Raw genomic sequence first — 144,179 nt, forward strand, 5'->3', positions numbered from 1 at the left:
GAGCTCTTTTGAAAATTCTGGCCATGGAGTTTATAAATTTAATATTTATTTTGATTAATCTCATTCAGATTCTACCAAAAACTCCAACTGCAAGGTCCACAAATACAAGATTATGCAACCACTGGAGAACGTTCTCTTGATTTTTTTACCATCCTGTTGATGTCCCACTCTCTACAACTGAAGGACTTGTGCATGTTCAGTTTTCTTACGTGATTGCACTTCTCTTTGTGCATGCAAATCACATAATTATGCTTGCAGTACACAACCTATATGTCCAGATGTTGCATGGCAAATGTGTGGTTAATGCACACTCATTTTGGGTGGCCCACCCACTGCACAAAGCTATCATAGTTTGCTTTTAAGACATAATAAGGAAGATATGTGAATTAATCACAAAGAATGCAAGCTTCAGAGCAATCAGTTTGTTCGTCTCTCCTTTATAATATGCATTTTACAAAAAATCACAAAATTTCTGTCCCCAATATCCGCCTTTATCTTGGGTGTCAAGATATACTTTGTGTAAAGGATTTTATAATAGAGACTTCTGAATGAGCATTTCCCCTTCTGCTATTACCATCACCTTCTTCACCATTGAACACTTTTCAGTACCTCCTACTATGGCTGTTTGAAGATTAACACACAGCCCTGTCCATCCAACTTAGTCAAACACTACCTGCATTCTTCATGTGTGGGTTCTCAATAGACTGTTCGGTTTTTTTTCCATGACATTCATTAACAACAGGTAAGAAAAGTCGTGGGGCCATAGCAAAGTTCAGTGACTTAAAGTGTGGCTTTATGCTGAAAAGTGACTATCTAAAAATGACACTTCCTTACTCATCACATCTACTCCCTCTCGGTTCTGTCTCTTATCTGCTGACCTTAGTGATAAAAATAAGCATTTAATGTTTTTACTCTTGTTAGCTCTGCGGAGCCAATAAAACAGACTGCAAGTGAGCGGGCATAAGTAACAGGAGCTCCTGGAATTTAGCAAACTGTTACATTGGTATAAGCCCCTTGAAGACAATGTGCTTGCACAGGTGTCATTGTGGGCATAATCTGAAGAACATGGAGCTGCACCGCTGTAAAGTGAGGGCCAAATTGACTTTCTGTTGCTGGTGATGATATGCAAGATGGAAATAAGAGCCAATTTGGCTCTCAGAGGCTGGGCTGAGTTCACAAAACTGATAAGAAAAACAAATTTTTACTTGCAAACTAAGCATACTGGAGAATAAAATAAACATGGAGCCTCACAATGCCATTTTCGCAACGTCACTTTTCAGATGAGATCTACACTTTCATACCTGAACAAATATTTCGATTGAGTGAAAAAATACTATTTATTAAAATATTAGTAGTGTGCTGAGTACTGAAGAGTGGTATTTAAACCACAGGCCTGAAAACACTTTATAAAGATGCATTGGTACCATTATCTTTGTTTTTAATTGGAGAAACAGGAACAGAGAGGTTAAGTGATTTGCCCAAAGCCTGTGGCAAAGACAGGAAAAGAACTCATGTTTCCTGACTTCTCGTGACGTGTCCTATTCAGCTCATCTTGACTATCTGTTATAGGTGGAGCTTGCAGTGACACCTATAGTTAAGGCCGCCTAACACTTTCCATAATAAATCCCTGTTTGTAATTTTGCTGGGTTGGAATTTTTCATGCCAGGTCTCTGCCTCAGGGTGATTTTTTTTTTTTTTTTAACTTCCAACAAAAAATGCTTCATCCATCTCAGGGACCAAGGTAGGGGAAAATACATACCTTTTTCAATGTTAAAATAATCTTACATCCATTTAATTGAGCTCTAAGCCCTCCTTGCTTTGAAGGAGAGCTTGACATTGGGCATGAGAGTCACCCTGGAGTCAGAGGCATGCCTTCTTGTTGTCCTTGTGACAATTTCCTCAAATTTGTCTGCTTTATAAGCCTCTGAAAATCACCATTTGCACATACTCTGAGGTTTGCTAGACACTGGCAGTAAAAGTCTGCAAAAATTCCATCTGCCCTGAATGCGCTTCCGCTCAGACCTGATAAGAACCTTCCCTGAGATTGCTCCTTCTGGTTTGCTAGCGGCCAATGTGGAACTGGAAGGGAAAGCAAAAAGGCTGTTTCTCCTGTGCAATCAGTGTTTCCCTGGTTTCAGAGTAGCAGCTGTGTTAGTCTGTATTCGCAAAAAGAAAAGGAGTACTTGTGGCACCTTGGAGACTAACCAATTTATTTGAGCATGAGCTTTCGTGAGCTACAGCTCACTTCATTGGATGCATAAAGTGGAATGCATCCGATGAAGTGAGCTGTAGCTCACGAAAGCTTATGCTCAAATAAAGTCTCTAAGGTGCCCCAAGTATTCCTTTTCTTTTTGTTTCTTTGGAAGGCACTCAGGTAGTGTGGAGGATGAGGAAGCCACTTGACTTGAATGCAATAACAAGGTAGAGTCAAACAAGGTCAGGAGCAGAGGAGGCTCGTGCTAGGGGAAAAGGGAACGTGCTAGGGGATGGGCAGCAAGGTCTGTAACCAATAAACCACACTCCCCATCAAAACTTGGAATTGAATATTGCTGAATATTGCTCTGTGGTCTAGCAAATGGCTGTGAAACCCACTGGCAAAGTGTATGTCTTATCCCTCTCTAGTAGCTTGTCTACTAGCAGATCACCTTCTACTGCTTCTTAATTAATTAATAAGACTGGGACTTTTACTCTATTAGTTACTCTATCAGCCTAAGAGGCTTTTTAAAATATGTAAGAAATGATATCCTAACAAATGTGTTAGGCCTCTGAGAGAATTAAATAGCCAGTTACCAGGAGAATTAGAGTGTGGATCAGGACATGCTGATGGAACAAGATAGACAGGGGAATGCCTTAACCAGGGGCGGGGCTACTCAGGAAGACCAGGGCTTTAAAAAGCCTGCTCCTAAGCAACCAGAGGAGCTAGTGAACAGGAGTGGCTAATGGGAGTTTTTTGCAGGGGCGGGGCTACATACACTTAACATTCCTTAAACTTAAACCAAAAAACACCCCCTGATAAAAACAAAACAACAGCAAAGGAACCAGCTGCAGGAGTAAAAAAGAGAATACAGGCAGAAGTCCAGCAACAGAGTAGGGACTACCCAGCTTATTGCACCCAATGCAGCATGTATGATTATCTGCCCTATGGATAGGTGGCGTATGTGTGCATTCGGTGCAAGGAGTTCCTGGCCCTCAGAGACCATGTACAGGCTTTGGAGACCAGGGTGGCTGAGCTGGAGGAGCTAAGGGAGACAGAGAGGTATATAGATAAGACTTTCTGGGACACAGTAGAACGGTCCCACCCCCCCGTCTGACTGCCTCTGTGCTGTTGAGGAGGATGAAAGTCTCAGGGAAGGAGACCATCCAACTGGAGCAGAGGGAAACGATCCCATAGTTGGGACCCTCCTTTCAGATGATGATGTGGTATCCTCTCACCCTGAGGAGACCTCTCCGGGGGAGGGAACTCCAGTTATTAGGAAGAGACAGGTACTAGTAATGGGTGATTCGATCATTAGAAACATAGACAGCTGTGTTTGCGATGGCTGGGAGAACCGCATGGTGACTTGCCTGCCTGGTGAGAAGGTTGTAGTTCTCTCAAGACACCTAGGTAGGCTCACGTGTAGTGCTGGGGCGGAGCCGGTGGTCGTGGTATATGTAGGTGCCAATGACATAGGGAAGGATAGGAGAGAGGTCCTGGAGGCCAAATTTAGGCTGCGAGGTAAGAGATTGAAGTCCAGGACCTCCATGGTGGCATTCTCTGAAATGCTTCCAGTTCCACACGCAGGGCCAGTTAGAGAGGCAGAACTGCAGGGTCTCAACGCGTGGATGAGATGATGGTGTAGGGAGGAGGGATTTAGATTTATTAGGAACTGGGGAAACTTTTGGGAAAGGGGGAACCTATACAGGAAGGATGGGCTCCACCTAAACCAAAATAGAACCAGATAGCTGGCACTTAACATTAAAAAGGTCATAGAGCAGTTTTTAAACTAAGGGGGCTGGGGGAAAGCCAAGAGGTGCAGAGGACCACGTGGTTCGGACAGAGATATCCCTTAGGGAAGGCTCTACTAATGGAGATTCTCTATGTTCTAGTAAGGAGGAGAGGATGGAAGATGATAAAATACAGGTAGGATCTGATGAGAAACAGTCAAATGAAAAAAGAAAAGGAGTACTTGTGGCACCTTAGAGACTAACAAATTTATTTGAGCATAAGCTTTCGTGGCCACTGAATGCATCCGATGAAGTGAGCTGTAGCTCACGAAAGCTTATGCTCAAATAAATTTGTTAGTCTCTAAGGTGCCACAAGTACTCCTTTTCTTTTTGCGAATACAGACTAACACGGCTCCTACTCTGAAACCAGTCAAATGAAAAAAAGTCTCATTCAATTACGTCATGTAATGGGAGACAGCTAAAAAGTGACAAGTTTTTAAAGTGCTTATATACCAGTGCTACAAGTCTAAATAATAAGATGGACGAACTAGAGTGCCTCATAGTAAATGAGGATATTGATATAATAGGCATCACAGAAGCTTGGTGGAATGACAATAATAAATGGGACACAGTAATACCAGCGTACAAAATATATCAGAAGGAGAGAACAGGTCATGCTGGTGGGGAAGTGGCACTATGTGTGAAAGAAAGCATAGAATCAAATGAAGGAAAAATCTTAAATGAACCAAACTGTACCATAGAACCAGTATGGATAGTAATTCCATGCTTGAATAATAAGAATATAGCAGTAGGGATATAATACTGAGCATCTGACCAGGATGGTGATAGTGACTGTGAAATGCTCAGGGAGATTAGAGAGGCTACTAAAATAAAAAACTCAATCATAATGGGGGAGTTCAACTATCCCCATATTGACTGGGTACATGTCACCTCAGGACAGGATGCAGAGATAAAGTTTCTTGAACCCTTAAATGACTGCTTCTTGGAGCAGCTAGTCCTGGAACCCACAAGAGGAGAGGCAATTCTTGATTTAGCCCTAAGTATAGCACAGGATCAGGTCCAAGAGGTGAATATAGCTGGACTGCTTAATAATAGTGACCATAATATAATTAAATTTAACATCCCTGTGATGGGGAAAACACCACAGCAGCCCACTACTAGCATTTAATTTCAGAAAGGGGAACCAAATGTGAAATTGCAGGACTACTAACTGTAGTCTATAGACAATCATTTAAATCAGCTTCTGTACCAAATGACTGGAGGATAGCTAATGTGACGCCAATTCTTTAAAAGGGCTCCAGAGGTCACCCCTACAATTACAGGCCGGTAAGCCTGACTTCAGTACCAGGCAAACTGATTGAAACTACAGTAAAGAACAAAACTGTCAGACACATAGATGAACATAATTTGTTGGAGAAGAATCAACATGGTTTTTGTATTCATGCCTCACCAATCTACTAGAATTCTTTGAGGGTGTCAGCAAGCATGTGGACAAGGGGGATCCAGTGGATATAGTGTATTTAGATTTCCAGAAAGTTTTTGACAAGGTCCCTCACCAAAGGCTCTTAAGCAAAGTAAGCTGTCATGGGATAAGAGGGAAGGTCCTCTGATGGATCAGTAACTCATTAAAAGATAGAAAACAAAGGGTAGGAATAAATGGTCAGTTTTCAGAATGGAGAGAGGTAAATAATGGTGTCCCCCAAGGGTCTGTACTGGGTCCAGTCCTATTCAACATATGCATAAATGATCTGGAAAAAGGGGTAAACAGTGAGGTGGCAAAATTTTCAGATGATACAAAACTACTCAAGATAGTTAAGTCCCAGGCAGACTGTGAAGAGCTACAAAAGGATCTCTCAAAACTAGGTGACTGGGCAACAAAATGGCAGATGAAATTAAAATTGATAAATGCAAAGTAATGCACATTGGAAAACATAATCCTAACTATACATATAAAATAATGGGGTCTAAATTAGGTCAAGAAAGAGATCTTGGAGTCATTGTGGATAGTTCTCTGAAAACATCCACTCAATGTGCAGCAGCAGTCAAAAAAGAGAACAGAATGTTGGGAATCATTAGGAAAGGGATAGATAATAAGACAGAAAATATCATATTGCCTCTATATAAATCCCTGGTACACCCACATCTTGAATACTACATGCTGATCTGGTTGCCCCCATCTGAAAAAAGATATATTGGAATTTGAAAAGGTTCAGAAAATGGCAACAAAAATGATTAGGGGTCTAGAATGGCTGCCATATGAGGAGAGATTAATAAGACTGGAACTTTTCAGCCCGGCAAAGAGACGACTAAGGGGGGATATGAAGGAGGTCTATAAAATCATGACTAATGTAGAGAAAGTAAATAAGGAAGTGTTATTTACCCATTCACACAACATATGAACCAAGGGTCACACACTGAAATTAATAGGTAGCATGTTTAAAACAAACAAAAGGAAGTATTTTTTCACACAACGCACAGTCAACCTGTGAAACTCCTTGCCAGAGGATGTTGTGAAGACCAAGACTATAACAGGGTTCAAAAAAGAACTAGATAAATTCTCGAAGGTAGGGTTCATCAATGGCTATTAGCCAGGGTGGGCTGCAATGATGTCCCTAGCCTGTTTGCCAGAAGCTGGGAATGGGTGACAGGGGATGAATCATTTGATGATTACCTGTTCTGTTCATTCCCTCTGGGGCACCTGTCATCTGCCACTGTCAGAAGACAGGATACTGGGCTAGATGGACCTTTGGTCTGACTCAGTTCTTATGTTCTTATGGCTTGAGGTTTATGCTGGGACTCAAGTGAGAGATAGGTGCCCAGGCGCCAGCCTGAGCGAGCAGTACTCATCGCAGAGGCAGACACATAGGCTCTGTGGCCTAGGGAACTAGTACAGTGAAAATGTAGGTGCTGAAGGATTTTAGGTGCCTCCAGAGTTGGGCAGCAGGGGGGCAAGGGTTCTGAGGATCATAGTGCTGCCTAAATATTGGACTTAGGTGCCTAACATGGGCAATCCTTTTGTGGATCTGGGCCTTGAGGACCATTACCAGCTGCTGTAAGTTGGTGCTTGCCAAGTTAGGCTGCTTAAACTTGTTCCAGGTCAGAAAATCAGGGGGTCATTACTGTGTTAGTTCTCAGCTTTCTTCTCTTTTCCCCACTCTTCTGGGCTGCACTTGGGGAGCTGCCTAGGGCAAGGCAGCCATCACTTGCTAGGCACTTCCCTCGACTCAGGCAGAACCATTTGAGCTCCCACCCTACTATCCTTCATCCAACAGGAACGGAATTGCTCTCTTTTTCCTCCCCTGAGGTGCAGCAGGAATCAGTAGGGAAACTGCTGAGCAGCTGTAGCAGGGAAAGGTCAGCAGCTGTTTAGAATGCTCTTGGATCACATCAGAGCTGCTCCTGGAGTTGCCTGCAAAGCAGTAGAAGGCAGATGGTGAGGTCAGACCCCCATCCACCATCTCAAGGTGATAAGGCTAATTCAGACATTTCCATTTAAAAATCAGCGTGCCACTCAGCGAACACATTTTCAGTCAATAGTCCTACACTAATTATCTTGACAGTCACTTTCAAGTGCCTACAGACTGGACACCTGTAGTATAAGGAAACTCACACATAACTGGAAAATTGTACCTTTGTTTCATTCACCACCCTATACACCAAAAGCTGGGAAAGATGTTATGCATTGTTCATGTTGAACAGAAGGCATGGACTTGCCTAACATTAGCAAATTAGTTTCATTGACAAATTTATTTTTTGCAAAAACTAACTCTATTTTGTGAAAATTAGCAGATCTGCCTATAATTCCATTTAAGTACTTCAGAAGAAACCCACCTACAGGGATATGCGAACTATTGTTGTGTTTCATATAATAGTATAGTGGTAGCTCACTATTGATGAGCCAAGTGAAAACTTGAGTATCTTCTGGCCAAGCAGAGCTAGATTTACTTTTACTTCTCATGTCACCCCGTTATATACATAATCTCTTCCATATTTCTGACTGCTCTCCTATGCATCACTGCAATTATTTATCTCTGTAACTGTATGACTTACCTCTATAGCCTGTAGGTACAGTAATCAAATTGGCACTGAAATTTTGCCTTTCCATTTTATTTTTATATGGGGCAAAGGAATCAAATTCAGTAGATAGTTTGAAGAAAAGTTTTGGGTGCTCATGACCTGCATTTGCTATTTGGAAACAAATGTTGCCCAATCATTTGTGACTATTTTAGGTGATGTACTATTGAATCTGAACTCCTCATTCCCTAGTTCATTCTTGAATGCTTCCAATTTGGCTGCTACACCTTTATTTTCCCTAAGGATATTTTACAGCTGTAGATAGCAGTGTCCTTGGTTTCTTTCTACCTCTGTCAGTTATTTCTATCTGTAAACAGAGTGAAAAAATGGGGGGGGGGAACCCTTCTATAGATCAGTGTTTTTAGGGATATCTAGGGCAGCATTCTGATCTCATTTCACCAATGTAAATTTTTACTGTGCCATGAATAGTAGCACTGAAAAGTGAAACTGACTCTGTGAAAAGTGCACAAGACTTATTCCTACCAGTTATGTTTTGATATCCCAGCTGGGGAAAACCCAGTTGGAGAAGCGTTATTTACCCCTCAAAAGAAGAATCAGATAAATTCATGGATGATAGGCTATTAGCCAAGATGATCAGAGATGTAACCCCATGTTCTTGGTGTCCCGGAACTGCTGACTGCCAAAAGCTGGGAATGGACAATAGTGGATGGATCACTTGATAAATGCCCTGTCCATTCTCTCTGAAGCATCTGGCAACGGTCACTGTTGGAAGACAGGATACTGGGCCAGGCGGACCATTGATCTGACCTAGTATGGCTGTTCTTATGTTCTTAAAACCAAGTGAAAATCTCAAAAATAAATAAAAAAAATACACAACGTGACAAGGAGCACACAAATACAGTCCCAGGAGAATGGAAGGTCCTGCAGATTGACATATAGAAATAGAGAGTTTGGGGACATTAATTTGGCTCCCTGTCCTACTAAAAATTCACTGGTCTCTTTTAGAAGTCAAAGGAACACTTAGAAACAGGGACACGAATCCTGGGAGTAGAAAGTATAATCTTGTTAGGAAATCAGGGCAACCTCAGAAAAGATAAAATAAGATATTGTTCCAAAAGCCAAAGATAGAAACAGCTTTTAATAATGTAATTTACAGGACACACATAACTGTGGGATTGCAAAAGAATATTAAGTGCTGCTTTCTTAAACCTCAGAATAAGGGGCAGAAGGGCATTCACAAATCACCAATCTAGGGGGTAAAAATGGGAGGCTGGCGCCAACTGACAAAATTAAACTCTAGTTTCTCCCCAGTTTTTTGAGGAGCTCATATTTTGGCTCAGCCCACTAGGTATAGGGATACTGTCCCATTGGATCCGTTTTGAGTTTGAACTCTTCACAGCAAAGAGGTGTCTTTTGGACCCTGGTCGTTGGTTCGCCCCACCACTGTAGAAATAAAGGGCGACCTGTGAAGACGATCTGGATCCGGAACCCCTGGCTGCTGGAGACCCTCAGGCCCCTGCAGGAACCACCTGCACAACTTGGAGCCAGCTCTGAAGTTTCAGGAGGCCTAAAGTTTGGAGCCCGCAGCTCTGGGCTGAGTCTCTTTGCCCCCCCCTTACTCGGCTTGCACAGAAAGCAACAGGTGGTCGAGCGCTGCATGCTGCTGGGGAACCTAGCGCGCGGCCCCTCGCCCGCCTTCAGCCTCCCGCGCTGCTCCCTCAGCCCCGCGCCGAATCAGTCATGAGCGGGGTGTGGGGTCGCGGGGAGCTGCTGATTGGTGCGTGCGGCAGAGGGCGGCGCCTGCCTGGGGGGGCCTGGCGGGGAGGCGGCCGGGGAGACTCGGCGCGTTGAGCTGGGAGCCGCTGGACCAGCCGGAGCCTGCGGGAGCGGGAGCGGGAGCGGGCTGTCCGCGGGGTGAGTGCCCGGCTGGCTCTCCCCGCGCGCGCCGGCCACTTGCAGCCCGCCGCCGCGCCGCTCCGTGGTGCGGGAGCCCGGGGGAGGGGGTTGCACCCGGGCTGCGGGGCAGAGTGCACGGATCCTGCCCTGCGAGTTGCTGCTCTTGCCCGGGTGGCGGGTCCGCAGGAAGCGCCGGGCGGGGGTCGGGGTCTCGGAAAGCCTGGCCCGTGGGCTGGGGTGTGAGAGGGTATAGAAACCATCGGTGTGTGCGGGAGAGACGTAACCACTGGAGAGAGTGGAGCGGTACCTCCATAGAAAGCTTTGAGGCAGAGCTAGCCCATGGGGGGGCCCCAAGCAGGGATATTTGGGGTGGGGCCTGATCCGTCACCCACCGCTAAAATACTGATTATTTGTACAAACCAAAAAAAAAAAAAGAGGCAAACTTAATGCATATTAATCGTTAAAAAGCCCACGTTCAATAACTTGACCAGTATTTTGGGGGTAATACTAAATCAGGACCCCTTTGAGCTTCTTGGGCCGCTAATCCATTGCTCAGTCTGCTTGTGCCTACACTGCTTGTGTAGTCTGGGGGTGTGAGGGAGAGGGATCCAGGGCCGCTGGGGGGGGGCAAGTGGGACAATTTGCCCTGGGCCCCACAGGGGCCCCCACGAGAGTTTTCAGGGGCGGGTCCTTCAGTGCTGCCGAACACACCCGGAGTGAAGGCCCTGGAGGGATCCCTTGTAATAGCCATGGGAGAAGGAAGGGAGACCCTGCTTGCCCTCACCCCACATCCAAACAGTGGATGTGGGGTGAGGGCAAGCAGAAGGAACCCCCATAGGAAGCATTGAGGGAAGAGAGGGGTCCCTCTATAGAAAACACTATGAAGGGGGGAGGCGTGTGTGACGGAAGGGTGGGACATCCTTCCCGTTATCGAAAGCATTGTGGTGGGACTGTATGTTCTCTGCTGTGAATGAAGATGATTTCTTGACCCCCTAATGCTGTGTCTGTATGAATTTTGCTGAGAAGGGTGTGTAGTTTATGTTGGGGTCATTGACTTTTCGAAAGGAAGTGGACTCGAGACCAGGTTTGGATGTGAGACAAGCACAAGGCAGTACTGTGGGAGAAAAATGAGGACCTCCAGAGAGATTAACTAGTATACCACACTAACTAGTAGCCCAAATATGTGTATGGGGCGGTGTCAAAGTCTCTGCTGAGAGTACCCCGGTATTGTGTGCTGAGAGTACCTCGGTAGTGACTAACCACACTACGGAGATGAGTAGGGTGCTGTTTTAGAAACCACTTTATCGACCAGGTTCAAGAGGTACTGTTGTAATAAGCAATACTATGCTGTCGTATCTGCAGTCCAATCTTGTGTCCAGACTTGCAGCAGAGACCCAGCCATGCTCATCTCATGGCTTTGTATATGTTATAACATTTTATTGTGCTCACACATGAGTGTGAAGAGTTGAGTTAGATTATGAGATACTGACCATTAGTCAGTGTAGTTCAGGACAAATCATATTGAAAGGTCATGAATGATTACATTCTGGTCCCAGCAGGGTGAACTCAATCATGAAGTGTGTTTGTTTTGTGGGGTGGGGAAGGGAAGGTGGAGGGAGAGAGAGAGGAGTTGACTCTATCTCCTTCCATGCATCATACCCAGGGAAGAAATTAAGAAAGAAGCTGTAAAATCAGTTCTGTAACTCCAACCAGGGCAGAGTTTAAACACAAATCATACTATGTAATTTTTAGAATTAAACTGGTGGAGGGGGGAGGAAAATCCCAACTATTTAAATATAATTCGGAAGAAGGGGGGAGGTCTTGTCCCATTTATGAGATATTATGTACGCAATTATATGCTGTAATCCATTTTCTTCTGCATTAGAACCTTACCAGCACACCCCACCAGTTCTGAACTGTCAGCACGGCAGATTTCCTTTTTATGGAATGGCTTCATAATGTTTGTTGTTTTTATAATCTTTTATTATTGCTCTACAGTGCCCTCATAGGGTATGCTTTATAAATATTATCAGAGCAAACAAACTGATTTTTTTTTTCTGTTCCACTTAATGAATCTATAATCTAAACATCTGGTCAACTGGCTAAAATTAGACCACCTGCCCAACTCTTTCTTTCTTGGGGATGGAGACTGCCTCCCCGGAATTAATTTTAAGGCAATTGTTAAAATTATCACCTTATTACGAGGGATTTTGCTGTGTTTCAATAAAACACAACGCATTTTTAAATTTTCCTTTTTAAATCTTTGATTTTTTGAGACACATCCAGAAAATACATTCCTGTGTTCTGCATATCTGGCTGCTGTGACTCAAGCCCTTCTCCGGTTTTATCCCACTTGGAACTCACAATATGCATGTTAGATACAAGTTGAGACTATCCAGTATTTAGTTTTGTTTATTGTTTTGCTACTGTGTTCTGCAGTCCCTGATGTTTAGAAGGTTCACATACTCCCTACTCCTCCTATGGCAACAAGTTGCAGTCATTAAATCACAGGCCTAGAAGAGGTTTTGTAACCGAACACCACACCTTTTGTGACTTGCCAGTGGCTAGTGTGGCTTATCATTTTATGTATTCTGAATGTGAAGATTTATATTTTTTTTTGTGTGTGGAATCAAAAGTTATAATACAGTACAGGTAACTGTCAGTCATGTGGCTGTGACCTCATAATTTGCATTGCTCTTGTGGTGGTTGGTGTCAATGGAATCTTGAGATGGAATTATAGACCAACTTTTCAAATGGTTAATTTAAAAAAAAATGTTGATCTGTCCTTGATCTGAGCCCAGCATGGGCAAATGCCCCTTCTTCTGCCCTCCATTCTTTGTTCATTGCCAGAGGGCTCCCACATCCTGCTCTAACAGTCTGGCTCCTGGTTGATTGAATCTCAGTTCAGAGTGAATTGCAGTCACATCACTGGATTGCAATATTATGTTTGCATAGATTGCAGCGTTAAAGGGAAGAAGTGCAGTGTAGTTGTTAAAATAGAAAATGAGAAGTTGGAGAACCTGTGTGCTGTTTCTGGCTCTGCAGCTGAGACTCAGTCTGATCTTAGAACAGTTCCTTAACCACTCTGTGTCTCAATCTCTCCATTTTTAACAAGGGGATGCCTGCCTACCTACCTATCTGTCTCTGTGTCAGGCATGTCTAAGCTTAACTAATGTAGTAAGGTGACTTGAGAATCTTGGATGAAATGTGCTATTTGTATGGAGTTAGTATTATAGCATACTTTATATAAAGTTTGTGGCATGCTCTACAGAGTGATAGACCGCAGATGTCCTAGAGTTGGGTGTAGTGCAGGGGTGGGCAAACTTTTTGGCCCGAGGGCCACATCTGGGTATGGAAATTCTATGGCGGGCCGTGAATGCTCACAAAGTCGGTGGTTGGGGTGCGGCAGGGGGTGAGGGCTCTGGCTGGTGGAGCGGATTCTGGGATGGAGCCAGAAATGAGGAGTTCAGGTTGTGGGAGGGGGCTCTAAGCTGGGGTAAGGGGTTGGGGTGCGAGGGGGGGGGAAGAGGGCTCTCGTTGGAGGTGCAGGCTCTGGGATGGTGCAGGAGGGTGGTCCGGGTTGGGACCGAGGAGTTCGGAGGGCGGGAGGGGATCAGAGCTGGGGCAGGGGGTTGGGGCATGGGAGTGGATCAGGGGTACAAGCTCCGGGCAGCGCTTACCTCAAGCAGTTCCCGGAAGCAGTGGCATGTCCCGCCTCCGGCTCCTACGCGAGGCGTAGCCAGGAGGCTCTGTGCGCTGCTTTGTCCGCAGGTGCCGCCCCTGCAGTTCCTATTGGCCATGGTTCCTAGCCAATGGGAGCTGCGGGGGCAGCACTTGGGGCACGCGCAGAGCGGGGCAAGTCCCCAACCCCACTCCCTGGCTGGAGTGCCAGAGTGGGACAAGCCCCAGACCCTGCTTCCCAGTGGAAGCTCGAGGGCCGGATTAAAATGTCTGAAGGCCCGGATGTGGCCCGCCGGCTGTAGTTTGCCCATCTCTGGTATAGTGACTTCTGTATATAGAAAGGTATGAGGAGAGGTTTTGGGGGAAGGGGGGAGCCAAAAACTTGTATTTTTAAAGATGAAAGTTAATACCCTTTCCAATTACAACGAGAAATAAACTAAATTATTCCATTCAGTTACATTCTTTTTTATGTAGCTGAACTTAAGGTTTTCATGAAAAACAAGGACATTAAAATAAATGTCCTGTAGCTTGTGAATTAATTAATAAAAATCTTTTAAAATATTATACTGCTCTGTTTCCTCCCCCCTCCCCCCCCACTGAATATGAAAAATCTGTGTATGGCCATGAATGTAGCTCACAAGGTGCAAGAGTATAGAGTAATGTGCGTTTTGTTTCTAATGATACAAAGGGCTCATGCTATGGTGAAGAGTGTCCTAGAAATAAACTCTTATATATGTTTGTAGCATTTTTTGTCGCTCTTGCAGCTTTGCCTTGGGGATTGGTAGTCTTTTTACTGATTACGTATTCTGTGGATAGGTTTCTTTTTCCAACGCTGTCGATCTACTGTAGCATCATTAGCGAGCAACAAACTTCCAAAAAGTTTTCTTTTGCAGAGCAAGGTAAGGAAAACAGAAGGATCCCATTCATAGCCCAGATCCCTTGTGATTTGAGTAGGGGAGCTGTCATTCAGTGAGTGGAATTCCTATTCAGATGCACATTGGCTTTTTGTGCCATAGGATTGGTAACATTTCTGCAAGCTCCTGATTGCTATTATTGATACAGCACCCATAATGTGCTGTTGCTTTACAGAGCACTGGTCTTGAGGAGAATTTACACTCTGTTTTTTGAAATAGCATGGCAAGAAATACCACCTGTCAGAGGTAGGATAGAGACCCCAGTAAGGATTCTAGAGGCATTCCTTTTTGATTCCCAAGAGGCCAGGGGAACGAAAGCTATTTTATTTCTAATGTGTGGTTGCTAAATTTATTTATATTTATAATGATAGCATCTGCGAATTTCATTGGCCTCTGTAGAAATGAAGAACATATATGTTCTTGTCCTCATAGCAGGGTGCCCATTAGTGTCCTGAAATATGGGATTGGACTCATTGGACCTTGCATTCTCAACAGAATTCTTCTGTTAAGCCTACAAATCTTTTAACGTTGTTACTGTATGACTTAATATTTTCAACAGAGTCACACTGGTAATAGTTCTTTTTCTCCATCAAGGAGGCACCTTCATAATGCTTTACTCCTGTCTGCATAATTCTGTGAAACCAAACCTATTCAGGTTTGGCAATTAAGGGCTCAATTTATCACCCATTGAAGTCAATTGGAACCTTTCCACTGACTTCATTAACCATTGAATCAGACCCTAATTGATTAGAACTCAAAGCTAAATAATAGATTTACTTGAAAATTACCAGAAAATTCAAATTTCTCTCAGAAGTTGTGTTCAAAATTTGGGGCAGAAATACAATTTTTTTCATACAAAACAAAGAGGCTGAACTCCTGTTAACTTTAAATGTGAAATAGAACCCAACTTTAACTATGATGTTCCTACCATTCCATAATTAGAGGCATTCTAAGCAATTTACAATGTATGTTGCTTGTTACATTTAATCATAGCACAATATACAAAGGGATAAGATAGCAATCCATGATGAAGAAAATCTTGAAGACTAAAGAATGAAGTAAACAAATGGGAGGGGGAATATAAGAGATCCTTTGGGCTTATATATCTGTTTGGTTCATAGCATAGATGCTTTGCAACAATCAGTTATTGCTTTGAAAACATTCAAATATTTGAATTTATATGTGTGGCTTTTAGACTACTGCATTGAGCATCATGCTTCAGGGTAGTTGAAAAGACCACCTTTTTTGAATAAGCATAGGTTATTCAAATATTTAGAGTATTATTAGAGTTGCTCTTTCCTGGCTTTCTCTAGCAAAGATAGGACAGTTACTGAGAGGATACAGAAGCTGAACGTCACGAAGGAGAGGAATAATCTTTGTTCCTGGCTCTGATTTTGAATTCTTCTGTCTGAGAGCTCCTCTAGCTATTGACTGATATTTTGAACAAAGCATGTTTATCGCTCTTTGCAGCAATAAGTAATGGATCTGTGGTGTAGCTTGGTGTAGTCCAGTTGATAAACTGGATTTCTCCTCAGAACACTTGCTGTGTGTAATTCAGCAGGGGCTATGAAAGAAGGGAAAAGGTTCTCAGATTTCCCCATAGCTCTGGCGTACTCCTGCATCACCACCAACATTGTCGTTTTCTGCCTTCATGTTTTTCATGTTTCATCAAACTTTGGTGCACCATGGAGATCTGGGGACAGGGGTTGTTTGATAGTAAAACATGTGTATTGTTTGTGTTATTTCACCGTTGGTCCTGTAGTTGGATGGCTCTTTTCTTCCAGGGCATTCTAGAAGCTCACCAGATTCATGACCTTTCAAGGATAAGCCAGTCTGGGTGGTTCACCTCTTGCTTGGGAAATAGGGTGACCAGACAGCAATTGTGAAAAATCACGATGGGGCTGGGGGGGTTGTAGGCACCTATATTAAACAAAGCCCCAAATATTGGGACTGTTCCATAAAATCGGGACCTCTGGTCACGCTATTGGGAAAGTAATGAACTCTGCTGGGAGAAAGTACAGTTGGACCAGGAAAACAGTAAGGTGATTATATTTCTCATTTCCACTCATAGGCCAAAGCTGAGTCCAGCATATGGGTCCAGACACAATTCAGAAGAAATTAGTGGTTGCCGTACATGACAATAGATCACTAAGGTGTTACAGGTGTCCTTTATATGTGTACTGATGTCCTGAAGGGCAAGGAATCTAGGAGACTCCACTAGAGTGCTAGACGGTAGCTTGGTTGGCCTCTCTAAGGGGTTTGCAGTCAGTTGAGGCCTGTATGCCAGCAGGAGTCCTGGATCTGTCCTGTGGCTGGATTTGCATACCAGATGGATGCTCTTGAAGGATTTAGCCTTTAAGAAAGAGCATTTTGGCATCTGAAGTCGGAGGAGAACAGAAATGCCGCTCCTCATCTTTTTTGTTCTTGTTTTTCTGCTTATGTTGCTCTAAATAGGCAGTACAGCCAACTGGCCCAGGACTGAGTTGGCGGAGTTGTCTAACTAGGCCTCAGTGACACATAGGCAAATTCATATGTTTCATTTGAAATGAACAGTATTGGCTTTTTACTTATAGACTTCCTCAGCAGTGAAACTGACGTGATTCTTGTATTTTCACTACTACTCTCAGGTTTCTTAATAAAAGATAGAAAAGTGACCAGAGTCTTGTTAATTTCACTCTGTTTTGGGAAGCTACAACTGGCATCAGAGCCCCAGTCCTAGACCAGAGCTCCTTTGTGTTAGGCGCTGTACAAACACAAAACAAAAAGACTGTTCCTACCCCAAAAAGTTTACATGTAGGTATAAGACAAGAGACAATAGGTGAAGCAGACAGACTGGGATTAAAAGGAAACTGAGACCGTATTGGCCAGCAAGATAGGCAGTGGTCTCAGCAACCTAACTATCCTCCTGTTTTTTGTAGGCCTCACAGCAAAGGAGAGTTCTGAAGGAGGATATTGAGTTATTTTTGTAAATGTTTGTGGAGAGTTACTCTCAAGCATGAGGGGCAACGTGGAAGAAAGCACAAAGGTGCTTGTTTGAAAATTTTAACAAGTGGATGATGGAGGCTGACAAGGCCTGAATGGATGTGGGAGTTGACTTTTCAATGCTGAATGAGAGATGATAGGTAGGGTGGCCATAGGTTACAATAATAAGACAACTGATGTTTGAAATGATAGAAAGAGGGAGCCAGTGCTGGAATGCAAAAAGAGAGGTGACGTGAGCAAAGCAATGGGCTAGGAAAACGAGCTTTGGAGCAGCACTTTGAATGGATATCAATGAGTGATGGTTCCATTTGTCAAGGTCAGAAAGAAGGAGGTTGGATTAACTGCGATGTGAAATGATGAAAACCCAGAAAGAGGTCCGAGTTGAAGATGACACCCAGTTTACAGGCCTGAGTGACAGGTAGGATTGGTAGTGTTTTCCACAGTGATTTGAGAAAGGGGGCAGCAGGGAGGATTGGTGGGGTGGGGGATTAAGAGCTTTGTTTTAGCCATGTTGAGCTCGATCCGACAGATAGACATCCATGAAGAGCAATCAGAGACAGCCTAAGTTTTTGTTTGGACAGAAGACAGGTAGATTTGTGAGTGTCAGCATACAGGTGGCAAGTATCAGAAGGGTAGCCGTGTTAGTCTGGATCTGTAAAAGCGGCAAAGAGTCCTGTGGCACCTTATAGACTAACAGACTAACCCTAAGCATACAGATGGTAGTTAAATTTGTGTTTGTGGTTGAGATTACTTTTTGAGGGAGAAGAGTAGGAGGCCAAGGACAGAGCCCTGTGGAAAGCCTTAAAGTTAACAGGAATTTGTGGATGAGACCCATTCGTGCCTTACAGGAAAAGCTTTCTATCTATCTGTGGCAAGCAGATTTTTCCGTAATTGACAGAGAAGGTGTTTCTTGAATCTAGCTTCATTTTAGTTACAAATTGAAAGTGAAGAATAACTTACATTACATTATTTTCTATGTTGAAAGGGAAATATGTAATACTAAATACGTGGGGGGAAGGTTTGGGGGGTATTTCATGTTTGAGGGAATTAAATATATTTTATTATTAGAAAATGCCCGAGGTTGATATTTTAATCCATATTTTATATTTAAAGTCCACATACCCTGTCTGATGTTCCTACAATGTTGTGTGCCAGAAAAAAAATGTTTTCCCATGACCATATGTTACTGACACTATAAAATGAATTGAAAGTTTAAATCCTTCTTTGATAGGTGGTAATCGATGGCTCCTCTGTTAATAAAATAATGCCACAAGAGTAAAGATAAATTTGCCGCTACTAACCTATGTGGGGGAAAAAAGTTTTGCAACATTGGGAAGTTATGAATTCTCAGGGCAGAGAAGTTATGTCCTTTTGTATTAATCATCTGCTTATGTATATCAGTCCTTGTGTGGCTGTCTACATGCATTTAGAGTTGCATGTTAAAGCATTCATAAAATGCACTGTGATTATTTTGTGATTAAATACAATTAATCTGACTTTATTACAATTATAAGTAAAGTAAAAATTTGTTCCTTTAATTTCATTTGCTCTTTATTGCTGCAGTCCTAATACTGTGATTTTTTTTTTAAATTTGTTTTATTTTAAAGGCTCAGTCAAAACTGTGAATAATCAGTGGTTTCCTCAAGTACTGTGTGTATAATGGATCCGTTTTTTCACACATGGGAATAAATTGGTCTATTCTGCCCTATTTAGCTTGCCAGTATAATAATTTTTGTGTTATATTTCCACATGAGATTGGAGGCATCTCACATTTTCATACCCTCGTGCAGTGAGGGCGCTCATTTAAACAGTTGTTTTCTGTCTTTGCCAGAGATGGTGCACTGCCTCAGTTCTGTGAAGAGCTTCTACACCATTCCGAAGTCAGTGTACATTATCAAAGACTAAGCAAAGGACTAAAGACATCAGCTTTTTCCTGCTGACACATCTCACTCCCAGTGAATACATTTCTAATGTGCTGAAGATTTCTAGACTTTGGGAGAGCAAAATCTCTACCTCCTATTTTATGAATACTTTTAGCCATGGCTGTGGAACTTCTGCTGCTGTTGTTGCTTTGTGGAAGTACTCTTTCAGAGGTGCAGCCTTTACACAAACCACCTCCTGGAACTTTGGATTTTGGATTTGTGCCTGTGAAGACATATGATACAAATACATATCATGAACCTGGACCAATAGGAATTTTGTTTAGACTAGTCCATGCTTTCCTTTATTTAGTGCAACCAAATTCTTTTCCACAAGGTAAGTGTGTAAAATTATAGCTTATTTTAATGATCTACTTTTAAGGCATTCATTTTCATAGTAAACAGTGATATCACCACTTAAAAATAGATGATGTGTATGGGTTCATTACCAGCAAGCAGTGGGGTTTTGACTCCGTAAAAATCACTGGTGTTTGTCTATGATTGAAATCTGCCAATGAATTTTTTTTGTATCTTATAAATCTATTCTTTAGGTATTTGAGTTTATTTTATTAGATTTTTTTTTTTTTTTTTTTTTTACTGAAATTTGTTCCCAGCTCCACTCTTTCAGAAGCAGTGGATTCAGAGTAAAGTATAAAATGCCTTGCCTCAGGTTTTAATCTGGGATAAAATTTTATTCTCCTTTGCAGTGTTTATTGTGAGACTGTGACTTTTTACTATGTAATTACAAGGTTTATTCTAGAGATTATTCTGCAAAGGGAATGTCAGTAGCAAAGTAAATTTCATGCATTTCTGTATCTGTACTGAAGTCATAAAGACAATTACTTTGTATAGCTACATCTAACTTGTGGCTTATTTGTTTAGCTTTGTAATCTTAAAAAATTAAGGTTCTACTCTTCTATTGGACTATTTCTCTGTCCTTTCTTCCCCAACCCCACCACAGCACTCTGTTTCCCAAAGCTGGAAAAGAAATCTTAAAAGAGAAGTATACATGTTCAAGATTTCTAGATTGTCCATGAAAGGCTCTTTAGTAAGCTCCTGGAGCTGTGGATCTGGTTTTATTATTGGTTTGTTTTTTTCACCATATTTACACTGTCTAATTCAGGTGTTAAAACAGAATGTCAATACTGTTTGTATAAATTTGGCATTAAAATTCACAGCAGGTTGAAATTTTAGTATATGAAATCTGAGCAATATTTTTATTTTGTTTGCTCACAGATTTTCACCAAATTGCTTTGTCTGTTTTTAGCTATAGGTATGCACAAAAAATATTTACTAGTTTTAAATATACCTCCATTGTATCTTAGAAACCTTTTCAGGTGAAATAATTGGGATTTAGAAAGACAGTAGTTTGTACATCAGTCCAACTACTACACTTCTCAGTATAATTACAAGGAGATATAACTTTCATAATTGGTTACTACTGTGTATAATGTCTTCCATCATTTCTGTTTTTTTCAGTATAAAAATATAAAGTCCACAACCATGTCAATGCCTATGGAAGAAAGAGGTCAAAACAAACTTGAATGGGTCTCTAATGTAATATTCAAACCAAAACTTAAAGAACAGGCTAATTCTTCACTCTGACTACCCCTCTGAGTTATTACAAGTTCACATAAATACTGTACTGGGTCCTGTAAGCCTTATAAGTATCCATTTATTATATTAATTATCCAATTGGTTTTAATGAAATTACTCTTGTGAATAAGGGCTCCAGGAATGGGTCCTATAAAAATAGATGCAAATTTTAATTGTATGGGGACTAAACTTGTAAATACTAGCAGGCATAGGGTTTATTTCAATTTTTATTAGTCCCATAGGATTACAGTAGTAAATTCTATACCCAGTGGTAGGTGTACAAAGTTAGGCCCATGGAGAGCAAGTAGATGCCTAAACATAAGTTCTTTGTTCTTATTTAACATGTGCTTTTCTTGCTCTCCCCCACCCCCAGATATTTTTTTTAAAACACAGTTTCTAATGTTTGTATTATGTGAAGTCTTTTTTGTTCACCTCCACACACCCTATCCCAAAATTTAGATCTGAAGGATGATGTGGATTTCTGCGTTATCGTGTAATTAGTTTAATCCCATAATCTGTTTTACCATATGCTGTTCTATTTCATATCTAAAGTATTAATTATGAAGGTTACTTTTTAACCCTTTATAAAAAAAAAAAGACACTAGAATAGAGCTTACTCCAATCAAGAGTTGAAACACACAGATAATTTTTAGGTGCACATATACCTTGACTCAATCTCTTTCAGAGTGTTTAACTGTAAACTTTGTTGCTATTAATTAGGCAGAGGCTTCAGAAGAGTTTAAATCTTTAATGTAAGCTGTGGGTATTAGCCTAGTTTTCCCCTAAACCATTATGTAATCAATGTGGTGTTGCTTTATAGTCATGAATCAGAGGAGAAATGTAATTAATAAATGGTCCTGATCATTGAGAGGTCCGAAAAACATGGCCATTCATTCAAATAGCAGTTGAGAAATGCAGAGATTGCTAAGAGTCCCACTTCCACCTTTTTTGACCTTTCTCTTTGTTCACCTGTAGTACATGGCCTGCTAATTTTCTTGTTAGTGCTAGAGGGGGATTTCTTTAAAGGTACTGTGTTAAGTCGTAGTGACTCTTACTATTTAAATTGCGTATATGTATTCTTACTGTGCTTAAACCATTTATCTGCTTGTAGTAATGTTCAAGGACAGTTGAATGTTTCAAGGCCGGCCAATGCAGATGTGACATGCTTTCAAGCAACAGTAAGCGATTAATAAGGAAGTTATTGCGAACTTTTTGCCTCAGGGCAAATGGCAGTGGCACAATATTCAGTGGTGTAGCTGTGTTAATCCCAGGTTTTTAGAATGACAAGGTAGTGAGGTAATAATCTTTTATTGGACCAACATCTGTTGGTGGGAGAGACAAGCTTTTGAGTTTACACGTTGCTCTTCTTCCAGTCTATGAAATAAATTGGCTTCCTATGGATGCTATGTTGGAGAAAGTGTCTTTTAAAAGAAGCACTCTAAGTCTTAGAAGTTACAGATCTTTCATTCCAGATAATAGCAAGTTAGATGTAGGGCGGAAAAGTGGATAACTGTCATTGGTTTGCAGAAAAAAATCAAGTATACATCTTTTAAAAAAATAAAATAAAAATCCTGACATGTTTAATGAATGTTATGGTGATTAGGATCAGAATAAAAACAGGAACTAGATAATTCATAGCTTGGCTATTTTGAGAAAGATAATTGAAATCAGAAAATGGGTTACTGTAAAAACATGGATAATATTTATGTGGCAAAGTGCTGTTGTACTAGATTGCCTTGTGTGGGTGCATAATAATACTCCAATAATTTTAGGTATTTAAGAAGTTCTGTGTAATTATGATCTGCATTGTAAGTGAAGAAAACAGGAGAAAGTTGTTTGTGTCTGAGTAAAGATAACAATGATGTGTGTGTGTGTAAGTAATAAAAATAGTGGTCCAAATGGTAGCCTAAAAATGTGGACGCAATCATATTTCAGTTGCAGTTGATAGTTCTAAATGTTTTACTCAGCTTCTATTGAAAATGTAAATGTTACCTTGGTTTCTTTGAAATTAATGCATAATTGAAAATAAATGGTCACTAGAAGAGTTTCATGGCCCTAAATCTAACTTTTAAAAATCGTAAGTTTATGTAATACGAAAATTAGTTGTGTGATCACATGCATGTCTTAAGTCTTATATACACTAATAGAATTAGGACGGGGAATTGCCGCATCTCTTCAGTACACTAATTGTTTAAATTGCTGAGTTAAAAGGGCAATAAGTTCCCACTGTGAGGAAAGAAATTAGTCCTCTAGTTTTTTAAAAATTGTGCATTTTGGGGTTTGATTGGAAGGACTGTAGTGAGTATAAGTATTGAGAGCTAAAGTCTGTTTTCCGTTCCACTCACTAAATCCTGTTGACTTCACTGGAAATTGCACAAGTTTAAATGAGAGCAGAATTTGTCCTTGAGCATATGATACATACCTATTCTGTGGGGAGATGTTTGGTCTAATGGATAGAGCACGGGACTGGGATTTAGGAGACCTAGGTTCCATTCCTGACTGGCCTACTGGGTTACTTTGGTCAAGTCCCTTCAACTCCCTGAGTCTCAGTTCCCATGTAAAATTGGGATAATGATGCTACCCTCCTTTGTAAAGTGCTGAAAATCTCTATCTAAATGGTGGTTGTTGTTATCTCATCTTTTGTTAGTAATATAACTAACATTATAATAAATAGAAAAGGAGTACTTGTGGCACCTTAGAGACTAACAAATTTATGTGAGCATAAGCTTTCGTAGCTGTAGCTCATGAAAGCTTATGCTCAAATAAATTTGTTAGTCTCTAAGGTGCCACAAGTACTCCTTTTCTTTTTGCGAATACAGACTAACACGGCTGTTACTCTGAAACTTGTCATTATAATAAAAGTTGGCAATTCCAGGAGAATTACAATTTGTTGTCACTCAACTAAGACAAGATATAAGAAAACAGCCTTTGGGTTTTTTCTTCTCACCAGAGGATGTTGTGAAGACCAAGATAATAACAGGGTTCAAAAAAGAACTAAATAAGTTCATGGAAAATAGGTCCATCAATGGCTATTAGCCAGGATGACCAGGGATGGTGTCCCTAGCCTCCATTTGCCAGAAACTGGAAATGGATGACAGGGGATAGATCACTTGATGATTACGTGTTCTTTTCATTCCTTCTGAAGCACCTGGCATTGGCCACTGTTGGAAGACAGGATACTGGCTAGATGGACCTTTGGTCTGACCCAATATCGCCATTCTTATGTTTTAACTTGTGAAAGGTAAAACAATCATTTATTAGTGAAACTAAATTAATCTATGATGGTAGCATGGTACTAGTGAAACAGCTTGTTTATACCACTTAGTGTGCTATGAGCCTTCAGGTGTGAATTTGTTGTATACAGGGCATGGTCAATATCAGGCCTCTCAAACTCCGTTTACCTTAGGGCCAGCGCCAGTCCTCAAATCCTCTCAGCAGGCCAATAATGCCACTGAAGATGGTGTTCAGAAATTAAAACATTTATATTTTTTATTTCAAATTTCTTAGAAGTAATAAAACTGTCATACAACTTTATACAATTCTTCGCCTCCCAGAGAGGTTTTAGTGTTGGCCAGCCACCTGTCAACACTTCAGTTCTGTCAGTTTGTTCATGTTTGGCCTCAGTGACTGACCAGTTGAAACCTTCAGGATTGCAGCAAGGTGTGCATCAGATAGTTGTTTGGTATTTTGACGGAGAGACTGCCGAGACTCATCAAGCCCTCGGATCGCTACCCCTTCCTGCTTCTCCACATGGGCACCAATAATACTGCCAAGAATGACCTTGAGCAGATCACTGCAGAGTAGGTGGCTCTGGGAAGAAGGATAAAGGAGTTTGAGGCACAAGTGGTCTTCTCGTCCATCCTCCCCGTGGAAGGAAAAGGCCTGGGTAGAGACCGTCGAATCGTGGAAGTCAACGAATGGCTATGCAGGTGGTGTCGGAGAGAAGGCTTTGGATTCTTTGACCATGGGATGGCGTTCCAAGAAGGAGGCATGCTAGGCAGAGACGGGCTCCACCTAATGAAGAGAGGGAAGAGTATCTTTGCAAGCAGGCTGGCTAACCTAATGAGGAGGGCTTTAAACTAGGTTCACTGGGGGAAGGAGACCAAAGCCCTCAGGTAAGTGGGGAAGTGGGATACCGGGAGGAAGCAGAAGCACACGAGAGGGCAGGGCTCCTGCCTCATACTGAGAAAGCGGGATGATCAGTGAGTTATCTCAAGTGCCTGTACACAAATGCAAGAAGCCTGGGAAACAAGCAGGGAGAACTGGAAGTCCTGGCACCGTCAAGGAATTATGATGTGTTTGGAATAACAGAGACTTGGTGGGTTAACTCACATGACTGGAGTACTGTCATGGATGGATATAAGCTGTTCAGGAAGGACAGGCAGGGCAGAAAAGGTGGGGGAGTTGCACTGTATGTAAGGGAGCAGTATGACTGCTCAGAGCTCCAGTATGAAACTGCAGAAAAACCTGAGTGTCTCTGGATTAAGTTTAGAAGTGTGAGCAACAAGGGTGACAAGGGTCGTGGTGGGAGTCTGCTATAGACCACCGGACCAGGGGGATGAGGTGGACGAGGCTTTCTTATGGCAACTCACGGAAGTTACTAGATCGCAGGCCCTGGTTCTCATGGGAGACTTCAATCACCCTGATATCTGCTGGGAGAGCAATACAGCGGTGCACAGACAATCCAGGAAGGTTTTGGAAAGTGTAGGGGACAATTTCCTGGTACAAGTGCTGGAGGAACCCACTAGGGGCAGAGCTCTTCTTGACCTGCTGCTCACAAACCAGGAAGAATTAGTAGGGGAAGCTAAAGTGAATGGGAACCTGGGAGGCAGTGACCATGAGATGGTCGAGTTCAGGATCCTGACACAGGGAAGAAAGGAGAGCAGCAGAATATGGACCCTGGACTTCAGAAAAGCAGACTTTGACTCCCTCAGGGAGCTGATGGGCAGGATCCCCTGGGAGAATAACATGAGGGGGAAAGGAGTCCAGGAGAGCTGGCTGTATTTTGAAGAATCTTTGTTGAGGTTACAGGGACAAACCATCCCGATGTGTAGAAAGAATAGTAAATATGGCAGGCGACCAGCTTGGCTTCACAGTGAAATCCTTGCTGATCTTGAACACAAAAAAGAAGCTTACAAGAAGTGGAAGATTATAAAAATATTGCTTGGGGATGCAGGAGTGAAATCAGGAAGGCCAAATAACACCTGGAGTTGCAGCTAGCAAGAGATGTTAAGAGTAACAAGAAGGGTTTCTTCAGGTATGTTAGCAAGAAGAAGAAAGTCAAGGAAAGTGTGGGCTCCTTACTGAATGAGGGAGGCAACCTAGTGACAGAGGATGTGGAAAAAGCTAATGTACTCAATGCTTTTTTTGACTCTGTCTTCACGAACAAGGTCAGCTCCCAGACTACTGCACTGGGCAGCACAGTATGGGGAGGAGGTGACCAGCCCTCTGTGGAGAAAGAAGTGGTTCAGGACTATTTAGAAAAGCTGGACGAGCACAAGTCCATGGGGCCAGATGCGCTGCATCCAAGAGTGCTAAAGGAGTTGGCGGATGTGATTGCAGAGCCATTGGCCATTATCTTTGAAAACTCATGGCGATCCGCGGAAGTCCTGGACGACTGGAAAAAGGCCAATGTAGTGCCCATCTTTAAAAAAGGGAAGAAGGAAGATCCTGGGAACTACAGGCCAGTCAGCCTCACCTCAGTCCCTGGAAAAATCATGGAGCAGGTCCTCAAGGAATCAATTCTGAAGCACTTAGAGGAGAGGAAAGTGCTCAGGAACAGTTAGCATGGATTCAGCAAGGCCAAGTCATGCCTGAGTAATCTAATTGCCTTCTATGACGAGATAACTGGCTCTGTGGATGAGGGGAAAGCGGTGGATGTGGTGTTCCTTGACTTTAGCAAAACTTTTGACATGGTCTCCCACAGTATTCTTGCCAGGAAGTTAAGGAAGTATGGGCTGGATGAATGGACTATAAAGTGGATAGAAAATTGGCTAGATTGTCGGGCTCAACGGGTAGTGATCAATGACTCCATGTCTAGTTGGCAGCTGGTATCAAGTAGAGTGCCCCAAGGTCGGTTCTCAGGCCGGTTTTGTTCAATATCTTCATAAATAATCTGGAGGATGGTGTGGATTGCACCCTCAGCAAGTTTGCAGATGACACTAAACTGGGAGGAGAGGTAGATACGCTGGAGGGTAGGGATAGGATACAGAAGGCCCTAGACAAATTAGAGGATTGGGCCAAAAGAAATCTGATGAGGTTCAGCAAGGACAAATGCAGAGTCCTGCACTTAGGACGGAAGAACCCCATGCACCGCTACAGACTAGGGACCGAATGGCTAGGCGGCAGTTCTGCAGAAAAGGACCTAGGTGTTACACAGTGGGCGAGAAGCTGGATATGAGTCAACAGTGTGCCCTTGTTGTCAAGAAGGCCAATGGCATTTTGGGATGCATCAGTAGGGGCATTGACAACAGATCGAGGGACGTGATCGTTCCCCTCTGTTCGACACTGGTGAGGCCTCATCTGGAGTACTGTTTCCAGTTTTGGGCCCCACACTACAAGAAGGATGTGGAAAAATTGGAAGGAGTCCAGCGGAGGGCAACAAAAATGATTAGGGGACTGGAACACATGATTTATGAGGAGAGGCTGAGGGAACTGGGATTGTTTAGTCTGTGGAAGAGAAGAATGAGGGGGGATTTGATAGCTGCTTTCAACTACCTGAAAGGGGGTTCCAAAGAGGATGGATCTAGACTGTTCTCAGTGGTAGCAGATGACAGAACAAGGAGTAATGGTCTCAAGTTGCAGTGGGGGAGATTTAGGTTGGATGTTAGGAAAAACTTTTTCACTAGGAGGATGGTGAAACACTGGAATGCGTTACCTACGGAGGTGATGAAATCTCCTTCCTTAAGTATTTTTAAGGTCAGGCTTGACAAAGTCCCGGCTGGGATGATTTAGTTGGGGATTGGTCCTGCTTTGAGCAGGGGGTTGGACTAGATGACCTTCTGAGGTCCCTTCCAACCCTGATATTCTATGATTCTATGACTTGTGGGAAAAAGTGATGCTGCCTCTATGGCTGACTCTGCCTGTCAACTAGTGATGGTATCTCTGTCCCTCTCCCACAGCCAATGGGAGCTGTGGGGGGCAACGCCTGTAGTTGAGATTGCCGGCAGTGTGTCTGCCTGCGTCTGTCCTCCACAGGCCGCAGTGAGGATGTTCTTGAGCCGCAGATGTCCCGCAGGCCGGGACTTTGAGACCCCTGGTCAATATGATCCTTTGGTTGCTATGAATATATTAAAGTGGCTTCCATCTTTGTTCCTATGGAAACCAGTTGTTAGTTCCAATAAAATAATCTGGGATTCATTTGACGACAGGGTGTGCACAGCAAATATTCATTTTAGAAGTTTTCCTCTTCTAGCTAAAGAGTGAGAAGTCATTAAGAGAAGTAGGCTAAAGAGAAACACCCATTTGTTTTCCAGTAAAATAAGACAAAATTATAGGCATGGCCCACTGTATTTAATCAGTGTGGTACAGGCAGTGTATTATGGGGTGACTGCACCGTCTGGTGCTAAGGCCCTAAGGTAAACGGAGTAATAAATGATTGTTTCATCTTTCACAAGTTAGAACATAAGAATGGGGAGGGAGGATAAAATGTTGTTTCCCAAGTACAGTATTGACTGAATCTCAGAACTCAAGAGTACAATCGGTCTGAGAGCTGTTGTCTAGTAGTTTGAGCACAAGACTGGGGTTTAGGAACTTGAGTCCAATGCTAGCTCTGTCATTCAGTCCCCATGTGATGTTGGGCAAGATAGTTATGCCCCAATTTTCAAGTCATTGGGAGTTGCAAGTGGCAGTGCTCAGCATTGTAACCTCTCTGCTTCATTTTCCCGATCTATAAAACTTCCATATCTCTCACAAATGTTACAATGATTAGATAATGTTTGTAAAAAAATTTTCAGGAAAGGAACTACATTAGTAGAATTTACTATTGCTGCATAGCACTTACACTATCAATTGTAAGTAAACTAACAAAGCACAGGTAAAACCTACTCAGATGATGAGTGAAAAGGGAAAGATGTTATGAATTGTTTGATTCTGAAAACTGCATTTGGTGTGTTATGTGTAAGGCATTGAAGCAGAATCTCTTTGCAAGTCTTAACACAAAACTATTATAACTCTATAATAGATTAAAATTGTGACTTTTGTAGAGCTAATTTCTTTGCTTCCCTTGTTAAGTTAACCAGTTGCTAACAAGGAGCAAAATTAAGTTAACGAGAAATGGACAACCAGATCTAATCAGTAGCAGAAGGTAATTTTGTGTAATAACATAAGAATGGACTTACTGAGTCATCCCAATGGTTCATCTAACCCAGTATCCTGTCTTTCGATAGTGGCCAATGCCAGTTGCTTCAGAGGGAATTGAACAGGACAATCGTTGAGAGATCCATCCCCTGTTGTCCAGTCCTACCATCTGGCAGTCAGAGGCTTAGGAACACCCAGAGCATGAGGTTGCATCCCTAGCCATCTTGGCTAATAGCCATTGATGGACCTATCCTTCATGAAATTATCTAATTCTTTTCTTTGTTGGGGCAACAAAATGGCAGACGAAATTCAGTGTGGATAAGTGCAAAGTAATGCACATTGGAAAAACCAAATTGCCTGGTACTGAAGTTAGGCTTACTGGCCTGTAATTGCCAGGATCACCTCTGGAGCCTTTTTAAAAATTGACGTTACATTAGCTATCCTCCAGTCATCTGGTACAGAGGCTGATCTAAGCGATAGGTTACAAGGCGTGGGAAAGTAGTAGGCATCCTTATCATGTATAGTAATTGATTAGTTTGTGCATACCCAATAAATATTTCTTCTAAGTATAGTTTCAGCCAAAGAGTAGGCAAAAATTTGGATCTTTACTTTAAGCTGTCCTTATTTGTGCAGACATTCCAGTGATATCCAAGGAGATGTGTGCATGTCGGGAAAGTATAATATTGAAGTTGAAACCAGCTGTATAGATCTGAAAGCTAAGTTTTGCTCTTAGATTTTAAATGTCTTTGGATCCTTTGCACAGAAAACTTAGTTCCCCTGAGTATTGTTATAGAATAACCAATTGTTATAGATTTGGTGAGATGACTGCTCCATTTATATAGTCTCAGTCCGAAGTGTCACAAAAGTGTGCATACACTCCACAGTCCCGTTAAGTGTGCCATATGATCCCGTGCCTTCATTCTCTCCTCCAGTGCGGTGGTTGGAATTATGATGTAGCTTTAAAAAGGAGTAGTAAAGTCCTGCGACTAGCTAATCACTACAAAGCATGTATAGCTGGGCAGTTTATACAACTGTGTATAAATTATACCCAATTTAAGTCTCCATATCCAGTTCTAATTGTAAATAACATTGAATGTTGTTGGCATAGGACAAACAGTAGAGAGAGATGTATGAAATGTCCAAAAGGTTATGGGTTCAGGTATTCCGTTTTCTTTACATAAGAGTAAGTCATTTTTGATGTTTCCCAAAGTGGCATCTGGGACTTTCTTTCTGACTGCTAACAATCCTAAAGTCTGCGTCTAGCAGGCATTCTCTTATCCTGTTAGCCCAGTCATGTGCTCTGGAAGTGTAAGCATCCTGCATGTAAGTCTCTGGATCAATTTCAGTAGTGATGCAAGTTACACCTCACAGGTTGTGGTAGTGTAACTTGGTCAGAACACAGATCTATCTGGTAAAGTATTGTAATGTGCACCAATTTTGTATTCAGTGGATATCTCAGATGAAAATAACTTGCATGTCAAGGGCTGGCAATGATGTGGTAACTCCCTAAATCCTGAGAGCACCATCCTTCGCCCCCTAAACTCTGAGATTCTCAAACTAGGTGATCCTCCATTTGTCTTGTCTGCAAGAGCTGATCCAATTGGTTTGGTCAGGACATACCTAACCTGCACAAAAGACAGCTGGGGGTTGTAGATTGTGAAGTTTCTTTGGTTTTTTTTTTATCATTTTTGGGGGGTGGGCAGGGGTGCACAGAGCCTTTTTCTGTGACGAGGAAGGGCTCTGGTAGTGGGGAGGCAGCAGGAGTAAAAATAGCAGTGTAGATGTGGCAGGGATGGCTTCAGTGTGTAGAACGCTGCGTAAGGTGTATACCCTGCAGGTTCAGCATGTAGGGCACTCTCCTCTAATTGCCTAAGTGATGCCTCACCATCTACACAGCTATTTATACCCATGGTAGCTGGGCATGCCTAACCTGCATGCAGTGATATATTGTGCCATTCTACCAACAGCCTGGTATCTGCATGGAGTATACATTCAGTATGTAAGTTGGCTTGTGCTTCTGTCTCAGACAATGTTGTTGTTTGTTCTGAATCTGTAATAGCTTTTGTATCCCTTTGTGAACTTATTTTGTTAAAATACTGATTTTTGTTCCCCAAAATATAGAGCTCTTCAGAGGATATTTAGGTTTTTAGCAAGAAATATATATGTTGGTAACTGAAATATCTATGAGGTATAACTTTATAAGATGAACCTTGCCAGGATAATGGCAGGTAGTGATTGATCGATCGGGGATCGATTTATCATGTCTCATCTAGACGCAATAAATTGATCCTCAAATCAACACCTGTACTCCACCTCGGCAGACGGAGTAAGTGGAGTCGATGGGGGAGCCACCACGGTCGACTCGCTGCCGTGAGGACGGCTTGGTAAGTTGAACTAAGATACTTTGACTTCAGCTATGCGAATAGCGTAGCTGAAGTTGCGTATCTTAGTTTGAAACCCTCCCCCCACCAACCCCCCCCAGGTGTAGCCCAGGCCCAAGTTATTGATCCATGAGAGGACCTTCCCTCTTCTCCCATGACTGCTTATTTTGCTTACTAGCCTTTGGTGTGGGACCTCGTTCAAAAGGTTTCTGCAAACCCAAGTACACTGTATCCACTGAATCACCCTGGTTAATGTTTGTTGACCTTTTAAAGAATTCTAGTAGATTGGTAAGGCATGATTTCCCTTTACAAAAGCCACCTTGACTCTTTACTCCTACAAATCATGTTTATATGTCTGATTCTGTTCTTTACTATTGTTTCAACCAGTTGGCTTCGTACTGAAGCTAGGCTTACCAGGGTCACCTCTGGAGCCTTAAACAAAGAAATAATAAAATTTTGTGTATTAGCTATCCTCCAGTCATTTGGGACAGAGGCTGATTTTAAGCAACTGGTTACATACCACAGTGAGTAGTTCTGCAATTTCATATTTGGGTTCCTTCAGAACTCTTAGGCGCCATCTGGTCCTGGTGATTTATTACTGTTAAATGTATCAGTTTGTTCCAAAACTTCCTCTATTGATATCTCAATCTGGGATAGTTCCTCAGATTTGTCAGCTAAAAATAATGGCTCCAGTGTGGGAATCTCCCTCACAACCTCTGCAGTGAAGACCAATGCAAGAAATTAATGGGTGGGTGAGATTCTGTGGCCTGCCTTGTGCAGGAGGTCGATGATCCTAATGGTCCCTTCTGACCTTAATATCTATGAATCTATGCATTTAGCTTCTCCAGAATGGCCTTTTCTTCCACGAGTGCTCTTTTAGCACCTCGATCATCCAAGGGGCCTTCATACACCCACCCCCTGATTGTTTAGCTGGCTTTCTGCTTCTAATGAACTTAAACAAAATTTTGCTCTTTGTTTTTGTGTCTTTTGTTAGAGTTGCTCTTCAGAATCTTTTTTGGCCTGCCTAATTATACTTGACTTGTCAGTTTATGCTCCTTTCTATTTTTCTCAGTAGAATTTGCTTTCCAATTTTTAAAGACTGTCGTGTGTGTCATAGTCCTTTTGGCTATTCAGATCCAAGTCAGAAAATGTTGCAATATTCATAACACATTTAATGAAATAAGGATTTTGATAAGTGTGGAAATAACTTTCTAAAATTTGTGCTCTCTCTTTGATAGGCAAGAATAATCACTATGCTCGCCTCTGCCTTTTAGCATAAAACTATAGATTTGGAAAGTAACAGTTAACTATTCTTAATAGAGAAAAATAGCAGAAATATTCTGCATTTCATCTGCTCTTGAGAACTCAAATATTTAAAAGATCCCAGATTTTGAAAGAATATAAGTGCCAAAAATTATTTTCAAGTATATTTTTAAGATGTAGCCTTTTGTAAATTGCTTCCAGTTCTTATCGGCTAAAATACATTGTTGTTGTTCTTGTGTGTTTGGAATAGACACTAGTCAGACTACTATGTATTAGCATTGATTTCTCTTCACCATTCAAGAAGTCTGCTGAACAGAAGTAGGCAGTTATGTTTTTTCAACAACAAAGATGGGTTGGCAAAAATCAACTCTTCAGGTAAATAGAGTTTTGGATTCCACAGCGTCTTTCTCCATTTTAGAATGAGCGTAGTGGCAGGCTTTAAAGGGGTAAAACCCAGAGGGTCAAAAATTACTATTAGCTTTCCTTTACAGAACAAACGACTTAAAGGAGCAACATGTGCGTGGCCTCATCAAAGCTGGTGGGCTAGCAAGAAAGCCAACATTCTCCAACGTAGAACTCCAGGAGACTTAATCGAACTCTGATTAATTGGATTCTACATGTATTAATCTTTCCTTGCCAATCCCATAACAGAAATCCTGGAAACTTTCTTTATACCGGAGTTGGGTTTTTTTTTCTGTCAAAAGTATCTGCCGAGCCTCTTGTAAACCACCTGATTTTGAGAGTTTGCTGCAGACTTTGTTATGTATCTGGTTAAACAACTTGTACTAAAACAACTTCTGACTTTTCAGTTGAACCATGTACAGTACTCTGTTTTCATAAGGAAAAGGAAACAAGGAAACTTTGCCCCTATTGTTGTGTTTTGAGCAGGATGGAGGTGAGGGGGAAGAAGGCACAGAATAATTCAGATTTTATTTGACTGAGCTCAAATGTTTATCATTTTTAATCTGTGACCTATGGTACTTCTGCAACCATCGCATATTTAGTGGTTCAGGTGCATATGGAGTATAGTGTCCCTTGCAGAGAAATGACAAATACAGAGGAGGAATTCTGAGACCATAATGTGGTTGCCAAAAAGTCAGTTGTTGAAGTAATTAAAAACCAATACTAGTAGGGCTCTCCTGTGTTACTTCCAGTTGTCTGCATTCATGTTGCCATAGGCATGCGTTAGAGTATGAAAGCAGAATTCTCTCCTATTCTCAGTTTACTTACAATATACTGGAACATTTTTTGAGAGGAGAGGGAGGGAGCTGGAAATCTGACACTTAAGGTAAAACCACCTTTGTTATACATATGTGTTAAAATAATCTCTTTAAATGTTTTAAAGTGTCACTCCAGTACACCTTGGACATGCGAACCACAAAGTACCGGCAAGTTGTTCAGCGTCTGCAGGGGGTTAAAACAGGCAATCCTGTACAGCACCCTGAGCTGAACCCTTGCCCCTAATCTGTTGTAAATCTTTACCAGATGGTGGCCTAGAAGAGGCCATATATAGCCACTACAGACAAAAAATATATGGTGTTGGATAATTATAGTGCTGTAAACAATATGGTTTAGTTTAAGTTTAAAAATATTTTACTAAAAATGATTGAATGTAATTTCTGTATAGAATACTCTTTCAACTGCATCCCTCTTGACATTGTTTGTATTATGTATGCAGATTTTTGAACAAAGATTTTTCTGACGGCAATTTTTTTTGGTTTTTGTTGCAAATTTGCAACATGTAAGGATTTTCTGGGTAGTGAAGAACAATCAGAACGGCCCTGAAAAGGTTCTTTTCAAAGGAAAAACTTTTATTCTGTGTGTCCCATTTTCTTGACAATCAACATAATGGCTTTTGTTTTTTGAATGATTTGCTTTCTGACTATGCTTTTTAAAAATTTTTGTCTGTGTGGATTACTGTGTAGATAGATAATGTGAATGTGCCCAGTGCTTGGCAGCTGTAAAGACTGAGGAACTTTTGTGGGAGAATGGAGGTTTAAATTGCTTAGTTCCACTTCCTGGTTAATAATAAGACTTTGAGGCCATTCTGTTTATAAAATTACCATGCTTCCATCTATGTTTTTGGAAAATAAGGAGCTCTTGTGCATGTACAAGTTAAATGTTCCTTGAACAGGAGTGTCTCTGTTGGCTAATAAATTATATTTTGTCTCTTCAGGAGTTCAATGGGATTTGCTAGTGAGAAGAGGGATTTATTAAATTTCTGTCTCCCCATTACTGCTGCCCATTCACCCAGCTACTCTTGTTGCATCACAGCTCAACATTTCTATGAAATACTTTGCATTTTGTAACCAGAAGCCTATCTCTAAGGTGCCACAAGTACTCCTTTTCTTTTTACGAATACAGACTAACACGGCTGCTACTCTGAAACCTCTCTCTGATAAAGTTCTCTCTCCTAATAGCAGTCACACAGTTCCCTGTCACACTCACGCTTGCTGTTCTCCCCATCTCCTATTCCACACTGCATCTCAACCCCATTTTCCCACCATCCCAGCTGTGCTCCTGATATTCTTATACAACTCTTTTGAAATTCGACAGTTCAGTGCCTTAACTGTTCAGCTACAAAGATAGCAATATACACTCTGAAAGCTTGCTATTTTTTGTAAGCACTTACCTGACACTTACACTGTGGTTCATTTTCCGTGTTGCATCTACTGTAAAAGACAGATCAGCATTTTGGGATTTGGGAAGATCTCTGATGTAGTGGTAGCAAAAGTAGGGCGTGAGACTGGACGCTGGATGTGGTGAGGAGGGGCAGAAGCAGATTGAGAGTCCGGAAATAGCTGTTCAGTGAGTGAGTAGAGAGGGAGAAATGCTTGAACTTTTAGCTGCTTCATTCTGTGGTGAGCTAATGATGTTTGAGTGGGTTTAAAATCTGGCAATGTGAGTTCCCATCCTTAATACAAATATTAAGTCCACTGAGCATTGAATCGGTTTGGTGATGTTTGTGAGGGTTTCCAGGATCCCCTGGGGCAGCACAACGTTGTTTTTGTGGGGTTTCTATGAAACATACTAATGTGGCATAAGAAGCATGTTTTCCTACAACTTGCATGAGTTTATTATTTAACAGCATTTAAAATATGTGAATATGGGAAGTTATTTACAATTATCTGAATTATTTTAAAGACTATTGTCAACTGGCTAACTGCTAATTTTTTTTTAATGCCCATTATAGCCACCCTTCCGGCAGTCCTGGCTCATTTTGCTCCACTCAAAGCTTCCTTATGCTCAGTCTCTAATTCAAAACGGAGAACTCTGAAATACATTACTAGATAAACCAACTGTATACAAAGTACTCAAGTGGGACTTCCATGCTGGTGGGCTCCTCCAGAGAATGGCAGTTTACTAGGCAGGACGAATATCTTTGTTTCCTTCAAGAAGCCCAACAAACTAGACACAGCACAGGTTGTAGCAGACCCTCTGATAACCCTGGACATTCTTCCTGAGAGAGAACTAGGAGGTGTAGTCTTGGACTTCAGAACATGCACCCAAAAGTTATGTCTGCAAACATCAGTTCTGTAATGTCCTATGACCGTGAGGAATGATTACCAGATTTCTACCTTTTCTGTCCAAGATGTGGCCAGCTCACAAAGGGTATGTGCTTTGAAATACAAGGCATATATCTCTACTATTAAGTAATTCTTTCATGCAAGTCCTTTCCCTCTTTTTTTGTACCTTTGAACAGTACCGATAGTAAGCCTGATTTACAAAACTTCCAGGTTTTATGCAGGAAGAATGTAATGCGCGGATTGCACTTAAGTAAGGAGTTTCTTTGACAGAGGGGGGCAAAAGAATGGTAGCTGAATGACCTGATTGCTAAGGAAACCAGTTAACCTTGAAGATGATGCTAGCAACTGCATGGAGAGAGACCGTGCCAAAATATAAAGGGACAGGGCTACTATGAGGAAAGACCCCTAATTCCATCATACTTCAGGAAAATGGGTGTAAACTGCCTGAAGGAGACTGTGTGAGAAGAGGAGTAAGCTCTCTTACCTGCTCCAGAGTCCCTATCCACTAGAGCTTGGAGTGTGGGGAGGAATAGGCTTGGCCACTCACTCCCTACTGCAGTGTAGACACTTCATGCACAGGCCTGAAGGCTACAAGGAACATAAGCAGGGAGGAAAGAGGGAACACTTGGTCCCCATCTGGATCCCTGCCTTAGCTCAAGTGCTTCCCATATCAAGTGGACTGCCTGCCTGGTGTCTGCCCTGGGAGAGGGCTGAATCTTGTGGACTTTCTCCTTGCTTGAGGAGGGTAAAGATTCCTTAGCGTAAGCAGGGCAGAAATGACCTACACAGGGGGACCTGTCCCACTCTGCAACAGCCTGTGTGCGGGGTCCTTCTGCCATTGCCCCTGCCACTAGGGATTCTTGTCTGACTGAGGTAGTAGGAAACTAGAGCTGATTGGGGGGCTGCTGGAATAAGGAGCTATGCTGGGTGCTGAAAGCCAAGTAGTTGGCTAGGGAGCAAAGCTACCTGGCAGTGATGTGGCAACAAGGAGCAGTAGCCTAGATTCCAGACTGAGTGGACCTCTTCACTCAGGATCAGATCCAACTCCTATTGAAGTCAACAAAAGGATTCCGACTGACTTCAGTTGGCTTTGGATCAGTCCCATGAAGTCAAAACAAAGACTTTAATTGATGACAAACTGAACTTCCACTTATCTTTTCTGGGAGATCACTAGCTATTTTTTTGATATTTCCAGTGATCAGCATGAAACTTGTGTGCATTAATTAATCTTGAAAGTTTGCATTAAAACCTGGGGCAGACCTTTACAAGTCATGTTTTAAAAGAAACAATGAGTTTGAAGTAGAAGTAATACATTCATTTCATGCTAATAGGTAAATTTTCTAAACATTGTGAAATTGCTTATTTTGACACTAGATGTACTCACATGGACAGCAATCCAGAAAAGCACTTAAGCACATGCTTAACTTTAAGCATATGAGTAATCCTGTTGACTTGAGTTATGCTATGAAATACCAGGCGTTAAGAGTGAGAGCATTTTAACAGTATTAAAGTGGTGAGCAACTTTATCATGATGTAGTTTTCCATCATTGTCTTAGAGTCCCAGAGTCAGCAAGGTACTTGCGCATTGAAATAGCCCCATTGAAGTAATAGGTGCTACTCACTTAAAATTAGGCAAATGCTTAATTACTTTGCAGAATCAGGGACTAATATTCTGTATTAAGCATAATGGGGCAAATGTATTTCTGGTGTAACTTCATTGACTTTACTGGAGTGACACTGGGACTGAATTTGGCCCAAAGTAATTAATTTTTTTTTAAATGCTCTTTTTGTAGGCGCTCAGAACAAGAATAATATCCCCAGTGGTTAGGGATCTACCAAATTTGCTGCTGTGAAAATTGCATCATGGATTGTGAAATATGGTCCCCCCACACCCCGTGAAATCTGGTTTCTGGCCGCCCAGCCCTTGAAGGCAGAGTGGAGAGTGGCAGCTGCTGGCCACACCCTTACTTCTGTTCTGGTGGCAGCACTGCCTTTTGATCTGGGCGGCAGCCGCTGCTCTCCTGCCACCCAGGGTCAGGCAGTGCGACCAGCAGCAGCAGAGAAATAAGCATGGCAATATCATGACCCCCTAAGAGGCTTGCGACCCCCTTTTTGGGCCATGTGCCCCAAGTTTGAGAAACACTGTGGAGAAATCACACATTTTTCCTGGGTTGATCACAGCATAAATAGCAAATTTCATATCAATGAAATTATTTCTGCCTTGACCAAGCTGCAAAAAAAGTGATTTCTCTGCCACTTAAATAGACCCCCTACCAATTGTATTGTCCCAACTTTTGTTTGTTTGCTTCCTTTTTTCTGTCACCTAGTCCTGTAAAACTTTCCTGGCAGTGGGAATTGTGTTCCAGTTTGTTGTGTTAGTTGTTAATATCCAGACGGCTTATTGTTAAGTCTCTATTCTCTTTTGCCATCCCTGTCTGTTGAATAGTGCCAAGAAGCAACCTTTATGGTCTGAGTATTACAACATTGAACAGGTGTACCTGGAAACATCTGCACAACACTCACACCACAAGGAAAGGAGTCTTTCTATGAAGCTCTGCAAGAAGGTGCTAATATCAGTAAGATGGTGGTGTAATAAGTCAATAGTTCAGTCTGTTAGGGCAGATGGCATCTTGCTTGTGTGTGGAAAGCCGGAAAGAGACTGAGTAAAGTATTAACGTAATTAGTATTGTAAGTGAGCCTTATAAAGTAAAGCTCTTTAACCTCAGTGATAAAATGTGTTCTATGTTAAAGCCTTGGATTACTGGTCATATGAAACAATGCATACATCTGTTCAGTCATGGACTTAAAAATGAATCCAGTTAATTTGTAAATAGAGGTCACCGTGCTTTTTCACAATGCCTTCCTGTTAGTTTTATTTTGGAAATAAGAATTGGACTCGATAAATATGTTCAAGTTGCGGAATCCTTCCATTTTATAGACTTCTACAGAGTGGTGTAAAATGTAGAAAGATTTGTCACCTGGTAGGAGTAAGACTTGTGTTGTCAAAAACTTACAACAGTGATGCTATTGCTCCTGAATGCACATTTAATATAATGTTTAATGACTTCCACATTTAATATCAAATGAGTTCATTATGACAGGTGTTACTACAGTTGATACCAAAGAACTTCTAAAATATTAAATCATAGAGAAGATAGCTGTTCACATAAATGACTGACACCTGGTCAGAGAGGATTAGTAGTCTGTGGCATATCTGGAAACCTTACCAAGAGTGAATGCAGAGGCGATGGGCTTTCTAAAAATAGAGAAAAGTAGTATTGTTCGAGTAGTGTTCACGTTATTTGGTGAATAGCTCAACACATGGAGTGAAATCTGAACTTCATACAGTATTTAATGCACAGTTTGCCTAATTACTTGAAGGGACTAATTGCTAAACAATACATATCAATCTTGATGATCAGGAAGTTAAAGATAGTTTGTTTCTGTTGGGCTTGCTTTGGAGTGTATGCAGTAATTCACACAGTTTGAAAAACTATTTTCTCCATCAATTTTTCATAGTATTTTCTAATTAGTTCCATCAGTCTTGAATGACAGCTCTAATAGTGAGGTAATCGTGTCTAGCTAAGTAAAACTTCTGTGATTCAGAACCACAATTCAGAGCCTTTTCAAATTCATTAAAATAAGAAATAAGTTAGTTGACTCTTCTTTGTTTTCTTATTTGTTTCTTTAAACATATGGCATTTGGCTGACTTCTGTTTAATTCTTTATTCCAAAAGGCAAAGGTGCCTACAAAGTTACACTGGTTGTGAAACTTTATTTCCATTCCACAGAAAATTCCGGTGTTTTGAAATCTCCTATCATCCCCAATTGGAACAAAAATTTAAAATTTCCCACAGAACTAAAATTCTGAAACGTTTTGTTTCAGAAATATCAAAATGACCTTATCAAAGTGCTTCTGTTTTGATTGTTTTCACTTTTATATTAGGTACTGTTGTGTAATATAAATATCAAAAAAGGGTTTCAATTATTTTTTTTATCAAAATTTTTGGAGTTGATTCAGCATTTTTCAATGGAAGACTGTTCCACTAGTAAATTTTTGACCAGCTCTACTATGAAATTCCCTTAAGTTAGGGTCCACTAGTATTTTATTAGCTGCTGACGTAACAGCATTAGCCTTAAGGGGGGGAGGGTTCTTTTCACTGTTCAGTAGGATGCAATACCAGTGCCCTTGTAATTTCAACATTTTTTTTTTTTAATTTCTTATCTGCAGGTAGCACAGCCATGGCTTGCTTGAAACTTTTTTTGTTGCAAGTATGGGAAACTTGTTGTTTTATGCCTATTCTTGCAGAATCCAATATCCTTTCTAGGCCCATACTTCCCCATGTTCAGAATATAAAAGCAGTTAGTCCTTGTGAAAAGCTGATTTCCCATTATTGGCCATTCTCAAGAAGCTTTTGTATTGTATTCAGAGAGCTTTTCTAATCTTGTATGAGATCTTGATTGTACCTTGTATAAGTGGCTGGTTCGAGGCTGGGCTCTGTAAATAAATGACAAATAAAGGACCAACTACTCAGTGTAAATCGGCACAGCTTCATTTAGTTCAGTAGAGCTATATCAATTTACACCAGCTGAGGATCTGGCCCATTTTTTTAATAAAACAATGGGGCATGTGCAAGTCTGATTATAAATAAATCCACTCTTTCCCATAAAACTTTGGCTTAAAGTACCTCCTCCATTCCAGAAGTGTTACTGGCTCTCATTTATCTGTTATTAATTACTACATTAAAAGGATAAAGGAAAATTTTAAACCATTGTTGATTGTTATAAAATACGTCTGTCAGAGAAATAAGGAATTTATATTAAACTTCTGTGCACCAGGTGTGTCCCTAGTTTATTTTAGATATTGAAGTTTTTTTGATGAAATTCAGTGTTTCTGTTGATGTGGGAAAGGTGTGTAGTGTATTTGTAGAAAATCTGCAATGTGTTTGGCTAAGTCAGTTCATTGAATTTGTCTGGTGTGGAGTTGTTGCATCAATGGGTTGGTTACATTCTGCTTTTGTGTTTCTGTATTGCAGCTGAAAAATCATGGGAAATATAAATTCTCTTCCCAGAGTCCTTGGCCTCTGTTACTGATTTTGCTGTAGTAGGGACTCCTTGTTGATCGCAATATGTTTGTAATCTCACAACTGTAGCTTTTGGTGTGTTGCTTATCGCTCCTGCAATTCTGTGTGTCCTTTCCATCAGAGGTCTGCTAACATTTAAAGTGTTTAATAGCCATGTTTCAAAATATTTTCCTTGAATAGGATTCTCTGCCTTCCAGGCAGCTTTTATATGTACCTTTGTTCCTGAGGCATTCGGCTCCATTTTTCCAGCATTTTTCAGTCTTCCCCAGATGATGATGCTTTGCAGTACAAACTATTTCATCATCTTCTATTTTTTGTTTTTGAAAAATGCTGGATTAAGAGTTCTGGGGACTTCAGTCCTCAGAACTCTTAATCCTCCTTGAGCTTCAGAATAGATGCAACACAGATAATAAGATGAAAGCTTTCTTTTATCTGTCTGCCAGTGATAGGCAGTGAAGGCCCTCAGATCTCCCTCCAGCAAGTTTGCAGGTACAGAGTAGCAGCCGTGTTAGTCTGTATTCGCTAAAAGAAAAGGAGGACTTGTGGCACCTTAGAGACTAACCAATTTATTTGAGCATAAGCTTTCGTGAGCTACAGCTCACTTCATCGGATGCATTCAGTGGAAAATGCCTTGGGGAGATTTATATACATGGAAAATGTGAAAAAATGGGTGTTACCATACACACTGTAACGAGAGTGATCAGGTAAGGTGAGCTATTACCAGCAGGAGAGCGGGCTGGGGGGGGGGACCTTTTGTAGTGATAATCAAGGTGGGCCATTTCACATTTGGGGACAATGTATACCTTCAAATCAGCAGCACTGCTATGAGTACCCCACGGCCCCACAGTATGCCAACATTTTTATGGCTGACTTAGAACAACGCTCCCTCAGCTCTCGTCCCCTAATGCTCCTACTCTACTTGCACTACATTGATGACGTCTTCATCATCTGGACCCATGGAAAAGAAGCCTTGAGGAATTCCACCATGATTTCAACAATTTCAATCCCACCATCAACCTCAGCATGGACCAGTCCACACAAGAGATCCACTTCCTGGACACTATGGCGCTAATAAGCGATGGTCACATAACCACCACCCTATACCAGAAACCTACTGACTGCTATTCCTACCTACATGCCTCCAGCTTTCATCCAGACCACACCGCACAATCCATTGTCTACAGCCAAGCTCTATGATACAACCGCATTTGCTCCAACCCCTCAGACAGAGACAAACACCTACAAGATCTCTATCAAGCATTCTTACAACTACAATACCCACCTGCTGAAGTGAAGAAACAGATTGACACAGCCAGAAGAGTACCCAGCAGTCACCTACTACAGGACAGACCCAACAAAAAAAATAACAGAACGCCACTAACCATCACCTTCAGCCCCCAACTAAACCTCTCCAGCGCATGATCAAGGATCTACAACCTATCCTGAAGGATGACCCATCACTTTCACAGATCTTGGGAGACAGGCCAGTCCTTGCTTACAGACAGCCCCCCAACCTGAAGCAAATACTCACCAGCAACCACCCACCACACAACAGAACCACTAATCCAGGAACCTATCCTTGCAACAAAGCCTGTTGCCAACTGTGTCCACATATCTATTCAGGGGACACCATCATAGGGCCTAATCACATCAGCCACACTATCAGAGGCTCATTCACCTGCACATCTACCAATGTGATATATGCCGTCATATGTGCCAGCAATGCCTCTCTGCCATGTACATTGGTCAAACTGGACAGTCTCTACGTAAAAGAATCAATGGACACAAATAGATGTCAAGAATTATAACATTCAAAAACCAGTTGGAGAACACTTCAATCTCTCTGGTCACTCGATTACAGACCTAAAAGTTGCAATTCTTCAACAAAAAACCTTCAAAAACAGACTTCAACGAGAGACTGCTGAATTGGAATTAATTTGCAAACTGGATACAATTAACTTAGGCTTGAATAGAGACTGGGAGTGGATGGGTCATTGCACAAAGTAAAACTATTTCCCCTTGTTTATTTCCACCCCCCACCCAACTGTTCCTCAGACATTCTTGTCAACTGCTGGAAATGGCCCACCTTGATTATCACTACAAAAGTCCCGTTTTCCTTCCTTCCCCCCCCACCCCCTGCTCTCCTGCTGGTAATAGCTCACCTTAAGTGATCACTCTTCTTACAGTAAAAAGAAAAGGAGTACTAGTGGTACCTTAGAGACTAACAAATGTGTAGTCTCTAAGGTGCCACTAGTACTCCTTTTCTTTTTGCGAATACAGACTAATTCGGCTGCTACTCTGAAACCTCTCATTACAGTGTGTATGGTAACACCCATTGTTTCATGTTTTCTATGTATATAAATCTCCCCACTGTATTTTCCACTGAATGCATCCGATGAAGTGAGCTGTAGCTCACAAAAGCTTATACTCAAATAAATTTGTTAGTCTCTAAGGTGCCACTCCTTTTTCTTTTTGCAGGTACAGTGATTCCCTGCCCAAGCCACACCCTTACCTCCACCCCCCAAAAAAGCTGTATTGAATATCCACACCAGAATATTTGAGCACCAGTTATACAGTTCCGTGGGGGGTGTGTGTGTGTGTGTATAATTTAATTTAGAAGATTGTTATGATAAAAAAACTTAATTGCTTAGTAGGTGGTTTCCAATGAAGATATGCTTGACCTGGCACAAACAAGGTGCATTAAAATTGCCCAAATCAATATGCCTAAGTAGTAGGTAACCTAGTATCTGATTTGATTTCACTGGTCTCTATGGCACATAAGATCACCTCAACAAAAATAACCTTACTGCTTCTCGGTATGACCTTCTTAACCTCGTTATCTTTCAACATTCTCATAAAATTTACAGGTGTGTTTAAAAATGTAGTATTCTACTGTAGTTATAGAAACTTGGGTATATTTGTCTGTCATCTTTGATTTCTGTTCTCAGTTTCATCCCACCTAACCAGCAATATAATTTACTAATATTTTCTAACTTACGTTATCTAAAACTCTGGAATGTTCTTGCTTATTTTCAGATCTCATCAAAAAGCTAGCACAGCAGACGTTTGGAAATGTGCAGGATGATTATCAAAAGGTAATTTGTCTACACATAGTAATGGAAGTGTGTGTATTCATAATTTAGTTGAAACATTGAGACTCTCTTCCTTAAATAGAGAAGAATAATTGAAACTAACAATTGGATATATGATTGATTGACATCTGACTAACTATTTTCATGGTTTCAAATAAAATACCATGTAAAATTCTTTTTTGAAAAATACTAAGAAAATTTTTGCAAGTAAGTGTTCATGAAATGTGTGGAATCTTTTGTGCAAAACTAATATTTGAAGCCAAAATGTTTAGTAAAAATCTGCCCTTTTTTGTTTTCTAGTTATGAACCAGGAATTCCTGCTGGCCTTCAGATACCAGAATCATTTTAACCCTATAATAATGCTTATTTTTAGCATACACAATGATTGCATGTAAATATTTATTGTAAAATATATATTATTTGTCTTTTTTTCCTATATATGTTGGTTTTTTGATGTCATGGGAGGTCCAAAAACTGACTGAAAATATACTTTAAAATAGAATTACTCAGGCAACCTTAGCAGCAGTTTTCACTAGTATTCCAGGTATAAAAATGTGATTGTATCTGTCACACAGAAACTAAGCTCTGGCTTTGTGTTAAGCAAAAGTATTTGCTTTTGTCCAAAAATGTTTAAACATAGAAAACTGTAGTTGCTCAGTTCGTAGGCTGGTTCCAGTTACTACCTTCAGACAGCTGAGTTTCCACATTCCATTGATAAAATATTTTTTTTTAGATTAAAGTGATTACAAAAACATGTTTTCCCTACCTTCTCCCTATGGCATGGTTACCCTAGAATAGTGTACATTCTCGAGATATCCAGCAACAGCAGGGAATACAACCCAATTTGGATGTGGTACTAATTCATTTCCTTGAGCCATACTCAAGCACAATGGGCCATGTCTCAAGCACTGTGGTGGGTTGAATTCCTGCAGTAGGGACCTTAACTGGGCCCAGATTGGTGACATGATACTTTGTACCATCTGCTAGGTTATAGGGTACTGGAGCATGCTGTGAATGGTGTTGTGTGCTCTCAGGAAAACAAATCTGGTCCCTAGACTCATGCCCACTGGCCTGAGGCCTTTCTGGGAAGCCTTTCTGATACTGAGCCTCTTACTCCAATAGCCTGATATCCTTTGCCTAGTATCCAGATGTTTGGAACTTGTCCTAAGGCTGTACCAAGTTCCTCCCGATCTCACAAGTTCTTTTGGGGGGGTTGTTTGGTGATGATGCATTAGAGGCTGCAGGGCCAAACAAAACACCTTGCATACATAGAAGTAAGCCTAGAGGTTGAATTTCATGGACTGACTGACCCTTTGAACAAGGCGTTTAGATCGTCGGTGACATCCGTCAGTCATTCCCTGCTACTTCATAGAATTCACAGGAAACTTGAAACCACTGTCAGTTGTAATCCTGTGTAGTAAATCCTCCTAATAAATTCATTTTTAAACTATACTATTGTCTTCGTAGTTGTCTCAGCACCCTCTGTGGCTATCTCAGGTATGTTAGAATATAAATAACCGCTGTTCCAGTCAATTTTTGGTTTATCCTGGCAGAAGGTGATGTCCCCACAGATACCCAATTGATCATGCTGCCATGATTTTAGGGGTTGTTTGTTTTATTTTTTTGTGAGAAAGATTAACTTACTTTTTTATTTTCTAAATCAAATTTTGGTACCCATTTACAATGAAGAATAAAATTTGTTTTTATGAAAAATATATCCAGTGCCATTACCACCTTAGATACATTGTAGCTAAATGTGATGACATTTCCAATAAGAGTTGCATGGAGTTTCAGGAGGCACATATAATAAATATCCATATCTCATAGTTTGGGTAGATGGGCATCTTAATTGGAGCTGGAACAGAAACAGGTTTCCCATCCCACAAAACTTTTTCAGATTTTTGAAATTTTTCCTGTTCCACAGTGGGATGAAATGGAGACTGTTGCAGTTTTTTCATGAAAACCAGAGAGAGACCCTCCTCCGAATGGCCAATGTATCTTGGTGTTCAGGGCATTTGGGGATGTGGGAGAATGACAGGGCAGGGACTAGGACTATCAAAGCAATTAAAAATTAATCGTGTGATTAATTGCTCTATTAAACAATAGTAGAATACCATTTAAATATTGATGTTTTCTACATTTTCAAATATATTGATTTCAATTACAACAAAAGAGTACAAAGTGTACAGTGCTCACTTATTTTTTTATTACAAATATTTTTACTGTAAAAAAACAAAAAAAAATAGTATTTTTCAGTTCACCTAGTACAAGTACTGTAGTGCAATCTCTTTATGATGAAAGTTGAACTCAAAAATGTAGAATTGTGTACAAAAAAATAACTGCACTCAAAAACAAAACAATGCAAAACTTTTTAGAACCTACAAGTCCACTCGGTCCTACTTCGTGTTCAGCCAATCACTAAGGCAAATAAGTTTGTTTACATTTGCAGGAGATAGTGCTGCCTGCTTCTTGTTTACAATGTCACCTGAAAGTGAGAACAAGCATTCGCATGGTACTGTTGTAGCCGGCTTCGCAAGATATTTACATGCCAGATGTGCTAAAGATTCATATGTCCCTTCATGCTTCAACCACCATTCCAGAGGACATGAGTCCATACTGACAGGTTCTGCTTGATAACAGTCGAAAGCAGTACAGACCGCATGTTCATTTTCATCATCTGAATCAGATGCCACCAGCAGAAGGTTGATTTTGGTGCTTTGGGTTCTGTCGTTTCTGCATCAGAGTGTTGCTCTTTAAGACTTCTGAAAGCATGCTCCACACCTCATCCCTCTCCGGTTTTGGAAGGCACTTTAGATTCTTTAACCTTGGATCGAGTGCTGTAACTACCTTTAGAAATCTCTCATTGGTATCTTCTTTGTGTTTTGTCAAATCTGCAATGAAAGTGTTCTTAAAACGAACATGTGCTGGGTAAATTCTGCCCCCAGGAGTTCAGTCGCAAATTTAATTAATGTATTTTTTTTTAACAAGCATCATCAGCATGGAATCATGTCCTCTGGAATGGTGGCCGAAGCATGAAGGGGCATATGAATGTTTAGCATATCTGGCAGGTATACCTTGCAATGCCAGCTACAAAAGTGCTTGTCTTTAATGATTGGCTGAACAAGAAATAGGACTGAGTGGACTTGTAGGCTCTAAAGTTTTGCAATTTATTTTTGAGTGCAGTTACGTAACAAAATAAATCTACATTTGTAAGCTGCATTTTTGTGAGAGATTGCACAACAGTACTTGTATGAGGTGAACTGAAAAATACTATTTCTTGTTATCACTTTTACAGTGCAAATATTGTAATCAAAATAATATAAAGTGAGCACTGTACACTTTCTATTCTGCATTGTAATTGAAATATATTTGAAAATGCAGAAAAACATCCAAAAATATTTAATAAATTTCAGTTGGTATTCTATTGTTTAACAGTGCGATTAAAATGGCTATTACAATTAATCGACAGCCCTAGCAGGGACTTGAACTTGGGTCTCCCACATCTCCGGTGTGCGTCCTAAACACTCATCTGTTGCTTATTCTGGGGTATTTAAGGTTGCTTATTCTCAACCTGAGAAGCCTCCCATCAAATCTGGACAGCTCTATAAAGTTTCTGTTTTGATGAATTGGCATTTCTGATGCAAAAACGTTTAAGTATAGTGTCAGGAATTTTTCATGTCTTTGGGTGGTTTGGAAATGTTTTCTTCTCAGTGAGTTCTGCACTTTCAGTATAGCAACAAACAACTGCTGGGTTGCTCTTATTTTCTAACTTACCAGGAAAAGAGGAAACCCCTATTGGGTATGAATTGCCACACGAAGATGCAAAAAAACAACTAACTTTAAGAAATTCTTTGTTTTAATCTGTGCATAAGTTCTGAGAACAAGAGGGAAGAGAGTAGCTTCTTAAACTCCCGTGACTGAATTTCCCCCCCTGTTTTCTCAAAAGGCAAATGGGGTAGCAGAAACGCTTATGACCCTGTTGAATTAGATTTCTCCCTTCTGTCCCGTCCCCCCTTGTAGGTTTTAAGTTTCCGACAGACTTTTAAAGTGCAGATGAACTTTCTGTATAATGTGCCAAGGCACGAAAACTGCTATTGGAATTGCTTCTCCTAATGCCAAAACAATTTGTAACTTCAAAAAGCAAAAGTATAGTGGAACAGCTCTGACAGCTGGAATTCTTTGGGAAACCGCGCACTAATACAATATCTGACCCTCCTCTTCTCTGAAATGTCTTGGGGAAATATAACTGATGGTCCATACAAAAATAACTGGTCTGTTTTCATTTTAAGGTTGAGTGCTATTTATGGTGGATAAAGAAATCTTGAATCCTTTTAACTTACCAAGGCAATCAGAAATCCTCTACTACATAATATATTTGGCTTAATTATTTACTGCTTCTCTGCAATTTTTTTAGTTCAGTGGCTTTTATATTTTTATTTTGGGTATTTTTAATTGTTTCAGTTATGGTTAATTATTAATTACTCACATGATTTGGTTTTGTGCATGCTGCCTGTGCATTATACACATTCTCCATCTGCTTTGACTTCCACAGCCAGAAAATGTTGTCCTGACTCTTCAGGTAATAATGCCTTCCATTGTATCTGGTAGATGTGCTCTGTGTCTTGCGCTTTTTTTTTTTTTTCTTTTCTCAAAACTAGCAGGGACTATATTCACTACTCCTGTCAAAACATGCATTACTATTTTTCATGTCATTCTAAATGGAGATGTTTTTTCATTTAAGCCACTTTTGATTTGGTTACGTTCCAGATTGTTCAGGTAACTTACTAAAACATATTTCTATTCATTTTTAGTTACTTCGTAATCTTTTCTGATTTTCTTTTTAACAAACTTTGGCGAAGTATTTGACTTGTTAAATCCAACCAAAATTATCTTGTTCTTATTCATAGAGCAGTTCTAAACCATCACTAGTCTCCTAGAGTTTATTCTAGGATTGGCAATAAGGTCAGCGATTACAACTGTGTTAATGATGGTGGATTACTATTGACACTGCATGTGAAGCAATTTTTATTCCCCAAGGACTGGTGGGATTGGAAGCAGATTTAGTATGATTAGGAGTGAAGTATGATGATTGATGGCTAGTGAGAAATTATGACTTGTAACTTGTATTCAGTGACAATACAACATCTATTCCATCTTGTTCCTGCCAAGATACTACTGCTTTACAGACTATATACAAGAGATACAGGATGAGTCAAAGTAGTAAGTGTAATAATTATAGTACTCTTAAAGTTAATACAGACTTTTCCAAGTGACTTTAATAGCCTTTGAGGACAGAGCTTCTCAGCCCATGGGTCAGGACCCAATTTTGGGTTGCCAGAATGTTTCAAAGGTCGTGTGGCAGTTCCTGTGACTCCTGTCTCACAGGTCTGGCAGGGCTCGCCTCCCTGCTCCAGGCACTGCGAACTCTGGGGTCCCAGCACCACTCAAGTTTGGCCCAACCGTCATGATAACGGCAGTCCGGGTAGCCCAAATTTGAGTGAGTGGCACTGCAACTCCATGAGCCATGTCACAACTCCACTCTCACAAACTTGGTCCAGTCAGGGGGGCGGGGCCAAACCTGAGTGGAGCTGCAACCCTGGAGGTTGCAATGCCCAAAACGGAGAGCCAAGCCCAGCTAGCCCCACAGCACAGGAGCTGCTACTGTGAGGTGAGTGCTAGGCGGGACCCAAGACCCCAGGAGGCAGCACCCAACCAAACCACCCCAGGGCCTTCACCCCCAAACTATTTACTGGGTCGTCACAGGCCATAAACATTTACAACTGGATCCTGAGCCCAAAAAGGTTGAGAACCACTGTTTAGAGTATGTCTACACAACATAGAAAACCCTGTGGCTAGCCTCCCTGGGAGGATCCCAGAGCTGGGCTCCAGCCTGAGTCTGGTAATCTCCTCAACAATGGAACAGCCGCACAGCCTGAGTTGGCTGGCATGGGCCAGTTGCAGATTTTTCTTTGCTTTGTAGACATACCCTTATCAGGAGGTTTGCAAAGGCACCAAGGACAGTTAAGCGTCCACCTCACTGATTAAAAGGGAGTTGGGTTCCCAGCTGCCTTTTGTGCCTTCGAAAAATCTTTCCTTTAGTTGCTGTTAGTTTGTTGCCAACTGAGCATAGCAATGTAGATGATCAAGAGCCTCTGTCCTACAGAGTTTAAAATCCATCCCTTGATGTTTTTTTTTTCTTTCAGCTATTTTTACATTTTGTTTTGAAGTGGGTACAGTCCTTCATTTAATATTTCTCTTCAGTTTTCATAATCAGGCCTTCTACTCATAACTGAAATCTGTTTTTTTAAGAACAAAAACAAATCATTTCCCACCATAGTACAGTATGTTGGTATATTTAGGGTTGCTGGTAGTCTCAAATAGTTTTTTTGGAACAGCTATGAGAGACTGATCAAATTGTGGGCCTGCTAATCAAATGTGCCCATTTTTAATCCATTAAAATGCAAGTTGCATCAATATCACGAGCTTGTTTACTTGTTAAATATGCTGCTTAAACCGCTTCTTGATAGGTTAGTTGTCAACATTTACAATGTTTTTATCTGTTTGGGATAGAAATGTTGTTAGATTTGTATTGGTGACTTAGAAAACATTGAGTCCAATGACTACAGTAACTAGTAAAAAGAAAAGGAGTACTTGTGGCACCTTAGAGACTAACCAATTTATTTGCACATAAGCTTTCGTGAGCCACAGCTCACTTCATCGGATGCTGTAGCTCACGAAAGCTTATGCTCCAATAAATTGGTTAGTCTCTAAGGTGCCACAAGTACTCCTTTTCTTTTTGTGAATACAGACTAACACGGCTGCTACTCTGAAACCTACAGTAACTAGTGGATCTTGTAGCTTTAATTTCGTTTTTAAGCAGGGGCTGTATCTGAATTTCAACAACTATATAAGATCTGCTGTTACAGTTATTTTTGTCTGAATTGCAGGCAATCTACTATGAAATCGGCTTTATAGTGTCTGCTGCTTTGGGATTGCTATTTGTTCTGTTACTGCCTCTTGTGGGACTGTGCTTCTGTATGTGTCGTTGCTGTGACAACTGTGGTGGGGAAATGCACCAAAGACACAAGAAAAATGCTGACTGTCGGAGAGGCTGCTTTGCAACGTTTCTTTTTGTTGCTTCTTTAATTATCAGGCAAGTATAATAAAGAGCACAATGCTCATTTTGCACAGTACTGATCATGCAGTACTGTACAACAAGGAATATTTAGTCTAGTTTATCATCTGTAGAAGCTGAAATGATTTTTATTAGGCTGAAAATAATATGTTCACTTTTGCTCCGAAAAGATATTTTACAACGGCGTTACAGTAGCTCTAATATGGTTAATATCACATTAATGAGTGAACCTACCTTTTGAGGGGTTTAAGGTGTGAAACATCATTGTGTTGAATTTGGCATGTGAGACTTTTTCCAGGGAGATGACTCTTTGTTTTTGTTTTTCAAATAAACTATCCAAATGGCCACTTAAAGTTGGTGATTCATGAACAAAAGATTACCTGTCTTGTGCTCAGAGGCCATCCCATTGAGAGGAGTTGTTAGGATGCAACACGTTTTAACACATTTTGATAATAGTCCAGTGGTGGTCAGAAGTGATTGTGTGTGTTGTCCCTCAAATTTTCTTAAGTCAAAACCAGAATTTTCTCTACGTCAGCATGCTGGCATATGACTATTCCGGATTCATTCATACATCACTGCTGATAACGATTCTAAAATCAGAAATTGACTGGCCGTGTTCCCCATAAGTGAAAATATCTCTACCCTTCCACTGATACGCAACAATGGTAAGAGTATTAAAACCTTGTTTTAGTAAACTAATCAGAGTTGAGTGGCAAGATTCATGGAAAGTAAAAAAGTGCAAAGTTAAACAAAAAAATAAGTTATACAGATCATTTTTCTGACAGTATACCACACTTTCATCAACGAGATGCAAGTGGCTCTGGAGTCTTTTTGTGTCCATAAATATGCCTTTATTCAGCTTAATAAGTTTCAGACTAGTCTCTTCTTGTAGACCTGTATTTTCTCAGACAAATGAAATATTTTGTATTTGATTGAAAATGGGGGAGAAAATGTTCTAAAGCCAGGAGTACGTCTGGCTACATTTCTGTTGGAGTGGAGTGTTCAAACAAAACACCTTTCAAGATCCATGGATCCTATACATGCCAATCACAACATGTAGTATATTTCATCCAGTGCACTAAGTGCCCCACTAACAACTATGTGGGTGAACCCAGACCATCACTGTGGTCTCGAATGAACTGTCACAGGAAAATGATGAGACAGAAACACCCTGTCACCTTTGGGTGACCACTTTTCACAAAGCAATAACTCTGTCTGACCTATTAGTTCTCATTCTCAAAGGAAACATGCACAACACTTTCAAAAGACGAGCCTGGGAGGTTAAATTCATTACTCCGCAAGAAACTAAAACTCATTGACTGAAAGAGATACTGTATGGGATGGGATTTTATGGCTTATTACAACAACCTGTAACCCAGTAACCTCCTCTCTTTGTCCTATGACTGCAGAGGTGTAAACAGGCCACTCTACCATGATGGTCCCTTGCAGTTTGTGCTAACTAATTTATGCTAAGCAATCTGTTCCACCTTGGATTTTGTTGTCATGCTGGAAGTACCTTTTCCAGACCTGAAGAAGAGCTCTGTGTGGCTCTAAAGCTTCTCTCCCCAACAGAAGTTGGTCCAATAAAATATTTTACTTCACCCTCCTTGTGTGTCTGGCTCCATTTCTGGCAGCTGGGAGTTTGGATGCATGAATATTGTGGTTATAGAGCAGGAGCTATTGTTAATGAGCACAGGTATACCATTTGAATTTGAGCATATTTTATATTGGTTGAACTGAGATGGATACAACCTATGTATCACTCCAGAAGGGGTGTGCTCCTACTCAAGTGTTTAATGTTCTCTTTGGGACAAAGATTTTATTTATCCCAAAGTCATCAGCAAGCTGGGACAATCTCTCACATGCATGCACTGCAGAATAAATGTCACTTCCTTAATTGCTTTGCAATGTATCAGAAAGGTTAGCTGGGTGCGTGTGTGTGGGGTTTTTTGTTTTTTTGTTTTTTAAATGCTTATTGTAATAAAATTAATCCTGTTTACAGAAAATGTCTTTCCTTTTTTGGTGGGAAAACCACATGATGAGTTTTTGATCCTTCCATGTTGCGAGTCCTGTAAATAAATTTTGGATATTCAGAAATGTAGATCCTAAAGTATGTAGGTTATATCTGTTATGTGGACAAGTGCCTTATTCAAGTATCAAGGAAGGACTTCTGCCTTCATGTAATTGGTAATACAGATAGTTCAGCACGTGGGAGTCCCATGAATCCGAAGAATTGACAAATGGGTTCAAAAAGAAAACTCTGACCCAACATTTTATTTCTGTATGAATGGTGAGAACTTTTCCTTTAAATCTGTTTAATATTAATTTTCTGTGACTTGAACCTTTTGCAAGTAACATGCTAGGGAAAGTTTTTTTTGCTTTTTTCACCAACTGGATTGATGGTGTTTACATCCATTTATGAAATCTCACAAACTGAAACTGAAATATCTGACTTTCAGGGAGACTAGTTAAACAGATATACACCACTGCTGTCTGTTATGGGAAAGGCAAGTCTTGTGTCATCTCTTTTCCTTTTCTCTCTTCTTTTATTTGGTGATTTTTTCAAGGCTCATTAGGTAATAAGTAGAGTTTTTCCCTTTTGTGTTGTGTATCTGTTTAGAACAGGTGAATGTTTGAGTGCACAGTTTGTTTCAAGATTTGCGTCTCTCCCGCACCCTCTTCTCAGAAAGCTAAAGAGTAAAAGATCACATTCGAATTTACAGAGTACCTTTTTTTGTTGGGTTGCAATTGCTGACCTCTTTGCTTTGTAAAAAGAATCCTCTAAGGATATAAAAACAATCCCTTCCAAAGAACAAAGATGTCATTGTAAACTCAGTTATGTGAGTTACACGCTAATATTGTACTTTACATTTGAATGTCAGTCATGAGACATTTTTCTTTTTCAGTTGGTCAAAAGAAAGTAGCTAATCAGTTTTCTTTCACTGGGAAAATAATATTCAGAATCATTGTTTCTTTCACATCTACAAGGAGAACAATGTATATGTTTGCCAGAAATGCAGCTGGCTTATTTTGAATGGTCACCTTTTAAAGATGCTTAATATATATATATATATATATATATCAGATCAGTTCGTTTTGTCTTTTAAATTGTTTGGTGGAGACGCACGTCTCTGCTCGAGTGTTGATTGATGTGACTAGCAAGGATTTTCAGGGAGTGGTGGGCTCCAAATGGAATTGACCCATGACCTTTGCTAACCCATGCGGCCATATCTTCATTACGATTGTCGCCAGCGTTAGCTAGGTCAAAGCAAGTATGGTTATGCCTGCTCACGCTACAATTACACCTTCATTTTCAATGTAAACAGCCCTCAGTTACCATCAACGGCTCTTTGAGAAGGCTGGACACTAGCGTCTTTTAAGGAAGCAATTGTTAAACCTTTGATTAAGAAATTATCTCTTGATGTTGAACTCTCTAGTTGTCGTCCTGTCCCAAATCCTCCTTTCTCCAAGGTGAAGGTTAGTGCTGCAATTCTAATAGACCAGCTCTAGCAGCATCTAGAGTATTTATTTACCTCTCGTGGTACAGTAATAAACAACATCTCCAAAATGACCTCTTCTCTCTGCCCATGCGGCTAAGATTCTTGTCCGTTACTGCTTTCAAAGCCCTTCCCACTATATCCCTGCTCTGTTACCTTGATTGCAAGGTTCGCTCCTCTCTTCACTCTGCCAACAACGCCTGCCCTGATTATCTGATTCTTCATGTCTCTGACAAGCAACTTTCATACTTTGTCCCTTGCCACCCCTTATATATGGGAAAAACCTCTTAGTTAAAATATAAAAAACTGCTGTCCAATACTGTGTCTCCTCAAAACTGAACTCAAATGTAACAAATACACAAAATTGCAACATGATAATGGCTAATTGGGTGGCAAGTTGTGCTCCTGATTTGCTAAGAATTGTGCATGTCTTATTGTTTGTTACCCTTCCACCCCACCAGATATGCTGGTCTCCTCCACTTGTTAAATCATGTCTTCCCTAGATTGTGAATTCTGGAATCAGAACAGTTATTTACCATGCAGCTAACACAATAGGGTACTCAACATGGCTGGCTTGTAGGCACTACGGTAAAATAAACCATTAATAGTATGAAGTGCTCAGGTCTCTTTGACCCCAGTTGTAGATTTTGATGTAGTACAGAGCCATTTGTGTTAGTGATCTCCTAGCATGATGATCCCATTAGATGGTGCTCTTTGCATCTGTCAGCTCCCTTTGATATTGCTAGCCTCAAACTGGTTTACTGCAATGCAAACTGCATGAAGTTACACCTTAACACCATCCAGAAATTGCAGGTAGTGAAGGCAACTACCTGCCTTCCTAAGCAACATTCCCAAAAGAGGGGCATGTTACACCCATGGTCTGATCTACCACCAGGTGATGTCCGTCTGAAATTTAAGGTTTTAATTTTTAACCTGCAAAGTGGATTTCTTCTCTGCCTACCATAGAGACCGTCCGTCTCTCTCGATTCCACTGTTGCATTCCCACCTGAGCTTCAGAGTGCAGCTCTTAGCCTACGAGAGCAGAGATCTATATGTAAAAGGAGCGGAACAGGGTTTCAGTAACTACAGGGATTTTTTAAGAAGTGTCTCACTTTGGCAACTGATAAACATAGTTCCATGTGGAAAGAAAGTGAACAAAGAATGAAATATTTTATAGTCTAAGATAACTCTCTCAAGCTTGTCATGGGCTTTTAGTTACCATATTTTGCTGTATATACAGATAGAATTTTGTAACCATAATGGCCAAACTGGGAAAATAATCACCAAATGCACTGGTTGAAACTCCCATCTGCCTACCATCTTTCAAGTTGTTAATTTGTTTTATATATTTCTCCCTATGGCCCAAGTTCTGCGAACTCTGTGGGCATCCTTTTAATTTTAAGCATATGAGTAACTCCATTGAAGTTAATTAAACTATGTGCTTTTAAGTACATGTAAAGTATTTGGAAGATTGGGACCATAGTGAAAAAATTAGCAGTGGAAGTAATTCTAATTTAAAATGTGTTTCATGTATGATTCCTTTTAATAATAAGTTATTTTACCAACTGTTTTCTTCTAGGTGTGTCAAACTAATGATTACTAGTGAAAAGGAATGTTAGCCTTCATAAATCATAGTTTTAAAAAATAACCAAGTATGCATAGTATTCGTATCTTGTATAAATTTTGTAAATTTTTGACAACTGCAGTGCTGCAAATATGTCTTGCTATTGTGTGTTCCTTTTGAAGGCTTTTGAGTTAACGTGATTTCTTTGATGAAGTGAGCTGTAGCTCACGAAAGCTCATGCTCAAATAAATTGGTTAGTCTCTAAGGTGCCACAAGTACTCCTTTTCTTTTTGCGTGATTTATTTATTAAACATGTAGAAAATTAGTGATGTGATATGTCAAATCTTATAGCTAATTCCCTAGTGCCACCTAGTGGTTCAAATAAAATTTATATTAAAAGGAGATACTAATTTGTCTGCAGGGACTCCATTATCCAGATAAATGTTGATTGCTTTGCTATGTTTTTTGTTCTTAATTGGCAGAATGGGTATTTGCAGTAGTAAAGTAATAGCTCTTATCTTTCTATTTATAGTATCGGTGTCCTTTGTGCTTATGCTGCCAACCAACACTTAACAAGTCAAGTCCGGGGAGCAAAGAACCTGGTGCACAGTAATTTTAAAGACCTGAGAATTTTCCTCAATGACACTCCAGGGGTAAAGAGATGTTTTCTTTATATATGTGATTGTATATGTAAGATGCATATTCTAGAAAATAGTGTTTCTTTCTATTTGGTATTAGTGATGCATGCAACAAACTATTTCCTTTATGGGTGCCCATCCATTGCTCTGGTTGCCAATCATATAATATATAATGCACAATACAATAAAAGATAAAGGACCTCTCATATGTTAATAAATATCCACCAGTTATTCTTGTGGACCAGCATTCTTCGAACAAATAAGAGGCTCTGCAGTAATGTGATATTCCTTTGCCTCATTTCTGTTGCTGCACTGTGCGTTGCCAAAGAGGTAATTTTTTAAGGGAAATAACCTCCTGTTTTTGGCAATTCTTATAAAAGTATGCATGGGCAACAGTGCCTTACATTCCTTTTCTTTATGCCAATATCCTCTGGAGTGAATGATAGCCTTTTCTGTTTTTTTGTTGAACACCTTTTACGCTTTCTTTAAATGCATATATTGAGGCATCCCAAATATGAAATACAGTGTCCTTAAGACTTCACACTTTCTTTTATGTTGCAAAGAGTCCTCCAAATACCTCTCTATATGACGTTCTCCAATGAAAGATGAATTCCTATTAGAGAAGTTTATATGATAGCTTTTCCCTTCTGTGTTAGATGTTTAATTTGTTAAAAATTGAAAAAACATACTGTTTAAAAATCATGTGGAAAGCAAACAAATATCCCACTTCTTATTGGTAGCTAAAGTTTTGACAGAGCCAGTTCAGACAATACTGTCTCACCTGTGGGCACAGTGACCACCCTCCGCATTGGTCATAATAATCCTACTCTCTCATAGAGTATGAACTGCTTTTCTTTTGACTGAGGGCTTTGCAGTGATAACGTGAGAGTCTGGGAATTCAAGATGTCTCCTCCAACATTGCAGCCTGGGCTGGAGTACACTGTTGTTTGAAGGGAAATCTCTATCCACCAATTCCTTAATTCTCTCCACATCCGGGCATATTATTCTCTTTTGCCTCCAGCACATATGTATGTAAATGCAATGTCGTGGCAGAGCCCTTTGCGGTAGATGTGGTGAAAGAAAGATGAGGTCACATAGTAAACCTTTGGTTTGCAGTATGGAGTGCTTTTCATAAGTCTACAATCATTTTTGACATTGGTGGTTGTGACCCAGTTATACCAAGAATTCTTCCAACCCCCTCACTCCTTTGCATCAGCCACAGTTGAGTGCTTACTGTAGGAAATGTCAGAATATAAAATCTATTGTGTTTCCTTCAGCTATCGTGATGTATATATGAAATATCTAAAAAGCTAATGACTCCTAAAAGTCTGTTGTACTAAGTTAAAATAAGTATTAGAATGCTCATGGAAACTGCAGAAACTTATCAAAGCCTCAGTTTTATGTATTGTTTTCCAGTTTTTACCTAGGATTATTAGTTCTTTCTCTGTAGAATTAACTCTAGTGACTATAGATAACATTTATTCTATTATATGTGACTTTTCTTAATATGTTGCTTTGTTGTGCAAGGCATCTTTACATCATGTGCTCATGTGCCTCTAATTAAATCTTAGAAATTCTTGAGACTAATAGGAAGGCTCTTTCGTTTTGTTGACTGTGGTATAGAATCCATTTGATTGTAGACTGCAGACAGTACTTCAGAAGTCTAACTTAACACAGCCAATCTGCATTAAGTGCATAATGTATAGAGGATTTGATAAAGATGCCAGGTGCTCAGAGCTGTTGTCATAGAAGATTTGCAGACTATATAAATTTTGCACTGTCAACACCACACTTCAGTGCAGTTGACAGTCTGTCTGTTAAGGACATCAACTTATATCCCCTTTCCCTAGGGTATCTATACTTGTTTTCCTAGTCATTCTAAATCCCACTTTGTTTTGTGATGTTGTTTGGGAATTCATAGCAGTTCTGCTAAGAACTGTTTAATTTAGTTTCTTCTACAGACTCTAGAGCCTAGAAAACTATGGTATATTGATAAGAGAGGCAAAAACATAATCTCAGGCAGGCACAAAATGTTTCATATGCTGCATTTGTTGATTTTGGACATTTAATCACTGCTGCTTTTGTGACATGGGATTTACTACACTGAATACTTGAAGATGCAAGCCAAATAGAAATACAAACCAAACAAAAACTGATTAACAAAAGACCTCATCATCATAATAATGCTGCTGTCTGGGACAGTGCAGAGCCCAAACTATCACTGGACAGAACCATAGTATTGGTAAAGGGCAGTCTGCAATTGGAAAAGGACAGCCACCTCCCTTCCCACGGCCAGCAATGGAAGCGCCTGCAAGCTGCTTAGCATGTTAAGGGCAAAGGAATAAAAAATGGTGAAGCAGTTCAGACACTTTCTGTATATATCTCAGTGAAGGAGGGACTAAACATTGTTAGATGACCAGAGGGATAGAACTAGCATGAAACAGAGACACAAGACCCTAGTCATACTAAATCACTTGAAGGAATCCTCATGAAGCAGCAATTGCTGCTATTAATTATCACTGGGGTTTAAATCTGCTCCCTAGGAGACTTCTCAATTAAGCATCTCATGGTTAAAGAGAATTGCATTGTACGTTGTTGAAAGTATTAATGATAGAGTTCAAGAGTTTTGGGGGTTTGCAGCTAAATATGCATGTGTTGGGTAGTTACTGTTTCTTTACTAAAAATATTTTTTTTAAACTTTTAGCAAATTGACTACTTGGTGAGCCAATACAACACTACCAAGAACAAAGCACTCTCCGACCTTAATAGTAAGCAATAAAACTTTTTTTATTAGCTATGTCTATGTTATGTTATATGTGTATTCACGGTAAGTTCACTGAAGCGCTTGTGAATGACTTATAACGCAATACGAAAGTCCAGTTGTTATAATCAGAATCCCAAGCAGATCAATAAAACAAAAATATAATTCTTCATGAAAAATGTCACATGGCACGATATAAATTTTTCTAAAAAATAAACTCCATTCTTCTTTAAATGACTTTCACTTTAAGTCAAAGACTAATAATTTTTGCCTTTTTGAGTCCAGTAATCACTAGTACTTGGTGGTTTGAGGAAGCATTTCTTAATTTTTAAAGCACAGGACTGGGTGACAAGTGACATGGCTCCTGGCTGCAGTTCAGGTTGTGTTTGTGCTTAGTCGAATCAGGTACTGTGTTTCAGTGTTCTTGGCATTCTAATAATACCCACCACATAGACATGTTGAGATGTACATTTATTGATGATGGTAAAACTTTTTCAGATATTTGGCTGGAGCAAGAGAGAATTATTGAGAGCAATCATTTTATAACTAGCACTTGAAAAGCACAGATCATGAAACTTAAAGCAGTTGCTGCGTTTTCCTCTGCAGCACAGTTATAGCACTTGGGGACATTTCTGAAGCTTTTAATGAATGAATAAATAAATGCATTTTAAGAAAAAGCCATAATATGGAATTTTTTTCCCCCAAGGCTTTTACTTCAGTGTCTAAAGTTAAAAGGAGCCCAGCTACATATGGATCTTTTCTAGACTAGACTATAAGGTGTGGTGTTAGCACCCTTTAGCAAGCAAGTTTTAAAAATCTGTTTACATAAGACCGTATATACTTTACTTTAACATGCTATAGCACATGTTAAAAACAGCATGTCTTGTCTATGCTAGGCTTTTAAAACATGTTATCACATTATTTAATATCATACCTTTAAAATCCTAGTTTAGACAGAGCCACAGAATTCACAACTGATCTCAGAGAAAGGGTGGCCATGCACAAGACGAATGGGCATTTGGAGGATAATTTAAAATAGTCATCTGCATGTTCAGCATTCATTTATGACTTTCCATGCTCTTGAAGTTAGAGACTAAACTGAGTATGTATCTACCTCCATAGAATCATGTCAGGGTTGGAAGGGACCTCAGGAGGTCATCTAGTCCAACCCCCTGCTCAAAGCAGGACCAGGACCAGCCCCCAACTAAATCATCCCAGCCAGGGCTTTGTCAAGCCTGACCTTAAAAACTTCCACCACCTCCGTAGGTAACGCATTCCAGTGTTTCACCACCCTCCTAGCGAAAAAGTTTTTTCCTAATATCCAACCTAAACCTCCCCCACTGCAACTTGAGACCATTACTCCTTGTTCTGTCATCTGCTACCACTGAGAACAGTCTAGATCCATCCTCTTTGGAACCCCCTTTCAGGTAGTTGAAAGCAGCTATCAAATCCCCCCTCATTCTTCTCTTCCGCAGACTAAACAATCCCAGTTCCCTCAACCTCTCCTCATAAGTCATGTGTTCCTGTCCCCTAATCATTTTTGTTGCCCTCTGCTGGACTCTTTCCAATTTTTCCACATCCTTCTTGCAGTGTGGGGCCCAAAACTGGACACAGTACTCCAGATGAGGCCTCACCAATGTTGAATAGAAGGGAATGATCACGTCCCTCGATCTGCTGGCAATGCCCCTACTTATACATCCCAAAAGGCCATTGGCCTTCTTGGCAACAAGGGCACACTGTTGACTCATATCCAGCTTCTCGTCCACTGTAACCCCTAGGTCCTTTTCTGCAGAACTGCTGCCTAGCCGTTTGGTCCCTAGTCTGTAGCGGTGCATGGGATTCTTCCATCCTAAGTGCCGGACTCTGCACTTGTCTTTGTTGAACCTCGTCAGATTTCTTTTGGCCCAATCCTCTAATTTGTCTAGGTCCCTCTGTATCCTATCCCTACCCTCCAGCGTATCTACCTCTCCTCCCAGTTTAGTGTCATCTGCAAACTTGCTGAGGGTGCAATCAACACCATCCTCCCGATCATTTATGAAGATATTGAACAAAACCGGCCTGAGAACCGACCTTGGGGCACTCCACTTGATACTGGCTGCCAACTAGACATGGAGCCATTGATCACGACCCGATGAGCCCAACAATCTAGCCAGCTTTCTATCCACCCTATCGTCCATTCATCCAGCCCATACTTCTTTAACTTACTTTCAAGAATACTGTGGGAGACCGTGTCAAAAGCTTTGCTAAAGTCAAGGAACACCACATCCACCGCTTTCCCCTCATCCACAGAGCCAGTTATCTCGTCATAGAAGGCAATTAGATTAGTCAGGCATGACTTGCCCTTGGTGAATCCATGCTGACTGTTCCTGATCACTTTCCTCTCCTCTAAGTGCTTCACAATTGATTCCTTGAGGACCTGCTCCATGATTTTTCCAGGGACTGAGGTGAGGCTGACTGGCCTGTAGTTCCCAAGATCCTCCTCCTTCTCTTTTTTAAAGATGGGCACTACATTAGCCTTTTTCTAGTCGTCTGGGACCTCCCCCGATCGCCATGAGTTTTCAAAGATAATGGCCAATGGCTCTGCAATCACATCTGCCAACTCCTTTAGCACTCTCGGATGCAGCGCATCCAGCCCCGTGGACTTGTGGTCATCCAGCTTTTCTAAGTAATTGCGAACCACTTCTTTCTCCACAGAGGGCTGGTCACCTCCTCCCCATGTTGTGCTGCCCAGTGCAGCAGCCTGGGAGCTGACCTTGTTTGTGAAGACAGAAGCAAAAAAAGCATTGAGTACATTAGCTTTTTCCACATCTTCTGTCACTAGGTTGCCTCCCTCATTCAGTAAGGGGCCCACGCTTTCCTTGACTTCTTCTTTCTCCTGCCAGGACCCCATTAAAAATCTTGCCTGCCCCGGCCTGCTCTTCTCCGCCTCCCCGCCCCATGGGGGCAGGGTGAAGAAGCTTGGTCCTGCTGGCTGCTGCTGCAGGGCAGGCGAGCTCCTCTCCTCCGCCTCTTCCCCCAGCATGCTGGTTTCCTGCTCCTCCTCCTCCTCTCCCTCTCTGCCACTGATCAGCTTATGGCCCTTGTGAGGGAGGGGAAGAAGTGGAGCCGCAGCGCGCTTGCTGCTCCAGGGAGGAGGTGGAGGAGAGGTGGGGATGGGGCCTTGGGCAAGGGGGTGGAAACAGGGCATATCCCCTCCAGCCCCCTGCCTTGAGCTGCTCTGGGCAGGGGGCTGGGAGCACCCCTACGACCCTAGCCCACACCCCCAGCCCTCTGTCCTCACCCCTACACACCCCCACACACGCGCCCCTTGCTCTGACTCCAGCCTCCCCCCACATACGCAGCCCCCCCCACACCCCCTGCCCAGACTCCTGCACCCTCCTCACATGCCCATAGCCCCCCACCCTGACTCTTGCACCCCCCACATTCCCACCCCAACCTTGAGCACCAAACAGGAGCTCCTGCACCCCCTCCCCCACATTCCCACCTGCACCCGTCGCACCAAATGGGAGCTGCCCAGGTAAGCACTCCACACCCAAAGCTCCTGCCCCAACCCTAAGCCCCCTCCCTTATTCTAGCTCCTGGCCAGACCCTGCACCCTAACCCCCAACCTGTTCCTTCACCCCCAGCCCTGTGCACAGTGCACTCCCACCCTCAGCTCAGTGCAGAGAGAGAGGAAGAGAATGGGCTAGAACCACGGAGAAGGTAGGTTCCCCCTCTATGTGGGCAGGACCGGGATCCAAGACCAGCAGCGTGCTGAGAGGAGCCGGCAGCTGGGACTCTGGCTGGCAGGAGCCAGCGGATAGAATCCCAGACCGGCAGCGGGCTGAGCCACTCAGCCTTCTGCCAGTCTGGAGTCCCGGCCGCAGGCCCCGCTTAGCCTGCTGCCGGCCTAGGTGAATGGAACCCCAGGCTGGCAGCAGGCCGAGCGGGCCGGCAGCGTAAGATCAGCATTTTAATTTAATTTTTAAATGAAGCTTCTTAAACATTTTGAAAACCTTGTTTACTTTACATACAACAATAGTTTAGTTATATAATATATAGACTTAAAGAGAGAAACCTTCTAAAAAACATTAAAATGTATTACTGGCACACGAAACCTTAAATTAAAGTGAATAAATGAAGATCAGCACACCACTTCTGAAAGGTTGCCGACCCCTGCTCTAGAGCAATAGTGAAAAGCCAGAACAAAGTGTATGGGAGCTGCTGACAAAGCATTTTAAATTAAGTTAAGCTGTGGAATGAAGTTATGGAGGAATTTAGACAAATCCAGAGTTTGACCGCTTTTAGGAAACACTGAAAAACCTTCCTGTTTAATAAAGCCTTTCCACCATAACCAGAATTAACAATGTTGACCACCTTAGATGCTCCCATGCCATAGCCCCCTGACACCACCTCCCAAACCTGCTCCCCAAAAACCTACCCTAATAGCTTTCTGTGACTTGAAAATGGAGAGAAGCTAGAGACTCCGTGAAGTTCACTAGGGACTTCACTGTTGCCAAGTGTTCTATGTGGAAGATAGTCAGATACTACAGTGATGGGCAGAAGTCCAAAAATCTAAGATTGATGGAAGATTTGAAGAATCTTTGGGACTGTTTTTTAAGAACACAGCTGGGGCTTTTGGGGAAAAGGAAGGAGAAAGGGATCCAAAGAATCAATTTCCCTATTTCTTGTGCACTATGAAAAATAATTCATAGTAAAGGATTGTTGCCCAAAATTCACTGCAAAATGATGGACTTTTAAAAAGTGTGTTCTGAAAAATAAAAAACTAAAGCTAAGGAGCAGTGCTTCGATAACAAAAAGCAATACCGGAGTACGCATTTCTGGTGTCTTGTTGCATTGCTATTGTCTTCACTTTCCCAAGTCAGGCACGAATAAAGAGACCTCACTCCCTTTTGATTTATTGTTTAATCCCATAAGTCTTAGAGGTAAGTGCTGCCAAAGAAGGTGTGAGCAGTGAAGTTGTCTTCTTACACTGAACTTTGATTTTAGTCCTGAGTGCAACTTTTTTAGAAGTTAATAAAAATTGGTGCAAGATACTTGTTCTGATAAGTAGTGATACAGGATTGTATTGAACTGGCTTGCAGTGTGTTTTTATTTTCTCTTTCTACAGATGTTGGGCCATTGCTTGGCAGCAGAGTTCAAGAGCGGTTTGCGAAAGAAGTGCGCCCTGCACTTGATGCAGCTCTAATGATGGCAGGAGGTAAATGCACATCTCTGCTTTTATTTATTAACGTTCCATTGCCTTGTTAAGAGAGACACCCTCTCCCTATTCCACAAGTTTACGTAATTTTGTAATCAGTCTATAGGTGGAGTATTTTTCTGGGCAGTGACACTTATCAAATGAATTGAGAGTTTTGTGCATGCCTTGGAACAAGAGGGAAAAGCATGGTCCCATTACTGAGGAAAGAGCATTATTCCAGTGGCAGGAGCTTATTTTTCTTTTCCTCAGAATATGCATCCTTGTATCTTTCTGCTTAAAAAGGTATTTGACCTCTGTGAACTTTCAGACGGACGGATACTGGACCTTCTGGGTATTTATAAGCGTCTTTGAATGCTAGGTTTTGGCTAGGTAAACGTCCCATCTTTACCTCTTCCAGTAGTCCCAATGGTTTATGGAAGTTGCAGTGGTAGAAAGTTTAGACAGCAGAGTTAGCCAGTGGATTGATTGCATTGTAGGAAAGGTTTTGAGCTTATTCGGCTGGGTCTTTGTAGTGAATTTCCCATAATTTGAAATTGTATATCTATTGCCAGACTTTTTCTTCTTATATGAAAAGGCTGATTAGGAAACATTCAAACTTTTTGTGAACTGTAATTAATGAGTAGTAGTTTGTCTGCTTCTCAGGCAGGTCATACTGTTTTATACCTTCAGTCCTCATAGGTGTGTTGCTGGTTTTTATGCCTGGGCTAGCACCATCAAGTTAAAATATTTGTCTAGTTTATTGTGAAGATACCAGCAACTAAAATTTCTTGACCATACATGCTTTGGGGCTTAGTAACACTTGATTCTGTGATTTCTCCATTATAAAGATGATTTCAACAGTTCTTGTTTTATACAAGATTGCTAATTCAGGAATTTGTAAGTGGTGCAGTTGTACATCCAAAAGTGCAAATTATCACTGAAGTTAGTCACTGTTTTTTTTATTTTTCTCTACCCATGCACATGAAACTGTTTGCACACATCACCAGACCCCTTTCTCATCACCCATTATCATTCTCGTTTCTTTGCTTTATTTTTCTATTTGGCTTGAAGTCAAAGTGGAAAGGGCTATCAAAGGTAAAAGACTTGACAAAATCTTGTGTGTTGTGTGAAGTGTGGTTCATTTTTTGTGCACTTTCTTGTGCATTTTTAGCTGTATCTGTTTGTCTATTACTCTTCTGTTCAGCACTTCATTGTTTTTGTATGACTGGGGTGAGATCTAAAGGCAGAAAATGTTGAACCAGCATTAGTGTTGGCTGGTGCAACATGTTCTGTTTCACTTGAAAGTCAGAGTTCAGTGATGTGCCCCAAGTGTATGGTAGTGATAGAAATACAGAAAATATCGTACTGAGCTTGCAAAACAAGGCCCTGGATTTGTTGCTAATGACTTGACCCACTTGCGCTGGTATATGATAATGAAACAGTGGTCTCATTGTATTTCTGTGTTGCAATCCACCAAAACTAGTGAACCGAACAAAGAGTAAAAAGGGGTACATTTTGGGGGTGGGTGGAATGCTGGTAAAAATAGATTGACTGACTGATTATGTTTGGCCTGTGCTAGCAAAATATGCCATGCTTCTATTTGCAGTATATTTTCTGCTGCAATAGTTGTTTTTTGTCATTAAATGTATGCATCTTGCTGAGTAACTGGACTGACTTCTAAATGAAACTTGTTTTAAAATCTTTGTATCATCATAGCAATCAGAGAAACAAAGGAGGCACTGGAAAATGTGAGCGTCTCTGTGGAGGTTTTGCAGGAAGGTACTGAAAGGCTGCATGCTAACCTGACCAATGTTAAAATACACCTGAGCAATACACTCAGTGACTCTGCGTGCTCTGCTGCTCAAGCTGCTTCAACTTGCAACATTATCAGAAATTCATTAAATCAACTGAATATCAATGCTAACTTCAGTGGGGTAAGAAAATATTTTTTCAACATTTCACAGTGTAGTTTCATTGTATTACCTCAGGAATATTCCTCTGATTTAGGCTCAATTTGTGTAGTAAAATGATCTGTTCTGTATCTCTTCATCTGTGCAATTTCAATCACTGCTTTCATCTTGAGTGCACTAGAAAGTAAGATAGAGAGATATATGTGTCAAACAGCTATGTTAAAGTGCTGTTCTGGCCAACACTATGATCTGCTATCTATAATGGATTATAAATTTTGCTTTCATCCAATGAAGGCTTAAGGAGAGCACTAGCAATATTGTGCTGTACATATTCTTCCAATTTGTTTTTACATCTCCTTTGAAATATATGGTCAAGTAGTGTATATGGTATTTTGGTTTATCTCAAGAATGCTTTTTTCCATCCTAGTTGCCAGGTGTGAGCACACAGCTTGCCAAAGTCAATGATGTCCTTAAAATAGACCTTTCCAGTTTGGTTCAAAAGGTATGTTTCTTTACGTTAAATAATAGGATGGGATGATTACATATGACATTTGTTCTTGGCTTTCCCAAGTAGAAGTCTTTCTTTCCCTTTCCTCTTCTTAGTGGGTTTCTCTGCTAACTGTCCCAGCGTTGGTTCACATCTTAAGATTTAATATGTAATAATACTTACTTAAGGCTTTACATCTTCAGAGCAGTGTGCATCCATAATTAACATTAATTGTCTACTACAGGATATTCTTCAAAAGCAAAAAGACAGAATCTGGGTCTATTGCACTGGTGGGCAACCTGCGTCCCATCAGGGTAATCCACTGGCGGGCCACAAGACAGTTTGTTTACATTGACCGTCCGCAGGCATGGCTGCCTACAGCTCCCAGGGGCTGCGGTTCGCCATTCCCAGCCAACGGGAGCTACGGGAAGGGAGCAGGCTGCAGGGACGTGCTGGCCGCCACTTCCTTTGGCTCCCATTGGCCAGGAATGGCGAACCATGGCCACTGGGAGCTGCAGATGGCCGTGCCTGCAGACAGTCAATGTAAACAAACTGTCTCGTGGCCTGCCAGCGGATTACCCTGACGGACGCAGGTTGCCCACCACTGGTCTACTACCTTTTCTTATTTTAAAGCTGAGGTACTTTTAGTAGAAGCCCTGTTACAAGATAGAAAAGCAGTCCACAAGCCCCAGGGCATGAGGGGTTCATCCAGACCCCTGCCTGTCACATGGGTGATAAGAGTGAGGGGGAGATACAAAGGTAGTGAGTGATGGCTAGGTAGAGTGAAGTGTGTCCTTTCCTTTCCCATCTGGTTAAGATGATGGAAAGTTCTCCTGCAATTGGCATCCACTGTTTTGAGCATCTTGAGGTTTTTTTGTTCATAATCCTTTGTTTCCATAAAACAAAGGCCTGAGGAAAAGGATTGAAATTCTGGCCCTGGTGACCGTGTTGGTCATCTTTCCTGACTGGTGTTTCTGCTCACCACTCTCAATGTGACTTTTTTGTTTTGGGATGGGCTGGGAGCACTCTTAGAGGAGAAGACTGTGCAGGTGTTCAGCATTTCAGCATTGTTTACAGAGAATACATGCCTGTGTCCTTAGCTCTGTAAGCTTTAGGTCTGCGTTGGACAAAAAGCACCTTTGGGTCATAATCATGAGAATGTGACTGATGTATGTTTAAAAAGTGTGTGTGTTTGCTTCTTCAGGGACTAATTGGGAGAGTAAACTACCTGGATTAGACTCTCTCATTAAGCTTTCTGTAGTATTTTTGTACTTTAAGGGGTGACATAAGATTTGTTTGACATACCAGATAAGATGTGATGTGTATAATGTTAGCCCTTTTATAATAGAAAAACAGATGTGAGCAATTCGGCATTGAGATGTTCTTTTAACTCTCACCGTTTATTTTAGGGCTATGCAGCCTTTAATGATACTCCAGATTTAGTGCTGAACCAAACCAGGAACATCTTATCAGGTGAAACTGATGATAGAATTTGCTTTTTATTTTGATTGATAAATTGTTTTCTAGAGCATAACGTTAAAGTTTAGTATCACTCCTTTACCATGGTTATATTTTTGTATCCTCCTTATTGGTGATGTCTCAGAAAATGCTATCAAAGATGAAATATAAAACTTGTTCACATTTTTGTAGAATGAGAAGACCACCTTTGGCAGTATTATTGTCTCATAATTAAATCTAAGAAAGACAACATATGGTGTTTGTGTGCATTGTTTCTTAGACTACTGCTACCTTGCAAGTATCAGAGGCGTAGCTGTAATAGAATCATAGAATATCAGGGTTGGAAGGGACCTCAGGAGGTCATCTAGTCCAACCCCCTGCTCAAAGCAGGACCAATCCCCAATTTTTGCCCCAAATGGCCCCCTCAAGGATTGAGCTCACAACCCTGGGTTTAGCAGGCCAATGCTCAAACCACTGAGCTATCCCTCCCGCCTAAATTAGTCTGTATCCACAAAAACAACGAGGAGTCCGGTGGCACCTGAAAGACCAACAGATGTATGTGGGCATAAGCTTTACCCACGAAAGCTTATGCCCAAATAAATCTGTTAGTCTTTCAGCTGCCACCGGACTTCTCGTTGTTTTTGCCTTGCAAGTGAAATCTTGATGTCTAAATGGCATTTGGGTTACTATATCTTTATTGTGCTATAATGTTGACCGTGCTTTGGTTGGAAAAAGCACTCATACAATATTTATTATTTATTTATGCTAAGCTCCTAATAAAAAAAGAAACTGATCTACGTTGTGGTATAAAATCTAGTGGGTAAAACACATGCCTTACATAGTATTTTAACTTGTTCTTTATCTAACCTTTAAAGTACCCAAAAATCAAACCATTAAAATCGTTAAATTGGCTAATAGTTTAGTTATCATTAAAGGGTAGCATGTAGTACATTTAATATATGAATGTGTATACTAATGTGTTTTAATTTCTGTTCTTGCATTGTGGACCTGTTCTGCCAATATAAACAGCTGTTCCTTGTAAGTTTGGGAAAATAATACACAGTATGTATGTAAACATAGCATACTGTGTGACCTTGTCTAAAATGAGTCAAAGTTTTCTAAGCTGATGATGTTACATTTTCTTTATTAAGGAGATCTAAATGCAAAAATACTCCTTTCCAGTAGCTGGCAATTTGCATAAAACAAGGCAGGCTTTCATTATTTTAGCAGCTTGATGTTTCTTACTAATAACTGAGTGCAGGGTAGACATCAAGTTAAAAACAGAGGGGGAAAAAATTGTAATAGAGTAATTTCATGAACAGAGAGGAGGAGGGTTTGGGTCTAGGAAACCTGGTACCTGAATCTATTTGTTTCGAAGCGTAAAAAAGGCCTGATTCTCCTGGAGGGAGGGGACAGTGCTGAGCATTACCAAATTCATATGACAAGTTGACATCTACAGAATGTATCCTGGTGGAATAGGGTGCATCAGAATTTTGAAGGAATAAAAGAATGAAGAAAAAATGCATTTCTTTATATATTTATAGTACAATAGGAGTATGAAATATTTTAGGATCTCTGTGCAGCTAAATATAATTGTTAAATTATGCCAACAGATTGGCATGTTCCCTCATAAATTGAGATGACCAAAATATTACTTCATTAGCACAGCTTTTTGAAGAATGCTGCTAACTAATTGGAAAGGCTTTTTATTTAAAGTATGCATTTTGTAAAGACCGAGATTATAACTTCTTACTCTTCCTGTGTTAAGAAGTTAATATAGGATCTTCAATTCTTTAACAGGGTGTGTTGTATACTGTAGGAATAGTGTTTAAACTAGGGCTGTCAAGGGATTTAAAAAAATTAATCGCAGTTTTAATCGCATTGGTAAACAATAGAATACAAATTGAAATTTATTAAATATTTTTGGATGTTTTTCTGCATTTTCAAATATATTGATTTCAATGACAACACAGAATACAAAGTGTACACTGCTCACTTTATATTTTTATTACAAATATTTGCAAGGTAAAAAACAAAAGAAATAGTATTTTTCAATTCACTTAATACAAATACTGTAGTGCAATCTCTATATCAGGAAAGTTGAACTTACAAATGTAGAATTATATATTTAAAAAAAACTGCTTTCAAAAATAAAACAATGTAAAACTTTAGAGCCTGCAAGTCCACTCAGTCCTGTTTCTTGTTCAGCCAATTGCTCAGACAAACAAGTTCGTTTACATTTGCAGGAGATAATGCTGCCTGCTTCTTGTTCACAATGTCACCTAAAATTGAGAACAGGCTTTCGCATGGCACTGTTGTAGCTAGTGTTGCAAGGTATTTACATACCAGATGCACTAGAGTGTCATATGTCCCTTCATGCTTCAACCACCATTCCAGAGGACATGCGTCCACGGGATGGATCACTTGATAACTACCTGTTCTGTTCATTCCCTCTGGGGCACCTGGCATTGGCCAGTGTCAGAAGACAGGATACTGGGATAGATGGACCATTGGTCTGACCCAGTATGGCCATTCTTATGTTATGTTCATGCTGATGGCGGGTTCTGCTCGATAACAGTCCAAAGCAATGCGGGCCGACACATGTTAATTTTCATCATCTGAGTCAGATGCCACCAGCAGGAGGTTGATTTTATTTTTTGGTGGTTCGGGTTCTGTAGTTTCTGCATCAGAGTGTTGCACTCTTCAGACTTTTGAAAGTGTGCTCCCTACCTCGTCCCTCTCAGATTTTGGAAGGCACTTCAGATTCTTAAACCTTGGGTCGAGTACTGTAGCTGTCTTTAGAAATTTCACATTGGTACCTTCTTTGCGTTTTGTCAAATCTGCAACGAAAGTGTTCTTAAAATGAACATGTGCTGGGTCATCATCCGAGACTACCATAGCATGAAATATGGCAGAATGCAGGTAAAATAGAGCCGGAGACCTACAGTTCTCCCTCAAGGAGTTCAGTCGCAAACTTAATTAACGCTTTCTTTTTTTAATGTGTCATCAGCATGGAAGCATGTCCCCTGGAATGGTGGCCGAAGCATGAAGGAGCATACAAATGTTTAGCATATCTGGCATGTAAATACCTTGCAATGCCGGCTACAGAAGTCCCACACAAACGCTTGTTCTCACTTTCTGGTGACATTGTAAATAAGAAGTGGGCAGCATTATCTCCCATAAATGTAAACAAACTTGTTTGTCATAGTGATTGGCTGAATGAGAAGTAGGACTGAGTGGACTTGTAGGCTCTAAAGTTTTGCTTTGTTTTGTTTTGTTTTTTTTTGAATGGTGTTTTGTAACAAAAAAATCTACATTTGTAAGTTGCACTTTTGTGATAGAGATTGTACAACAGTACTTGTATGAGGTGAATTGAAAAATACTGTTTTATCACTTTTACAGTCCAAATATTTGTAATAATAATATAAAGTGAGTGTACACTTTGTATTCTGTATCATTGAGATCAATATATTTGAAAATGCAGAAAAAAATCCAAAGATATTTAATAAATTTAAATTGGTATTTATTGTTTAACAATGCAATTAGAACTGCAATTGATTGATTAATTTTTTTAATCCCGATTAATTTTGAGTTAATCATGTGAGTTAACTGCAATTAATCAACAGCCCTAGTTTAAACAATCTTAAAACTTCTCCTAATAATCATTCATAAACTTAGTACCTAATTGCCTGGCTCAGTATTGTTATTTCATATATTACCCCAAAAAAATGGAAGATTTAAGCTAGCTGGATTTAAAAAACACATTCTTTTTAAAATGAATCAACAGAAAGAAAACTCTGACATGACGTCAACATCTTTCATTGTTAAATTGAATGTTAAAACTACAGTATGTGTGTCTTAAAATGCCATTATCTTACGTTGAAAGCTAATATTCCTTGTGGCTTGCCTGTTCTGTTTCATGCTTGTCTTCATGGCTTGCCTTTCTCCATATACAATATGGCTGAAATGAATGAGCATTTTAACTTGGTGTATATAGAATATAATTTGTCTTTTATGGTCTTGTAATGATGTACTCCCACAATGCTTGGTTTTTCAGATATCAAAAATTTGTTGGACTTGATTGGTTCAAATATCACTAGCTTCACTAAACTGCTTCCTGTTCAGAAGGTTCTAGCTGATTTAACAATATATCTTACTCAGAGTGAGGCATATGTTCAAGATTATTTCCCAGTAGTGGAACAGTATGATTTCTACAGGTAGGTACACATTACTTAAGCAATAAGGTAGGAGGTGAACGCTGTCTGGGAATATTTTGACATAATTATTTGTTTTTGTCAGGACAATAAAATTGTGATCGCTGAGCGACAGTGCAGCCTCGATGCTATTGTGAAGTTGTTGTAATTTATTGTTTGTCTGGTGGTAGAGGCCTTGTCAGGATTTTGCTGGGCACTCTACAAGCATAAAGTTGGCCTTGGTCTACACTACGGGCTTAGGTCAAATTTAGCCACGTTAGGTCGATTTTAAAATGAATGCATCTACACAACCAACCCCGTTCCATTGACCTAAAGGTTTCTTAAAATTGATTTCTATACTCCTCCCTGGCGAGGGGAGTAGCGGTAAAATTGACCTTGCTGGGTCGAATTTGGGGTAGTGCAGATGCAATTCAACGGTATTGGTCTCCGGGAGCTATCCCAGAGTGCTTCAGTGTGACCGTTCTGGACAGCACTTTGAACTCCGATGCACTAGCAAGGTACACAGTAAAAGCTCCGGGAAATTTTGAGTTTAATTTCTTGTTTGGTCAGCGTGACGAGCTCAGCAGCACAGGTGACCATGCAGTCCCCCCAGAATCGCAAACGAGTTCCAGCATGGACCGAAAGGGAGACCCTAGATCTGATGCTGTATGGGGAGAAGAATCTGTGCAGGCCGAACTCCGATCAAAAAGAAGAAATGCTAATATATATATGCCAAAATCGCACAGGGCATGGTGGAGAGAGGCTACTACAGGGACATGCAGCAGTGCCTAGTGAAAGTTAAGGAGCTCAGGCAAGCCTACCAAAAGACAAAGGAGGCAAATGGTCGCTCCGGGTCAGAGCCCCATATATGCCGCTTCTATGATCAGCTGCATGGCATCCTAGGGGGAGACTCTGCCATTACCCCACCACTGTCCGTGGACACCTGCAAGGGGGGAGTCTCACGCAACAAGGAGGAGGATTTTGTGGATGAGGAAGAGGAGGAGAATGCGCAGCAGGCAAGCAGTGAATCCTTTCTCCCCGGCAGCCAGGACCTTTTCATCACCCTGGAGCCAATACCCTCCCAAGGCGGGATCCCCAACCCTGAAGCTGGAGAAGGCAGCTCTGGTGAGTGCACATTTGTAACTACAGTACAGGGTTTAAAAGCAACAGTGTTTAATGTTTGATTTGCCCTGAAGAATTGGGATGCATTCGCAGCCGGTACAGCTACTGGAAAAGTCTGTTAATGTGTCTGGGGATGGAGCGGGAATCCTCCAGGGACATCTCCATGAAGCTCTCCTGGCGGTACTCTGCAAGCCTTTTCAGAAGGTTTCTGGGGAGGACTGCCTTATTTCGTCCTCCACGGTAGGACACTTTACCATGCCTAGCAAGTAGTCTGGAATCATTGCAGCACAAAGCATGGCAGCGAATGGTCCTGGGTTTTGGTTGCATTCAAGCAACATTTGGTCTTTATCTTTCTGTGTTAGCCTCAGGAGAGTGATATCATTCATAGTCACCTGGTTGAAGTAGTGGAATTTTTGTAAGGGAACAGTAAAAGGATCCCGTTCATGCTGGGTTGTTTGCACATGGCTAAAAGGGATCATCCTGGAGAATAGCCACGCGGTGGTGGGAGGGGTGAAGGGATCATCCCAGAGAATAGCCCTGCGGTGAGGTGGGGGGAGGTGTGTGCTGCACATCCACCCGAAAACCGCAGCCCCTCCTTTTAAATGTGAAACCCAGCTGGCATTGCTTGCTATGGGAAAGTATGGCACTGCAGTTTGAAACCATTCCCACATGTTATGAAGGCGGAAGAAGCCAACCCTGCATACCAAAAGGCTTACCATGACTGCCTGGAAACTGAATTCTGTTGCCCCAGCCGTGTGTGATGTGTCACCGTACCGGCAGGCGCTCAATATAAAAGGCAAAATGCGACCTTGTACCTAAAGCACACGTGCTGTCTGCTGTGAATTGCTTGATTCACTGTGAAAGAGTCTCCCTTTTGTTCTCAGAACTGTATCATCTTAAATTTTACTCTCCCTTTTTTTCTCCCCCCAGGTTCAAGTGTTTCTGTGCTCCCCCATCACCTCTGTTCCTGAAGTTATTGCAGATTAGAAGGCGAAAAAAAAGCACTTGTGATGACATGTTTTCTGAGCTCATGCAGTCCTCCTGCACTGAAAGGGCACAGCTTAATGCATGGAGGCATTCAGTGGCAGAGGTCAGGAAAGCATTAAGTGAGCGTGAAGAGCAGAGGCAGGAGGTGATGCTGAGGCTAATGGGGGAGCAAACGGACATGATGAAGCATCTGTTGGAGCTGTAGGAAAGCCAACAAGAGCACAGACCCCCGCTGCATCCACTGTATAACCGCCTGCCCTCCTCCCCAGGTTCCATATCCTCCTCTCCCAGACATCCAAGAATGCGAGGTGGGAGGCTCCAGGCACCCAGCCACTCCACTCCAGAGGATGGTCCAAGCAACAGAAAGCGGTCATTCAAACAGTTTTGATTTGTAGTGTGGCTACAATAAGCAATGTAGCCTTGTCCTTTCCTCCTCCCGCACCCCACCCCACCCGGGCTACCTTGTCAGTTATCTCACTTTTTTTTATTAATAAAGAAAGAGTGCATGGTTTCAAAACAATAGATACTTTATTTCCTTTGCCAGCTGTGATTGAAGGGGGGAGAGTGGCTGGCTTACAGGGAATTAAAATCAACAAAGGGTGCGGGTTTGCAGCAAGGAGAAACACACACAGCTGTCACACCGTAGCCTGGCCAGTCATGAAACTGGTTTTCAAAGTCTCTCTGATGTGCAGCACACCTAGCTGTGCTCTTCCAATCGCCCTGGTGTCTGGCTGCTCAAAATCGGCTGCCAGGCGATTTGCCTCAACCTCCCACCCCGCCATAAACGTCTCCCCCTTACTCTCACAGATATTATGGAGCAAGCAGCAATAACAATGGGAATGTTGGTTGCGCTGAGATCTAACCTAGTCAGCAAACAGCACCAGCGCACTTTTAAACATCCAAAGGCACATTCTACCACCTTTCTGCACTTGCTCAGCCTATAGTTGAACTGCTCCTTACTACTGTCCAGGCTGCCTGTGTCTGGTTTCATGAGCCATGGGAGTAAGGGGTGGGCTGGGTCCCCAAGGATAACTATTGGCATTTCAACATCCCCAACGGTAATTTTCTGGTCTGGGAAGTAAGTCCCTTCTTGCAACTGCTTGAACAGCCCTGAGTTCCTAAAGATGCGAGTGTCATGCACCTTTCCCTGCCATCCCACGTTGATGTCGGTGAAACGTCCCTTGTGATCTACCAGTGCTTGCATCACCATTGAGAAGTACCCCTTGCGGTTTATATACTGATTGGCAAGGTGGTCCGGTGCCAAAATAGGGGTATGTGTTCCGTCTATCGCCCCACCACAGTTAGGGAACCCCATTGCAGCAAAGCCATCCAGTATGACCTGCACGTTTCCCAGAGTCACTACCCTTGATAGCAGAACGTTAGTGATTGCATTGGCTACTTGGATCACGGCAGTCCCCACGGTAGACTTGCCCACTCCAAATTGATTCCTGACTGACCGGTAGCAGTCAGGCATTGCAAGCTTCCACAGGGCTATCGCCACTCACTTTTCGACTGTCAGGGAAGCTCTCATCTTGGTATTCCTGCACTTCAGGGCGGGGGAAAGCAACTCACAAAGTTCAAGAAAGTGGCCTTATGCATGCGAAAGTTTGGCAGCCACTGTGAATCATCCCATACCCGCAACATTATGTGGTCCCACCAGTCAGTGCTTGTTTGCCGGGCCCAGAATCTGTGTACCACTGTATCAACCAGCCCCACTGCCGCGATGATGTCCCAATTGCCACAGCCCCACTGCCCCCATGGTGTCCCAGTTGCCATAGTGGTTTCAGGAACATCTGTGTCCATGTCCTCATCACAATCGTCCTCGTGCTGGCATCTCTTAGCTGAGTTCTGTGCGTACTCCAGGATAATGCGTGAGGTGTTTACAATGCTCACAACGGCAGCAGTGAGCTGAGCAGGCTCCATGGTTGCCGTGGTATGGCGTCTGCATGGGTAACCCAGGCAAAAAGGGGCAAAATGATTGTCTGCCATTGCTTTCATGGAGAGAGGGAGGGGCAACTGATGACATGTACCCAAAACCACCCTCGACACTGTTTTTGCCCATCAGGCATTGGGAACTTAACCCAGAATTCAAATGGGCAGCGGAGACTGCAGGAACTGTGGGAAGCTACCCACAGTGCACCGCTCTGTAAGTCGATGCTAGCCACAGTATTGAGGACACATTCTGCCGACTTAATGCACTTAGTGGGGACATACACAATCGACTGTATAAAATTGATTTCTAAAATCGACTTCTATAAAATTGACCTAATTTCGTAGTGTAGACATACCCTAAGACAGTTTCTGCACTAAAGAACTTAGTCTGTTAAGACAATCAAAGGGTGGGGATAAGGGATGTAACATACAAGCAGCATGATGGTTTGCAAATATCGTGTTAGTTCCACAGTTTTCTTTTTGGTTAGCTGTGAATTTTTTTTTTTTGTATTTATTTGGGGGTGGCATATTTTGTTTTGTGCATCAAATGTCTTGTAGGGCAAGAGTGAGAAAGAAGGGGAGATGGGAGGGACAGAAATCAGAATAAATGAAAGGAAGGATGGAGAGAGGCATGGAAGGTGTTGGAGTTGAGTAGTGTTGGATAAATTCTATATATGTAGGTAGATTGAGCAGAGTTACTTTGTTGTCATGAGTAAGAAGGAAAGAATACTTTGGTAGGAATTAAGGTTAATCTTGCATTTCCCTGATTATATGCCATTTAACTGTGTGCTTTTGTAATTGCAGCAATACATCGCAAAGTGCCAAATTGTGCACCTTTACCATAGGTTTTAACCCCAACAATCTAAACAGAATTGTTCTGCAACATTCAGATATGAAGTAATATTTGTGTATTTTCAGACAAGTAAACTTTATAAGAGCAATTGGAAATTCTATAACACATCCACACTCACAGATTTTTATTTGATTTTTGCACTGCTCCGTTTATAACCCATTTGAGATGGGTCTCTTCTGAATTATTAGTCACCCTGCACAATATTTTTACCCTATAATCTCTTTGATATTTCTTCTTTAATATGCATGATTGATTTTTTGGTCTCTGGTGTGTCATACATATTAATCCTGTAACTGTCTATATTGATTCATTAGATGGTTGGGTTGTCTAACTCTCTGCTGCATGGTGATTCTGATCCTGGTCTTTTACTGTCTTGGACTATTATGTGGAACTTGCGGTTATGATAAACATGCTTCTCCAACAACCAGAGGCTGTATCTCAAACACTGGTGGCAATTTCCTTATGGCGTGAGTTTATATTTTTAAAAATATAAGTTAAATATTACACAAACATCTCTTGCAGTTATGTACTGTATTGTGGAAAGTATATTTTGAAGTGCAGTGGCTTTATTACCTGGGTAAATATATACGCTGGCCAACTGAGGGCGGGGGTGATAGATTTTTAAGAGGAAAATACAGATTAAATGTTTGGAAATTAAGTGCCTCAGTGGAAGCAAGTTCTAGCCTTGGGATGCTTCAAAAGATGTTAGGCTGGCATTGATATACAGTAATTTCGTTACTAGAGGATCATGTGAGAAGATAAACCATATGAATCTATTATAGTGAGAGCATTTTGGCTAACAAACATCCATTTAAACCAACTTGGGAATTGCAAAATTGGGACATATGTCTAATTATTTAGACTATAAAGGGAATCTGTAGTTTTCCTCTAAAAATAATATGTATGGAACATTTTTTTAAACATGGTTTGGGCTCCAAAAGAAAGAGATTCTATCGGCTGCATCAGAAGAATAGGGGAATATGGCCTATTTCTGTCTGATTGCTGAGGGCTTTTTTCTGTGGGCGATAATGATCCTTAGGGATCCTAGCATTGGGTTTAATCCATCCTTCTTGCTGAGGAGGGCTGGAACTTGCACAACCACTTTTGAAGACTAAAGGCTTCATTTAAAAAAAAAAAAAATTTAAAAAAGGCAATGCTCTCACTCTTGACAGAGGAAATATGCTCCACTTCCAACCTAAGAAAGGAGCGAGCCTGCTTGTGTCTCAGACTCTGAACCCTAGTGTGCTTTATTCTACTCCCATTTCAAAGTGGGGTAAATTAAGTCCACTCTGCACGCAGCAGAGTCCACGCAGCCATGTAGTGCATGGCAGGCGAGTGTGATGTAGATTTATACCCCAGCTTGCCACAAACTAAATGTCCATATAAACAATTCAGTGGTCCCCAAACTTGAGGGTTGCACACTCCTCCCCCCGAGCCTCCTGGGTGGGGGACGTTGACAGCGATAACGGGGGTGGAGGTGGGTCTGGGAGCAGAGTCAGGGTGGGCGGAGCAGAGCAGTGGTGGGGGTGGAGACTTTCCCACCCCCGGGAGGGCTAGCCCAAGCTGCTGCACTGTACACCCTTCTCCACCCCCCCGGCCGAACATTCCTCCACATGTGTCACATAATTCAGGGACCTCTGCCTTAGTTTGATGCAGGGCTACTGGGAACAGTCTTTGCCTCTTCTTGGTAATTGCTACAGTTACTGAATTTTGGCTTAGCTACTGCATGCACTTCAATGTTCTTAAATTCTCACTAGATTTTTTTTTTCCTTTTTTCAGTGGAGTAGGATTCAGTTTCCTTTTCTCCTGGGTGCTGATGATCATAGTGGTCATCACCTTTGTTACAGGTGGAAATGTAGAAAAGCTGGTCTGTGAACCCTATGAAGACAGGACTTTGTTCAAGGTGAAGTTGTTCATATTTAAAATACTAAACAAAACAACCAACCAAACAAAAAAAACATTCCAAACCGACAAGTCTTTAAGATGTTTGTAAATTTTTGTGCCGATTTAGCATTTTCGATGACATACATCAGTCATGATAATATGGGACTATTAGTGCCCACTCTGGTGGAGAGGCTCATCCTCTTCTTGGTTGAATCTGCAACTGAGAATGGCAATGCAAATACTGTCTGCCTACCTCTGGAGGTAAATTTCCCGGAAGCTCAGCAGCCCATGATAACATGTGGAGCTACAATTTGCACTTTCTGCTCTTGACAGATCATTGGGTCTGGTGTGTCTGCTTCTTTTTCCATCAGCAGATGATAATCTCTGAGGGTGAGACACACGTGTGTGTTGAAGGCTCTCATACACAAATGCAGGCAGGAATTTAGAAATGTAGAATTATGATAAATAATTTCAGTGCACTTTGTTCTAGGTTTTGGATACTCCATACTTACTGAATCAGCATTGGCGAAGCTACCTTTCTGCCATCGTGCTTAAAAATCCAGATATTAATTTGACCTTTGAAAAAGTTTACAGGTACAAAAAATATAAAATCTTGTCCAGGATTTACTGCTGTTACCATGCATTGCTTTTTGTGATTCCTTGTGTCTTCATTGCCAGCAATTTCCGTATTCTAGATTTCCAGCACCAAAAATTGCCTATCTACTGTATAAGGTGACCCCCTAATTTCCTAGTGAATCACTAGCAAAAATGAGTGACCCACATATAAACCAGTTATTATAGGTAGCCTTAGTATAATACAATTGAACAAAAGCAGCTGTCCTTGTGAAAAGCTGTTTTGTGTATTTTACAGCATCATAGAATCTTTAAGCAAATTGTTAAATACTGTCCTTCCCATAGCCTGACATCCAAAAGATATGGCTAGAACTCTATAAAAATTGACTAACCTACAATGTGCTGGCATTGTTAATCATTTTAAAAAAATAGCACCAAAGTTGTTTTTCAAATTGATATATACATCATTTATTTTCATAGTGACTGTAAAGAAAACAAAGGAATTTATACTACACTTCACCTAGAAAATCTCTTCAATATCAATGAGTTTCTGAACATTAGCATGGTAAGTAAAGGAAGTTTGTGATTGTGATCCTAATTTTGGAGCGTGTGGAGGGAGATTGCAGTTGTTAGCTAACCTTTTCAGGTGTTCTTGAACACAGTAGAAACAGGTGGTTTTTGGGGGGGAGGGGAAGGGTTGTCCATTCCTATATTCTCTAACAGTCAAACCTGGGAGAAAGTGTCTTATTTTTAGTAAATAACTTTGTAGAATTCTTCCATTTAGGGCCTTCATGGGCATGGAGAGCTCTATGCATGGGATTACTTACTTACTTATTTATAAGTAAGGCTAAGATTTTTGTCACAGATATTTATAGTAAAAGTCACGGACCGGTCACAGTCAATAAAGAAAAATTCACGGAAGCCAGCGACTGGTCCCTGACTTTGACTAAAACTATCCATGATAAAATGGGAAGTGGCTGGACAGATGCTGGTTGGCTGGGAGTTCCATGGGCCTCTCCCCCTCCACCCACAGCGGTGGAGTCCCCATGCCAGCCATAGCACAGGGAGCCACGGAAATCCCCCTGCGACCAGTGGTGGTGGCCGCAGGGAGCTGCAGGGGGTCCCCCCGCCACCGGCAGCCGCAGGAAGCTTATAGCCAGGGCTGAAGTCACAGAGGTCTTTGGAAGTCACGGATTCCGTGAACTCAGCGACTAAATCATAGCCTTATTTATAAGTAATAACATTGTTGGAGGTGGAATATAGCACGGGAGGTGTTCATGGCTTGTGATATACCAGAGGTCAGATTAGATAGATCTGGTAGTCCCTTCTGTTCTTAATCTCTGACACTATTTTTTATTTTACATACATGAAGACCTCAAAGTCTAGCATTCTCCAGGAGATGCTGAGACTTCTTACTAGTTGCAGACAACATACAGTCTCACTCTTCATATTTCAAGCCCCTATACTGACATGTTCAGTTTGGCAGGAAACAGAATTAAAGTTGGCCAAAGAAATGAATTGCTGTCCTATATGCTCCCCACAACCCATGTAAAAACTTGTATTATTTGAGAGAGGAAAAAATTATTTCTCCCAGCTTGGTTTCTAGAATTGGCCAAGGTTAATTGGATATAATAATCAGCTGTACTAATTTGTACTGCAGTAGCTTCTAGAGGCCTCAACTAAGATTAGTGCCCCATTATAATAGGCATTGAGCCTACGCATAGCAAGAGACTGTCCCTGCCCCAAAGAGTATACAAAGAATAGACAAAACAGAGGACGGAGGAGAAATGAAGGCACAAAGACATTAAATGACTTGCCCAAGGTCTCTCAGGAGTCCAGTGGCAAACTTGGAATAGAACTCTGATCTCCTGCATCCCAGTCCAACGCCCTGTTTGCTGGACGGCACAAATCGGTGCAATACTTGTCTTCCATTACATAGTAGGCTGGGGTCTTTCTGTTATCTTGATAAATTGTTAGAGGATCTTTTCTGATCAATCGGTGACCACTTTACCCAATTATGGGATAGAATTTCTGTCAGGGCTGATGATAAAATGCTAGAGTCCTATATTCTCTAGATCTACCATACAGCCTGTGGCATAGCCTGGCCATTTTAAGACTGCTTTGTCTGAAGAAACACATTTCCTGCATTTTATCCCAGTATCTGTTCTGCATGGAAATTGTACCCTCCTGAAGGAAGCATTGAAATAGGTCATGGAAATATAGTAATCTGTAAAGGAGCTGAAAGGATGCAGAGACGGGTTAGGATATTGCAAGGTGAGAGTATGGGGATGCTGCAGGGAAAGGAAGAATCAGACCTACTATATTTCCATATTAATTGGACTTCCACTGGTATAATTGGGAGCAGAATTTGATCACTGAATTTCTATGTGCTTTAAGTGACATCAGTGATAAGTCAACAGGAGCAAATGATTTCAAGTGGGGAGTGCCTTATCACGGGAAGAATATGGACTCAGTGAGAACTACTTCTTGTCTTTTTTTCCCCGCCCATCCCAGTATACAGAAGATGTATCACTGAAAATTGAACATATTAATGTAAATCTTAGCAATATAGTTTTGCTGGATGAAATCGGAAAGCGGAACATTTTGGATTTCAGTTCTTCAGGAATAGACGGAATAAACTTTGCAGCATATTTGACAGAGGTAAGATAATGGTAACCTCAAATCTGGGAGGTCATGTACATCTGGAAGAAAATATAGCAGTATATGTTTGTCTTAACAAGCAAAACAGGTTAAAGGCTGGTTCCATATGTGTGTGTGTGTTGTCTTTTAAGGACACAATAAGTTGGACAAAAACACTTGAACAAGAATGCTTTTTAGGATTAGGTCCATAAATAACTTAACATTTAGGGAAAGGGCTACGTTTATGTATTAGCAGTGCCATAATTTTAAAGTAAATGTAAATGCAGTAGTAATGAGAATTAAAATGTTGCTTGTATCTTGTTTAGATCAATAAAAGTGTTACCAAAGTGGATCTTTTATCATTTGCTAATGACTTGGAAGCAAGAGCGGACCAGTTGGTGAGTTTTATTTGAACAGTGCAAAGAATATAGACCTGATGGCTGTTCACTGCTAAACGTTGTTCTGTTTTCTGGCATTCTAGGGCATGTTGCAGTAATTTCCATACACTTTGTAGTTTGTAGTTTACTCAGCATTTTGTCACAGTAAATATCCACCAGTCTGGATTTCGTATGTGAAGAAAGTCATTGCTCCTCTCACACACACATGCACTCACCCTGCAATATGGTATGTGGAGGTATATATGTAATTCTCATGTAATATGTTTCATGTTACCCCTTTTCTGTATACCCCACACACATAACTTCTGCATCTGTTGTCTTGGTTTTCATTTATTGTATTTAGTATTTATTACTGCTTTTTTAAAAGAAATTGGCAAGTCCTGCAAACTCCATTACGGTATTTCAGATAAGCACTGCTTATATTTTATGATCACAACTTAACGAGAAAACTGACCCAAATCATGGTGGGGAAAGGTCATTTGAATACATTGTCCAGTTATTATGCAGTGGATGTTGGTTTTTAGTAAATATTTATATAAATGTTAGCTCCTAAAGGCCCTAGCTGAGACTGAGGCTTCATTGTGCTAGGCACTGTACAAACACACAAAAGAGATGGTACCTGCCCTGAAGAGCTTACAGTTGAAAGTTACAAACAGACAAAGGGTAGGAGGTGTGGATACAGCATACAAGCAAATTAATCCGGGGAAGAACTGGCACAGCTTTGTAGGCTAATATTGCACATTTGGTTTTATATTTCCATACATAGATTCTTTTTTAAAAAAATATGAAAATATAGTAGCCAGCAAGCATAACAGTGAAGGCAAAGCAAGGCTATCAGGTGTCCTTCGGACCATGGACCTACCATATGTATGCCCCTGTACAGTGACAGGGGGTTCTCCTCGTTTCAAAGAGGCAGTGGCATGGGACCCCCCTCCGCATCCCGGGGTGGTAACAGGAGCTCCTTCTTCCCTGAGAGAGACAGGAGTAGCAACACAGCGCTCCAAATACTTACTCCAGCTTGTTGGGTACATGGGCCAGGCCTGCTGCCCTCTTCTCTTCTTACTACACGTTATCTGTTTAGATGGTGTTGACTGAGGGGGACGGGAACCCTCAGTGCTGGGGTTTTGGAGTTAATACCCTATTAAGATGCATAATGCAGGTCAAATCTTTCGTAGCTGTTGATTCAGGCTGTTTGCACACTCTGGCATATATCAGTGGTTTGGTTACACTGTTTGTTTTCAGCTTTTCTTTGTAATCATGAGAGCAAGAGACCTTTGTAATGAAAGCAGAGATTCTTCTGTCATCGCGTGACTTTAGATGCCTTAAAGATAGGTCTATACTGCCTTCATCCAGCCCTGGTAACTGTTAGGATTTGTTTTGTATTTTGGTGATGGCAAGTTAGAACAAGAAAGTGGACAGAGTTCAAGGGTTCATGGAAATGGCTTCACACTAGGTTTAATTTACAACTCTGATTACATGACAGTAATGTGATTCTTTGTGCTCTGAGATTTCCGTTGACTTTTCAGTGACTCTAGCTCTCATTGTTCCTTTATTCGCTTCCTCTTTAAAATGATGTTGCCTTAACTGAACCCTTTTTATGCAAAATTTAGGAGATGAATGGCTGCCCCCAGAGGATGTTGCATAGAAGCAACTAAAATACATGTTATCTCTTCTGTTTGTAGTGTCCATAAGCACAAGGCTACTGTATTTATCTTCATGAAGGCTATGACAATGCATTCATTATCCATTTAACAACTAAAGAATTGCATTCAAACAGAATGACTAAAGAGGGAATTTTCTGTGAGCTAAAGTGGGACACCTCGAACACACTCCCAAGTCCCTAAGTCAGAGCCTTCAAACACACACTTTTCCCTGGAATTGCTCATGATAGGGGTTCTTTAATGGTAGATTCTACATCCATCCATAAAATATAAGATGTTCTGTGACGCTATCTTTATTTTTTTAGTGGATGGTTTAAAAAAAAAAAAGCAGAGAAAAGATCAAGTCAAAGAATGTAATGTAAAGTATACGGTCGTTAAATGCATTACTTGTCATTGTGAAAGTTTTTCCTCTGTGTGTATTTTACATTCCCTGGTGATGCTGATTAGTGTAATGGATGAGATCATTGATGGGACAGCATAACATGTTAGAATCTATGCAGGGAAGCTAGATTGCTTTGAAATTGACACTAGCGTCTAAGGATGTAATGTTTATGATCCTGCGCTATTTTGGGCAACTCTGGATGTTTGGGGGAAGGGTGAAGTTTGGAGGATGGCAACATAGTTTTGTTTGTGGGAGATTTTATAAATGGGGACTTAACTTATCCGGGCAACTATAGTTCAGGAGCTCAACTAAACTACATTTGCTAAACTCTTGTGCCAACAGCAGGTCTGCACATTAATATGCCACACTTGAGGATGCAGAATGTTTTCTGACTGCTTATTGGCCCTTAGTGCCACGTGAGGCTGAACATTTCATGGTCAACAGGAACGATGAGGATGTGGTGTATGTGGCAGGTTCTAACTCCCACTCCTTCACCATCTGCTCTAGCAGCATGGCTATTTGGCATCTGCACAGTCTTCTGTTTTTGCCTCCCTATATCACTTCCCCCTGAATGGTTGGGTTGTTTCTTTTAACAGGCCTGCGGATTCACTCTCATAGAATCATAGAATATCAGGGTTGGAAGGGCACTCGGGAGTTCATCTGCTCAAAGCAGGACCAGTCCCCAATTTTTGCCCCAGATCCCTAAATGGCCACCTCAAGGATTGAACTCACAACTGGGTTTAGCAGGCCAGTGCTCAAACCACTGAGCTGTCCCTGCCCCATAGTGTGTCCACAGTTAGCTGTCCCACCTAGGATCCTGGAGTGTCTCCCCCAGGACAGTTGAGCTCTAGGGCTGTTGATGGCTCTGGCTTCTGTTATTCCTACTGTCTGAGTACCTGGAGTTCTCCAGCCCCTTCAGGAATTGATTGACTGTTGCTTTTCCTTCCTAAGTCCCTAAGTAGCACAGATTCTGGGGCCATGTCTATATTCTAAAAAAGATCTGCTGCCAATAGGTCTCAGCAATGGATGCAGCTGAACTGGTGCGCAACATAGGTTTCTTATCTATGCTTACTCATTGCTCATGTTTGGCACTGGTTCTGCTGCACATATTGCTGACACCCATTTTCAGCCATGGTTCTTGGTGGTGTGGACAAAGCTTTAGATGAACGTGAATCACCTCCTTGTACAAGAAGTGGCTGCTGCTCATTGGCAGGGACTCCAGTTCTACCAGCCTGCCTGGAAAGATCAGGCCCCTGTCTCTTTTCCCACTTGTCCTGCTGAGAAACTTTTTTTTTTTTTTTTTTAAACACCACTTGTTCTGCTCTCTGCAGTGAGAAAGGAGAAAAACAGGCTAAGGTTAAAAAAATATTCTCAGGCTTATTCATCCAGCATGAGAGAGGAAAGTGAGATCTTGTTGTCGTGTCCTCATTTTTGTCAAAGGATTGAGATTTGGGTGGAACAGAAAGGGTGACTTACTGGATGAACTAGTTGATGTAGTATTCATATGTTTACTCTGTGATTAAAAAAAACCCCTAGCACCAAATCTCCTCTGGGCTCAGGCTGTGGGGCTATCAAATTGCAATGGAGATGTTCTGGCCTGGGCTGTATCCTGGGTTCTGAGACCCATGTGATACCACGAGTGGCCAATATTCTGCTTTAGTTCCAAGAAAAGCTACCTGAATAGGGGCAAGGTAACTTTTCCAGTTCCCCAGAATGAGATCCACAGTGTATCAGCTAATGCCCCTCTAATTCGTGCTGCCCTAGACTCTGTGATACAGTTAAGCTGAGTCATACCACATTTAAATGTGCAGACCTTAAACATCCAGAACATTTGTTGACTCTAAGATAGGAGAGTGTAAATATTCAAAGTGACGTAGATGCACTTGGAAATGCCCCATGGTGGGAGTTAGTATACACTATTGGGGAACATCTGTGGGTATGCATGATATCAATGGGCTTTGTAAGTGTGCAGGCCATACTAGTAGTTATGCTAATTGCATTGATTTGGAAGGTTAATGATCTTGGTTAGGCAGTTGGGAATGAGAAGAGATGTATATTAAATATAGGCTTCAATTAAGCCTTAGAAAGGATTCTACAGCTTCACAGTGGGGAACTTTGGGAGCAAAGGGGCATGTTTAGGCCTGACAGAAGCCTGCTGTGGATTTTAAGAGTCTGTTCTGATAACATTTAACAGCATAAGTGTAAGAAGAACTGTGTATGTGTAAGAAATTGCAGAGTAATCATGTTTTTGAGAACAAGAAAAGATAAAGTAACTAAAAAGCTAGAAAAGACTGGTTTGAACTAAAACTAAACCTGTACTGACAGGGTAGGAGAGTTCTCATGAAAATGAGAAGCTAATACTTGATGTATAAGGAAAGATAACAAGAAGTTATAAATAAGTTTGTGTCACAAAAGGCGGGTGAAGTAAGTAATTGATCGCTACTTGCTGAGTGTTTTGCCTTAATAGTTGTTACACCCATGTGTTAAGTGAACCGCAATCCTACGCCATCTCTCTGAGATCATCTGAGTCTGCGTTCCAGCCTGAGCCCAAATGTCTACACTGCAATTTTATAGCACTGCAGCCCCATCAAGCTGACCTGAGCCAGCTGTAACTGTGTTGCAGGTCTTTCATCGCAGTGTAGACATACCTTTTTTTTTTTTTTTTTTTCAGTGTCTAGAAATTGACTGAAAAGCCTCTGATTTTCATGACTTTTTAGCTGAGAGAGAACCACTAAACAGGAAAAAGCATAGGCGCAAATGTTCCTTCCCCAAGTCAGAATCACTCAAAGATTATAATATTTCTGAATGGAAATACCTCAGATCAATTGGCTATATTCAAAATTGTAAATAGTTCAAAAGACTAGATGTCCCTAAATCTGTAAAACATCTACATGTAGATGTTTTAGTTTAATCTATAAAGGAAAATTATAATCCCAGTGGAGGGCGCCATTGCACTTTGAGAGACCTAATAACTGGAGCATTCCCTTAATGAGATGACAGGTTTCAGAGTAGCAGCCGTGTTAGTCTGTATCCGCAAAAAGAACAGGAGTACTTGTGGCACCTTAGAGACTAACACATTTATTGGAGCATAAGCTTTCGTGGGCTACAGCCCACTTCATCGGATGCATAGAATGGAACATATAATAAGAAAATATATATATACATACAGATAAGTTGGAAGTTGCCACACAAACTGTGTGAGAAGCTAATTAGTTAAGATGAGCTATTATCAGCAGGAGAAAAAAAACTTTTGTAGTGATGATCAAGATGGCCCGTTTACACAGTTAACAAGAAGGTGTGAGGATACTTAACTTTAGGGAAATAAATTCAATATGCATAATGACCCAGCCACTCCCAGTCTCTATTCAAATCCAAGTTAATGGTATCTAGTTTGCATATTAATTCAAGCTCAGCAGTTTCTCACTGGAGTCTGTTTTTGAAGCTTTTTCTGTTGCAAAATTGCCACCCTTAAATATTTTACTGAGTGGCCAGAAAGGTTGAAGTGTTCTCCTACCAGTTTTTGAATGTTATGATTCCTGATGTCAGATTTGTGACCATTTATTCTTTTGCTTAGAGACTGTCCGGTTTGGCCAATGTACATGGCAGAGGGGCATTGCTGGCACATGATGGCATATATCACATTGGTAGATGTGCAGGTGTCTACAGCCAAGCTCTAAGGTACAACCGCATTTGCTCCAACCCCTCAGACAGACACAAACACCTACAAGATCTCTACTAAGCATTCTTAAAACTACAATACCCACCTGCTGAAGTGAAAAAACAGATTGACAGAGCCAGAAGAGTACCCAGCAGTCACCTACTACAGGACAGGCCCAACAAAGATAATAACAGAATGGCACTAGCTGTCACCTTCAGCCCCCAGCTAAAACCTCTCCACCGCATCATCAAAGATTTACAAACTATCCTGAAAAATGATCCCTCACTCTCAAAGATCTTGGGAGACAGACCAGTCATCACTTACAGACAGCCCCCGAACCTGAAACAAATGCTCTCCAGCAACCACACACCACACAACAAAAACACTAACCCAGGAACCTATCCTTGCAACAAAGCCCAATGCCATCTCTGTCCACATATTTATTCAAGTGACCCCATCATAGGACCTAATCACATTAGCCATGCCATCAGGGGCTCATTCACCTGCACATCTACCAATGTGATATATGCCATCATGTGCCAGCAATGCCCCTCTGGCACATGATGGCATATCTTAACTAATAGCTCATCTTAACTAATTAGCCTCTCACAGTTTGTATGGCAACTTCCAACTTATCTGTATGTATATATATTTCTTCTTACTATATTTTCCATTCTATGCATCCAATGAAGTGGGCTGTAGCCCACGAAAGCTTATGCTCTAATAAATTTGTTGGTCTCTAAGGTGCCACAAGTGCTCCTGTTCGTTTTTTTGTTTCTTTTGTTTTTTAATAAGATGAGTCATTCTTAATGAGCCTCTCAGACATTAGAGCAAAAAAGAGTGAGGTTATGCTGTGGTTTATATTGAGAAGAAAATGGTTAACTCGGTGCACTATGTGAAAATTCATTCTATTGAATTTGTACAGGTATTTTAACATTTCTCTGACTATATTAGAATTGCATATTTTGTTTCAAATACTGAGATTTCTACTATTTTGATGATGTTGTAGCATATCTACTGCCATATCCTATTGCTTATTTCAGTTTGCTTTGCAAAATATGACCAGAATGTATATGTTATTGATTCAAGCAAAACAAGGAAATGTGTTGCAAAGATTCTTGATGCTTTTGAAAAAACCACTTTTTTAAAAAAACAAAAACAAAAAGCTACAGATCAGCAAACTGGATTATTATGTTTATATTTGCAGCCCAAAGGAGCACTGGAAAATGCATTAAAAGGACATGCAAACAGTATTCGAATGATTCATAACCAGCAAGTTGTTCCACTGGAGCAAGCGATGGTAAAATATTTAAAAGTGTTGTACTATGAACATATAGTTACATTAAAAATATAGATCTATATTTCAAAACTACCCATTAGAAAATCTGCAAATTACAGTGCAGCTAAGGACTTTTTTTCTTTTGTGCAAATTCCATATTAGGTTTAGTTTTATGAGGGGTATGTTTCCAAAATGTGCACATCTGCATATAAATATCTAAATACAGGTTTTATATACATTTTATGTAATTAAAAGTGTAGTCAGATACATTTTTAACAAACCAATTTCATGATCTTTGTTAGTATTGCATAATATTGTGAAAACCAAACTTTTCTTTGCCCCTTTGTTTTCCACTTCTACATGTACAATTTTATAGAAATACAGTAGGACAGGGAGAAAAAAAACTTCCACAAGTTCTAACTTTGCATAATTTATTTTCCATTTTTGCACTGCATTCATGTTGGGCAAAGAAAACAGTTATAATTTTCACATTTGTTTAATGGTTTTGTTTTACTTTTTGGGTTTGGTAATGGTGGAAATCCTACAGGGTAATGTTTACAGCCAAAGAAAAATCTTCCTTGATCTCTCAAAGGATATGGAAATGTTTCTTCTAACAGGTTTTGCCAGGCACATTTTTTTTTTTTTTAAAAGAAGAGCAAGCTGAAATCACAACTCCGCCAGATGTCAGTTTTTCTCTGTATATTCTGCTTAAATTTTTCAGCTTATACTACTTTAGTGTCTGAGGACCCAGTTCTGTTAGGTGGTGAACATCTCCTGGAAAGTGTGAGGAACTGTCTGAAATCACTGGGAATCGGGGAGCTCATCATCTTCCAAGGGGCTTTCAGTACCTCACAGGATTGGGCCTTAATTTAGCAGTTCATACTTATAGTTCTGTACAGAAATGTATTTGTCCCTATGTTCCTCTTATAGAGAAGTATTAGGTCCTCTGTTTCATTCTGCTGATCTTTCACCGTTTCTCTTCTAATTAACTCTTAATTATTCTCATCTTTTTTCTTTTTCCAAAACTGACTGTCAAGAAATATGTAAAAGCTAGGGTAAGTGATTTTCCTTTCCAAAACTGCAAAATGATATACTGTGCCCAATGAGCTTTAATTTTAACTAATTCTCCTTCACCTCCCAAATAAATAATATCCAGCCTTTATTGCTGCGAACTTCAGTTATATTTGAAGTCTTCTAGCACGCAAAGTATACCTGCTCTGTGCTTTAAGAAAAATTGTTTCCTTTCAAGAGTCTCTATTACACACGCTGGCTGCTAGTTCCATTAGTAGGCAATCAGTTCTTAGCTAACGCAACTAGATTGCATTCATTAATATTAATGTGTTTTGAAATATATTATTGGTTCTGATTATCTAGGTGATTTGTTCTTATAGACATACATTGTATTAAAGCAAGAGGATTCTTACTTGTATAAAATCTTTTTTCTTCTTCTTTTTTTTTTTAACAGAGCACTTTAAATCAGAGCATTAGATTACTGCAGAGGACATCATCTGAATTTATGGTAGGTCAGTCTTTCTGGCAAAAAGAACATGTGATATTTTTTTACTTTAAATCTACCCTACCACAAGCATACAGGACATAACATTTGCAATATTTTAATTTTACTAACTTTTCGGGGGCAGGAAGAGAGTGTCATACTTAGAGCTAGGGACCAGGGATGGAATCCACAAAGGTATTTAAGCAGCTAAGTCCCATTTTTAGGTACCACTATGACCCATAAAACTCCTGCTTGGCTGACACCCAATCCTGTAGGTACCTAAACTCACATGGCTCCCAAATTTTTACCTCTGGGCATGTGCAGTGCAGCCTCACTGTCAATGTCCAGACACCTGTCTCCCACTAAAGCCTCAGCGCGGTTCACAAACCCAGAAAAACAGGCATTACGCTGCCTATGTCATGTGTGAGGCCCAGTCTGGTAGGTGACCTCTGAGACCCTTCTGGTGAGTTCACACAAAACAGTGGGGGGGAAGGGAAAGGAGGAGGACCTCCCTCAGAACATTTAACCCAGTAGTTAGGGAACTCACCTGGGATATGGGAGACACCCCCCCCCCCCCCCCCAGTTCAAGTTTCCCCTTCTTCCTGAAGGGGAGAAGGGATTTGAACTGGGATCTGCCACTTCTCAGGTGAGTGCCCTAGCCACTAGGCTATTGTGATGGTGGCGCTTCCTCAGTCTCTCATTAAACAACTGAATAATTAAATATTAATTGGAGCAGTAAAGGAGGAGTTTTGTTTTGGGCTCCACATGCAACTTAGACGGACAAAACACCTATCTTCTCCCCGGTTCCTGGATTGCCAGCAGAGATAGGCACTGGGCATAACACTCACCCGTCTGGCGGGCACCTCCCCTGGGCTAGCTTCAGTAATACCCTGCCTAGTGCACTGGTTTGTGGATCACAGTCTAATGCACCTGTGGCTCCCCATGCATTTTGTAGGAAGCCAAGGGGTCTAACTCAGGCTTTGTGTATCACAGTGTTGTTCCTGTGAATTCTGTGTTTTCTAGGTACCTAAACAGTTAGGCATTGTGACGCTCAATGTTGCAATGTCCAAGTCCTTTTGCAGGTCTGAGCCAAGGAGTCTCAAGCTCTGGGCTCTATTCTACAGAGCTCTAGGTGCCGTGGTTTCCCCATCTCTCACATTTCCCCTTGAAAGCACTTGATGTGCAAAGTTTCATTGATTTTTATTGCTAATCTAGGTAGTTACAGTGCCCAGGAAGCAGCCACAAATCAAGACACTGTATGGCTATTTTTTAAACAGGCCACTGGAAAATTTTAATTCTGACTTAGTAAAATAATTTCAGTACAATTTTACATGCTGTGGTTTTCATGTTACTCAGCAGCTTGCTTTTACTCTTAGTCATTGATGTAGGATTGCTTTACCTGTCCGTATGTAAAAAAAAAAAAAAAAAATTTTTTTAGCCCACTCATGTGCTTAATTAAATGAGATCCACTGTCTTGTTAACGTTGGATGTCTCTTCCTCTGGCACACTGCATCCACCTTGTCCCCTTACTCACTCTTGCAATCTCAGCCAAACTGCAGGAAGCTTGAGCTTGACCTGGCTTCCCTACGACAGCCCACCTGCTTTCCTTCTCCATAGCAGCTAGTGCTTGCACAGCCAAGAGAGCAGCTGCCTTTATGCTCTGCTAATCTCATGAGAATCAGCAACAGGGTGGAGAGTCCTTCTGGCAGCAGCTTTCTCTGTTACCACCAGCCTGTCTTAGCTCCTGTAGCAACAGTCCAGCCTCATTAGCACTAGTGCAGTTATGTCACTGTGATTGCTCCTTATCTGCTTCAGTTCTTCTCGCCACTTTTACACCCATGCATGGCAGCAAACCAGCTGCAGGAAATCCATTCAGAACTTGTATGTCCTGGTCCTAGATTGGCAGATAAGAGGGGTTGGTGAGAATGTGAGGTTGTTGTAGGGAAGGAACAGAAGCTTTTCTTAAATTCACATACAGAGTAAGGCTCTGAGTACATCATCCTTTGTGTGTATTGGGGAGCTATCGGGATTTTTTTATAATGAAAAGCTGTCTGGCTTAAAAAAAAAGGGAGGGGGGACCAAAATGTTTCAAGGACATTTACAGTCTACATTGTAGTCCAGAGCTGAGATACAGTTTGGCCATGTGCTTGCCTTCCACATGAGTACTTCTGCCATGATAGAGAATGTGAAATTTATTTTCTGAGGCAAGACTTTGCTTATCTTTACCTATATGGTGTGGGGCTGCTATTGTGGGGATCCAGGTGGTGATGGAATGGCCTAGGAGATGAGAGAATCCCTACTCATAAGGGAAGAAAAGAAAAGAAGGGTAACCTGTTCTAGAAGTATGAAAGAGAGTGTAGGAAGGGCTGCTGCCTGACTATAGAGGTGCCAGCCTCTGACAGTGGTGAGGGGGGTCCATGTTGGTATAGAATGAATCCTTATGCCTGAGGGGTGCCGGGACATTGTGGACCCACTGTTGCACTCACCATATTGCACTCACTCACATATTGCATTGTGGACCCACTGTTGCACTCACCATTTGTCTCAGATTTTACTGTTATCAGGACAATGATATTTGTTTGCCTATAGAAAGGGCTAAAAATACAATACCAGCAGTGTTGTCGTAGCAACTTTGGAAAGGTCTTAGCTATCTTTTACGTACATTCTTTTTTCAGATAAAAGTAAAAAATGTGATTAGTGCTGTTGATGCTGCTCAGCTTCTCATAAGCAACGATGCGTCACTGGTTATCATCCAGGTAAACTTCCTTATGTGTAAATTAGTTTAATGAATTTATGGTGCAGTAGAGGCTTTAGGTGAGGGATTGATTTGTTGTTTGTTTATTTTTATTTTTTAGGAAACCAAAAAGTACATGGATATGATAATAGGCTACTTTGAGCAATATGTTGAGTGGGTCAAGGAGTCGGTAAGGTGCATTTACTACATTGAGGGAACTACTGTAAAATACGACAAAGTGTGTAAAGAATCTAAAGATGAAAGACTTATTCTGTTTAAAGTGTGTTTTACCATTTGTGTTCAGAACAGGGGGAAAAGTATAAACTGTTATAGTGTGTTTACTATAAATGGAGTTTCATTATATTTAAAGTAGAATGGAAGGAATAAGTTGTTTCAGTGCATACCAGGGTACTAAATGCCGTTCTAATTAAGTGTTGTTTCTCTAGAGTGCAAGTGGCCGAGATACCATTTGTACTTCTCACACACTGAGCCTGACTTTTTGTGTTTTTGCTCACCCTCTTCTTAAAAATAGGAAAAATAAATGCATAATTCTACTGAGCAGAGCAAGTTAATTCTTCAAGGTGTGACTTGTGCTCTGGGGATAAAATATACTGCAGGAAATTGCTTAGGAGGGGGGGAACACGCCCTTGGTAAATGGCACATAAAGCTTGTGCCAGGTATTGCAGGGTTTTTTAATGAATGATTTGAACAGTATTTTTAATCTGTTGTAGATTACCATGGAGGTAGCGGCATGCAAGCCTATTGCCAACGTGATAGACACTGCAGTAGATATATTTTTATGCAGCTATGTAATTGATTCTGTGGTAAGAAATATTTCCTATTTTTCTAAACTAGGGCCTTAAATGGGGAATTCTTGCTTGTACTTCCACCAAACTGTGAACATAACTCTCTGCATTTCATCCTTTGACTAAGATGTTCTGATGAGGGAGCTTGTCTAAATCTGAGATTGGCAAAGGAGAAAGTGTTCTGATCTGGATTAGATTTAGTTTAACATATGGAGCTCAGGTCTGAAACCACTCCAAGGCTGGAGTTTCAATACATTCCCATGAGATTTTTGTCCCATCGTAGCAGAAATCCATTGTTCTTGTGAGATTTTGCCATCTTGAATATGAAAAGAGACCAATTCTCATTCGGGATCTGAATTTGAATCCGAACAGTTTTGGAGGAGGTTCTGTTTTGGAGAGTTGAATCTGAACTCCCCTGAAATTCAAAGCGGAGTGGATCTGATCAGTTTTGACCCATCTCTGCTCTTAGAATATAAGAACAATGAAAGTACTGAGGAAAAAATTTCCACAAACATCTTTGCTGGAATCTAGAAAATGTGAATGAGGAAAAGGAACTTTTTTCAGGTGGCGTGCAGAAAACAAATCTTGATTCATTCATGTACAGAGGAGAGCTTCATTATGGCTGGTAGTACTTTGAGGTGCTGCTATTTTGGCATTTTCTCATCTCAGAGGATAAAAAGTTGGCTGTGTGTATTAAAAGAAACCACACATCTGTAAACCACCTAAAACCTCTCCCACCAATTCTTTCTTTTCCTCAATCAGTCTGAACCAAGCAATAATCAGAACTTGTATACAAGAACCACCTCCAATTTTCTGAAATCGAGTCTGAGGTGCTAACACTAAATCCTGAAACCTGCTGTCCTGCCAGAGCCAAGTCATAATCATCTAGTACCACAAAGGAACTGCAGAACTTCTCCTTCTTCCATCCTGCAGAAACTGAGTAGGAAAAATACTACTCACTAAATCAGTTAACTGTGGATGGGTCAAAATCTTACATGATGAAAGATCCCAGCTGGGCCCACATACAAGTCAAAACTGCCTCCAGCCCATAGGAATCAGGTTTAAAATACCATTTTAACAGCTGGAGCCTGCTAATCTGTGCACTAATGAAATTACTCTCACAGTTGTGAACTGCAGCTGTCAAGTCAGAAACTACCTCTAAGGTGATGAATATTCAGCTTGCCACAGGGAACATGAATAAGGCCACTACTGTTAAATATCAAGGCAGGGAAAAAACATGGCTAGTGGGTTCATCTCTAGGGACACAGTATCTTCCAACTTGGAGTTGGTTGGTTGAGTAGTAATGTTCTGCTGCTGGCCCAACAACTGATAATTCATGGCTGCCTCTCATTACAGGGTCTGCAGTGCCATGGGCCATGTCGGTGACTTCAGCTGTATGCTTTCAGAAACAACATAATTGACAATCTAGTAGTAATAAGGGCAGCAACTTCAGCTACTAAATAAAAGCCAATTTACAACTCAAAACTCTTAAGGGGGTCAGTTCTAAGAAATAATGTGGGAAGAAACTAGCAGTGGTTTAAAACACTAATGCAGTATTTTATTGAATGTCATTTTCTTGATTTTTGTCTTCTAGAATACCTTCTGGTTTGGTTTAGGAGGCTGTTCAATATTTTTAATTCCTGCCATAATTTGTGCTGTAAAACTATCCAAATACTATCGTAGAATGGATACAGAGGATGTGTATGATGAGTAAGTGTATAATCTTAAATAGGATAAAAAGAAAGTGGACACGAATACTTTCCTGCATAACACATTATTTTACATGAAATATATGGTGCATTGTTTAAACCTTCACTGTTGGCAAAATGAGCACCACAGTATCCTCTGAAAGAGTACGGATATGGGCCCTGATCTTTTAATATGCTCCATACAGGTGGACTTCCATATCGTACATTGATTCAGTGGGGCTCTGTATAGGTGTAACAGGGTCTGCCTGTGAGAAGCTCTTTGCAGGTTCAGAGCTTTAGAACTTCTTACACCTTTATTTTAAAATATTCCCAATTTCAGATAGATCATCTTTTGCTCAATTATAACGTTAAGATAACTTGTACCTGCTTTGTAGTTTCCTTGTGTTAATTCTTTCCTTTTTTGCTCAATATCCTGATTATCCCTAACCAGTCTTTCCTTTTCACTTGCAGTTCCTCTGTCTCAGGGACTTGGCATTTTACTTTATGATAACTGTTTTTACTTATTTTCATTTTTACTATTTTTTCCTATTCTTTATTTTAGCTGTTCAGTAAATCTGTGCACTTTGTTTTTTCAGATAATTTTATTTCGCATTGGTCAATTTGTATTGTACATTCACAAATGAATAGAGCCGTAGCAAGGCATGTACTGCTAAGACAAATGTTCACTTACTAGTATATTTAAGTTGATTGCTTCTCCTTTTTTATATTTTTTAGTGTTGAAACTATACCCATGAAAAAGTAAGACACTTTTACTGGTATTTGTTAAAGTTCTTTTACTAAAGAGTGAGGGTTTATATTTAGAATGTAGTTTTTATAGTAAAGAATTAACATCTTTTGGTTTAATTATATTTTGTAATGGTAGGGTACAACTGAACATAAATATCTCCATTAAATTGAAATTGGAGCATGCTAAAATAAGATTTTATAGAATTATTTGATATTCTACAGTATCAGTAAGGTTGAAAATTAAAGAATATTGTCTACTGAACAGAAACAACTTTTTTTTACAAACAATACCATCAGCCATTTACATGTCTTTGTAGCCATTTGTACATATTGCATCTTATAGTTAACATAGTCTTTTTTGGTGTATTTATTTTGTTACAGTATGGAAAATGGTAATAATGGTTATCATAAAGAGCATTTATATGGTATACACAATCCTGTTATGACAAGGTAAACCAAGTCTGAAACTGCATGCCTTCACGTTTCCTTGCTTAGCGTACTGTGCTAATCAGCTATCCAATTTTCTGCACGTTTTAAAGTGAATACTTTAATTTTCTATTTGCCTTTTGCATGGTTGCTCACAATAACAAGTGCTGTATGTTTAACTTTTTTGAATAAGCCTATATAGCCATAGATATTGTAATAGTATCCGGTCATTTAACTATGGAATTTTATAAGCTTAAAAGACACATAATTCCATATTACTTCTATAACATGGTGGCCCTAAAATAGTAAAGTTATTAAAGTACTCTGTATAGCAATTAAAAGGCTGTGGGGGGTGCATGTTCACTTTTTCCTGTTTTTTTTCCCATGTTTATATAAAGGTCTGTAGGACCAATTATAAATTGATACTTAATGAATACCCCTTTGACTGTAACCTGGGGCATTAATAGATGGTTCACTTTTAAATTCTAGTTTGTTTTTTTTAGAATTTTTTTCATGAGAATGCATAGAAGTAGGCTACATAGAACAAGCAGGACTAGAGATTTGAAAGATAAAGAAGAAACATTAAAAAAATCTTCTATTTTATAAAAGCAATGAGTAGCTACAGTAACCTCCCAAATTAACGTAATGTTTAATGGCTCAGTAGTCCCTCCAACCTGTGCCTTTGGTGCAGCTTTTTAAACGGCTGAGGAAAGGCAAAGTTTGCTATGTGCAGGCTGCAAATGAGCCAGGGGGTATGGAAGGGTTAGAGGAGAAGATGGATGTTACTGCACCTATGAAATTAGTCCAGACCTGTGTGGCCAAACAGTTAAGTCACAAGTCTGGGAGACGGGAGTTGTGGGTTCTTCTCCTGAGTCTGCAGCTCGCTTGCTCTGAGACACTGGCAAGTCACTTAACCTCAGTGCCTTGGATTCCCATTCCATAAAACTGGGATGGTGCTATCCACCTCACAGGGCTGTAGTGAGACTTCAGTAGGCTTTGGAGGAACTCAGAAGTATGTTACAATGAGAAGCTATGTAAATAATTGGCAAGTATAAGGACTAGTGAGCCCCATAACTTTTTTATATAGAACACATTTAGATTGAATGTTTGGTAGAGAATTAATTTTTATTGCTCTCTGGATCATGGATGGGGTGTTTTATGTTGATGGGGCTTGAGGTTGAAATTTTTGACAGCCCTCAGGGCCGTATCAGTTGAGTAAAAGTCTATTTTGTATTGATTATTTTATTGACCGAGTCTCTTCCCTATGCATCCTTTAGGAGGAAGTATTTCATAATAGTAGTATTCATGGTGTTATAATGTTCATTATTTTGGCATAGCCTATATCACACTGTGGGCTTTTGGAACTCCTCAAATTAATCTACAAGGTATTTGACTCCAAAGTCAACTCCACTGGCACATCAGAGAACTTCCACATTAAAGACTTTTGATATTTTCCATAAGAGGGAACCACTAATCATCCAGACTTTAGAAGTCACTTTCTGATCTTCGGATTTTTTTTAATATTGATTTTCAACATTCTTGCACTGTATGGCACATTATTTATGTGGTATTTAAAAAAAAATTTAAAAGGAAATCCTTGTTCAATGACTGAATAATACGACAAGTTATTCGGAAATAAGCGAAAAATCATTAACATAAAAATAGACTCTGTTAAATTAAAGCATACTAGCTTTCCACATGGACACAAACACATTAAGGACTATATTCTGATTTCAATTGTCCTACGGTCAGTGAACTTTCTCTGGATTGACCCCACCATAGCAATCATTAGAATTTACTCTAAACTGCCGTTTCCTTTTGATGATTTCATACCTGAGACAGAGTTTGAAAAAACTGCATCAGGGCTACGACAATCCGGGAATACCACTCTAGTAGATTCTTATTTTCTGTTCTTAACTGCACAAACCATTTTCATGTTTTCTGCTATACTGCTTTTTCTCAGTTCCTACAGATCTTTTTAGTTGGCTGTAAGTATTTGTAGCATCTTTTGAGTGAGATTGTTAGCAATGAAACCATATCCTCTTAAAGTGATAGGAATAGGAAGCCTCCCCCTTTGCACCTGCAGTGTTATGGATGCACGTAATTGCAGGTTGCAGTTGCATTTAGAAATCTACCTGATTATTTTATTTTTCCCCGATCAGGTAGGTAGAGATCTAAATAAAAATCAAATTCAGGTACAATTATTTGTGTGAGCAAAATGGGAGGTTGGGTTAAGATCTTTTTTCTAACTCAGGTCGATAGTGTTTGATTATCTGAGTATTTCCTTCCACCTCAAAACAAGACTTTAAAAAAAAAAAAAGATTGCTATATAATGAAACTAAACCCATTTTCTCTAATTAAAAACTTCAATAACTGACAAGAAGACTCAGGACTTATTTATATAGCACTTATACATTTCAGACCCAGGCATGATTGGTGGTCACACTACTGACATCTGACAGTACCACGCACTGTAGTTATGAAGGCAGTATATTCAGTCCTTTTGTTAGCAACAGAAAAATATATTTTTGTGTTCTCTTTAGCTCTGTGGAACAGTGGTAGCCAATACTGAAAACATCAGGGGTAAGTAATGAGCTTTTAAAATGTATTTCAAAATCTACCTAGCACATCCTCCCATTTTGAAATCTGCTTCTTAAAATGTAAAAACACATGCTAGTACACACGTGATTGTAGGTAGGGTAAAGTTTATCTCTTGACACATCCATGACTTTCACATGAAGACCATGAATGTATAGTGTTCTATCTGAATTTTGTTGCTACCTTAATCAATTTTTTATTGATTTTTTTTTCTTGTGATCTATTTTCAGCCTATAGACATGAGGCTCAAGATTCTTCTACAGGAAAACATGAAATTCTTCCAACCACACTGGGATCTGACTTCACCATCCAAATCCCATGCCACTTGTTCTATGTGGCTTGTACAGTAAATCAGTCTTGAATCAAGAAAACAGTGTTTAATGTTATGCCATTAACTATTGTACAAAATACCAGAGCCCTTCCTCTTGTTCACTGCTGTTTAAGACTTGAACTAAAGTGGTTTCTGTTTTTTACTTTTTTTACACTGAGGTTTCTATTTCACATCACAATATGTATATTAATGTGGCTTACACAGATTTTGCTTAAAGTTGACTACCCTGCCATGATTACTCAAGTTCTTACCTTACCATTTTGTTGGGAATGTGTTAAATATAGTATATACACATTTGCATAAAGAATACATTTTGTATACAGAGTCCTTTGTATATACATTTTCTTAAAGCTTAAAAGTGTTTTAGCAAAATTTTTGATATTGTATAATGTACTTCACAGATGAATTTATCAGCATGTTCAGTGTTGACTTTTGGTGCTCTTGGACGACCACTTTGGACTGAACTTTAAATGTACGGGATATGCATTATCTCCTGTCTCTGAAAAATTAATTCAGTTGAAGATTTTTCTCCCTCTCTTTGAGTTATTTAATACGTGATGATTTTTAAGTATTAGACCTGAAATGGTATTTGCAGAGAGACTCATTTAAAATTACAACTTTTGTGTATGTGGCAGAGTATGGAGCTCTCTGGAGTTTGAGTAATACTCTAATTAGACTGAGAGATGTCAAAAAATTGGTAATTTTTAGAATACTTCATCTCCAGACCAAGTTCCTAATAAATGTCAGTGGTTCTTTAAATAGGCAGTGATTATATTTTTGCTAACTAATTTTTAAATTAAACTTTCTACATAGGAATTTGAACACTTTTAGAAGGTTGTTTTACATCACTGTAGTTTAGGGTATTGCCTTGAATTTAGACATGTCAGTTGTGTTGCTGGATTATATGACATCATAAATCCACTTAATGGGCTGTAAAGGTCTACACTACAAAAATAAAGCACAGGGGGTAGGAAAGATGGAAGAATTGGGTATCTTGAACTGAAGAGAAAACTGATTATATACCAGTATTAACTATGTTTTCAGAAAGGTTAATTTGGCTTAAAATAAGGGTAGTTCCAAAAACCTTTGAAAACATAAAACAAAACTGAACAGCAATACCAGTTTTATCTGGAATAATGTAAGTTTTTTCACTCTTTGGTCAGAAATGGAAATATTTCTATGTGACAATATGTAGCGCGCGCGCGTGTGTGTGTGTGTGGTTGTATATATGTTCAGAATTGTAGAATTTAAAGAGTTTATTTTTCATTTGAGAAAATTTTCCCAGTCCATTTAAATAAACAAAAACTTGGTTAAGTAATCTGTATTTGATTCATAAATAACTATTTTATTTCATTTTAAGTGTGTTTGAGAGGTGTAGGAGGCACACTGGGTTAAGATGTGGACTGAGATCACATTGGGAAATGGATTTTGTCCTCCTTACAAAAACTGATGTACTGTTGGACTTCATTGCCAAGATTGGCTCCAAGCAAGATGAGAAACCCAGAAATAGAACGAGAGGGATTAGATTACCTTGATAAACCTGTGTGGGGAAGCTCATAAACCCCCAGGCCACACTGGGAATGTCTACACAGCAAAGAAAATCCCATTGCTGGCCCATGCCTGCTGACTTGGGCTGCAGGGCTGTTTCATTATTGTGTAAACTTCTGGGCTCAGGGATCCTGTGAGGTGGGAGGGTCCCAAAACTCGCCCTCCAGCCTGAGTCGACACAGCAATGAAGCAGCCCAAGTCAACTGGCATGGGCCAGCCATGGGTTTTTCTTTGCTCTTTAGACATACCCAGTGTGTCCTAAACTCTTTCCTTAGTTAAGGAATGTGCTGTTGATTTGCCACAGAATTCCATGTTTCCAGTATTGGCACAATAAAATATAAAAGTGACATGCTTGCCAGTGCACATCCACAAAAAACATAAGGGTACCACAAATCCATTTTTATTAATTGAATTATTTTAATCTTCTGGACAAATCCTCATAGGTTTGATTTGGCTGACCTTCTTCTGATTACTTCCATGTGGTCATACAATATCTGGCATAAAGACAGCTATAAAATAGCTGGAGAGTGGAAAATATCTGTTAAAATCAAAGGTGACGTGTGCATTTTGGGTAGGAATGTGCTTTTCAGTTATACAACTATCATGTTCTATTTAGCTGCAAGACGTGTCTTGTTACCTTCTTGGGAGTTCACAGGTTATTTGACATTCCCCTAAGCTATAAATTATGGGCATATGCTTACACTAGGGTGGTTTATTTAAAAAAAAAAAATTACAAGCCACCTCGAGAGAGAGACTTCTTTGTGCACGAAACCTTTAAATTGTGAGCAGACAGTTGCTTGTTTCTTTTGCTTTTTTGGACTGAGTTGCTTCAGGATCTTATTCTGTGTTTCACCATGAAGACTATCATCCTTCTTCTAATGATGTTCTGTTGCATGGGAGGGTTGGGACAGAAACAGACACAAAAGAAAAGGAGCAATGGTGAAGAAATCCATTTTCAGACTAAAGTCAAAGATGCTTGCACAATGAACATGAGTGGTAATGGGGAAATGAAACTCAGAATTGAATGCAAAAACCAAGGCAAGTCTTACTGGTGTGAATATACTGGCAAACCATCAATTTGTCGTCCTTTCAATAACAACCCAAAGGTTTATTGGAACCAGATTGCCCTTGAACTTAGAAAACTCCCAAACGCTTGCCAGTCCACCCTAGTGCTGAAGCCCAACATGTGCCAAAAGGCTCCCACAGATGCTCACATGAAGCAAGTAGCTTCCAGCATGAAGCCAAACCAGAATCCTAGCCAGCAAGCAGATACAGCCAATCAGGGGAAATCAATCCAGAAACCCTCAGCTTCTTTAAAGCAAGTTAAAGAAACCCAGGCAGGGAAAAGCTCTGCCAAAAAAGCAGGGAGACCTAAACCATCTACACAACCTCTTGTAAAACCAACACAGCATGGACAAGGGTCTGAAAATGATACTGAAGTAATGAAGTTGGCACGAGAGCATTGCTGGGAATCATTGCACGCTTTCTGCTCCTACATCATCAGCATCTTTAAAGGTTAAGAATTGCTTCAGGTAAAGCTCCCTCTTCAATAATATACAGCCAAAACAGAATCTCTTCACATTGTTTTTTTAAATTAATCTTAGGGCTCTCTAAAGAATGTAGATAGGGATTGTATACTGTGTAATGAATTCAGAAACTATCAGATAGGAAGAATTTGTTCACCTTGAAGATTTAAACTTGTTGATGGTTAAGTGACCTAGTGCCTAATCCTATGAGATGTTGAACAGTGTAATCTCCCATTTGTAGTCGGTAGAAGTCAGGGGACCCTAGTACCCCTCAAGATTGGGCCTTTAGTAAGAATTAAAATGGAGTGCCTGCTATCTTAGTTAATAATAAATAGTACTATTTTCAGAATTACTTTCCAGTACATGTCTGTGTGTGATACAATTCTTAACCCAGCAGCTCATCAATTCCACTTGTATAAACTGGATTTATTTTTCGCCCCAAATGCATGCTGCTTTGATTTAAACTAATGAGATGTCATCATTTTTTAATGTATTGCATTCATCTAAAAGCACAATTTAGAAAGACATGCAGATTCTGAGAACACTAGGGTTGTTAAGCAAAACTACGCGCTAATATTTAATTAACTTTTAAACTATTTTATGGAGTTTCGAAAAGTTACTTAATTTACATACATAAACCAAAACAGACAATTATTTGAATATTTCTTGTGGAAATGAGAGGCGATCACATGCTAAATCTTTGCTGCTATAGTTTGGGCATAAAGACAAAGCCTTCACAGAAGTAATCGGAGTTGTTCCCACTTACATTTTACCTCTGAGACTAACAACAGCTGGCTACAAAACCTGACAAACTTTCCACAGGAATGGAAATGTGTACTGCGTGAACCAGAAAGTTAGTTTTAGGCATGCTTAGACTGCGGAAGATTCCAAGGGTGCTTAAGAAGGCAAATTGCTAAATGACTAATTTTTATTTTCTTTTTTATTTTGCAGAGTAAATTTCTTACAGCTGAAGAGAGTTCCCTACTGGAGTTTAATATCCTTTTTTAGACTAAAGTTTTAGTTTCAAAATGGGACCAGAGCTATAAATCTTGTAATTACTTTTTTCCTTTGCACTTCTAAAATTAAACCATTTTAGCAAGTTTTCAAGACAGTCACCAAAGATGCATGAAATTGGACTGATTGTACTGAAATTATTAAGATAAACTCTCCTATATAAATTCTTTGATTCTTCTAAATATAGTTATAATATATAGGAACACGACTGCATTTAATCTGAGATGTCAGGTTAACTTTTTTAAAAGGCTGAACTTTGCTACATTTTACTATTTGTGCAACTTTATTTTAATGAGCATTTATAGAAAGATGAAAGCTGTAAATAATGCTCCAGTTTATGCAACCAATAAAAGAATGGTTTTTGAAAATATCCTTGTGTGTTTTGCTGCAATCTTAAATATAAGGACCTGTGTGTCCAAACAGTGATTTACATAATGCCAGTGCCAGAGTCTGAGGGACTGGGGTAGCATATCAGGGGAGGAGGAAACCACAGGTCTCAGAATGAAGTGGCAAGTGCTTGTCCATGCTGTGATACTGAGAAACTTCAGCTGCAAAAACTGAATGGAAAAATTACAGTATAAATATACAGTCCAAAATAGAGCATAAAACAGAGGCAGCCCACAGAATGATGCTTTTTTAAAAATTCATCGCTATTACAAACATGTAATGAATAATCTTCACTTGTTCTTGACTCCAAATGCTGGTACTTGCAGGAAGGATTTGGAAAGGGAGAATAGAATATTCAGCTTCTTGCAAACTTACAGATCTGTGCACTTGCAAAATTACACATTACTTCCACACAAACATCAATGTCAAAAACCCAGCCAAATGCTGAAAGAATTAACTTGTCTTCGTTTTAGGCTATTAGAGTTTACAAAACATTATTATTAGTCCTCTGAATTAGTTGTAAAAAGTTACCCCACTTTGCCCTAAGACACGTAACTGGAAAAACTGATAAGGTTTGTTTCAGACCCTGATTCTGCAAATATTTAGCATCTTGTGCAACTTTACTCACAGATGTGTCTTATACTGAAATGCTAACTAGGAGAGAGTTTTGGAGAAAGAAAAACAAGTGACAAAATTGAGAGAGAATCTTTAATAGTACAGGATTAGTACAGTAGCAAGTACACAGAAGGGAGGAAACATTTGCCAAATAGCTTAATGTAAATGCATGTGCCAGGTCTAAATGCTGATAAAACAGGTGCTCAAGGAAGCTTAAATTTGATCTCTGTTTTAAAGTTAACGTTGTAACTATCACCAGTAATTTCAGTTATCTATCCTAGCTTTCTGCTTCCTGTGGGGGAATCCTGATAGGTACCTCCAAACATGGGGAGAGGTGAATGCAGTTTTATATCCAATTCTCAAACTGTTCTATCATGCCTATTACTCTGGTCTTTGGGCACCATACAAAGCAATCTTTTAGGGGAATAGACTTATAAATATGTAAGTAAATTCTGGTAAGAAACAAAACATGATCTTTTAGAGAGAATCAGGTTCCAGTGTGTTTATCATACTGTAAAACTTTTCTTGGAGACTGCACATGGCTGCTCATACTCGAGAACAATATTTACTTCCTAGAATAGCTTCCATTTCTTCTCAAGTCATATTTAGACATAACAGAACTATTCCAGGAATATGTTTGAATTTTCCAACAAGCAAGGTGTTTGACATGAGTGATTCTGTATGTGAAAATATGCAAATGTGGAGGTACAGGGTGGGTGGAAGGCTTGAGAAATGAGGCCCAGGAAAAGGAGCAGAAGAACTTGAGTGAATTGAAAGTTGTCCATTTTAAATAGCGGGACATCAGGGAAAAGTTACTCTGAAAGGAATGGCAGTCTGGGAATGCCAACACTTTCCACAAATGGTCTTTAAAAATGTGTATGAGTGTGTGTATATATGTGTGTGTGTGTGTATATATGTGTATGTGTGTATATATATATATATATATATGTATAAGCTTAGATATTATAGCTTTGCAACTTGAATTCTGCCCCCCCTCGCCTCCCCCTCTCCCCCCCCCCCAAGTTCCTGCTACCTGCAAAGTAAACGTTAGTGTGTTTTCTTTAGCAAGGCAGGCATCCTTCCCTTTGAACAGCACAAAACTTTACTTTAGCTTGCAGACTTAATGGCTATAGGCACATTCTCCAGAAGCTTTCTTCCTGCGTAAATATGACACTGACCAACTGCAGAGCTGAAGTGTTAGTGTGCAGGGCAGTGAAAATGGATGGCTGTCCAGGTCATAAGAGCATTGGCAACTACTCTGGGAGGGTCAGCTGAGCAAGCACATCCTGAGAGGAGCTTAGATGCCACCATAATGCCAGTGTGTGAGTTGAGGGAAAGAGGAACAGGAAGTGGTCATCCCAGTAAGAAACTGCAAGTGGAAATCAGAGGGGACTCCGTATAGTGTGCCTTTCAGATCCCAGCCAGCCAAAACATCACTGAATGTTAGAGGACTCCAAATAAAAATTGAGCTTTCAAATCAATAAAAACTAAAGGCTATAAATGAAAGAGGACTGCACACTCTCGTTGGAATTATCATTATTTTTGACACAGTATGAAACCTCTGGCTTCCTAAAACTTCACAGTTATTCCTATGCTGGACATGATGGCCACTTGAAGCTTCAAAGAAGCTGTGGAATAGAGTTCTGGTCCAGCTGCTACCACCTGAGCTACAGGAGAATCCATGTTAGCTGCTCTCTAATAGAATTTTTGTTGTTTGTATGAGCTTTCTCAACTTCATACAGCTATGTAAAAACACCAACTTCTAACAATAAATGAAACAAATTAAGATGATAGGACCCATCTACTAAAAATTGTCCTGTGGCACAACAGCTCCATCCCTTTGTCTCCACCCTCAACAACTCCACACAGAAGAAGTCTAAGTAAAAACAGATGAGTGGAGAGTGCCTTGAAGGGTCAACAAACCTAGCTTCTGTTGAAGTAGGAGGGAAAGTGCGCTTGGCAGCCAGGAGCCCTTCACAGAGACAACCCTGCTGCTAGCATGCTCCCAATTAAGCAGGGGGGCATGTTCAATTTGAGTACCTCTGTTGATGGCAGCTGCCATGGTATCATGCTCAGAGGACACGATCCAAAGCCCATGGAAGTTTCAAGTAATTTCAATGACTTTTGGATCTGATCTTGAGAGTGTGGGGGTGTCCTGCAAGGAGCTAGGAGCCCAAACTATATAGAGCTTTATAGGTCAAAGCAAACTGCATCTAGAAATCAATATGCAGCCAGTGAAGCTTGTAAGTGTATTGTGCTCATTGTGTGGAAACACTGCTTAATCGGCAGTCTTCCAAATTCCACACTGCCTACAGTTTCCAGTTGATCTGAAGATATAGCCATATATAGGTCACAATGCAGTTGTCTAGCTTTGAAGTGAAGGTGTCATGTAGAGCTCTAGCAAGGTGTGCCATAGCAAGAAGAGGATGCAACTTGTTCTTGCCAAATACAAATGAATAAGTACTTTTGGGAATTGTAACTACCCTCTTATCCAGAAGGAGCTGCGGGTTGATGACTCTCAGGCTACGAACCTTGTGATGGGAGACAGATGAAATTTTCTTTTGGGTGGGGGCTGTTTTCTTTCTTGTCCTGTCTCTCTCTAAGCAGTATCTCCACCACTTCTGGGTGGAGTCTTAGCCAGCTAGTCGTCTTCATTCTACATTCCAATCTCCGTGAGAACATTCCATTACACTGAGAGGTTAGGAAGAAAGCTGGGTATCATTAACTCACCAAAGAAACCATAATGCTGTTAAGCCTTCTCTCCCCCTGTATACATTGAACAGGAGGGAGGACAATACAGTCCCCTACCACATGATCTGTGTGCTGTAAAACAGTATAGGACCAATGACACACATGTGAACACCTTATTCTGAAAAACAGAGAGCATTTTGATACCAGAGGGTAGGCACCTTCAATCAGTTAGATTACATTAGGCAATGGTATGTGTACACAATAGTCAGGTAATTATTACAATCTTGCTTTCAAACATTATAAAATTGGCTGTTAATTGGTCATGTTCCATTCTCCTCTAATAGCATTATAATTGTATCAATTAAATGGAAATTTAATTGCTTGTGTTTAAAACGGCAAATGCACAGTTATGAAACTATTTTGGTATAAAAGTGCCATTCATTCATGAAAGGAGCATTTCAAAACCATTTGCTAGAAGTTCAGTGCAGTTTGCAAGCACTCTGTGAATGAATGAATCCTCCTTTGTTTGCTTTAGGTTAACCTGTTGGTCCCCACACAAGACAGGGAAATCTACACAAGTGGAGATTCAGTCTCTTTATTTTCTTGGCAGGCAACTGAAGGTAGTGCTGGGAACCAGGAAGACCTGAGTTCCAGACATAGCTTTCCCAGGGACTCAGAGTTGTCAGGCAAGCCATGTGGCCTTTGTGTGTCTCCTTATCTGTAAAATGAGGTTGGTAACAGTCTTACATGGGTGAGTGCCATTAAGACTTGCAGTGTTTTGAAAAGGTGTAGCACTCAATAAATGCCAACTATTTTAAAAAAGCCCAACAAAATACCCAGAAAGGATACGTGTATTACACGCGTAATTGAGAATGAAGCGGAGAAAATATGAGAGAGTTTAAAGATTCCACTTATTAAATACTGAATTCCTCTGTCAGTCTGTGTGTATTCACAAAGAACTGTTGTTGGATCAGCTGTTTTATCCTGAATAGAGTATGGGAAAGATTTTCCTCAATTTCACTTCTCTGTGGTTCCATACTGGGTGGTTCTATGGACTCATTCATGCGATCTTGGGTGTTAATATCTGTTTTTAAAAGTCTCCTAATTTTGAATGCCTCCAATTTTGGTGCCTAATTTGACACAACCAGGGCCTGATTTTAGGAGGCACTGAGCATCTACACATCCTAGTGAAGTCAGCAAGGCTTTCTGGTGCTGAGCACCACTGGAAATAAGGTCTTGGCTGTCTTAAATTGGACATTCAAAAACTGAGGCAATCCATACTCTCAAGCTAGGCCCTGCCAGTGCTTAGGTCCCTCAGACTAAAATGCAGCCCAAGTGTATAGATAACATGTTATTGCTTCAAGCTTTTCTATTAAGCAGTCATTAAATTAGCTTGCCTATGCAATAGTGCACTCTGGTGATTTTTGAGAGAAATATTTAATTTTGTTCTTCTTAGTCACAGCCGTTTTCTGCTGATTAGGTTTTGTATGTCTAATTTTTCAACTGATGTTATCGTTTCCAGTAAGGTATTTTTCCATCCACAATACATATCCTGAAACTAAGTGTGAGAAAGGGGGGTTGGGGAAAATGTTCCTTTCGGTCTCCAGTTGCGGCTGCTTTCTGTTTTCTTTCCCACTGGTCTAGTCTGCGCTACACCGGCTGTGTCAATATAGCTATTCTAGTATAGCTCCCAAGTATAGATTCAGTGTTTATGCTGACATGAGTTTTTCTGCCAGTATAGTAATGAAGTGATGAAGTGAGCTGTAGCTCACGAAAGCTCATGCTCAAATAAATTGGTTAGTCTCTAAGGTGCCACAAGTCCTCCTTTTCTTTTATAGTAACACTGTGTCCCTGAACAATATTAGCCATGCTAACAGAAGCACTCTTCTGTCAGCAGAGCTGCATCTGCATTGGAGGTGTTGCTGGCATAGCTATGTTGGCTAACAAATGTGGGTTTTTTTCACACCCCTGATGAACATAGCTATAGACAAAACTTTATAGTGTAGCCGTGCCTCTGTCATGCAGTTGCTTTTCCCCGCTTTTCCATGTTTCTTTGGGTTAAATAGGATATATCCTGCGAAACTTTTTGGCCACATCTCTTGTTATTTACTCTCCCCACCCCCAATATATAGCAAACATGCCCCATCCGTTCTTTTTCAGACATCACAAATACATTTTCAAAGTGGCACTTACGTGTTGTGTGCTGAATTACAAACTGTACTAGGAACAAAGCACAGCGGAGACGATAGGTATCATCAAAAAGGTCCATTGTCATCTAGTGGACAAGAATTTGCTGTGCCGAGAATCTATTGTCAAACTTTTCACGGCTTGCACATACAAAGTTTATTGGGTAAGTGTTAGGCAAGAGGCCAATTATGGATTTTTCAGAACAGTTACCCTACTGTATATATAAGGCAGCTAGGAAATGGGGCTGATGCTTGAATTATGAAGCCCAGAGCCTTTTGGTGAAATATGTTTTAAAACAGTTTGTCTAACAAACTACTTGCAGTATGTAGTCAAGCTGTAATAGATTTCCAATTCCTTTAGACCTACAAAGATTATAGTCAAGAAAGAGAACAAAGAAGCCTTTTTAGGACTGGCTACCTCACAAACTAAGCTAGTCCATTATGATTTGGAAGGCTGCATGTCAACTTGTGACTGCTGCTGCAAGTAAAAATTAACATGTAAATTATGAGATTTTCCCCTATTCTTCTTGTACTATGCATGTAATAATGGTGGGTACTCTCCATGCTTCTGGTGGCATATGGGTTTCTGATAAGATTAAAGAAAAGATCCCTCTTCCCCTTTCAGATAACTTTCCACCTATGAGTCAAGAGACACTAGGAAGGCCAGAGTCTTCCTGTGATGGAAAAGGTTTAACAATATCCAGGCGCTGATCGCCACAGTTTCATCCATCCATTTTACCCACCACAAATGAGTCTCCCAGTTTTATGCATAGAAGAGTGTTCCATGGACAAAACAGCATGTGCAGGTGCATTAGGGATCGCTCTTATGAGCCTGGAACCATTTCTAATGAGATACAAAGCCCAGTGAAGATATCCTTTGGAGTGACACAGTCTCTCATTGGGTGGAAATGGAAAGCCCATATCTAATAGTAGAATTCTCTCTTCACAGTCCAGATCCCAAATTCCTGCCCATTGATGAGAAGCTCATTTGATATACCACAGTACACAGGGAATGAGGTCAAGGTTAGCGAGGATTCAAAACACGCATTTCCTATAGAGAGGATTGGTCATGCTAAGACTTCCAGGCTCACGTATGGAAGAAGCACATCTTGATACAACACAAAAATGTGAATTACCTCCAGAGGCACAGAAAGCTGATGTGTAAATGCTGAAGTGATATAGATCTTTTGTTAGTCAGAATATCATTCAGTCTCCCCAGGGCAACCCACATAAAAGCAACACGGAGCACACAGCAGACTGACAGACCACGCTGGGTGTCTCTGAAGCAGGAAGTTTCCAGCTGGTAGTCAGTGAGCTGGACTACTCCCAAGCAGATCTATTCACAGCCACTAAACATGTGAAAACACAACTTCTTAAGTACCCAGGAAGCAGACCAGACATCACTGGGAATGGATGTTCTGGCTCACAGATGGCTAAATCAACCTCTCCAAACTTTCCTTCCTCTTCTGTTACTATGAAGAGTGATTCAGCAGATCAAAAAGGAGGAAAACAGTCATTCTTGACACCCTAAAAGGACTAAGATGGCTGTGGTTGTCAGACCTGGCAGAGCTACCACAGCGTCCTCCGATTCATCTTCTCAGCTGCCAGAATCTGCCTCAGCATCCTCCTAGATGCCCTCCTAGCCTCTTGTGGGCCTATAAGTATCTACATGGGGACCAAACATTTAATAATAGGCTCTTGAATCTCGCAGAGAAGCATATAATGTGATCCAATGGCTGGAAGCTATAGCTAGATAAATTCAGGTTGGAAATAAGGCATACATTTTTGACAGTGACGGTAATTAGCCATTAGAAAAATTTACTAAGGGTCGTGGATTCTCCATCACTGATGATTTTAAAATCAAGATTGGATGTTTTTCTAAAAGATCTGCTCTGGAAATTATTCTGGGGAAGTTCTAAGGCCTGTGTTATACAGGAGGTCTGACTAGGTCACAATGGTCCCTTCTGGCCTTGAATCTATGAAATATGTTTGTCTGGAGTTGCTTATGCTGCTGTTATCACCATCGCATAAGAAGCTGCTGACAAATGGCTGCCACCCAGTCACCGCATTCTCTGGCAGCCTCCTGAGCAGAAGGGTGAACAGCTACTACAAAATAAATCTGCAAAGCTGTCACCTGGGCATCCTAAACACCTTCTATAAAGCACTTTCGGCTGTACCTCCAATCCTCAGTGCAGCAACATCCTTTGGCAGGAAGTTGTTCTATACAAAAGTCCATAATAGATTAACAGCGCCGATTTTAGCGAATGGAGAACATTATTTATTTTTTTTGTCCTATTGCTCTCCCTCTCTGCTAGTTTTTCCTTACTGCTCAACAAATTGCAAATGTTTCCAGTTTGGGAAGAGGTCAAGATCTAGAATGGAAAATTTGTTTCCTGATAATTTCTTTTTGGGATTGACCTCTACACTTCCCTCCCCCCCTCCTCCCCACACACAATACATTCTTTAAGTATATCTGACTGCCTTTTCTGAGGTGTGTATATAGTTAAATACATCTGACTTATGCATTACTGTTATAACTTTATGTTTAAACTTCTAATAAGAATTCACTGTCTCTATGCAGCTTTGGAGGAACACATCTATCATGAGGGCAGAAGGGGGTGGTCCAGCACAGAAACCAATGGGCAAGATTGCTCTACCTCCAGTATTTGCAGGAAGAGTGGCACACTCTAAATATTTCAGGTAGGGGAAGAGGTTGGCCCCAGTAAGGAAATCAGGTAACTGATTTTGTATTTGTTCATCCTTTGTTGTTTATTTTAGTATAATGCAAAAGTTATTCAGAGAGAAAGTACATTGTTGCTGTTTATATCTGGAGAAACACAATTTAATATTATTTTGCTTTGTGCAAGTAGCTTTGTTGTGACCACATTACTTTTAGTTGTAGTACCAAAAGAGGGTAAGAGAATAATTTTAATAGGACAAACCTCAATGATAGTAGTATTTCTCAGTTGTGGAAATTGCCTTTAATAATAATACCTTATACTCCTATAGTATTTGCATATTTCAAAGCATTTTATAAACAGTAATTAATTTTGCTTTTTAATACCCGTATGAGAGAGGTGAATATTATCCACATTGTAAAGATTAGGAATCAAGTACAAAGAAATTTAAGAGCCACATTTTTAAATGGACCTCAGCTAGGCTTGTATTTAAGTACATGAAATATTTGCATGAACATTTTGGACCACTGTCATCTGAAAGATTCTCTCACTAATACACACTGGTGACAGAACTTGCATATCCAAACAAATCTGGACAAACAAAATTCACTCAAGCAGAATCCATCGCCTCTATGTGCAGAGAGTTGTGCTGGAAAAAATGCATGAGCATCTGTTTGCAGGCTCTCCAATGGAGACCATGTTTTGAAACATGGCTCTAAGTGACAACCAAAACCAGATGGGGATGTAACCCTGGCCCTGTTAAAATCCATGGGATTTTTACCAATGACTTCTGTGGTACTAGGATTTTACTCATGGTCTCTCTGGCAGAGCTAGGAATAGGATCTGATATGGAGACCAGTATTAGACCTATGTGAGGGGCAGATTATCTCACATCTGCATACTGTGGGGTTCTTGCATCTTCTTCTGAGCCATCTGATACTGGCTACCATCAGGGACAGGACAGTAAATGTTATGGGGAAGAAATAAGAACATAAGAATGGCCATACTGGGTCAGACCAAAGGTCTATCCAGACCAGTATCCTGTCTACCAACAGTGGCCAATGCCAGGTGCCCCAGAGGGAGTGAACCTAACAGGTAATGATCAAGTGATCTCTCTCCTGTCATCCATCTCCACCCTCTGACAAACAGAGGCTAGGAACACCATTCCTTACCCATCTGGCTAATAGCCATTAATGGACTTTACTCTCCATGAATTTATCCAGTTCTCTCTTAAACCCTGTTATAGTCCTAGCCTTCACAACCTCCTCGGGCAAGGAGTTCCACAGGTTGACTGTGCTCTGTGTGAAGAAGAACTTCCTTTTATTTGTTTTAAACCTGCTGCCCATTCATTTCATTTGGTGGCCCCTAGTTCTTATATTATGGGAACAAGTACATAACTTTTCCTTATTCACTTTCTCTACACCACTCATGATTTTATAGACCTCTATCATATCCCCCATTAGTCTCCTCTTTTCCAAGCTGAAAAGTCCTGGCCTCTTCAATCTCTCCTCATATGGGATCCATTCCAAACCCCTAATCATTTTAGTTGCCCTTCTCTGAACCTTTTCTAATGCCAATATATCTTTTTTGAGATGAGACCACATCTGTATGCAGTATTCAAGATGTGGGAGCACCATGGATTTATATAAGAGCAATAAAATATTCTCCATTTTATTCTCTATCCCTTTTTTAATGATTCCTAACATAGAATCATAGAATCATAGAATATCAGGGTTGGAAGGGACCCCAGAAGGTCATCTAGTCCAACCCCCTGCTCAAAGCAGGACCAATTCCCAGTTAAATCATCCCAGCCAGGGCTTTGTCAAGCCTGACCTTAAAAACCTCTAAGGAAGGAGATTCTACCACCTCCCTAGGTAACGCATTCCAGTGTTTCACCACCCTCTTAGTGAAAAAGTTTTTCCTAATATCCAATCTAAACCTCCCCCACTGCAACTTGAGACCATTACTCCTCGTTCTGTCATCTGCTACCATTGAGAACAGTCTAGAGCCATCCTCTTTGGAACCCCCTTTCAGGTAGTTGAAAGCAGCTATCAAATCCCCCCTCATTCTTCTCTTCTGCAGGCTAAACAATCCCAGCTCCCTCAGCCTCTCCTCATAACTCATGTGTTCTAGGCCCCTAATCATTTTTGTTGCCCTTCGCTGGACTCTCTCCAATTTATCCACATCCTTCTTGAAGTGTGGGGCCCAAAACTGGACACAGTACTCCAGATGAGGCCTCACCAATGTCGAATAGAGGGGAACGATCACGTCCCTCGATCTGCTCGCTATGCCCCTACTTATACATCCCAAAATGCCATTGGCCTTCTTGGCAACAAGGGCACACTGCTGACTCATATCCAGCTTCTCGTCCACTGTCACCCCTAGGTCCTTTTCCGCAGAACTGCTGCCTAGCCATTCGGTCCCTAGTCTGTAGCTGTGCATTGGGTTCTTCCGTCCTAAGTGCAGGACCCTGCACTTATCCTTATTGAACCTCATCAGATTTCTTTTGGCCCAATCCTCCAATTTGTCTAGGTCTTTCTGTATCCTATCCCTCCCCTCCAGCGTATCTACCACTCCTCCCAGTTTAGTATCATCTGCAAATTTGCTGAGAGTGCAATCCACACCATCCTCCAGATCATTTATGAAGATATTGAACAAAACCGGCCCCAGGACCGACCCTTGGGGTACTCCACTTGATACCGGCTGCCAACTAGATATGGAGCCATTGATCACTACCCGTTGAGCCCGACAATCTAGCCAGCTTTCTACCCACCTTGTAGTGCATTCATCCAGCCCATACTTCCTTAACTTGCTGACAAGAATACTGTGGGAGACCGTGTCAAAAGCTTTGCTAAAGTCAAGAAACAATACATCCACTGCTTTCCCTTCATCCACAGAACCAGTAATCTCATCATAAAAGGCGATTAGATTAGTCAGGCATGACCTTCCCTTGGTGAATCCATGCTGGCTGTTCCTGATCACTTTCCTCTCATGCAAGTGCTTCAGGATTGATTCTTTGAGGACCTGCTCCATGATTTTTCCAGGGACTGAAGTGAGGCTGACTGGCCTGTAGTTCCCAGGATCCTCCTTCTTCCCTTTTTTAAAGATTGGCACTACATTAGCCTTTTTCCAGTCATCCGGGACTTCCCCGGTTCGCCACGAGTTTTCAAAGATAATGGCCAATGGCTCTGCAATCACAGCCGCCAATTCCTTCAGCACTCTCGGATGCAACTCGTCCGGCCCCATGGACTTGTGCACGTCCAGCTTTTCTAAATAGTCCCTAACCACCTCTATCTCCACAGAGGGCTGGCCATCTCTTCCCCATTTTGTGATGCCCAGCGTAGCAGTCTGGGAGCTGACCTTGTTAGTGAAAACAGAGGCAATAAAAGCATTGAGTACATTAGCTTTTTCCACATCCTCTGTCACTAGTTTGCCTCCCTCATTCAGTAAGGGGCCCACACATTCCTTGGCTTTCTTCTTGTTGCCAACATACCTGAAGAAACCCTTCTTGTTACTCTTGACATCTCTGGCTAGCTGCAGCTCCAGGTGCGATTTGGCCCTCCTGATAACATTCCTACATGCCCGAGCAATATTTTTATACTCTTCCCTGGTCATATGTCCAACCTTCCACTTCTTGTAAGCTTCTTTTTTATGTTTAAGATCCGCTAAGATTATGTTTAACATCCTGTTTGCTTTTTTGACTGCTGCTGCACACTGCGTGGATGTCTTCAGAGAACTCTCCACGATGACTCCAAGATCTCTTTCCTGATTAGTCATAGGTAAATTAGCCCCCATCATATTGTATGTATAGTTGGGATTATTTTTTCCAATGTGCATTACTTTACATTTATCCACATTAAATTTCATTTGCCATTTTGTTGCCCAATCACTTAGTTTTGTGAGATCTTTTTGAAGTTCTTCACAGTCTGCTTTGGTCTTAAGTATCTTGAGCAGTTTAGTATCATCTGCAAACTTTGCTACCTCACTGTTTACCCCTTTCTCCAGATCATTTATGAATAAGTTGAATAGGATTGGTCCTAGGACTGACCCTTGGGGAACACCACTATTTACCCCTCTCCATTCTGAAAATTTACCATTTATTCCTACCCTTTGCTCCCTGTGTTTTAACCAGTTCTCAATCCATGAAAGGATCTTCCCTCTTATCCCATGGCAACTTAATTTACATAAGAGCCTTTGGTGAGGGACCTTGTCAAAGGCTTTCTGGAAATCTAAGTACACTATGTCCACTGGATCCCCCTTGTCCTGGACTACGTGGAACTTAGTCTGATCCAGTCTGACAATTCCTGTCTCCTCACTCTTAGTCCTTAGCCACAAAACCTCCTTCCATTTCTGTTTTAGGATGAACAGATGAAGGGCTACAGTACTTAACTTCTGATCGTGCCTGTGCTGTTCTTCCATAGTGTGGAAATCTTAAAAAATAAAATGAATTCAGAACCCTGCCAATAGTATAATCAACAGATTGTGCACATTAGAAATGAGAGAGGAATTCTGCACCGCAAGCACTGTTTTTTTCCCCAGGTCCTGCTGCCTATAATTTTATTTTTTTAAGTATAAGGATGTGTTCATCTGGTGCAGTTCTCTCTCTCTCTCTCCATCTCATTAATGCTTTCTTCCTACAGTAAATCTGTCATGGTGCAAAGCAGAGCTGGATATATACAGTATGCCCAATGAATACAAACTCTTCTGTGTGCTAGAATATAGATTACTGTAATTCATGTATCTGAATGTAACAGTGTTTTCTCGGGTTAGTGGTGTTTATATTTAATTAAACCGTTTACCCTTTGATCCTTTTCCTGTAGTCTCCTTCATTACTTTAGATATGTTGAAGTATCAAAACTAGCTGATAAGGACTGGATATAAGTAATAATAAAACTTAAGACCTACTTTGTGTTTTACATTTTCAAACCGTTGTACAAACATTGAGGAGTTAGTATTTCTGGGATGGTTAGAGAACAGAGTAAGTACTGATGGGCTGACAGAAGAGTTATAGGGAAAGCCAAGAAACAATACTGTCTGTGACTGTACAGTATGCACCTATATCTAAAATGTACATGTGAAGCCAGGAGCAGGGATCAAAGGATTAAATCGCTCTTGCCTTTCACAGTAATTCTTGTCTGTATCTAGCAAGTTTATAATAAATGAGTGTTTAAAAAATATTTTGAGAGGCCACTGAGTAATTTTGCTCATCTTTAGAACCCTTTTTACTACTCCAATCCTGGGACTGTCTGGGCATTAGTCTGGTCCCTGGACTAAATTACAGCAATCATCAGGGTATTGCTAGACTGCAAGATGTTCTGGCCACAGCAGCAGAGGAGGTGTAGAGCCAGTAAGCGCTGCACTCTTCCAGTTGGGAGTCCTCCAGAGGCCAGCTCCTCCAACTCTAGGCTCTTAGCAAAATGAAAAAGCACCAGAACAGCCAAGAATTGGGAACTCATCGCTCCTTGATGTTGCAAAATACTATCTTTAGAAAAACCATACTTGGATAAATATGTCTGAAAAACTTAAGGACAAATGGAAGTAGGATCAGAGCAGGAAGAGTTAATTCCATCACTGTCCCTGGCTGTGCTGAGGTCTAGCACACAGGTAGACACTGTGGAAGTGATAGGGAAAAGTCATTTCCACTGCATATGAAATGCATTCTCGCTCTACTGGTTGGTCAAAAACCAGTGGGGAGTGCCTGGGACAATTGCATCTGAAGATCATTAATGCCTTGCTAAGGGAGGACAAGTTTACCATTTGAACATGGGCTGGCCCAGCCCAGGCTCAAGAAACCATAACTTCTTCCACAGTCTTGCGTATCCTTAATATAATATTTGGAAATTTCTTGAGGCGTTATTGGCAGGCCAACAAACCCAGCAGCACTGATCTTCATCTGTATCCTTTCCTATCTAGCTTCAGACCAATGACTTGGAATTGGTTGTGCTCACGGCTATAGAGAGAGGTCAGATATTCATGCTAATATCATTAGATATTTGGGCAATCATTTAGAATGCTGACCATGGAGCATTTCTTACTCATCTGCAGGAATTGGTCGGGGCTGGACTGTGTCTCTTTAAACCAATTCTCTTCCTTTTGGAGGGATCCCAGAGGCTTGTGATTGGTAGTTGCTAGTCTCCAGAAATCTCCACCTGGGGAGTCAGAGAGGGTTCAGTTTAGTTGTCTCTCTAGTTCCTCTCATATGCGCTGCATGCCCATTAGCCACCATCAACATGCAGATCAAATTCAACGTATTTGTAGCCCTAATGTTCTAGCACTCAGTTATCCCAAACATCAACTCTCTCTCCACTCCCATCTTGACAGCTAAGGCACTAGGGACGGTTTGGCTCTTGGTTCGCAGGATGGTATGTGAGGGGACTAGGCTAAGGGTTTCTCTGAGGATGGCCTGTGGCTGGAAGTCGCTCCCCCCAGACACCCAGCTGAGCTGGAGGCCTACCACATTTAGGACACCTTTGATGACTCAGGTTCCCCTAATGGAGTTGTTGTTGAATCATTTGAGCAATGTAAATCCAGAACATGGATCTATTCTCTCTTAAAGGGGATCGTGCCTTTAGGCTTACCGCTGACGAGGAGATGGTGTGTAGTCCTGCTGCCTCAGGAAGAGCACTGGGAAGGAATTGCCTCTGAGGCACAGTTCCTCTGGAGCTCTCTTTTCTCTGGGGTGGGGTGGGGGGGCAGTGTGTAGAGGGGATATGCTGAGTCATCCCTTTACCAGATGAAGCATACAATCCCCCTCATACTCTCTGCACAACTATGTAGGAGAAGGGTTCCAACTAGCCCTCTCCCACCTCCCACCCCATGATCTCTTGTTTGTTGTGGAAGATACTGGGCATGCAACCCCTGCTCTCCCCAGCCCACACCCAGGTCTAGGATCCTATGGAGCCATGCAGATACTTTCTGCATGGAGGTGGGAGCCTTGTACCCTCTTCCTAAATGGCTGTTTCTGTTATGTATGTTTCTGAATGAGGGAGAGAAGGAAAGTATCATTCATTCCCTTTATAGGAACTCCTTGGATCACTAGCTCATGTATTGCACACCCAGATACTGCAGTGATGGACAGCTTGGGCAAATTTCTTCACTAGAAGCGGTTTTGTTTAGTAAATGTATTAACAAACAGCAAAAGTGAGTGAGCAGTGAGATGGCAAAGTTTTCAGATGACACAAAATTATTTAGATAATTCAAGACAGGAGAAGCCTGGGAGGACCTAACCCTTCTAGGCGGTGGGGCAGCGTGAAGAACATGAACATTCAATGTTGACAAATGCAGAGTAGTGCATGTTGGAAAAGGGCTTGCAAATTAAAAATATTACACCTGTAGCAAAATGAAACAGTCCCACTGACCTCATATCAATGTCACAGTTCTCAAACAAGATATATTGGAATTGGAAAAGGTACAGAAAAGGGAAACAAAAATGATCAGGGGTATGGAACAGCTTCCATATGAGGAGAGATTAATAAGATTGGGACTTTTCAGCATGGAAAAGAGAAGACTAAGGGGGGATATGATAGAGCTCTATAAAATCATGACTGGTGTGGAGAAAGTAAAGAAGGAAGTGTTATTTATTCCTCATAACACAAGAACTAGGAGTCACTAAATGAAATTAATAGGCAACAGGTTTAAAACAAATAAAAGGAAGTATTTCTTCGCACATCACACAGTCAACCTATGAAACTCTTTGCCAGAGGATTTTGTGATGGCTAAGACTATAACAGGGTTCAAAAAAAGAGCTAGATACGTTCATGGAGGATAGGTCCATCAATGGCTATTAGACAGGATGGGCAGAAGCTGGGAATGGGTGACAGGGAATGGATCACTTGATGATTACGTGTTCTGTTCATTCCCTCTGAAGCACCTGGCATTGGCCACTGTCAGAAGATAGGATACCAAGCTAGATGGACCATTGGTCTGACCCAGTATGGCTGTTCTTATATTCTTAAATAATAATAATAGGGAAAGTTAACATTTAGGACTATGTGAGTGACTGTTCATTTCTTGACTGTTAATGGTCTCCACATGAAGGAGCTGTAGAGTTAAAAATGATTCTGGAAAAAAAATGTTAATCAATTTGAAAGAAACATTATAACAAAATAGCAGCTTTGACTTCCATAACTCTAGTCAGCTGAAACTGAAAACCCAAAGCATCTGTGTTATAAACTCTAGAAGGGGAGAGTTGTTTAAGTTTTATTAATGGGTCAGAACAAGTTGCTTTAAAACAAGGAAAACATGAACTTTACTGAGCAATATTTTTTGTAATTTTTCTTTTTTCTTTATTTTATTCTGGGATATCTCACTATGAACATTTTTGAAAAGTTAAAAGAAAAATGTTCTAATTTCCCTTTCATTTATTCACTGCAGGTCTTTCAAAAACCTATTTTTCATAATTTAAAATAGTGCAAGCCATCGGCCCATAATATACCTAAAAACTTTGATATTTATAATACTTTGAACTTATAGTGCTTTCAACAGAGCATCCCAAATTACTTTCCAAACATCAGCTTGAGCCTCACAATGCAAAGGTGAGGAAATGTTATCTGTACTAATTATGGAGGGGAACCTGAGGTATAAGGAGGGTGAGCTGCCGTCGGTTCCAATCTTGCAAACACTTACATGTGTGCTTAACTTTCCTCACAGGGGTGGTCCCAATGAAATCAATGTTTAAATTAAGTATTTGCACAAGTGTTTGCAGGATTGGGGTCTTAGGTAGCAACACAGCCCATGGGCTCCCATTCCCCTGCTCTAATTATAAAAAAGCACAGTTAAAATTAATGCTGTTTCCACAGTAAGTTCTATGAAGTTGCTACTGCACTTGGGACCTGGCCTTGAGAGGTACTAGGGATCCACAACTCGTTGATATCAATGGGCCAGATTCTATTGGAAATAAGACACGTTATGTCCTTTAATTAGAGCCCTGCGCAGATACAAAAATGTGAATCCGCATCCAATCCACATCCGCCAGAATCAACCCGCGATCCGACCCATGATCCGCTCGCCATCTTTTATGTGTGTCCGCACCCGCATCAGCAAGCCATGTCACAAGGGGGAGAGGGAGATGAGCGAGCAAGAGGGCAGGGTCTTGCAGGGAAGAGGTGGCGTGGGCGTGGGGTCTCAAGGGAAAGGGGCTTGATGGGGTCTGAAAGGACAGAGTGGCGGATAGCATGCTGCTCCCAGGGGCTCGTGAGAGACGGCACATGGCAGCAGCAGTGCATGTTGCATCGCAGCTAGGCAGAAGGGTGGGGAACCGGGGCCCCATGCACTCCAATCCCCGTGCCTGGGGGAGGGCCCTTTGCCCAGGAGTCAGCAGACTGGGAATGCAGCCAGTGCTGCAGGTCTGGGCCATGGTGGGGATGCTGGTGCTGCCCGAGGGGCCCGAGCTGCTGGACAGGAAGCAGCGCAGTGAGCAGGTTCTGGACAGCCCTGACTCCAGCCTGCCACCCAGCCCCAGCCACTGGCTGCTGGCCACCAGCCCCAAGTGCACTGCGCCCCCTGGGCTGCCCAAGCCAGATGCCATGGGCCAGGCACTGCCAGTGAGTAGAGCTCTGCATGGTTGTATCCACATCCAATCCACTATCCACAAAAATGATCCGTGGACATCACTGTTCATAGAATCATAGAATATCAGGGTTGGAAGGGACCTCAGGAGGTCATCTAGTCCAACCCCCTGCTTAAAGCAGGACCAATCCCCAACTAAATTATCCCAGCCAGGGCTTTATCAAGCCTGACCTTAAAAACGTCGAAGGAAGGAGATTCCACCACCTCCCTAGGTAGCACATTCCAGTGTTTCACCACCCTCCTAGTGAAAAAGTTTTTCCTAATATCCAACCTAAACCTCCCACTGCAACTTGAGACCATTACTTCTCGTTCTGTCATCTGCTACCACTGAGAACAGTCTAGATCCATCCTCTTTGGAACCCCCTTTCAGGTAGTTGAAAGCAGCTATCAAATCCCCCCTCATTCTTCTCTTCTGCAGACTAAACAATCCCAGTTCCCTCAGCCTCTCCTCATAAGTCATGTGTTCCAGTCCCTTAATCATTTTTGTTGCCCTCCGCTGGACGTTTTCCAATTTTTCCACATCCTTCTTCTAGTGTGGGGCCCAAAACTAGACAGAGTACTCCAGATGAGGCCTCACCAATGTTGAATAGAAGGGAATGATCACGTCCCTCGATCTGCTGGCAATGCCCCTACTTATACATCCCAAAAGGCCATTGGCCTTCTTGGCAACAAGGGCACACTGTTGACTCATATCCAGCTTCTCGTCCACTGTAACCTCTAGGTCCTTTTCTGCAGAACTGCTGCCTAGCCATTCAGTCCCTATTCTGTAGCGGTGCATGGGATTCTTCCGTCTTAAGTGCAGGACTCTGCACTTGTCCTTGTGGAACCTCATCAGATTTCTTTTGGCCCAGTCCTCTAATTTGTCTAGGGCCCTCTGTATCCTATCCCTACCCTCCAGCGTATCTACCTCTCCTCCTAGTTTAGTGTCATCTGAAAACTTGCTGAGGGTGCAATCCACACCATCCTCCAGATCATTAATGAAGATATTGAACAAAACCAGCCCGAGGACCAACCCTTGGGGCACTCCACTTGATACCGGCTGCCAACTAGACATGGAGCCATTGATCACAACAATCTAGCCAGCTTTCCATCCACCTTATAGTCCATTCATCCAGCCCATACTACTTTAACTTGCTGGCAAGAATACTGTGGGAGACAGTGTCAAAAGCTTTGCTAAGGAACAACACGTCCACTGCTTTCCCCTCATCCACAGAGCCAGTTATCTTGTCATAGAAGGCAATTAGATTAGTCAGGCATGACTTGCCCTTGCTGAATCCATGCTGACTGTTCCTGATCACTTTCCTCTCCTCTAAGTGCTTCACAATTGATTCCTTGAGGACCTGCTCCATGATTTTTCCAGGGACTGAGGTGAGGCTGACTGGCCTGTAGTTCCCAGGATCATCCTCCTTCCCTTTTCTAAAGATGGGCACTACATTAGCCTTTTTCCAGTCGTCCGGGACCTCCTCCGATCACCATGAGTTTTCAAAGATAATGGCCAATGGCTCTGCAATCACAGCCGCCAACTCCTTTAGCACTCTTGGATGCAATGCATCCGGCCCCATGGACTTGTGCTCGTCCAGCTTTTCTAAATAGTCCCGAACCACTTCTTTCTCCACAGAGGGCTGGTCACCTCCTCCCCATGCTGTGCTGCCCGGTGCAGCAGTCTGGGAGCTGACCTTGTTCATGAAGACAGAGGCAAAAAAAGCATTGAGTACATTAGCTTTTTCCACATCCTCTGTCACTAGGTTGCCTCCCTCATTCAGTAAGGGGCCCACACTTTCCTTGACTTCTTGCTAACATACCTGAAGAAACCCTTCTTGTTACTCTTAACATCTCTTGCTAGCTGCAACTCCAGGTGTGATTTGGCCTTCCTGATTTCACTCCTCCATGCCCGAGCAATATTTTTATCCTCTTCCCTGGTCATTTGTCCAATCTTCCACTTCTTGTAAGCTTCTTTTTCGTGTTTAAGATCAGCAAAGATTTCACTGTTAAGCCAAGCTGGTCACCTGCCATATTTACTATTCTTTCTAAACATCGGGATGGTTTGTCCCTGTAACCTCAACAAAGATTCTTTAAAATACAGCCAGCTCTCCTGGACTCCTTTCCCCCTCATGTTATTCTCCCAGGTGATCCTGTCCATCAGTTCCCTCTAAGCTGTGCGCGTGCGCACAGATGCTAAATCCTGCGCACATGGCAAAACACCGCGTGCACAAAAAATGAAATACTACATCGGAGCCAGGCCGAAATATCATTTACGGGCGACTTTTGACATTGTTCGCCCACCATCTATCAACACAGACAGATTCTACCAGCTGGCCAGGGGGGAAAGGGAAAAGAGGGCAATGAATTGTACCCCTCCCCGCCAGCATTTTGAACGTGTAATGTTGATCACGTCAGGACGGTCGGGACCCACACATCTCCATTTTCCCGCGTTTTTTGCCGCAGATGCATGGACGTGATCGGAGCTATACACAAACCTCTGCCATCCTGATCTGAATGATCTCCCATTTGCCGTTTTGTCGAGCCACGCTGTTAAGTGCATTGAAACAGTAGCCATATAATAAAAGTATTAATTTTAAATAAACCAATCTGGTAAAAAAATCAATCCCAAAATGTCACTGTCTAGAGGTCTAAAGCGTAAAAGAACAGCGACTTCATTTAAATCTGGATGGCTGGATGAGACTATAGAGACAGTTACACCAAAGTCACATAATGTAATGCTTGTTAAACTTTGTGAAAAATTCACATACGATGAGGACAACGGAGTGGTTTGTGTATATTGTCGAAATGCCAGAGCTTCAGGAGAATTTTCAACAGGAAGAATGTGGAATGATATATGGAAGTTGGATTTCTTAAAGTGTCATCTATCAAATCCCTATGTTCAAAATACAAAGACTCTCTTGCTGAAGAGATTGTTATGGTCAGTAAGTACAATGACTTCAAGTTTGCAGTAGCTGAAAGAATCAAAAGCCAATTGGTTTTAAGTTTCCCGGATATGGTGACATTTGCTCATCAGAATGAACAGTTTCAGGATCTTGCAAAGTTGATGGATATTGGAGGAACATTCCTAGCATCAAGTGTAGACTGCGAGCGTGGCTTTAGCTTAATGAACACTCTAAAAAACAAACTACGGAATCGTTTACAAGTAGATCATTTGAACATGATGATATGTATTAAGAGATACCAGCTGGATGGAGGACTGATAGATCTGGACAGAGTTTGTATTGAATGGGCAAATGAAAAAGATTGCAGGGAAAAACAGTAAGGTTAGTTCAGCAGTCTCTGACATTTCGACAAATAAGGAAATTAAAATGCATTTGTAATTACATATCTTATTCTTGGCTGATAATCGTTATTGATATCTTTTAGGAAAATTTTAAATTTAAAACACAAACTCTTGTTTGTTTGTTTTTACTTATGATGTCTCTATCTGAAAACCCATATAAATTGACATAATGGCTTACTTATTAAATTGTCTTTATTATACATTTATCAAAATCTTTTCGGATATGTGTATAGAATGAAAGCTGAAAGTGGACACCAACGGGCAGAAGCCTATGGGCTGATAATGATCATGATTAATATGTGCTTGATATATGCTCGTGATGGTCTATAAAAAAGATCATAAAGCGTAATGCTTAAAACTAACTTCTGCTTCATGAAGAATTGTTAAATTTCCTTTTTCTAAGTATTTAAAAATGACATTTATAAAATAACATGGTGTAAAACTATTATTATCACAAACTGCAAATTAAAACTTTTTAAATGTATAAGCATTTTACTCGCTTGGGCGCATTTGCCTCATGGCGCACAAATTTGAACTCTGCTTCAAAAATTTGCCCAGAAGAAATTTTTTGCACACACGGCCTGTCAAAAATTAGAGGGAACATTGGTGGACATCCGCATCAGCATCCACGGATATGAAGCGGATATCTGCGGATTTGCAGGGCTCTACGTTCACTCCCACATAGGCTGGCTCTGCAGCAGTCTAGAAGCCTTAGGATGGTCAAGCTGGCATGAAAGGGGATGTGGAAGGGTTTTTCATGGAGAGTTGCTCCCGGTGGTGGTGGGGAATGTTGGAAATGAGCCCCCCCAAACCTCCTCAATAACATTTTTTGAATGCTGCCCCCCTCTCGTGGTTGCAGCCTGAGAGTGAAGTAACTCAACAGGAACTATTGTGTGAGGAGAGAAGAGGACCAGGGCAAGTGCCTCAGTTATTTAAAATTAACATCAACCAAAACTTCTTCCCTTTATGAGCTGGAGGACTAGCACGAGGGCGACAATAGCCAATTGCCTCCTCCCCAACCTACTTCTTAACCTTTGCCTTCCCTCAGTAACCCCACCAGAGTTGCAGATTCATTAAAAAAACTAATTAAATAATAAAACCTCACTGTATTGGGCAGCAGAGATCTTCTAACATTCACTCTGATACATTTGTGGGGTGTTCCTACCACCATGATAGGCTCAATTTGAGAAACTAGCAGACATATTAGATTGCTCTGGAGAGGGACATGTGTTTGACTGCTCAGACAGATGGCCCATCTTCTGAAGCAGGATAATCAGCCCAACTCTCCATGGAGTTTGGTGGAAGAATTTTAAGCAGGGCTGCTACAAACTTCCTGGTGTCCCCTCTACCATATCTCTGAGCCAAATGATTCATAGATAATATCAGTCTAAGTAGTTTTGGTGTAGATGCCTGTTTCTCTTAGATTGTGCGCTCTTTGGGGGAAGGGCCATATTTTTTTATCTGTTTGTGCAGCATCTAGCACAATTGGGCCCTGTTCCATGACTAGACCTTCTAGGCACTACAGTAATATAAATAAAAATAATCTGGATAAACATGTAGAGCGTTCTTGACTGCTGCTCTTTAAATGGAAAGCACACATTTATGAAAGTTTAAGGAGTTACTTAGGTGTTGAACCTGTTTTTTTCCTTCAATCTCAAATAGAGTGGCATACAAGACAGAATTAGGCTCTTGTGTTAACTCACTAGTGATAGGTGTAATGTGTTCATGTGTCAAATTCAGTCTTCTCACACATATGCACAACTGTTCTTGCAGTCAATAGTGGTTGCACATACCAATCTGAGGACAGAATTCAGCACAAGTCCTTTATTATAATAATAAATAATAATACCTGTCACTCATATTCAAGGAAAACCACAACTGGAAATCAGTTTCCACATGTAACATTCAGGAGCTGTGACAGGGAAAGTTGGTGTCTACATTCCCTACTACTGTCTCCCCTCTTCCATGCAAAGTTTCAAAACATCAACATGTCAGTTCAGTTTTCAGACAATTTTCAATCTAGAACTGTGAATCCTGATATTCCGTTTAGTATGAATAAGCTGGTGATCTGTAAAGCATTCTGCACCTTGCATAGTCTAGAGAATACTTAGTCCTGCCACGAGTGCAGGGTACTGGAGTAGATGATCTCTCAAGGTCCCTCCAGTCCTATGATTCTATGATAGCTCTGGTAATGTAAACATCCCTCATGTCTTTACAATGAGTGATGACATAGTGTAGAAGGTGCCATCATTTTGACTGAGGTTTGTAACACCAAGAGCAAACTCTGTGCAGAGTGTTAAGAGTAGTTCTCAATTTGTATTTAAAGACCCATGGCCGAATTTCCCCATGACTCTGTTCCACGTGGTATAATCCTCTCCAGTGCGAGCATTGAAGTCACGCAGTAATAAGATTTTTTCATTGCTGGGTATGTTTCTTTGGGAGCAAGTTGCCTTGGGGCATAGGCACTTATTATTGTCAGTTGTTGTGGGACAGTAGTATCTGCAATGTCATTAGGTGCTAAGATATTAACACAGGTTGCTGCGGAATTTTATGAGTGATGGAGTTCGCTATTGCGAGACCTACCCCGTGTAGGCTGGTGTTTTGATCTGCCTTATAACCTGACCAGTAGAAAGTGTATTCTTTTTCTGTAGTGTGCCACCATCATGTAGCCTAGTCTTGGATAAGGGAGCAATATCTGTTTGATACCTCTGTATCTCTTTCGTTGCTAATGCAGTTCTGCGGGCTTGATTTTTCTTTGAGTCAGTAGTGCTGCTGTAAGCTCTCTAGAGTAGACATAGCCTAAGTCTTTGTTTTATTTTCTGCTTTTTATTTCCTCTCCAGTTGTATGACATTTTGCTGGAATATATGAGGCGGTTGGTTAGTTTATGGTCATTGAGTGAAAGGTGTGGATGTGACTAGAGAGAAATTAAGGGGAACTGGTGGCTCAGGGAATTGGCAATGGGATATAGAGTCTTTTGAGACTTATGTTACCAATATGAATCCAGTCCCAGGTCAAAAGTGACTGCAAATGATTGCTATCTGAAGATTTTTCTGTGGTCTCCCTGCGAAATGTATCCTTGACCTAAGAGCAGTTATTAATGGACACTTGTCTTGTACAAAGTCGTCACCACAGTTGACTCCTGCATTAGCAGCTTCAGCAGATAGGGCAGTGAGCAGAATCAGCCGTGGACTCTGAACGGTCTTGGCGGTGTTCCTTAGCAACATGGAAATGTAGAGAAGGATGTGCTGCTGCTGCCTCCATGTGTAACCAGGTGGTCTGCCCCTTTAAAGGTCTGGGGCCAACCAAGCTTGTTCGATTCAGATCCAGATGTGAAGGGGTCAGACAATCCCTATAAAGTTAACTTCTGCGAGAGCTGCAAAAGGGAGATGGGTTCCTGTAGTAGGCCCTGAAGCAGGGACATTGAAGGAAAGGGTATGACCTTTCAGCACTGGGAAACACCTCAGGGTCCTGTAGCTCACGGTGCTCAAGGAACTGCTTTGATTTGGTGTTTTGTCTAAGTGTTACGTTTAAAGAATAAAACTGTGCCCTGAGGAAAGGGCCTGAAAGAGACCTGGACTCAGGGGGAGAGGCTAGCAGCCTTACTATGTTCTTATGCCAGCTAAGAGGGTTTCAGTCTTTAGGGTTGTCAAGCCAGCGTCTGCCACAGTTACTAAATTCTTTGAATTAATAAAAAGAAAAAAAGAGTTCTTTGTTTTAAACTTGTTTACTGAGCAGGGTGGCAGATATGCCAGACATCCATACAGTTCCATAATAGAAAGGATATTGCTCTTGGATTTAAACATACCAACGGCATTAGTAAAGTATGAACATCCTTAGTCTTTCTGTAAATGTCTTCAGCAGATAGGTGTGGAGTATTGTACCCTTCTTGACTAAGTAATTACATTCCTTTAATTACTAGTACATGAACAGATTAGCCTGTTTTAATTGTGACATTAATAGTGCCTCCCCATAGTATAACAGTGCCCGTATTCTAAGGACAGTTTTCGGTGTACCTCAAATATAAATTAGATCTATTTACTTTGGAAAAAATCTTGACATTAATATTAGACGGCTGCTTAATGTCATTCCTTCAGGCAGTCCAATAAATTTTAAAGGCACACTTGGATGCATTGTACAGTTCTGAATGTCATTCCTTCGTCTGGTCACTCAACAAATTTTAAAAACAGACTAGGATTTATTGTATATTTTAAAGTGATGTGTAGGAGATACCTGTATATGTGCATTTCTGTTCTCTTTTAACAAGATTTGGGTGCATAACTCCTGTACATTTCTGTAAAATATATTGCCCCAGGTGCCCATGCCTTCAAGTAAACCTAATGCAAACTGTTAAACTAAAAGGAAAGCTTTGTGGTAGAGAGACTATTCCTGAAGCTGCCCCTTGGGTCCTGTTAGAGTAAAAGCTTCCAAAAACATCCTTGGAACAGATACCTTATGTGGTAACTAACTCTCACACAGACCATATTGTGCCATCGTTAGAGCCGCTCAAATGCTGCAAAACAGTATTCGCAGACATTCATTTAAATTCCAAATGGCTGTTCACTTCACTCACATTTGTGTCCCTTTTGAATTTGCTATTTGTGAATATTTGCATGAATGGCAGGGAGGGCAGGTTCAACATAAATGATTGGAGAATAGCTGCTCTTCATATAAATATTAATATTGGTATGTGGTTAAGGAATTCATGCATTCTCAAACAGAAACATCCATTATTCACTATTTGCTATTCCTTATTTTCTATTCTCCTTTTTAAAAACTTATCCACTTGTGAGCAGGAACAATGGCATGTCAGGTAGGTGACACCACAAGTAATCAGGAAATAGTCAAAGTCTATAGTTTACTGACAACCCTAGGTTGCAATTAACAAACTGTTCAAATAATAATGAATACTTTAGTAAAAACAAGTGTATTTGAAGATAGTATGTGAGCAATGAAAAGGACTAGATTAATCATCTACATTATCATAGTTCATCATAGATGAGTAAAATCCGAAATTAAAAATTCTCTCTCTGCATGTAATTATTTATAAATAAAAACAGAAAATTACCCACTAAATTATTTCAGTTCTAATGAAAACATTTCTTTGACTGTCACAAGTTTCAGTCAAAAAAGGCAATAGGAAGACTGCTTGGGACTAGATTATCAAACCACAATCAGCATGGAAATTTAGCCACGAGTTTTTCCTTTAATATAATCCTGCCATAATGAAAACTGGAGCAATACAGCTGACTGACTGATCAGATGCTCAGGCTAGTCCCAGCAAAAAGGGAGTTGCAGTACACAACAAGAACAGGCTCTGTGCTCTAGGATAAAAAACAAATAATAAAGAACGGGCTCTATTCATCTTAAACAAAAACACAATTTGGGCCAAAATATTATGAGGACAATGAAACCAGAGACCTGAGGACAATCCAAGGACTCAAGCCCAGATTGCCAAAGGTATCTAGGCACCTAAAAATGCCAATAGTTACCTGTCAAAAGCACCGAAGCAGGTCAGGCACCTAAGTCCCACTGACTTCAAGTAGATCCCACTTGGCACCTATCTGTATCTATACCTTTGAAAATCTAGCCCTGAGTAACTAACTAGGGTAATTGGCTGTGCCTTGACTATCTCCAGGTGGTGATGCTGGGGCAATGAATCCCTTCATCTCGTAAAGCCTGGTCTACCCCAGATTTTGTACGGTATAACTATTTTGGGTAGGGTGTGGAAATACTGAAAGGGGAATAAGCTATACTAGTCTAAGCACCTTTATCCTGTGCCCACTAATGAGGTGGTGCAGGTATAACTTTACCAGTATAGTTAAAGCAGTACAACTTTTGTGTATAGACAAGTGGTGAAGTGCAGAGTGCTCTGCATCTTCAGCCTAATGACTGAAGTAGTCCTTACATGGTTGCACGCTGCCATGGCCACAACAGGTGAACAAGGGTAAAGGGAGGAGCCACTAGGGTAATAACTTTTGTTGGATGGAAATAATGGAAAATCACATGAAAAATAAGGGACAATGCTTTATTTTATGGGACATTTCAGGGAAACACCATTTCCCTTAGCATATCATGCATTTTTCTCTCAAGTGTACATTTCTGCAGCCCTCAAGTATACAATGCAATTATCATCAGCTTCAATTTAGTGTTTACAGTGGTATGTTTCAGTACATTTTAAATAAGGAATGGGTGGTCAACCTTGCTCCAGTGCTGACCCACTCGCCACTGCTCTGGTAGCACTGTGGCTGACAGCTGCTCCAACCCTGTGGAAGAAGTCATGGAGGTCCTGGAAAGTCACGGAATCCGTGACCTCCATGACAGATTATTAATAGCCACTGATGGACCAATTGTCCATGAACTTATCTAATTCTTTTTTGAACCCTGCTATAGTTTTGGCCTTCACAACACCCCCTGGCAACAAGTTACACAGGTTGACTGTGTGTTATGTGAGGAAGTACTTCCTTTTGTTTGTTTTAAACCTGCTACCAATTAATTTCATTGGGTGACACCTGGTACTCGTTATGTGAAGAAAAAATAACACTTCCTTATTCACTTTCTCCACACCATTCATGATTTTATAGATCTCTATCATTTTGCCCCTTAGTCGTCTCTTTTCCAGGATGACAAGTACCAATCCTTTTAATCTCTCCTCATATGGAAGCTGTTCCGTACCCCTAATCATTTTTGTTGACCTTATCTGTACCTTTTCCAATTCCAATATATCTTTTTTGAGATGGGGCAACCAGAAGTATGCACAGCATTCATGGTGTGGGCATACCATGTATTTATATAGTGGCATTATGATATTTTTTGCCTTATTATATATCCCTTTCCTGATAGTTAACGTTCAGTTGGCTTTTTTGACTTCTGCTGCACATTGAGCAGATGTTCTCAGAGAACTATCCACAATGACGCCAATATCTCTTTCTTGAATGGTAACATTCACTTTATATCCCGTCATTTTGTATGTATAGCTGGGATTGTGTGTTTTCCAATGTGCATTGCTTTGCATTTATCAGTATTGAATTTCATCTGCCATTTTGTTCCCAGTCTCCCAGTTTTGAGAGATCCTTTTGTAGCTCTTCGCAGTCTGCTACAAGATACTTAACTATCTTGAGTAATTTAGTATAATCTGCAAATTTTTCCACCTCACTGTTTACCTCTTTTTTCAGATCCTTTATGAATATGTTCAACAGTACTGGTCCCAGTACAGACCCCTGGGGGACACCACTATTTACCTCTCTCCATGCTGAAAACTGACCATTTATTCCTAGACTTAGTTTTCTATCTTTTAACCATTAACTGATCCATGACAGGACCTTCCCTCTTATCCCATGAAGCGACAGCTTAATTTGCTTAAAAGCTTTTGGTGAGGGTCCTTGTCAAAGGCTTTCTGAAAATCTAAGTACCCTGGATCCCCCTTGTACAGATGCTTGTTGACCCACTCAAAAAATGTTAATAGATTGGTGGGGCACGCTGTCTCTTTACAAAAGCCATGATGACTCTTCCCCAACAAACCATGTATCTGATAATTCTGTTCTTTTCTATGACAGGTTTCAGAGGAACAGCCGTGTTAGTCTGTATTCGCAAAAAGCCTCTGATAGTGTGGCTGATGTTATTAGGCCCTGTGATGGTGTCCCCTGAATAGATATGTGGGCACAATTGGCAACAGGCTTTGTTGCAAGGCTAAGTTCCTGGGTTAGTGGTTCTGTTGTGTGGTATGTGGTTGTTGGTGAGTATTTGCTTCAGGTTGCGGGGCTGTCTGTAGGCAAGGACTGGCCTGTCTCCCAAGACTTGTGAGAGTGTTGGGTCATCCTTTAGGATAGGTTGTAGATCCTTAATAATGCGTTGGAGGGGTTTTAGTTGGGGGCTGAAGGTGACCGCTAGTGGCGTTCTGTTATTTTCTTTGTTAGGCCTGTCCTGTAGTAGGTAACTTCTGGGAACTCTTCTGGCTCTATCAATCTGTTTCTTTACTTCTGCAGGTGGGTATTGTAGTTGTAAGAAAGCTTGACAGAGATCTTGTAGGTGTTTGTCTCTGTCTGAGGGGTTGGAGCAAATGCGGTTGTATCGCAGAGCTTGGCTGTAGACGATGGATCGTGTGGTGTGGTCAGGGTGAAAGCTGGAGGCATGCAGGTAGGAATAGCGGTCAGTAGGTTTCCGGTATAGGGTGGTGTTTATGTGGCCATTGTTTATTAGCACTGTAGTGTCCAGGAAGTGGATCTCTTGTGTGGACTGGACCAGGCTGAGGTTGGTGGTGGGATGGAAATGGTTGAAATCATGGTGGAATTCCTCAAGGGCTTCTTTTCCATGGGTTCAGATGATGAAGATGTCATCAATATAGCGCAAGTAGAGTAGGGGCTTTAGGGGACGAGAGCTGAGGAAGCGTTGTTCTAAATCAGCCATAAAAATGTTGGCATACTGTGGGGCCATGCGGGTACCCATAGCAGTGCCGCTGATCTGAAGGTATATATTGTCCCCAAATGTGAAATAGTTATGGGTAAGGACAAAGTCACAAAGTTCAGCCACCAGGTTAGCCGTGACATTATCGGGGATAGTGTTCTTGACGGCTTGTAGTCCATCTTTGTGTGGAATGTTGGTGTAGAGGGCTTCTACATCCATAGTAGCCAGGATGGTGTTATCAGGAAGATCACCGATGGATTGAAGTTTCCTCAGGAAGTCAGTGGTGTCTCGAAGGTAGCTGGGAGTGCTGGTAGCGTAGGGCCTGAGGAGGGAGTCTACATAGCCAGACAATCCTGCTGTCAGGGTGCCAATGCCTGAGATGATGGGGCGCCCAGGATTTCCAGGTTTATGGATCTTGGGTAGTAGATAGAATATCCCAGGTCGGGGTTCAGCCCGTGCACGTCGGCGGAAGCACTCTATGTAGAAGTCCAGTCTGCTGTTTCGACCTTCAGGAGGAGTCCATCTAGAATCCCTCTTTCGGTAGTGTTGGCAGGGAGACCTCTGTGGATTAGTATGTTGTTCTTTATGAGAGTATCCATTTTTGAGAGCTCATTTTTGAGAGCTTGATCACCTGATCAAGATCCTCTACAGCAAACAGGGAAAGATTAAGAATGAGCTCTCAAAAATGGATACTCTCATAAAGAACCAACCTTCCACACAACCTTCCACACAAAGCTTCCGCCGATGTGCACGGGCTGAAATTGTGGAAAAGCAGCATCACTTGCCCCATAACCTCAGCCATGCGGAACGCAATGCCATCCACAGCCTCAGAAACAACTCTGACATCATAATCAAAAAGGCTGACAAAGGAGGTGCTGTTGTCATCATGAATAGGTCGGAATATGAACAAGAGGCTGCTCGGCAGCTCTCCAACACGAGTTTCTACAAGCCATTACCCTATGATCCCACTGAGAGTTACCAAAAGCAACTACAGCATTTGCTCAAGAAACTTCCTGAAAAAGCACAAGATCAAATCCGCACAGACACACCCCTGGAACCCCGACCTGGGATATTCTATCTACTACCCAAGATCCATAAACCTGGAAATCCTGGGCGCCCCATCATCTCAAGCATTGGCACCCTGACAGCAGGATTGTCTGGCTATGTAGACTCCCTCCTCAGGCCCTACGCTACCAGCACTCCCAGCTACCTTCGAGACACCACTGACTTCCTGAGGAAACTTCAATCCATCGGTGATCTTCCTGATAACACCATCCTGGCTACTATGGATGTAGAAGCCCTCTACACCAACATTCCACACAAAGATGGACTACAAGCCGTCAAGAACACTATCCCCGATAATGTCACGGCTAACCTGGTGGCTGAACTTTGTGACTTTGTCCTTACCCATAACTATTTCACATTTGGGGACAATGTATACCTTCAGATCAGCGGCACTGCTATGGGTACCCGCATGGCCCCACAGTATGCCAACATTTTTATGGATGATTTAGAACAACGCTTCCTCAGCTCTCGTCCCCTAAAGCCCCTACTCTACTTGCGCTATATTGATGACATCTTCATCATCTGAACCCATGGAAAAGAAGCCCTTGAGGAATTCCACCATGATTTCAACAATTTCCATCCCACCACCAACCTCAGCCTGGTCCAGTCCACACAAGAGATCCACTTCCTGGACACTACAGTGCTAATAAACAATGGCCACATAAACACCACCCTATACCGGAAACCTACTGACCGCTATTCCTACCTGCATGCCTCCAGCTTTCACCCTGACCACACCACACGATCCATCGTCTACAGCCAAGCTCTGCGATACAACCGCATTTGCTCCAACCCCTCAGACAGAGACAAACACCTACAAGATCTCTGTCAAGCTTTCTTACAACTACAATACCCACCTGCAGAAGTAAAGAAACAGATTGATAGAGCCAGAAGAGTTCCCAGAAGTTACCTACTACAGGACAGGCCTAACAAAGAAAATAACAGAACGCCACTAGCGGTCACCTTCAGCCCCCAACTAAAACCCCTCCAACGCATTATTAAGGATCTACAACCTATCCTAAAGGATGACCCAACACTCTCACAAGTCTTGGGAGACAGGCCAGTCCTTGCCTACAGACAGCCCCGCAACCTGAAGCAAATACTCACCAACAACCACATACCACACAACAGAACCACTAACCCAGGAACTTAGTCTTGCAACAAAGCCTGTTGCCAATTGTGCCCACATATCTATTCAGGGGACACCATCACAGGGCCTAATAACATCAGCCACACTATCAGAGGCTCGTTCACCTGCACATCCACCAATGTGATATATGCCATCATGTGCCAGCAATGCCCCTCTGCCATGTACATTGGTCAAACGGGACAGTCTCTACGTAAAAGAATAAATGGACACAAATCAGATGTCAAGAATTATAACATTCATAAACCAGTCGGAGAACACTTCAATCTCTCTGGTCACGCAATCACAGACATGAAGGTCGCTATCTTAAAACAAAAAAACTTCAAATCCAGACTCCAGCGAGAAACTGCTGAATTGGAATTCATTTGCAAATTGGATACTATTAATTTAGGCTTAAATAGAGACTGGGAGTGGCTAAGTCATTATGCAAGGTAGCCTGTTTCCTCTTGTTTTTTCCTACCCCCCCCCCCCAGATGTTCTGGTTTAACTTGGATTTAAACTTGGAGAGTGGTCAGTTTAGATGAGCTATTACCAGCAGGAGAGTGAGTGTGTGTGTGTATGGGGGTGGGGGGGATGTGAGAAAACCTGGATCTATGCAGGAAATAGCCCGACTTGATTATGTAAAGAGTTGTCACTTTGGATGGGCTAGCACCAGCAGGAGAGTGAATTTGTGTGGGGGGGTGGAGGGTGAGAAAACCTGGATTTGTGCTGGAAATGGCCCACCTGTTGATCACTTTAGATAAGCTATTACCAGCAGGACAGTGGGGTGGGAGGAGGTATTGTTTCATATTCTCTGTGTGTATATAAAGTCTGCTGCAGTTTCCACGGTATACATCTGATGAAGTGAGCTGTAGCTCACGAAAGCTCATGCTCAAATAAATTGGTTAGTCTCTAAGGTGCCACAAGTACTCCTTTTCTTTTTGTTCTTTACTATAGTTTTAACCAATTGGCCTGGTATTGAAGTTAGGCTTACTGGCCTGTAATTGCTAGGATCGCCTCTGGAGCCTTTTTAAAAAAATTGGTGTCATATTAGCTATCCTCCAGTCATCTGGTATGGAAGTGATAGGTTACAATGAGTAGTTCTGCAATTATGTATGTGAGTTCCTTCAGAACTGTGCCTGGGGACTAACTGATGTTTAATTTCTCAATTTGTTTCAAGACCACTTCTACTGACACCTCAGTCTGGAACTTTTCCTCAGATTTGTCACCTAAAAAGAATGGTTTTGCTGTCAGACTCTCCCTCACATCCTCTGTAGTGAAGACTGATGCCAAGAATTCATTTATCTTCTCCTCAATGGCCTTATCTTCCTTGAGTGCTCCCTTAGCACCTTGGTCATCCAGTGGTGCCACTGGTGCATTGGCAGGCTTCCTGCTTCTGATCTACTTAAAAAAAATTGCTGTTAGTTTCTGAGTCTTTGGCTAGTTGCTCTTCAAATTCTTTTTGACCTAATTACACTTTACACTTGACTTGCCAGAGTTTATGCTCCTTTCTATTTTCCTCAGTAGGGTTTAACTTTCACTTTTTAAAGGATGCCTTTTGCCTCTAACCACTTCTTTTACTTTGTTGTTTAGCTGTCATGGCACATTTTTGGTCCTCTTACTATGTTTTTTTAAATTGGGATATACATTTAATTTGAGCCTGTATTGTGGTGTTTTTAAAAAGTTTCCATGCAGCTAGCAGGCATTTCACTTTTGTGGCTGTACCTTTTAATTTCTGTTTAACTAACTTCCTCATTGTTGTGTAGTTCCGCTTCTGAAGTTAAATGCTACTGTAGTGGGCTCCTTTGGTGTTCCCCCTCCCCCATGCACAGCAATGTTAAATTTAATTATGTCATGGCTACTTTTACCTTTTGGTATATTCACCTTTTGGACTAGATCCTGTGCTTCTTGCCTCTCCTCTTTTGGGTTCCAGGAAGCAGTAATTTACCTGGAGTAGAAGCACCAGCTTAGTAGTCACCAGGTAGAGTCAAGAATTAGAAACAAGTGGGAGAACCCACAAATGGCACAGTGTGTAGCAGGAACAGGGCTTGCCTGAGCATTTCTGAGGAAACCTCTGAGACAATTTTGAATAAATGGACTCCTGCCCACTGTGACCAAACCCCTTGTCAAGGTTCCTCCCCCACTCTAAACTCTAGGGTACAGATGTGGGGACCTGCATGAAAAACCTCCTAAGCTTATCTTTACCAGCTTAGGTCAAAACTTCCCCAAGGTACAAAATATTCCACCCGTTGTCCTTGGACTGGCCGCTACCACCACCAAACTAATACTGGTTACTGGGGAAGAGCTGTTTGGACGCGTCTTTCCCCCCAAAATACTTCCCAAAACCTTGCACCCCACTTCCTGGACAAGGTTTGGTAAAAAGCCTCACCAATTTGCCTAGGTGACTACAGACCCAGACCCTTGAATCTTAAGAACAATGAACAATCCTCCCAACACTTGCACCCCCCCTTTCCTGGGAAATGTTGGATAAAAAGCCTCACCAATTTGCATAGGTGACCACAGACCCAAACCCTTGGATCTGAGAACAATGAAAAAGCATTCAGTTTTCTTACAAGAAGACTTTTAATAAAAATAGAAGTAAATAGAAATAAAAAAATCCCCCCTGTAAAATCAGGATGGTAGATATCTTACAGGGTAATTAGATTCAAAAACATAGAGAACCCCTCTAGGCAAAACCTTAAGTTACAAAAAAGATACACAGACAGAAATAGTTATTCTATTCAGCACAGTTCTTTTCTCAGCCATTTAAAGAAATCATAATCTAACACGTACCTAGCTAGATTACTTACTAAAAGTTCTAAGAATCCATTCCTGGTCTATCCCCGACAAAGACAGACACACAGACCCTTTGTTTCTCTCCCTCCTCCCAGCTTTTGAAAGTATCTTGTCTCCTCATTGGTCATTTTGGTCAGGTGCCAGCGAGGTTACCTTTAGCTTCTTAACCCTTTACAGGTGAGAGGAGCTTTCCCCTGGCCAGGAGGGATTTCAAAGGGGTTTACCCTTCCCTTTATTTTTATGACACCCCTCTATATACCAGTGCAGATTGAGGATCTCAAAGAGGGTTCGTGAGATGATTCTTTAGGGTTCACTTAAATGATAGTTATTATTGTTACTTATATGACAGTTGTGTCCAGGGGCCTCACTCAGGATCAGGTAGCTGTTGTGGTCGACTCTGTGTCCACACATAAGAAGATGGTACAATCCCTGCTCCAAGAAGCTCCTAACTTTAATGACTTTCCTGCTGCAGACCAGCTACTTGTGCTCTGGTCCATGCACAGTGGCCAATGATTTTGCAAGGGAAAATTGTCAAAATCAGCAAACGGTTTGGGGGCTTTGTGTACAAAGTGTTGAATTTTAGCATTTAAATCTCTCTTTACAAACAGCCACTAACTAATCATCACAGCACTTCTGTGAGGTAAGTGGTGTTATCTTCATTTTATGGATGAAGGAAGTATGGCAGAGGGGTTAAGTTACTTGATGAAGGCCACCAAGGAAATTAGTGTCAGAGCCAGGATTAGAATGCAGAATAGCCTTGTTCTTAGTCCTGTGCTTAGTCCACTAGACTAGACCATGATGATATGTGTATATCATTGAATTAAGGGTAGGTGTGGAAGTGGCCATGGGGGTTACAGGCCCCAAAGGTCAACTCTAGCAATGGACTTTGTGTAAGGACTATGGAGAATGACTGATTTTACAGGTGCTAGGTCTGCCATGTTTTTATTTAGTTCCAGTATATAACTTATTTTAGTAAGAACTAGGTCAAGTGAGATTCCTAAATCAAGCCTTTTCCTTGCTTCTAATCTGTCATTTCCTATGTTTTTCTGATTCCTAGCCTGTGTCACTTTCACAATCTCAACTGGTTCTGTGGTCACTGCACTGCCTAACTTCACCTCATTTCATCTGCTCTTGGTGGGAATTCAGCATTAACCACAAACCTTTCTGATTACTTCATTTTCAGTTAAGTGGTGTGGTTAGCTTCCCAATTGCTTCATCAAACTCAGAGGTGCACTTTGCAGCTCTGAAGGCTGAATGGAGCCAGAAAGATTACCAAAGGTAACTGAACATCAGTGGGTGTATTGGCAGGCAGTTGCGGGCTAACAGCTGGGATGCTGTAACATGTCCCCTCCCGCAGTTTCTTTTTGATGTGCTGCAAAAAATTAAGCAAATTGAAATCCTATGTCTCTCCCTTTTCTGTATCTCTGCCTTGGCTTCCTTGCTTTTTCACACAAAGTTCAAACATCTCCTTATCTTCAAACCAGTTCAGACACTGGCCCCACCTATATCTCGATCTTTATCTCCTCCTATTCTCCCATTCCATCTGCACCTGAAGCTGAGGAGGGAAAGCAGAAGACATGCCTCCTGTCTCTTACACCAATTCCCAGTTCATCCCTTCATCCATGCTACTTTTTACTCTTGTAAATACCTGCCTATCACTATACGTCAAATGCTCTTCTTCTGCCCATTCAAAAAAAGCTTCCATGAAGCATTCCAGCTATAGTGACCACTATCCACTTTGTCTGTTCTTTATTATACAGTTGATGGAGTCCCATTCATAGCTCTGAATTTATTTGCTCTTGTGCATTTGTCAGATGCTCACAACTTTATTTTCATATTCTTTTGCAGATTAATATAAATTAGAGATGTGGCCCATACTGAAACTCCATCACCAAACTACCCAAGGTTTAGGGGAAAGTTTAGATTTGGACTTTGTGACTCCTTGCTGTCTCTCTAATGGGCTGATCTAAATTACCAGATTCATATTCCCTTGAATTTTAGGGCAGCTTGGATCTGGTTCTGAACTTAATGGCCAGATATAAAGGATAATATCTACCCATTACACTGAAACATTTTATTTTATTAAATGTATATTTTAAGCCTTTGGTTGATAGATTATAAAAGCTACTACAAACAGTGTAGCAAACTGCCCATGATGGGTTTGATCCTATAAGGTGCTGAGCACTCAACTCCCATTGAACTTAGTGAGAGTGAAGGGTGCTCAGCCCCTTGCAAGATCCAGCCCTTAGGGAATAGGGAAAACTTATTTAAGAATCCATGATTTAAAAAAACTTTTGTTACCATATGAGAAAAGGGAAGGACTTGGCTGATGTAACATCTAATTTACTCAGCCACACCTCTGTCACCCCACTGTAGCTGATTTCTTTTTTACTGCTATAAGCAATCACTGGAATCTTTTCAAGAAGGTGTGTCAAGAGTAAATGAATAAGTCACTGAAGCATTCAATTATGTTGTAATAACCTTGTTGGAGGGATGAAGGAGTGTCTCTGGCTTTATAAATAGCACAGTGCTTTACAACTAAGCATGAAACTTTTGAAAGATCCAGTATTTCACTTGAATTGCAATTGCGTAAATCCAAGCACTGTGCAAGGTATGTGTTCTACTTATCTTACATTTTCAGTGTTAAATTTGCAGTAGAATATTAATGTCACATAATTTATAGACAAGGTTTTGGGGGTTTAATCATTTGATTTGCCTGTTAAGAAGTATTAGAGCTATAAATAATGTGCAATGTTTGCTATGGAGATCTAGCTATCATAGGTTTTCATACAGTGCCAATCACTAGTATCGAAGCATGGGACAAGGAGAAGGAGATGTACAAAAGTGGTCTCTTCTCTCATATTCTGGGGTCTTCACATTCAGATGTGTAAATCAGCAGGATTAAATTTAAATATTTACAGCTAAGTAAATGCTGAAATACCTTCCTTGATGGAATGCCCTCCCAAGAATACCTAGCTTGCTCACATGGAAACTTAACTATTGGTCGGGGGTCTGGTGCAAGTATATGAACTGTGCATCCAGGAATCGCATCCATTGAAGACCAGATTATAAATTACCTACATGTACTGTAAATTCCATCATATCATTAGGTCCTGTCCCTGCAAGCTGCTTAATATAGCTGGACCTCACTGAAATGAGTGGGACCCTGTGCAGATGCCAGGATCCAGCTATACAAAGCAGCTTGCAGGATATGGACTTTAATTTTAAAATTTGTGTTTGGCCCCCCTTGAATTTGCTGGACATCTACATAATAAAATTGAAGTTATGCATAATAAATTAATTTATATTTTCTAGATTTGGGTAGTTTTAGATTGACTCAATATATTGCAAACATCTTCAAAGGTGAAACGAGATCTATTTCTTATTCCACAGTGAAGATCCAATGATTCAAGGTACAGCCACTATCTAGTAACCCAGTCCTGCCACCCTGACTCATGTGACTTGCCCTTACTCTAGTAGTCGCATTAAAGTAAATGGGACTACTCTTTTGAGTAAGAGTTGCAGGATCAGACTCTAATTTCCCAAGAAAGAGTTTAAGGCTATTTATGTGAGGCCCGTTAGGAAAAAATTAAGTAAATGGTGTGAATGGGTACATCCCATAAATAGCTTTATTTCTCAAATACAATATGAAATAACTTTGAGA

The 144,179-nt window shown here is 41.0% G+C and overlaps 3 protein-coding genes across 12 annotated transcripts in view; all 3 read left to right on the forward strand.

Annotated features, from left to right (window-relative positions):
* The first annotated feature begins 9,806 nt into the window (after window positions 1-9,806).
* Window positions 9,807-102,947, forward strand: PROM1 (prominin 1). 10 transcript variants are annotated; one of them, XM_048848791.2, is made up of 29 exons: window positions 9,807-9,894; window positions 19,285-19,709; window positions 44,558-44,616; window positions 49,166-49,192; window positions 51,561-51,766; window positions 57,342-57,462; window positions 60,152-60,215; window positions 65,319-65,408; window positions 67,104-67,321; window positions 67,725-67,799; window positions 69,194-69,257; window positions 73,300-73,459; window positions 78,644-78,796; window positions 80,109-80,232; window positions 80,704-80,807; window positions 81,267-81,351; window positions 83,301-83,447; window positions 83,753-83,824; window positions 90,733-90,825; window positions 91,842-91,859; window positions 92,270-92,323; window positions 94,975-95,055; window positions 95,155-95,223; window positions 95,765-95,857; window positions 97,434-97,549; window positions 98,263-98,286; window positions 98,656-98,724; window positions 101,244-101,283; window positions 101,529-102,947. In XM_048848791.2, exons 2-28 carry the CDS (start codon window positions 19,493-19,495, stop codon window positions 101,260-101,262), a joined length of 2,622 nt encoding a protein of 873 aa, XP_048704748.2. In that variant the 5' UTR covers window positions 9,807-9,894; window positions 19,285-19,492; the 3' UTR covers window positions 101,263-101,283; window positions 101,529-102,947. The 10 variants fall into 10 exon arrangements, with proteins under 10 accessions (XP_048704748.2, XP_048704752.2, XP_048704749.2 ...); XM_075128020.1 differs by lacking the exon at window positions 9,807-9,894 and adding an exon at window positions 17,849-17,871; XM_048848795.2 differs by lacking the exon at window positions 98,656-98,724.
* Window positions 102,948-104,026: 1,079 nt separating this feature from the next.
* On the forward strand, window positions 104,027-104,697 carry FGFBP2 (fibroblast growth factor binding protein 2). Its single transcript, XM_048848839.2, has one exon. The coding sequence runs from the start codon at window positions 104,032-104,034 to the stop codon at window positions 104,695-104,697; it is 666 nt and encodes a 221-aa protein (XP_048704796.1). The 5' UTR covers window positions 104,027-104,031.
* A 38,307-nt stretch (window positions 104,698-143,004) lies between these two features.
* The window catches only part of FGFBP1 (fibroblast growth factor binding protein 1), a 2,478-nt gene continuing 1,303 nt past the window's right edge, over window positions 143,005-144,179 (forward strand). Inside the window, exon 1 of the mRNA XM_048848837.2 lies at window positions 143,005-143,126. The gene's annotated coding sequence lies outside the window, so the exon portion shown is untranslated. The remainder of the gene's footprint in view (window positions 143,127-144,179) is intronic.

This window comes from Caretta caretta, chromosome 4, assembly GCF_965140235.1.
Source record: "Caretta caretta isolate rCarCar2 chromosome 4, rCarCar1.hap1, whole genome shotgun sequence".
NCBI classification, from domain to species: Eukaryota; Metazoa; Chordata; order Testudines; family Cheloniidae; genus Caretta; species Caretta caretta.

Coding starts and splice junctions, on each gene's coding strand:
- FGFBP2 (XM_048848839.2), top strand. CDS start 104,032: ATGAAGACTATCATCCTTCTTCTAATGATGTTCTGTTGCATGGGAGGG.
- PROM1 (XM_048848791.2), top strand. CDS start 19,493: ATGGCTGTGGAACTTCTGCTGCTGTTGTTGCTTTGTGGAAGTACTCTT. Junction 73,460..78,643: donor GAACAGTATGATTTCTACAG/GTAGGTACACAT, acceptor TTGATTCATTAG/ATGGTTGGGTTGTCTAACTC. Junction 81,352..83,300: donor AGTTTCTGAACATTAGCATG/GTAAGTAAAGGA, acceptor CGCCCATCCCAG/TATACAGAAGATGTATCACT.